At 44.6% G+C, this 128,566-nt stretch overlaps 2 protein-coding genes across 2 annotated transcripts; one reads left to right on the plus strand and one right to left on the minus strand.

Annotated features, from left to right (window-relative positions):
* Positions 1-2,745: 2,745 nt before the first annotated feature.
* phf21b (PHD finger protein 21B) lies at positions 2,746-74,038 on the plus strand. Its single transcript, XM_069671428.1, has 14 exons — positions 2,746-2,799; positions 35,608-35,649; positions 58,904-59,164; positions 69,306-69,398; positions 69,841-70,173; positions 70,533-70,661; positions 71,031-71,082; positions 71,280-71,356; positions 71,466-71,520; positions 71,873-71,895; positions 72,182-72,340; positions 72,965-73,031; positions 73,119-73,222; positions 73,413-74,038. Exons 1-14 carry the CDS (start codon positions 2,746-2,748, stop codon positions 73,671-73,673), a joined length of 1,710 nt encoding a protein of 569 aa, XP_069527529.1. The 3' UTR covers positions 73,674-74,038.
* A 3,349-nt stretch (positions 74,039-77,387) lies between these two features.
* LOC138599716 (rho GTPase-activating protein 8-like) lies at positions 77,388-85,871 on the minus strand. The gene is made up of 13 exons (XM_069671473.1): positions 85,796-85,871; positions 84,965-85,020; positions 83,873-84,013; positions 83,483-83,570; positions 82,995-83,126; positions 82,688-82,774; positions 82,510-82,608; positions 82,325-82,435; positions 82,166-82,239; positions 81,286-81,363; positions 80,766-80,894; positions 80,575-80,678; positions 77,388-79,999 (listed from the first exon to the last, which is right to left on the minus strand). Exons 1-13 carry the CDS (start codon positions 85,819-85,821, stop codon positions 79,802-79,804), a joined length of 1,323 nt encoding a protein of 440 aa, XP_069527574.1. The 5' UTR covers positions 85,822-85,871; the 3' UTR covers positions 77,388-79,801.
* Between the last annotated feature and the right edge of the window lie 42,695 nt (positions 85,872-128,566).

Below are 128,566 nucleotides of genomic sequence, written 5' to 3' on the forward strand. Positions count from 1 at the left end.
GGGGGAGGGTTACAGCGGGCAAGCAGCGGAGGGAGGGAGAGGGAGGGAGAGGGAGGGGGGACCACTTTCTGTCAACGCTGCAAGCTGACTACAAACTACAACTTTACTGTAGGCTTTTATGCAGACTAGCGGCCTGTATTTATGGATGCTGGCCCGGGGAATGTCTCCTCGGATGTTAGTGTTGCATTAATAAACACAGCGGAGTGTAGCTCAGGGCTGATGAGGCCGCCGACATGAATAAAAAGCTCCACAGCAGCGTCGAAAGAATGGTAATGTCCGTTTCAGAGTGCTGCCTCTGTCCATGGTGCTACTTTCTGTTTCTACCGTCACAATGTCGGCTGAAATCCGAGATTATAACATTTAAAACACACACACAAGCACCGTTTCATGTTCGGATAGAGATTATTTGTGCTTAAAACTGTGCTGAAGTTATTCGCTGTCGAGTTAACAATAAATTCAAACACTAACTGCCATCTCTGCTCTTCATCAACTCTCAGATCACATACTCCCGCGTGCAGCCCCGCCCCTATGAGTCCTTCCTTCTGCTCAGTGGCCCCCAACCCTGTCCTTCCGAGTTCGCAACTCCTGATTGGCTAGCCCTTCACGCTCCCACTCGTCCCTCGCGCACTAAAGCAGCGGCTTTGACCAATAGCGGCTCGGCATGTGTGAAAAGGGCGGGAGGAGGAGGGGGAGGAGAAGGAGGAGGTGCACGGGGGTCAGACTGACAGAAATGGGGGAGAAGAGGCAGATTTCTGAGAACAAACTGCCACATTTGGCCTCTTTGTGTTTGAAGAAGCAAAAACTACAAGTGGGCAGATTTGATTGAAGGCTTTTATACTTCTCGACATATTTTATATTGTCTGAATCTTCACTTTGTGCTTGTCTGTCTCACTTAGTTGTGATTGTTGCTGTGGATGCAGCTGCTGCCATTTTTGTTCTTCTTGTTAAACATGGAATCCTTCATGTTAGATGCCCAACCCCAGCTTTCTTAGGCTATTTTTCAGACTGGTTTAACAACTGATTTAGCATCTGATGAGAAATAATTTAGATGAGAAGTTTGAAATCTTATTTCAAGCCAATAGGTGGATAACATTTTTAGATAACAAAGTATTCAAGAAAAATAATATTTTTCGCTATTTCATGACATTTTCTAAACTAAGCCAATAAATGTATTATGTTAAATAAGGAGAATAAATATAAAAAGGAAACGGAAAGTATTTAAAATCAAAATTGTAATCTCCCTGGCCCCTGGAAGTGACTTTACAGGCCCTCAGGCCTATGATAGGGGTCAAAAGGTGTTGAGTTTGTAAAATGATGTTTAGAACGAAGTGTAGAGGAGTGAACAGGCCTGTGTTAGTACATACAACATAAGAGATAACAAAAAGAGATTCAGACAGAGTACTTTATTTATCCCAGCCAGAAATGCAAAAAAGACAAAGACAATGAGCAGAAAGATATTTTGAGTAAAGCTCTGCAGAGTCGAGAGCTGAGGCGAACTGAATGTAAATGGTGCAGGACACAAGAATACTGTAAAGTTGTTTGACTTCTGAAGCCTCAACTTCAGCTCAGGGCAGGAGAGCTGCACCTGTTGTTCATATCATGGCAAGAAGTAGGCTCATATTAAGAAAATACTATAGAATATATAAAAGTATATAACAGCATAAACTGTAAATACTTATGACATCATGACTTCACACTTTAATATATTTTCCAATAGGTTGGTAATTATTACAAAGCTATGCAGTTATTAACATTATTCAAACTCAAAAAGATTGTTGTTATTTAGATCTAAATCTCCAAAGTTACTTAAGTATTCAAATATATGTGGTGCATAAAGTATATAATAATTCCCTGTGAATCGTGGTGGAGATGAAGTATAAGAAAATAAAGATACTCAAGAGAAGTACAAGAACCTAAAAGTGCCCTGAAATACAGCTCTGGTAAATCTTCTAATAAGCACTCTAAAGCACTGTTTATGAATATGTTTATTTTTGTCTTTTGGAAGTGAGAAAATAAATAAAACAGTGTTTGTATTTTAGTTTTGTATGAATACAATGTTATTTTGGTCATTTCTGTGATATTGAGATTATGAGTATAACTGGTATAACATGTGGTTTGTATCCTTTTTTGGCCTTTTATACTACAAATGAATAAACAAAGAAGAAAGAAGTCTACTTTTGATAATTACTTTACCTGTATAATGCCTAATGTAGTTTGATTATGAGTTCTGTATCAGTGAAACATATCAGTTTTAATCAGAAACACTCTTCACTAGTTGTGGCTCCCCCTGGCTCACAGCGCATGCGTGGTGTGTGTGGGGGGGTTCTGCTCTCGCTGCTCCATCCGGGAACTTCAGAATTACCATTGACAGCCGAAGCGCAACTTTTCCCCAGGCAAAGTGAAATCAAGCCGCGGACTCGGACAAAATATAGTCCCCGTTTTTCAACTTAAAATTATCGAAAGAAAAGCGAACCCGCTTCCCCGTCGGACCCGTCGACGTTCGGCCGTAATCCGGAGAGGAACCGACCGGAGCCTGAGCTGTTTGTGCCGGGTTTGGAGCACTTTTGAAGACGGGCGGAAAGTGGGTGATGAGTCCTAGCCTGTAAAAGAAGAAGCGAGAACTTGCTTTGCAGCCTGAGTAGTTCTTCTTTCAATTGTTATTGTCGCTTTAAAAAATCTTTAATTCACTTAAACTTCGTCTCGGCCGCGTCGAAAGTGGGAGAAAAGTGCTTTTCTGGTCGGAACATGGAACTACAAGGCCTGCAAGAGGCGTTGAAAGTAGAAATCCAATGTCATCAGGTAAATGAAACATCGTGTTATTCTACGCTTATTGGTGTTGTGAGAGAGTGAGAGCAGGAGGGGAGAAATGTGAAGGGATGAGAGGTGAACACTGCGAGGGGAGAACTATGCGACATGTCTGCTGCCGACACATCCTACACTTCCAAGTCTTATTAAGTGCACTTTTCACACTTACTTTAGCTTATTGTCGTGGCTCTTTTCTGCGAGCAACAAGAAATGTGAGTGATAATGCGGTGCTGGTGCTGTGTGGCGATCAGGACGCGACCTGCATATTTATGAGGTGCAAGAGTCTCTGTGGCTATCATCCCCGCTTTGTTCCTCCCTTACATACTAACTTTGTAATTCCCATTTCACTCCTCCATCCTTTACAAACTAGTTGCACAGATGAAGCAGGACCCACAGGTAAACCTTACATATATATTTCCTCTCAGCTTCCTTTCAGGCGGATTGGGGAGTGTGCGAGAAACTTTATCAGCATAAATCTCTCAGCGTAAAATCCTCCTGTTTTATATTTGGCAGCTCCTTTCATCGTGACTTCGCTGAAAAAATTCATATCATATTTAGTGTTAAGTTTAACTGTTGTGTCAAAATAAAAGCTCATTTCCGCTGTGAATGTTTTGTTAAATAGTAGGATGGAGAGCTGTTCGACAGGCAAAGAATAACAGCCCTAAGCGATTGTTTTTGACATTTCTGTTCCCATCGTGGAGGCTTATCTCCCGGTATAAGTAACCACAACAACACGGTGGATGTTAACTGTCAAAGCCGTCTTTTTATGGTCTCCTGTTGGGTCTCACTGCACTCAAAGTTGTGTAATGTTGAAAAATTTTAGCGTCCATTTTGAGTAGGTCGACATGTTTCTGGAGAGTAACGGTGGAGGCTCATAAAGGAGCAGCTAAGCTAACTATCCGGCTAACACTTTAAGGACAGTTGAAGTTATGTCGGTTAAACTAACCGTTAATATCACCTTACGGTTGCTTTTTAACGTCTTTTACACGGTTGAACACCCCGGTTTTGTTACTTTATAGTTAGTCTGGTGTAGTGATGGGTCGTTAGTTAACGAGTCGGTTCTTAGAGCCGGCTCCTTTAAGTATACGAGACGATTTATTTCTCTTTTCTTTGTTTTGGTATATTAATACAAGTCGTTATAAAATCTTGAACCTATCAAGTGTTTGTTGAATACGATACAGAAATGTCTCACTTTGGGAGGAAGTTTAACAAAGTCAAACATGGGGACACTTTTGTTTGTTGCACATTTATATTTTGGTGGAAAAATGCATCGTAACAAATAAATAACTCTATTTTCTGTTTCATATATATGTGTATATATATATTTTATCTCAGAAAGTTAATTAAGTATAAGTGTCAGTACAGAGTAGTGTAGTTATTTTATTTATTTATTTTGTTACCATATAATTAAGTAGTGCAGTTGTAGTAGTCCTTTTTGTTAGAGAACTACTGAAGGATAGTTCTTTACCTATTCCAAGTTTTAATCATAAAAATATTTTAATGTATTAAAGTTGAAGAATCTTAAATCGTTATTTCTGTAACATAGGAAAGTTATCAATACGTGCGTGTTTGTCATAGTGTCTGATGCTTTATTTAAGGTTTTATTCAAACCAAACTTAATGTAGAATGTGTGTTATTCTGGAAATCATACGACTCAGTATAATTATAGAAAAACATTTATGTTATATATGTGCACACAAACCAATCATAGGTCAAAAAACAGCTTAATCTAACTGAATGATAAAATCCAGAAGTGGTACTAAATACTGAGCTAAGTCAAAAGATCTGATCCCTAAAATGAGCTGGATTTCCCATCAGTAGTCTGGTGGTATTATTTCTTGTTGGTCACATGACCACAGCGGTGCATTTGATTCGCCCACGATTACACTTTCACTTTTTTACTCTCTTTATTGCTAGCAAACGGTGTCCTACATTAACTTCTTGAAGCTAAATGGTTAGCGTGTTAGCATCATCATCAGCAGCAGGTCTGGATGGATGCTGAGAGAGGCTGCAGTGTGTTCAGCACCTCGGCCAGCTCCTCCAGCTCCTCCAGCTCCCTCTCTGCTGCTGCTGCACCGCCCCGCCGCTTGGTCCCAGCCCGGCAGCATACACACACACAACTTCCTCTTATGAGCAAGAAGAAGAACTAAAGGATAAATAGGTCGATTTTTATGCAGTCACTCTTTGTGTTGAGTTTTATTTAAGCTGTTAGAGCCCTGATTTCCCTTTGACTGACTTTAATCGATCACATCTGCAGTTTCTCAGCACTTGGGGCAGCCTTGATTTGTTGCAGTTAAACCTATTAAAGTCGCAGTAAAGCCACATAAAAGACAAAAGCTTCATGCAGCGGTTGTTCCAGTTTCTGCTTGTTGTTTTGGCCTGAATCCTGCCTCCGAATCCGTGTTGTTTTGTGTTGTATTGTGTGTGTGTGTGTTTTCTTTCCTCTTCTTCTTTTTCTCAGTTTGGTAGTGGAAGCTTCCATTTTGAGAGAGAAAAGGGGGGTGGTTTCCTCCCCCCTCTAACATGGAGAGGAAAAAAGTCTGCAGAGTTTCGTGCAGGAGGAGGAGGAGGAGGAAGAGGAGGGGGGGATGGGCCCCATTCATGCCTAACATTACCATTTTGATTGCTTTGATGCTGTTTTTGGTTTGGAGGGGGGGAGGGGCGGCAGGGAGAAGAGAGACAGAAAGCCCAGTCAGCAGAGCACGGCGATGTTTTTAATCACAACCCACTACACTCCTTTTTTTCTTCCTCTTTAGCTGCAAAATGTGACCTTTCCTTTTCCCTCCGCACACACACGACCCGCTGCTTTTCTCTTAAACCAAATGAGTCTTAAATGAAACATCCACAGCAGAGATTTAATGATGATCTTGGCTGAAGCCTGAGCACGCTTTGAGGCTGTGTCAACATTCGCCGTGCCCAGAAATCAACTCGCCTTGAACTTTAAGCGGCTCACAGAGCGAGTATTTATCAGTTGGAAGCAGGAATAATTAGATAGCTGCACAAGTTGTTTATTAGCAGGGTTGAGAAAATGTCTGCTGGCTGGAGGAAAGGTCATTTCATGGTCACAGTTTGAGGCCTGTGGATGCAACTTTTATTCCCCTTAGCTTCTCCTCTAGCTTTAGCATCGAGGTTGTGAAGAACACGTTTAATGAGGATGCAAACGAGGAATATTAAGAACCAAAATAAGTTGCCTTTCTGAATTCTCCTGCAGCTCTCCCCCCCTCACATCCAGCACGAGGCTCCCTCTGCCCTGTAACATCTATATCAGCCACCTTTCTCCTCTCCATCTGTGTTTTTGGCCCTGGAAGGAGAATAGATTCATTGATTCTCTTTCACTCTGCTTCACTTGCTCTCTGTTGCATCATGGCGTCAGATTTTACCCACTTGTCAGGTGGAGAGAAGTTGTTTTTCTTCCTTTAAAGACGGTTCTGCTCCGTTCATTGTCCTGTTTCATTCCTTAAAGCAGATCAGATCGATCGAGTGTTTGCAGCTAAAACTCGAGCGTTTAATTCTTATGTTTAGTTTCATTTCTGCTCTCAGATTTCAGTGGAAATAAAGCGGCAGACACTGAAAGATTTCCAGTGACAGAAGTAACGTCCTGTCAGAGGCAGCGTCTGCAGCCACCCAGGCTCCTGCTTCTTTCACATTCAGTGCTCATTAAGGCGCTTTTAAAGTTGCACATGAGAACATCTATACAGAGAGTGTATTATTAATATGTGTGTGTGTGTGTGTGTGTGTGTGTGTGTGTGTGTGTGTGTGTGTGTGTGTGTGTGTGTGTGGGGAAGCAGGGCAGAGGTTGTTGTAGCTGCTTTTCTTCAGTCCATATTCTTGATTTGAGAAACAGGACATTCAGGACTTGCTGTGTTTAAAGGTCCTGATTCCATACTGTTAACTCAAGCTGTAAAGTACACACTACTTACTTGTGTTGTTGCTGTTAGTGTACGACACTCTAATGTATGAACTGACCCCACAAAGGATGTGACGGCCTCGTTGAGATGCGGCTGGTAAATAAAATTTCCCGTGTATGTTGAGAGCGACGCTGCAGCCTGTGATCGTCTGTGGACCTGTGTGATGGCTGCAGGAATGACCTCCTGATGTCAGGACTTCCTGCAGGGTTGAGTTTTGTTCACTTTCCGACCTGGGAACTCACAGTGAGTTCAGTGAAGACGAGCAGAGCTCAAACTAAAACAGGAAACACGAGTGAGAGTCTGAAGCCGTGCACGCTGCAGGGACGTGTGAATGTATGAAAGAGGATTTAACTGTAAACAACAACAACTGTTTTTATTTACTCTGATTGTTTCATGTAATTCAGACTATTTGTTCTTTAACACACTTTAACGTTGCTGTTGGAGTGAACAGTTTAAAGTAAGAAGACAGAAACATGAATCTTAAAAACAGACCAACTGTTGGATTATTTCATGATTGAGCTTCTAAAGCTCTGTAGTAACGTGCAGCTGTCCTTACGCACAGAGCTACCTGTCATGTCTTTTCTTAAATCATCAACTATTAATAATAATCGATCTAATGATTGAGATTCAGTTTTAAAGCTCCCTGACTGTGAACACTTCCTGGTTGGTTTCCTCCTCAGAGACAGTGAGGTGATCGTTGTGGACAAAACGAGACGTTTGTGAATATTTCTATATTTTCAGACCAGAAAGAGAAAATGATGGACGAAGACGACACGTCCTCGCTGCAGCTCTTAGCTGTAGTTTACCTTCTTGGAGCTGCGTGTCTCCAGCTGATGTAAATTATGTATATGAGCGGTTTATTCATAGAGTCACTTCTCTGTGACTCGGGTTAAGTCGAGTTCACCTGACCTGAACTCAAAGTGTGCAGCTTTGAATGTTTCTCGCATGCTTCCTCCTTTGTGTTCGGGCCTCTGCACGGCTGTATTATACCAGCCTGTGTTCCTGCTGTGAGCAGCTGCTCTGCTTCTTTGTGTGTGATGCATTGTGGGTAGAAAGTCTGAACATTCACGTACACTCAAGAAATCAGTGCTCATGCTCTGTAATAAACCTGAGTGAGCTTTACTTGAGTTCCAGGCTGCTTCCTGTTCACGACAAAAAGTTTAGACCCAAGAAAACGACTCATTTTGATTTCTAGAGGCGATTTATTTCAAACACAGCGACGCCTCTCTGTGTGTGATGATCTGACAGCTTTCTGAAGTCCGCCCTGCTCACGCTCGTCTGTTAAAAGATGATTTAGAAACCTTTTTGACGTGAACACGGCCGAGACATCGTCTTACTCCAGCAGGAATCACGTCTCTCTCTCTAATCCTGCAGAGACCACGTTTTAGGCACAAATCTGGTCCCTGAAAATGATGAAAAGAAAATCTGTATCCATGCCAGCATTTTTAAGTTTACTTCAGTGTCATAGTCCTTGAATGCACCACATAAATGCTGCATTCAGGTGCTCCTCAGATGGTCCATTGTCAGGTCTTTCACCTCGCGGTGTTCATGAACGTTGGATTCTTCCGTGCAGCCCTGCAGCTGTTTGTTCTCTTGCAGCTCTGCAGGCGACATGAAGCTGCTGGGACTTGTTTCTGTGCTGCTAACGGACAGTTAAAGACTCCCCGTTTCTGCACTCATTTGCTTTTTGCTTATTTATTAGTCAGCGGGGGTCAAAGGTCGGCCAGCACAGCTTAAACTGTCCTGTGTTTCAGCATCCTGGTCCTCTTCCCTTTGGGCCTCCTCCTGCTGGTCGGGGTAAACATGTCGGGGAGCGGTGGTCACATTTCAGCGCACAGACGACAGGATTTAGTCGTTCGGGGGCCAACAAGCTGCGAACTTTCCCACCGACTCAAACCAAACATGGTGTAATCCCAGGCCGGCTGGTTCCCGCCTCCTGCAGGGCTGATAATCCAGGGCAGGTTCTGGGATTCAGCTGGACTAACTGCAGGTTCTTACAGATCAGATGGCTGAAGGACCTCAGTCCTCCCTGCAGACTCAGATTTACTCCTGGAGGCCGATCGTTAAACAACTTTCCCCCTGAACTCACCGCCTGTCCGTCTGAGCGAGGAGGAAGATTTAACTGCAGAATTACTCCTCTTCTCTGCGTCCTGGTAAAACACTCACGTCTTCATGAGTAAATAAGACGCCTGGACGGTGCAGCAGATCCTGCAGTGCGCTCTGACGTGTCCAACATGCTCACGTGTTTCACCATATTTATGTTATAATCTACACAAAGGTATAAAATCTCCTCCTAAAGTCCGCCATCTTTAATGTTGCCGTCGTCGTGGTGCGAGGCTCGATCAGGACAGTCGCAGATTACTGAGGCAGCGGGCGATTAAAAATAGAGCCTGTCCTCGGGGATTGAGCACCAAGTTTGCAGATATGAGGACACCATTTGTAAAAGAACGAAGTCATGTTTTAAAAAGTCTTAAAGATGGAATCAGACACAAATATAAACACTGTATGTGGTGATCGGCCCATATCAGACCCATGTAGTCAGGCCGTCTGAAGGCCTCCTCATGCTTCGGGCTTTGAAGTTTCACTTTGAGTCTTTTTCATCATCGTTTCCTTTTTTAGACTCTAAAATCAGCAGATTAATGAGCAACACAAACAATCGTGGGATGTAAATGTTTGTTCTGTTTGTCGTCATCAGAAACTTTTGGGTCTAAATGTAGAACAGTACTTTGAAACGTCGCCCTGGTCTCCTGGAACACGTGTTGGACATGTTTCACTATCGTCTTGTATTTCTGTGGATAAGTCATCGATAAATGGAGAAAATCATAAACATCTCATGTTGGTGCTCTGGTGGGAGGAGACGCTCTCTTGTTTGGTACATACATGTTTGGCTTTGGTTCCCTGACGGTGCTTAAATGTGTGATCCACCTGTAGGCCTGCAGCTTCTCTGTAGGCTTTTAATTAGAAATATCTTCAGGAAGTGTCGTGTTGAGTCGAAGCTGTAAATGTTTGTTCTGTTTGTCACCTCTCCTGGAGAACGTGACTCCATGTTTCCCATGTTGTGATGTCTGTAGGAGGATCAGTGATCGATAAACGTGGAAAACAATGATCAGATGTTTCGAGCTGTCACTCCAGTTGGAGGTTCTTCTTCAGCAGCAGAGAGATTTGTCTTTTGTCACACTGCAGGGGGGCAAAATCACAGATACGCTAATCAGATCAATATCTCACATTTCTGTCAATAATCTCGATGTGAATCTGTTGCAGTTAAAAAGAGATCAAAGGTCAAACACAAAACATGAACTGTAAAGTTTTTATCTGCAGGTCTGACTCGGTCTGTTGGACGTCTTTATCGTTTCATGTAAAACATTAAAATCTATAAACGTAACAAACACTTTGCACACACATCAGAGTGTGTATATAAACGTAACAAACACTTTGCACACACATCAGAGTGTGTATATAAACGTAACAAACACTTTGCACACACATCAGAGTGTGTATATAAACGTAACAAACACTTGTGCACACACATCAGAGTGTGTATATAAACGTAACAAACACTTGTGCACACACATCAGAGTGTGTATATAAACGTAACAAACACTTGTGCACACACATCAGAGTGTGTATATAAACGTAACAAACACTTTGCACACACATCAGAGTGTGTACTTTACATCAGGAAACAGTGTCAGCTGCACTTCCTGCGTCTCTGAGGAGTTTCCTCCGTCATCAGGATGAACCTGAGCGTCTGTCCACCTCTCACCAACAGGGTGCCCCAGTGCATGCTGGGATACGCTCAAGAGGATTTTAGAAGCATCACTTCCTTTAACTTCTCTTTTTGTCCAATTTTAATTGGAGGATAAATTCTGGTCACTAAACGTCTTATTTTGAAGTTTTTAGAAGCTAAACACTTCCTGTAGCTCTCTGCTGGTCGGACACGTCTGAGGAGGTTTTTCAGACTTTTATCTTTTTTGTGGAGTGTGTGTGTGTGTGTGTGTGTGTGTGTGTGTGTGTGTGTGTGTGTGTGTGTGTGTGTGTGTGTGTGTGTGTGTGTGTGTGTGTGTGTGTGTGTGTGTGTGTGTGTGTGTGTGTGTGTGTGAGCGTGTGTGTGTGTGTGTGTTCACCTCTCACAGCCTGGAAGCAGCAGCTCCTGGTTCAGTCTCGGAGGAACTCGTCCTCTTTTGTCCTCGTGCTCTTCAGGCTGCAGAGAGTCGCCTCCTCTTTGTGTTCGCTCGCTTTAATTAAGAGACACATCGCAGGAAACCCTGAGATGACTCTTCCTGGGGGAGGACGGCCTGCCTGTCTCTCTCTCTCCCTGTCTGTCTGCCTGTCTGTCTGTCTAATAGCTTAACTCGGTTACTAAATGCCTTCACATGAAGGTTAAAAGGTCATTTGTGCTTGATGTGAGGTTAAAAGGAGGAGGTCACATGACTGTTAGAATCTGTTATCTTGAGTTGTGATAGTTGGACGTAAAGGAAGTTTGGGAGCTTTAGATGTTTGGAGTTTTAGAGATGACAGACGGTTACGATGGACGTTGAACTTTTTCCAACAGGTTCAACTTTACTTGACAACAACAACAACAACTTTTGTTGTTGTAAAGACAACAAGCTGCCTTTTTTATTTGTTTATTTTTGCCCTTTTATACCTTTACTTTAGAGAGAGAGGGAGAGAGGGCGGTGGATAGTGTTGGAAACAGGGGGAGAGAGAGCGGGGATGACACGCAGCAAACGGCCGAGGGTGTGAGTGGAACCCGGGGCTGCCCATCGAGGTCTGTAGCTGCTGTATCTGGGACCATTAAACCTCTGAGCTGAACAGGCACCCTGACAACTTGCTGTTTAACATAAAAATGAAAAAAAAAAAAGGCTTTGTTGAGCCAAACTAAAAGACAGATGACCTGCACGACCCGCAGAACCAAGATCACTGAATCAGAAGAGTGGACTCTCTTGTTTGGTTCCTGCTGCTGACGTCACAGCCGGCTGATGGTGCTTCAGTTTCCTCTTCAGAGGTCGACTTCTCTGTGTCATCCCTCCGTAGGCCTGCAGCCTCTTTGTTGGCTTTAATTTGAAATATCTTTTAATTTGAAATATCAGGAGATGTGTTTCAGGGACTAAAAGCTGATAGAAACGTAGAAGCAGCTTCACTGAACATTTCCAGAGCGCTGGCATGGCGTGATCCTGTTGTCGTGGTGACGGGACACGTTTCTGTTTAAATCCTGGGAACAAAAGTGCTGAAACTGAAATCTAACTGAATTATGAAACATATTGTTGTTAGGCATTTAAATGTTTTATTCCCGGCAGCAGGAGGAGAGCTGCAGCACGTCTCCGTGGCCTGCTGAGGTCTGTAGCTGCTCCCTGTGAGGCTGTAAACCCTCCGAGTGTCTGAGCAGGTCTCAGATCAGCTGCAGACTCCCAGCAGCCTGCTTCTGTATCATCCTGCAGCCGCGGCTCCGTCTGACGGCTCCTTATTACCCAACAGCAAACAGTCATTTCCAGAGTCACAGAAAGTGCTGATGTAGCTGAGCTGGCAGGCGGAGCGGGAGGATGAATTAACCCTGCGCTGACTGCCCCGCTGCTGCTGCTCGCTGAGAAACACTCTGTCATCTCTGAAACACTGCAACAGGACGGAGCTGCAGCTCGTAGCTCAGAGGCTGCACTCAGGCTGGAATCAAACATAAATAACACGTGTTCCAGAAGCTTACCAAAGCAGAACATTTAATTTGGACATGTGGAGCCGCTCGCGCCGCGTCCGACGTGTAGAGATCCTGTAATCTTTAGTTTATTCTTCTCTCTCCTCAGACCGTCTCTGCTCCTCTAAATATTTCATCTGCTTCCTATTAAAACGTTCTCCTGCTGTTACTCACTTTTATGGGTCACAGTTCAAGAAGCATGAGATGGAGAGTGAGTCACACTTTTATGTCTATTATACAAACTTAGGATGATTGAAGAGAGTTAGTTTCTCTTGGAATAACCCCCAAAGAAGCCAGATGGAGTGTTTAGTGTAGCTGCAACAGTTCATCAATTAGTCTGTTAATTAATGAAGCAATTAAATCAGTTTGAGTCGTTTGTGATGGGAGGAAAAGTTCTTTACTTCCCGTCTGTCACGTGTGATATGTTCTCATTGCTTTCCTCCTCTGTGACGTTAAACTGACTATCTTTGATTTGTGCTCAAAACCAGACGTTTGTCTTTGATCCACATTTTTCACATTTTATGAACCAAACAGCAACAACGAGCTGAGAAGATAATCAATAACTGACACAAAGAGAGAGAAGCCATAATTCAGTGTTGACTGACTTGTTTCAGTGTAAGGTGAACCAGGTGAACAACACGCTTATTGTTCTGTTTGAATGAGCGACATGTCAGACTGTAAACTGTCTTTGGTCGTGTTGCTTCGTCTCAAAGATATTTACTCAGCGAGCAACACAACAGATTCACACTCAGCAGAGACGCACGTTTAAAAGCTGTTTCATACAACGTTTTGTTTGGTTCAAAATAAATATAGTTATATATAGTATAAATAGTTTACTGGACTAACAGCTGTTGTTGCTCGTAAAGTTGTCTTTCAGATAAAATCATTTTTTTGCCTTTAAGTTCAATGACGTAAACATTGTCATCAACCAATAGGAGCGCTCTCTGCAGTAGCAAACAGGAAGTAGCAAAGCAGGTAATAAATATGGAGTGCTATGGACGCTAACTGTTAGCTCAGTTGTGTTTAGCTCCAATTTAAGGATGAATTAACGGGGAGGAAATGCATCACTAGCGGCCTGCTAGCTCATAATGCTAACCGAGCTAACATTAGTGCAGTAAAAGTCCAGCGCGCACACAAGAGCAGCTGTGACCAAAAGCTGCTTCTGTTTCTGCTCCAATGTTTGTCTTCTTCCTGTATATTTCCACCAGGTGCATTGTGGGAAATAATCTCAACATGGAGCCAGTTGTCGTGTGTAAACTTTGACCCTGAGAGAATCAAAGTGTAAAATCTGACCTGTGACTGAAATGTCTTCTTCATGTGAGAGCGTGTCAGAGCCTTTGTGAAAAGTCGTCCAGTGTTTGGCTGCTGTGTCGCCTAGTTTCCTGTTTCCTGTTTCCTGTTTCCTGTTTGTTGGTGAACGTAGCTGTTGTCTTGTTGTTGTCGGAGGTTGTGTAGTTGTGTATTAGATTTATATTTAAAAAATGTATGTGTTATCATCATATAATTTGGGCCTAGCTGCCTCATTGGGTTTTCATTCAAAGTGAAAGTCTTAAACTCAGCTGTATATCCCATGATGCATTGCGGCCGTGTCAGCCCCCCTGCTCTCACAGTGATGATGAGCTCAGAGGGATGAAGGTGTGTGTGTATCAGCCTCCTCCTCGTCCTCCCTCGGGCTCGTTCAGTCTGCAGCAGGTACACGTGAAGAAGAGAGTGGTTGCGTTTCTTCTTCTTCTGCTCTTTTATTTGTTGTGTTTGGAGCGACTCCTCGGGGAAATCATAAAAACTGAGACAGAGGTTCACTCAGAGAAAAATGAACGAGTGGAATCGATAACAGACTGAGAGAATGAAGCAAACAGAGCTCATACAGGAGGCTCTGCACTGTTTGTCCCACTCAGGCTCCTGTACTCTCACTCACGGCTCAAACCAGAAACACGGCTCTCTGTGTAATGTGTTCTTTATTATGTCCTACTTGGGCTTCCGTACTTTTGCCCTCTGACAGGAAACAAGGTGCAGCCTCGTCTCACACGATACGTCTCTTTAATTGAAGTGGTTTATTGATCCTGTGACAAAATGTGATTACAGCTCAGAGTATGAAACAATTTACCTTTCTGCCTTTTAATACACGTTATTTAGATTTAGCAGCACTTAGCATTTAGCTTATATCAAAATAAAAAGCGATACATTTCTTCCTGTGGCACTCGTAGATCGTCTGATCCCTCAGACAGAGAGCCGATGATCTGACTCTGAGTGAAGCTCCTTTTGTTTTTGGTAAGATTCAGTTTTTACGGTCGACGTGAACTTCTCCTGCTCGACATGAGATCTAAACTTTGCTCTGAAGAGAGAGAGAGAGAGAGAGAGAGAGAGCGCTGAGCGACGGCCGCCTGAATGTGACTCAGACAGTAACTGAATGATCTCATATTCAGACTCTTCATGTTAAAGACGTCTGAGTTTGTCTCTGAGAGAAGATTTAAGCTCAGACGTGGATTTGGACTCGAGGATGACCTGATGAGACTTTAAAGGTCAAAGTGTTCAAGCGAAGGTCAAAGATTAATGTGATGCCTTTTCATAAGTCATCTAAAAAGGACAAAAAATAAGGAAGCGATGACATCTTTTAGGCTAAAGGTCAAAGGTTAAGCTGACTGTGACAACTTGAAAGCCACTTTGTGTTACAATATTCTCATGACTGGACTGAGCAGGTGGTTAGTGATTATAAATACAACAACAAGGACTTCTTCTCCTCTGTGATTGGTTACATCTAACCCGTATCAATTAGACGCTTCTCAAGTTAAGTCAAACAAGTTGTTTTACATATAATTATATTTTTATCCCTTTAAACTGACTTTTCCTTTAAATGCACAGGTTAATTCTTGTTAGAGTATTTATAAGCAATGAGTCATAATGTTGATGTTTATTCTTTAGAAGTTAACTTAAACCTCGTGTATGTATGAAGTTACCGTACATCTTAGGATGAGCAGCTTAGCTTCTAAAGAAACTGAATAAGACGACTTCGTCCTTTGAAGCTCGCTCAGATCCTCTCGCGCTCCGTCTCTTTGTGTTTGTCTCAGCTTACAGTACATTCATGCTAACATGCGTCCTCAGCCCGAGAGGCAGCGTGACATCAGGTACACAGGTAAAGCCGCCCTCCTGTTTAACAGGTGACCTCATTAGTGAAGCAAACATCTTCTTCTTCTGTGGTGTCTTCAGAAGGCGTCAGGTGTAAACAGAGTGGTGTACCGGAGCTGCACCGCTCGGATTATCCTCCTCGGAGCGCCGTGAAAATCGCTGTAATAACTCAGAAATTGCCTGAGCTGAAGGGGACACAGTGCCCCAGTGGCTGCTGGGTAATCTGCATGCTTTGTTTATGAGAGCTCTTTGTGGTGTCGCTGTTTTCTGCTCGAGTCCGTATCATCGCTCGATTTCACGCAGACCTGAAGTTAATTGTTGAGCTTTCATGGACCTCAGAGTGTTTCTGTCCTCACGGCGCAGAGAGGAGGAGCTGCAGGCGGACGGGAGGGGAGGCCTGCGTGTTCACTCCAGGTGTGTTCATTACAGACAGGTACAGGAGGAGGCAGGGCTGCAGGTCACAGGGAGGAGGAGGGTGTTTACCTTCCTGCCTCTCTGCAGCCTGTCAGTCTGAAACCAGGGAACAGAGTTATCTCACTGGTGTCTTTGAGGAAGCACATGTGATCCTTGTTACTTAAAGAAAGGTTGACCCAGTGATGTGTGTGTGTGCGTGTGTGCGTGTGTGCGTGTGTGTGTGTGTGCGTGCGTGCGTGCGTGCGTGCGTGCGTGCGTGCGTGCAGACTCGGTGATGAGCTGCAGGACAAAAGCTGAACTCGTCTGTCTCCCTCAGCCGTCCCTCCGTCTCCTCTTTCACTCCCCTTTAATGAACTTCCTCACTTTTACTCACCCGTCTGTTTCGTAGCAACACGTTTTATCTCCGTCCGCTCACCTGGGCCTCGGCTCTGTCTGTGAGTACAAGAATAAAAGCACAGGATGCGTCTTCTTAGGCCTTCAGAATAAGAGCTTTTATAGATTTTAATTTGAAGGTGAAGAAACAGTTCAAAGGTTAGATTTAAATCCAGCGTGCACGTGTTCCTCCTCCTCCTCCTCCTCCCCTCGTTTCGTCCTCGTCTCTCCATCCGGCTGACTGACACCTCGAGTATCGTCTCCCTGAAGATGACACACACAGATTCCCCGACATGAAGCTCGTCGTGTTCGTGAGCTCGTTGATGCAGAACAGATCTGAGGTCAGCTCAGGTTTGAGTCAACACGTATCTGTCAATCAGCTGTGGACTCATTAATATTCCAGAGAGCGAAGAGAAGCAGGATGTGAGCTGATATTAACTGTCCAAACCACAGACTCCCAAATATTCCACTTCTCTGTTGCACATTTGATCAGCCGCACAGATTCGTCTCCATCAGAGTTTGAATAAAGTTTTGTTATTGTGAATAAAGTTTAAACTCATGAAGGTGATAGATTCATGCAGAAAAGCCCCGGAGACCCTCCATCCTCCGGTAGATGAGGTCGCATATTTGCATTATTTTCTTATTTTATGGATCAATTATTATCAGATGAATCAACAAGCAGAATAATCGGTGATCAAAGACATGTTTGCTGCAGCTCTAATAATGTCTTTGCCTTGAACACGAGTATCAGTTGCTGTCAGGGAGGTCTAATAGTGACATGCTGATGTTGTGTTTTGGCCCTGAAAGGCCTCCGTACTCTCGCAGCAGCAGGTGATGAGTGCAGCTCTTTAATCCAAACCTTTTTCTGTCTGAATCTTACAAAATAAAAGCCCTTAAATAGTCACCCCCCCGTCCTGTCTGCAGCAGGTCGACCTGCAGACGCTCGACGATCTCACCTTGAACTCACCTTGACGCTGATTTAAGGGCAGTGGTGAGTTTGTGTCTCAGATTAGGATCGCCTCGGCGTTGCAGCGTCTCTCTCTCTCCTGTAAAGGGCGCGGCGGCAGGAGCAGCAGAGTATCGACTTTTCCTTGATAAGGTTTTCCAGCTCGTCTCTGTTGATAACCGAGCAGGCAGCGTGGAGGTGGGGAGGACAGGTGGAGTGGGAGGACAGGTGTGTGTGTGTGCGTGTGTGTGTGTGTGTGTGTGTGTGCGCGTGGGGGGGGGGGCTTCGGTCAGCAGCTTACCGGCTGAAAACAGCGGCGTGCTCAGTCAGCAGCCGGACCGAGCTGAAAGAGCCGCTTCATCTTCAAACGCTGAGCGGAAACTCATCCGGCTTTATCACAGATTATTCTGACACCTAAACGTCCTCGAAACTTCAGAGAGACTAAACTTTCTACCTTTGTAATAAAATCTAATCTTCTTTCAAAAGTTCAAAACAATCATGTGTGAAGTTTTTCTTTTCCCGCAGCAGGCTGGGCCCTGAACGCGTCTTTAAGAGGACATTAAATACACAAAACAATCTTCAGACGTTTTCTGGTGGGCAGATTTACCGGCCTGTCACACAGCAGACGCGGCCGCGCGAGACAGTGACAGTGAACTCAAATTATCCTCCAAACAGGAAGCAGCTGATTAAACATGGTCACATGATGCTCATAAAGCGCTTGTTGTAGCAGCTCAGCTGGCAGCCTCCTCAGCCTCCTCTGCCTCCTCAGCCTCCCTGAATCCTCAGCCTCCTCTGCCTCCTCAGTCTCCTCAGCCTCCTCAGCCTCCTCTGCCTCCTCTGCCTCCTCTGCCTCCCTGAATCCTCTTTCCTTGTCATTGTTTGGTTGAGGGTTAGCGACTGTTAGCAGCACCACATATGATGTTTTCCACCTGGATCACAGAGCTGTGTGCTCATCAGAGTTCTTCACATGCTGAACGTAGACTCACAAAGACCCACAGAGATCGATCCATCTCGTACACACTTGTTTTCTGTCACTATTGATCGTGGATGTGGCTACGTAGCTCGCTAGCTAAGTAGGAAGATGCTGCTTCATCCAGACGACAATCTCTGATTGGTCGACTGTTCAGCCGTTGAAATATTCATCAGCGTGCACGACAGCAGCACTGTTGCAGAAAGCTGGTTCGAGGTGCTCAGTCCCATCTTTTTCCTTAAATGCTTTTATTTTGAAACATACAGGAAATGCACAATCATCATCAACGCACTAACAGCAATTAAAAAAACCTGCAAAGTACAAGTGGTTTGGGATAATCTGGAACACTTCCTGAAGTGATTCTTCAAATTAAAAGCCTCCCAGAGGATTAACTATAAATTAACTTTTAATTTGAAACATCGACAGGAAGTACTAGTTGACAGGAGCAGCAGGTGAAGAGAGCAGCTTCGAAGCATCATGTGGGACAGGCCATCATTTAAGACCATGCATAACAAACGTGTTTGAATAACATCTCTGCAGCTAATCGGACCATCTGAGCCAAACTTCACCTTCAAAATAAAATCTGTGTCTCCTGGCTGTTGAGTCGAGTGATGATCCGCCAAACAGGAAGTGATGTAGTTAAGGGGAAGTGTGTTTGGACAGGTTTGTGGGGGTTACACTCGGCTCACGTGTGGTTGACCCCTCAGGCTGAAGCCCTGCTCACCGTCTGACAGGCTGAGAGGAGGAGGAGCCGCTCGGGCTCATCCTGCTCCTCTGAATCTTCATCACTTCCTGCTGCTGGTCCAAACACCTGCTCGACACGCCTCGTACCTCTGTGAGGGTTTCCATCCCACTGCTGCTGGTTTCCTTTCCCTCTCTGCAGCAGCTAACACAACCTGAGACCTGAGGAGTGTTCAGCAGCTGCTTCTATGTTCAGGTCTCACAGCTAGTTGGTTCCTGGATCTGCATCCTGGTCCCAGCTGTTCACAGAGTTTGGAAATCCCATCTTTTACTCTCCAGGATCAGCTGATCCTTCTTCCTTTTGTCCTTGCTTTTCAAAGTAAAAGCGGATTGGAACAACCTGATATGTTACAATTACATTTCAAACAGTTTGAAGAGGTCATGATGTCTGTGGGCCGAGCTGCTGCTCACGTCTGCTCGGCTTGTTTCCCTGATAACTTCCAGACATCGATGAGTCCTTCAGCTGAAGCGGGTAGAAGCAGGCTCTGATTGAGACCAGTTGTTTTGCCTCTCTGCTGCTCCAATGAAAGAAGATGGTTTCTAGTTTTGTGTGAGTTTCATGAAGATGCTTTTTGTTTCTCTTCACAGTAAGAATCTGTCTCGGAGCGGTCGGGAGTTTTATGATCTCGTCTCCTGCTTTGTACTAACCGTGCTCCTCTTTAATCTTTTATTTATCTCTGAATAAAGAGGTCATCCTGATTAAACATTGAGCGGGAGCGCTGCGGAGCGCACACTTTACAAAAAGAGGAGAAGAAGAAGTGTGAGACTGACGGCAGCAGGAAGTCGTTTAGTTACTGCTTTGTGTAATGTCATCGCTGCATCACTTCCTGTCAGGACGACGAGTCGATCAGAATTCTCCCTTTCAGACCTTTAAACTGAAAACGATCTGTTGGAGCCGAGAGGGAGGAACTGTTAGAGCAAACAAACATGTAGGAGTAGAAGAAGAAGACGTGTGCTGCTGTAATAAAGTCGTGTCGTCTCCTGCTCTCGGCTCCTCCTGCTGCCCTCTGATTGGCTGAGACGATCCTGTTAAACGTGTAATCACACAGAGGGCGGAGGTGTGCCCATCAATAATGTTAAATGACTGCTGCTGCACATTAATCATAGCTGGTCTGTTCAGAGAGTCACTGATCATGTTGCTCCGGTCGGGCTGAGGACACGCAAACACAAACACAGGAACACTCACACCTGTGTGAATATTCCAGGTGTTTGACCTCTGAACCCTGAACTTCTGTCTCTCCTTAAAGATGATCAAAGCAACGATCTTAATCCCGTTTGATCGACTTCAGGCTCCGACGTCTGCCAGAAATATACGTGTGTGATCCTCTCATAGTTTTCACTCGAGCCGCGTTGCAGACAGACGCTACATGTCCTTAAAGTCTCCCATGTAAGAACAGAAGATCTTTTTTTAGCAGATTGTAAGATATTTATCGACGCAGGACGGGCTCTGAAGTCCAAACGCAAAGTGAAGAACTAAATAACAAGAGTTCTATTTATAGATTGTGTTTGTTAGCGTTACCTGCAAAGATCCGTTCTTCCACATTGGATCAAATGTTGTTGCACGGGGCTCGATTGAGTCCCCTGCTTCCTCCGGTTACTCTGCCTGGATTAACTTCATCTGTGAAACGTAACCGTTCATGCCTTCGTCAGGTTTGTCTGCAGGATGAGACAACTTTAAAACGTCTTTCTGTTTGGTTGCAGCATCAGGACACGATACACACGATTCAACACGTGTGACGTCACATCTTTTGGCTTTTATTGTGTCTTTGCAGTGACTTTGTAAGTGATCGCTGTCTGCTAATAACATCTGTTTATCTGAACGCACCTTTAGACTTGGTTTAATTGAGCTAAACTCAGCTTCTTATGAATCATACAAACATCAGAAAACATGTTAGAGAAAAACACACACTGAGCTTCAGTTATTCATGAGTTGGATTTCAGTTTGCTGCTGGTGTTTTTACCCTGAGAGCAGAAGCACAGAGCTCACAGGAGGAGACGTTTACAGATCGTAGCGCTTTAAGTTCCTGTGAGTGCACAGTGTGGACTTTATGTGTCTTTAACATGAGCAGAAACTTTGGGACATAAATACAGATATCAGGTATCAGAAGTGGTTCAAACATGAGGTTATCTAATCAAGCTGTAATAATCTGCTTCTTTAAAATCACAGGACTGAAGCTCGCCTGCCTCCCTGTGAACACGCTGAAACACTCGTATAAACACAGTGACCGGGGATGTGTTCCTGTGCACGCTGCGCTCGGCTCTTTGTCTCTGGAAGAGAGGAATGTTTTTGTCTTCACAGCAGCTGGTTCCTTCTCAGCCTGCTGTCCGGCCTCATTCACCGCCGCTGATTAGCTTTCTGCTGCCTCTGTGTGTGTGTGTGTGTGTGTGCATGTGTGTGCGTGTGTGTGTGTGCGTGTGTGTGGGTGAGGAAGTGCCTGGGCTTTTTTGGGAACAAACAATAGACTCACTCAGCCAGCTCAACAGACAGCAGCAGAAAGAGGTCAATTATGGAAAAGGACTAACAAAGAGCAGCAAACAGTGAGTGTGATTAGTCTTTGTTATGGAAACCACGGCGACTCTCGGCGCTCGCACCGACTCCTGCTGTCCACGCCGGCTTGTTCCTCCTGCAGACCAACTTCTGCTGCTCGAGCTGCTTCGAAACACCAAAGTCGCTCTGAGCTGTGCAGAAAGATCCTGTTTGTGTCTGTTTGTGTGGGAGGAGCCTGTGTGAGCTCATTAGCATACTCCTTCTAGGCCGGCGTCCCACAATGCCTTGCGTTTTATGCATTATTGAGTCTCCTAGTGGCTTCCTTTAAAGGGGGAAGAGGCCTCGCCATAAAAGGAAGTAGGACTCTGGATTCAACACGGTGCCTTCAAAGACCCTTTGAAAAATTGATCAGGTGTGTTGTAGCTAAAGTAGATCTCAGGCTGAGGCCTTTTTATCAGGTGGAGACAACACTGATCCAGACTTCGTGCTGTGCAGGAAGGAGGAGAACGGTCCTCTCTGTGTTCCAGTGATAAAATAAGTTTCAGGTCCATCATCAGATCGTGAACGATGGATCCTGAACGTTTCCCCTTCACTGCTCACCGTCCCGTGTGATCGTCAGACATCGACACGTCTGTCGTTACAGATTTGTGTGAGGATCAGAGTTCTCGGTGTTTTCAGAGCCTTAACAATAAAACCTTGTTTTAATATATTGTCTGTGCCGTCGTCCTTTAAGACAAACATTTCCCTCATGTCCCTGCGGAGCGTTTTAACACCCTCTTCACACATTCAGACATGTATTCAAACAGACACGTTGGCGTCTCCTTCGGTTCAGACGGTTCAGGGTGTTTCTGCGATGCAGGTCTGTCTCTGATTTTCTGCAGAGCGTTCGTTTCATTACAGCAGCACCAGTGGATTATATAACAGTGTACATGTTTAAACGCACAGAAAAGTAGATGAGGATCTGAATTACAGCAGTGAACTCTTTAAACCACCGTCCTGTGTGTGACCTTTGACCTCACGCCCCTCTGACACTCTCTCAGCTGTGTCTATCAGCTCGCTGTTGTTGTTTATAGCATCATGTGTCTGAGTGTCTCCTCATCCTCCTTCTTCTCCGTGTCCTCTTCCTCTTCCTCCTCCTCCTCCTCCTCCTCGTTGTCCTCCTTTTCCTCCTCAGGCTCATCTTATCTTCCTCCTCCTTGAGTTAGAATAGAAACTCCTCCCTCTGCACGTCAGTGGACTTTGTTTATGTTTGATGAAGAAGTTTAAAGAGTTAAATATAAATGATAAATGTCAGACATACTCTCTTAAAGTCTCATAGATCACGTTCGACTTATCGATACGATATTTCCGGTTTTCAGTCCTCTTGTTTCTTCTTCTCCTGCTCATATTTCCGTCTCGTTTCAGGTGAACATTTGCCCCGAGGTGTTTCATGACTGTTAAACGACTGCGTGATCATCGAGCTTTAATTAGAAGGAAGTCATAAAATGCTAACGAGACCTTTCAGGATGTTGGCATTTCACCGCTTCACAATATACACACTTTAAGAGTTTCCATGTGCTCACAGAGGAGAGTGCAGCTGGCAGGTGAAACAGGAAGTGATGCGGAGCCTCGGCCTCGTCCTGTTCTTGGTGCGCGTCTGAACTCCACATATTTGTTAGTCGTCGAGATATTTTGCTGTTGTGGATCTTTCCCGTGTTAATCTGTGATGAGCTGTCAGGTCGACGCCTCTGTGCAGCTAATCCTGCCTCCCTCTCACATCTGATCTCATCCACAGATCTGCAGCAGCGCTCCAGGCGGCGCTGCTTTAATGCTGATAATGCTGCTAGTTTGTGTGGAATATAATCTTTAAAATCCCCTTAATCAGAGCGGCAGTGACACAAACGCTGGAGACCGGCCGAGTGAAGAAACTCCCCCTCCTGTTTCTGCTGCTAAATTTAACCTCCGACTGAACCTCCACCAGCAAGCACTGTGTGTGTGTGTGTGTGTGTGTGTGTGTGTGTGTGTGTGTGTGTGTGTGTGTGTGTGTGTGTGTGTGTGTGTGTGTGTGTGTGTGTGTGTGTGTGTGTGTGTGTGTGTGTGTGTGTGTGTGTGTGTGTGTGTGTGTACGCTGTCAACACTCAGGTACCTGGGCTTTAAGTTGAGCTCTTTGATCACAGAAACTCACTGAAATAAATACTTTAACGGCCATGTTGGATCACGTTAGAGGCTGCTGAGTGTGAGCGGTGACGATGGTGTGCTGCTGCGGCCTCCACGTGTATCGAGGTCACTGAGACCTTTAGAAGCCGTCCTCTGGGGACCATGAACGTCACACGTGTAGAAGTCTGGCTGCTAGTTTTGCAGATGTGTTGCTACACATGTTCCACTTTACTTCCCAGCAGCCTCCTCTGTGTGAGCGTGTGCTGATGTGTTCAGGGTGTGTTTGGAATTTCACAAGTTAAAGGTTTAGTTAAAGCGTCTCCTCCTCTGAGTGTCCTCCTCTGCGTCTCCTCCTCTGCTTTGAAGTGGAGTGTGTTGTCTCTCCTCTGGTCGTGGCGTATCCTCTGGGGAGCCTCTGAGCCCTCTCTCAGACCCCTCCCTCTGACTCGCCGTCTCCGAGCTTTGAAGTGAGGACGGTTCAGCCACAGCAGATGCGTTCATGGACCTGTAAATCACACGCTCGCTGTTAATTCAGCACTATGATCAGGGTGTTGTTCCCGCTCGGTGCTCGGAGGGTCTCTGAAGTTTGTCTCTCAGTCACACAGCAGGAAACATTTCAGCAGCTGGAGCTACGACAGGTGTCCGTTACATTTCTGTTAATGAACGGATGAATCGTCGCTCTGTGTTTCTCTGTCAGTATTTATGGAAGCGTTAGTTCTTCATGAGCTCTTTCCGACACCAGAGAAGTGAACGCGGCTCGTCTTCAGTCGTTATAATCTCACCTGTACAGTCAGATCAGTGAGTCACCTGTCTGTCTTTTTAAATCAGTGTGAACGTGAAGCAGACGTGAGTTAAAGAGATGAGACGGAGGATTCTTTCTCGCCTGAGATCAGATTTTCGAGGTGTGAAAGTGACCTGAATCCTCCTCTTGAGCACTTTGTTGTTTTGTGTTGAAAGTACAACCTGTAAACTACACACCTTTGTGTGCATGTGTGCAGGCCTGTGTGTGTGTTACGTAATCACATGGGGAGTAGAGGAGGACAGAGTGAACCTGAAGCCTGCGATGCAGCTTGTTTCTAACGTGTAAAAGAAGCAGGCCTGTAGCTGAAGTGTGTGTGTGTGTGTGTGTGTGAGTGTGTGTGCGTGTGTGTGTGTGAGAGTGTGTGTGTGTGAGAGTGTGTGAGTGTGTGAGTGTGTGTGTGTGTGAGAGTGTGTGAGTGTGTGAGTGTGTGTGCGTGTGTGCGTGTGTGTGTGTGTGTGTGTGTGTGTGTGTGTGTGTGTGTGTGTGTGTGCAGACTCAGAGATGGAGGACAGAGACTGTTTAATTCTGATTTCACTCCTCGTTCCGATGCAGCTATTTCCAGCGGCGCGCTGAGGACAGAAGGCCCGGGTACGTTTCAGATAATGAAAACAGCATCCAGCGGTGAGCGGCTCCTTTCATCCTCCCGCTGTTAGCTCGTTATTGCTCGAGCGCTCTGTTAAGACATTAAGTCGAGAAGTGAGAGCGCAGAGACGAGAGAGAGAGAGAGAGAGAGAGATGTGTCTGTGTGAGTCACTCACCTAAAAATATCAGCCATATTCCTCCCGTTCTGTGCCGGGGCGCTCTGACCTGTGAGTCACAGCTTCACACGGAAAGGTTGGGAGGCAGCCGGCGTTCAGAGGGAACCTGGTGATCCGACCGAGGAGACGACGTTCGTCAGGGGAGAGGGCCGAGCAGGCTGCAGGCGGGCGACAGACTCGGAGCCGCAGGACAGGTGGAGAGAGACGAAAACACCGAGCTGGGACGGTCGGAGCAACTTCACAGGCCTGAAACAAAATGGCCGCCTTCTGCTCGCTCTGTTTTTAGAGACGCTTTGAACTCACATTGTGCACATTGCTTTATAAGTCTTACAGAAGAACACAAATGTATATTTTCCTGCTGGATGAGAGCGAGTACAGACACCATGTGACACCATGTGACACCATGTGACACCATGTGACGGGCGTGATGTGATGACCTGTGCTCAGCATACATCTGACATTTAACCCTCACAGGCTGACACATGAAGAAGGTCATCATGAAGAGCACTAAACACGATGCTCAGACAAGATAACAGTCACACGTTACATATTATTATAGTATCTACCTGTTAAAGTGTGATATGAGTCGTCTCCACGACAACGGGAGGAGGTCTCGCCTAAACAACAACTCAAGTTTAAACCGACCGAGCGCCTGCAGGACGCTGGCTGTGTCTGTGTCCTGTCATCTGGTTATAAAAGACACAGTTACACGCAACGCCTCACAGCGAGAAGGTTCCTGGTTTGATACCCGGTTCAGGCGTAGTGGGTCAGAGACATGCTCGTTAGGTTCACTGGTGACTCGCACTGTAGGTGTGAAAGGTGGTCTGTCTCTGTGTGTCAGCCCTGTGATTGGCTGGTGACCTGAGGTGTAACCCCGCCTCTCGTCCAAAGACAGCTGGGATAGGCTCCACCCCCCCGACCCTGAGCAGGGTAAGCCGTGTAGCTGATGGATGGATCTCTTCCAAACAACTCAGAACTCTTTCATTCATCTTGTCTTGATGTTGTAGTGCAACACTTTGAGCTGGGTCTTAGCGAAGGTGTGACCTCGACTGAGGAGTGGACCTAAGTCGTGACCTTGTGCACTCAGAACATGAATCTGGATTGTTGGTCTCTTCCAGGAGACACGCTTAGCTGAACACACCTGCTGAGACCTTTGCGTCTCCTCTCGCCCAGGCTGACACGTCCACGTGGTCGTTTGTCCTCAGATATTCTAATTAAAAACACCTGCCGCCTTTTCTGAGTCTGTCTGAATAATAAAGAGTTCAGATGTGAGCAGACGTCAGAGACAGGCTGTGACAGTTTGTTACCTGAAGACCTCTGAGGTTCAAACCCCGCTCGGATCGTTTATTCATATTTCTGTCCTCTGACCAACGGGAACAACGCAGCTGATAAATGACAGTCGCATCCCATGAGCCACCTGTGTGTTTGTTTCCTCTTGTTCCAGCCTGAAGAGGCTCCGGAGCTGCAGCAGTAAAGTTTAAGTGTCTGAATGTCTGTTCGTTTCCTGTGCTTCCTTCTGCAGTCTGAGCCACACCGTCGTTGTTCCTGAGGCCGCGATGTTAAATAAGATGCTTGTGGAAGCAGCACCTGCAGTCAGAGACACATCTCCACTCTGTGTCTGTGCTTTCTTATCGTTAGCGAGCAGCAGGATCTCTGTTTCCAGCCTCGACAGTGATTTGTTGTTCTCCTCTGCCTGTTCGGCCTCTTTTCTCTCTGCTGCAGCCAGAAGATGGCATGGTTCGTATGCAGTCTCCTCTCAGACTCCTCGCTATTATTAGCCCTGCCATGCTTTAAATGTGTCTGTAAATAAACCGCTGCGGTTGGAGCCGGGCCTCGCTGTGCAGAAGCAGCACACAGATGCAAACATGCAGCACGTAGAGCTACATGACAGTTTATTGCCGTGTCAGTGGCTGATGATTGTGATCCAAACGGAGAAGGGATTTCCTGGTTTAGCTCAGATTTAAAGCCGAGGATGCGTCACCTTCTCTCTGCCAAGACCTTTTTTTTTGACACATTTGGTTGCCTGCAGGGCGCCGTCGACAAACACTCAGGTTTTTATCTCTCCGGTCTTCAGGACGGAGGAGAGAGCGGCAGCCACAATTTGTGCAAAGGCAATGACACGCTGTGGCTGGATAAAGAGCTACATGTGAGGAATTAAAAGCAGGAGCAGAGAGAGGCCTGAATGGAAATGTGTCTCATCGGGCCGTCGGAGGAGAGAATATGTTTGCTTAATCACGTCTCTCTTCTAAAAGCTGCAGCCAAGTTGCCTGGTAACTATAGAGCCGCGCAAATCTTTGACTTTATGATAATTTAACAAAAGCAGCCAGAAAGTGTTTGAAAATCCAAATTCAAGGCCTTAAAGCGTCCTTGAATGCAGCGTCAGTGTTCCCTGTAGGAGTTTCACTTTGATCCATTTACATATTGAGATCAGACTTTAAACACGCGCTTCACTCTTTGATTAGATTAAGTGTAGAATATGTTAATCATCTTAAATCAAGTCCCCAAAAAGTGCTTAAATTAACCTACATGCAGCGTGTGCATAATGTGTACAGCTCTGTGTCCTCTCAGGTTTAAAGAGTGTTTATGGATTTTTACACACATTTACATCTTTAAACCTCTTAAAACACTTCCTCACACCGAAAGATCCTTTTTACAGCTAAACCAGGGCGAACTCAACGCCTCGAAATGTCCTTGAATGCAGCATTTAAATAATTTATTCAGTGTTATTTTGCTTTCAGATCAATATTTATATCCATTTGCTTATTCTTTAACCAGAAACAGACGTTACACTGTTCTCTGCAAAGCCACCAGACTCCATTGACAAAACCATGAATTTAAGCTCGGTGAACAAGGGAGTTGTTGGTCTACTGCTGCTGCTTTTGGGAAGGCTGTTTGTTATTTTGTGCTACACAAATATTGTGTTGTATCTGAGCTAACCATTTAACACCGAGGTCGCACAACAACACAAACTAATCGACTGATCGAGGCAGCAGTAGACTAATAACTCCTCCTGTGTTCTGTGAGCTTAAATCAGTGTTTTTCTGAATGGAGTCTGGTGTGTCTGCAGAGAGCAATGTAACGTCTGTGTGTGGTTAAAACAATCATCTTCCTCTGTAACAAAAAGGTCTATCTCTGTAGGGATCCTTTCTGTCATGTTGTCACACACTTAGAAGAACAATCTGAGCCTGTCAGTGGAAACAACAAGAACTTCAGTGGACGCACTAGCTGTTTGTTTGCATCACAATATACAAAAACAGGTGAAGCAGGTTTGAATATGTCAAAGTTATCTTCTTTAAAGTACTGGAACATGTGGATTATCTAAATTGAAGGCTTAAAAAATCATGTTTGATGCATTTGCAACGAGAATCAGAGTTAAAGTTGTTGCTTTTCACAGCGTCTGTGAGTGAGATCTTTATTTGCATTTTCACATCCATTTACATCCTGAAGGAGAGTCAGTGTGATCCACAGGTCACCATTAACCCACAGCAGCTCTGAATAACATTAGCAAAGCAGTTAAAAGCTTTGGAAACTGTTTACAGTGTGAGTTTGTAAATGATCCATAATATCTCATATACAGGGAGGATGTAAAGCACCACACAGGTGTCCCTGAACTTCTCAAAATGTCCCTGAAATAATCTGAAAATCTGACAGACCCAGACGTGACTTTGTTTCTTGTTTACCTGACGTGACGTAAACTGTAAAATGTGATCACCTTTAATCTCCAGCAGCAGAAGTTCAGGTGACGACTGTGAACAGGAGGTTTTTCTTACTTTAACCTTGAGACGAAGGGCGGTCGTGTTAAGAGCACTAAAGACGTGTTGTGATTTATTCTTCTGTTTGTGTGTGAGTGACGTCTGTTCCTGGAGAGACGAACACAAACGCACAAACAGTTCATCAGAAGCAGCTAGATAAACACCTGACTAATCTGAATGGAGTTTGGTTTGGAGCTGCTGCTGTTGTTTTGGGGTTAAATTTAGCCGTGGAGGGTCCGTCCTTGTGCTGCCAGTCAGGCGCTAACAAAGAGCGCTGAGTAATAAATGGGACTTTAATTTGTTTTTCTCCGACAAGGTCGCCGTGAGTGATGGGTGAAAGGCATCATGGGATGTAGTGTTGGAGTGAAGACGGGGGGGAAACGTGCGGAGGGGGCGATAAAAGCCTCAATTTACATCGATGTGTTTGTAGAAGCTTAAATCTGCAGAATCTACAAGGTAGTTCTGCAGAGAGAAGTCAGTCCTCTGATTTTCTTTACAGTACATGAATGCATCAAAACAAGAGGAAGGGAGGACTGAAGGAAAGGTGGAAGGAGACAAGGACCTGCTTGTGGAATGCTTGTTGTCTCCATGGCAACAGGCAGATGAGGCTTATGGGTGCTGTAGTATTAGGAGCATTCTGAGGCACCAAACCTCAGCTAAAAAAAGCAGGATTTAGCAGAAATGCAGTTTCTGTTGGTTGTTGAGAGTTTCTTTTGTAAGAGATGAATATGAGTTATCTGTGTACACTGTGTGGCAGGAAGTGTGTGTGGACACTCCTTTGTATGCATGCTTTGGCATGCTTGTGTGCGTCTTTGTTTTTCCTTGTTCGGTCTCAACCTCCAGTCTTAGTTCTGCAGCATCTCTAATCCTGGCACTTGGCCTGTTTTCAGCAGCTTTAACAGTGAACCCCTCACAGAATATGGAGCACGAGTCCTAGTCTGCAGGATTTCAGTCCAGAGTCCAGAGGTTGAACTCCAATTAAGTGGGCTCCTCTCTGCTGCAGAGGTCACTGCAGCTGTCCTTACTTCCTGATAAGCGCTCGTCGTGTTGCAGCCTGAGACGTGTGTGCGACCAGCCGGCAGTGCTGCGTCTCCTCTGCCCTCTGACATACACTGTGTTTACATGTAGCCTGTCAGGGAAGCAGCTGCTCTGTTAGCACGCGTGTGGAAACCTAAACGCTGCAACAGGAAGTTAATGACAAAGGCAGTGTGAGGATCAGTGCGGCTGCAGGAGAAGAAGAATAGAGGAAGACGAATGACTGTACTGTGCAACGAGTTTTATTTTACAGTCTGACATTTCAGCTACCTCTGTAAATGTATTCAAATTAATTTCCCATTATGGCCGTGCTTATCGGAGGCCGCAGAGACGTAAACAAAGATGCGGACAAAAGCAATTAAAAATAAATGGGGTTTGGACAGAAGAGCCCCAGAGAAGGAGATAAAGGCAGAGACAGTGTGGAGCTGCAGAGAGTCCGAGCTGCTGCTGCTGCCCACATTTCATTCTTTATTTCTGTCCCGACTGTTGTGGACTTTTTGGTTCCCGTCCTGCGGCGTCATCACACTAAACGGCCAAATTAACCCAATTATTTGGAGCGCGCTGAAGTGGCGCTGCTGCCTGCGGGCGCTGAGTTCTTTCTGTTCGTCCATATCGTCTCTACAGCTCCAAGCTAACAGTGTGTGTGTGTGTGTGTGTGTGTGTGTGTGTGTGTGTGTGTGTGTGTGTTCAGCTCGCATTATTCATCGGTCAGCTGAATCCGTGCCTGCAGAGGGAGAGTGATTACTGCGCGGCTTTGCTTAATGAAAAATAATGACTCGCCTGCCACAGAGTTTTTTTGTGTTGGGGCTCTTTAGCGTGAAACCGGACTGTACCTGACTGCAGCTCCGTGTCAGAGGGAGGCTCAGACATGAAAGAAAACCTCTGCACGGTTTGTTCAGCCTTCACAAGAGGCAACAATAGTTCTTAAATGAAGGCCAGTTTCCTTAGCAACATGCCAAATATAACAAGGCTGCTGCTCACATAGAAAGAAAGACACACACTCAGAGGGATGCAGACGGACTGCAGGCCTCGGATCAGACAATTCAGTCTGTAGAACATGCTATTCACATACATGCTAACTCCTGCAGCTCTGCTGCTACAGACGGGCCGCTCAGAACCAGAACAAACACAATGAGCAGTTTGTTTTGTCGTTGTCTTCTGTCTGTCATCAGCTCATTGAATGTACATCACATCTGGGTGTCCCTGACCTCTGTGTGACTCCTCCCCCTCCTCTCTGAGCTCCACATCAGAGGCCCGCTGTGTGGACCTTTAATGTGCCGGGTCTCTCTCTCTTCGGACCAGCTCCGTCTGTAATATCCTGGGCAAAAAGGGGCAGGCTTTTATTTTGAAAAATGAACAGCTCTGGGACTGAATGTGAGACGTCCACCAGGGTTCGGGTGTGTCGTTGTGGACACGTAGAGACCTTAAATGACTGCATACATACAGTTCTTTAAAAAGTGTCAGATATTCTAGGAACACTGAAATACACATCATGAGGTCGCGGCCAGCTTTGGTTAAAAAGGTGATTTAAAACACTTTGACTTCAGTGACAGGTGACTCGAGTAGCAGCAGTAGGTGTTCGTCTCCTGGTCAGCAGGTCTCCGTCCTCACTGTGACGTGTGTTTCCTCCCGTCAGCGCTGTAATGGATTCTGTGTCCGTACACCGACGACTTCCTCCTCATGCGCCGCAGCAGAGACAAAAGACAATTTCATTTACCTGCATCTAATGAAAAGGCAATTTGTCGTGTGATAGGATGGAGATGGAGTGAGACGATGACGTGCACACACACACACACACACACACACACACTCTCGTCCTGCCTGCAGCTTCAGAGCAGAATGAATGAAGCTGTGTCGTCTGCAGCTCCCAGAGGCAAACTGAGAGGCCACACAGCGTCTGCAGCTCCACAGACTCAATCATTTTCTCCACAGTGACCTGTCAGAGAACAGATAGCAGCTCTCTCACTCAATATCAGCCTCCAAAGCTCAGTGTTTGATGCAACTGGAAGCCAATCCACCCGTCTGTATCCTCTGCTTCCCTTGACAAACTGCCCCTGAGATTTAAATGTAATCAGGATTCAGAAAAGGATTTTTTGGTTTAATAACTCAGAACCTGTTTAGACAGGAACTTAGGGTTTCATTTGTCTCTTTCTTAGAAGCAACAGAAGCACAGGAAGTAGCTTGTTTGTTTGTTCAGACACGTGCAGGAAAGATTCATGCTATCGTAATACTTTTTATTCAAGCTGCAGCAACTGTCCACATTTTGCACACTTCCAGGCGGTGCATTAATCAGAGATAAATCTTCTGTTGGTATTTTTAAGATGTTTCTGTGCAGACTTTGTTTCTGATCTGACGAACAGTTCAGCTTTAGCTGTATGATGGTTTCTTACTTTCTAGCTTGGTTGTCTGCGTTTAGCTTAAAAAGATTCTGACGATTTGTTTTGTACATTTTCCAAGAGAATCTGTCGTTCTGTATTTACTTGGTGACAGAGAGAGGTACATTAGAGTGTCTGCAGCATAGATATGCTGCTTTATCTTGTTGTTTGGTGTCATTTGGTCCGAGCGAAGATTGAAACTATTAAATAAAAGAGGCCCGAGGATTGAGCCCTGGGGAACACCACACATGTACAATACGTTTTACATGAGTAAAGAATACATCACTTCTGTTGGTGCATTCCCTCTGAAAAGAACCCCACATCTTTAGACGTTATTTTCTTTAAATTAATCCGTAGTGTAACAAAATGATGTTAAACAGTAATTATTAAATGAGACTTATGTACTCTCTATAAAGATGTCTGATTAGGAAGTGGTTCATAAATTTAAGGCCGACTGCCGCTCCGTTAAAACTAAGCAAAAAGCTTCTTTCTGTAAAAACTGGCAGAGCAGCTGCTAAATTGAGCTTCCAGGAGCTTCGTTTAATTAACATGTAGACACAGTATCCACAGGCGCCCTAAATGATGCTCCAACAGTCATTTCCACTGTAACTAAGTGGCTGTTTCTCCTGCTGGAGCTGTGAATATGTGAGCCACACCTCTAATTGAACACCGGCATGTCAGAGCATGCTTCAGCCTCACGCTGCTGTCGGCTGCTGTCACACCGGGGACCGGGCCTCCTCTTCCTCCAGACCTCCTCGCACCTCCTCCTGCTCCTCAGACAGCTACCTCCAGTCTCCGGTGATTTCTACAACCGACAGCCAGTGTCCAAATGTCAGCTCGCCTGTCTCGGTGCTGGTAAACATGAAACTGTAGACTAGACAAGAACGCTTTCAGTTCTGGACAAAAACAAACACTTTGGAGCAGAAAGACGTCACAGAGGATCTTTGAACACTTCAGATGAGACAACAACGACCGGCTGGTTTGTAGATATTTACAGTTTCTAGAGGAGTCTATGAAAAGCATCGTGCAAACTGTTTCCTTCAATAACTTCTTCATGTTACGAAAGCTGCAGTGAATGTTGTTGCTCCTCAGAGGCGACAGTGTAGATGTTGGTGACCTGGCCAAATGTTGGGTTTACATTAGATCAGACATTTCAGGACCAACTGCTGGAGATCCTTAAAGATCCGCTGTGAACATTTACGCTCCCAAGAGGATGGATCTTGATCCTGTTGGATCTCTTTACCTGCATCCCTGCGCCCCTTTGGGGGCCAGGTGTTTACCTGTGCAACATTTAAAGGACGTGACTTTAGCAGCGCACGCTGACAGAAGTTAAACTTCTTTAATGCGGCTCCAGATTCTCCTCTGGGGTAATTCATGCTCTCCAGGACCCCTTGACCTCCCCTCTCACTCCATCATTTCAACTCTTCTACTCGATCGATAGTTTTGTTTGTGACCAGATGTTTATGAAAGTAATTGCTGGATTTCCATGAGCTCTGCTTTACATATTCATAGTCCCCAGAGGGTCATTATGCAGGACTCTGGTGACCCATGAGCGTTTGTCTCGCACAACCATCAGGCCAAAAAGACCTGAGCAGAAAATGTGGCATAAAACAAGAACGGTCTCCAGAGGATGAGTCCCAAAGATTTACTATTTGTTCTGGCAACAAAATGAAGCCAAAATTTTATCCGTTCTGTTTTCAGTCGTGTTGGATTTTATTTAAGTGTTCTGTGACCTTTGGCTGTGACCTTCAGACGTGAGCCCTGAAACCACCACAGACACGTCTTCCAGATGTTTTGTTAGAGTTGGAGCCGGACTGCACCGAGCGGAGGAGTTTTGGGAGGAAGGAGCTGGAGGCAGCTGGGCAGGTGGCCGTTGTTTCCCACGAGGCTCCACGGTTGCAGCTTTGAGAGATGAAGCCCGTCAGAGTTAGCCAAACAGCGCTAATGCTCTCCCCAGAACGCCTCCCCGTCCAAATGCTAACAAGAAAGCCAAAGCCGGCTGTGTTTGTGTGCATTCTGAACAGATGCTCGGCTGTAAATACGGGGGGGAACGCCATTTGTTTTCATTTTGTTGCATTCAGGGGAAGGGGGAGGATTATGTGGTGAGAGAAAACAGTCATTGAGATGCAGCGAGCAGCAGATTCAGTCTGAGAGCGCTGATCTTTATCGTGTGCCCTGGAAACCAAATATTTAAAGTAAAGGAATGAAGGACGAGTCAAACAGAGAGCGGAGCTGCTGTTAATCCAGAGAGTGCATCAACTCAGACTCAGGGTGTGAGCTCTTTAGAGGAAGTGCTTTCTAACCAGGCGGCGCACTTTTTAAATATGGAGTTTATTTATTCTGATCAGCTGCGTCTTTACTGAGCGACCACATTCTTCCTGCTCTTTTTGTTTTCCTTTAAACTTAGAATAAAAGTCGTCCTCACTAATGTGACTCTGTAGCTGATGCAGTGGTGCTGGAGGTCGTGGAGTTCACCTGCTGGGAGCAGGAGCAGGGAATGAGTGGATGTAGTGAAAGAGGGTTGTGTTTTGTGTTGCAGTAATCTCTGTGTGACGTAGCTCCGCTTCAGACTGCAGCTGATTTAAACCATCAGAGCTCTGAGTCTAAATTCCCCCTGTGTGTGAAGGCGCTGCACACTGAGTGAATCCTCCTGTTTTCATCTGTGTGACCGTCCTCTCTCTCTCCTCGGCCGGGCCTCGGTGTCCCTCTCTGCTCCCCTCACAGCTCCTCACAGATCCACATGTATCCATCAGATTACTGATCCTGCAGGCTGTGACGGCCGCGTCTGAGCCTCCCGAGGACTCGCTGCTGTTTGTTAGTGTTTGTTAAAGCAGCAGGACGAGGAGTCACTGCAGCAGGAAGTCGATGAGACAGAGAGAGGGAAAAAGTTTCCTGATAAGAACCAAGACAGACGTCAGAGGACGAATGAAACAGTCTGCAGGTTACTGAGTTAGTTAGGGTTAGTTAGTGACTCTGCACGCTCCATGTGCAGAGAGTGAGAGTCGGTTTGCATCCATTCAAATGTTTAGAAAAAAGGATCAGTGAACGTTTAACATGCAAACAAACTGAAGTGACGTCTAAATATGTTTGTGTTTCAGGGCATCACAGTTATGAAGCCTGTTGCTATGGTGATAGTGGACTGTTAATATTTTGGCATCAATGTGATGAAATGTGCTGATTCATCAGATGTTTTATTGGCCTGTTCTGCAGGTCGTCTCTGTGGCAGTCCGTCCTCGTGCTTACGATGTGAAACGTTTCATTTAAATTGACTCTGTTTCTTTTTCTGTCTCCTGCAGAACCAGACGTTGTGCAAAGGCCTCGAACTTCAGAATGGACAGGTAAGGAGACTTTTGTTTTGTTTACTGATGACTAGCTGAGGTGGTCAGCGCTGTCGCCTCACAGCTAGAAGGTTCCTGGTTCAAGTCCCGGTTCAGACGTAGTTGGCCTCTCTGTGTGGACTCTGCATGTTCTCCCCGTGCAGGCGTGGGTTCCCTCCGGGTTCTCTTCCTCCCACAGTCCAAACACGTGCTCGTTAGGTTCACGATGACTCTGACTGTAGGTGTGAGTGTGAGAGGCCTGTCTCTGTGTGTCAGCCCTGTGATTGACAGCTGACCTGTCCAGGTGTAACCCCGCCTCTCGCCCAATGACAGCTGGGATAGCCCTGAACAGGTTAAGCGGTACAGGTGATGGAGGACGAGCTGCTGTAACTCGCCTGCAGCTGAAGCATCCAGAGGACAACAAATCGTTGCTTTCAGATTTTTGACTTAATTTTGTTGTTTGTTTGTGAAATATTTTATTGAGTTTCTTTGAGCCTCAAAATATTTCTGAGATGAAGTTTTCTGAGAAGTTTTCCGGAGAAACAGACGGAGACGGACTGCAGATGGTTTAAATCACTGGTTTGATGCGTATTTTGATGCTGTTGGAGGATAAATACAGAATATAGATTTATAAGATTTACATACTTTTGTTTATGTGAACTTATGTGAAGTGCAGCGCTGCTCAGAGTAGAAGTATACGCTGGAAACACACGAGTACAGAACACGTACCTGACGTCTGACGTGCTTCATCAAAAGTATAAAGTTACTTTGACACCAGTTATTATTCTCCTCAGTCTAAAGCTAAAACTCTGAATTAAAAGAATTAAATATTTTGATCCAGAAATAAATCGTCTTCTTTGCACTAAGAACAAAAATTAAGTCGTCTCAGTCGCAGTTTGCACCTGCTTCTCCTCCTCCTCCTCCTCCTCCTCCTCCTCCTCCTCCTCCTCCTCCTCCTCCTCCTCCTCTTCCTCCTCTTGTTGGATTTAGTAAAACTAAGCGGTGCAGTCTCCTCTGTGGCTCCACAGTTCATCTCTGTCCTCTCTAAGTGACAGTGAGCGTTTGTGAGTGCAGGAGAGGAGACGCAGAGAGGAGACACAGGGAGGAGACAGAGAGAGGAGACAAACAGAGGAGACAGAGAGGAGATGCAGAGAGGAGTCAGAGAGCAGTTACAGAGAGGAGACACAGGGAGGAGACACAGGGAGGAGACACAGGGAGGAGATGTAAAGAGGAGACAGAGAGGAGACACAGGTAGGAGACACAGAGAGGAGACGCAGAGAGGAGCAGGGAGCAGAAAGATGGAGATCCATCAGCCGTCACTTTAATGTCAGAGCTTCATTAGGCAGCGAGTCGACCTGGCCTCTGTGTGGCCGCTCGTCCTCCTGCAGGACGGAGGAGGTATCCTCCTCTCTCCTCGCTCACGCCTCTGCAGGAGGAGAAGCTCATTAAAAAGAAGTTTCCTCTGTGATGGAGGATAATTGTTGCAGAGCATCGGCGTGTGTAATCCAGGCTCAGTTTGTTTTACAGCTTTACCTTGTAAATGTGTAAATTTGCATTCCTCCTCCTCGGCTGAGGCAGAGCGAGGAGAGAGAGAGAGAGAGAGAGAGAGAGAGAGAGAGAGAGGGAGAGAGAGGGAGAGAGAGAGAGAGGGGGAGAGAGAGAGAGGGGGAGAGAGAGAGAGAGAGAGAGAGAGGGAGAGAGAGAGAGCAAGGAGAGAGAGAGAGCAAGGAGAGAGAGAGAGTGAGGAGAGAGAGTCATGTGTGAGCCTGCTGGTCCTGATGCAGCACAGCTCACCTGGCTGTAGAGACCTGTCACTGACACGTACACAACAAGCAGTGTTTACAGGAGGGGTGTTACAGGTGTGTTCCTCTGCAGAGCCTGTGTGACCTTTAGGAGCTGACCCCTGGTGAACAGAGACCATTAAAAACCATCATGGTGGCCGCTCTCTCTCTGAGCTTCAGGTCGTGGCGCTCCTGCTCACACAGAGAGTCTGAATATGTTGAGCCTCCTTCCTCCCCTCACTTCCACACCTGCTGTCGGCCATGTTGTCGAGGATCTGTGTGCTGTTCTTCCTGCTGCAGCTAACACAGGAGCTAATTAAAACTGCCTCTTCAGACTCTGCCGTTTGATTCCTTAAAAGTGTTTCCTGCAGAACACAAACAGTAAAACCCCTGGAGGACATCTCGTCCGTATAAGACAGCAGATAAACAAAGCTCCTGCGTGTTTGTGTCTGAAGCTCCAGCGAGTCTAAAGTTCGTCCTCGGGCCTGTTAATGAAGAGGCGGCGGAGCAGCAGCTTCCTGTGTTTCCTCCCTGAGGTGTCATTAAGCCGAGCCGAGCAGCAGATCAATCCTGAGCATCACAATGTGACACACACTGAAGCTGCGTGGCCGTCCTCCGGAGAGCTTCGCTGTTAACACACAGCATCTCCTAAAAACACGGCCTGCTCCTCTCAGCCTCCTTTAGCCCTGAACAACATGTCCCAGCATGCACCAGGACAGCCAGGCTCATCATCACATAGGGAATATCACAGGAATGATCATTGAGAGACTGATTGTTCCTAAAGGAGAGTTTGTTATTTGACAGAGGGAGACTGGACGTAGAGCCGCAGTCTGAGCACATGAGACAGTGTTCCTGTTTCATTCTCCGTCACAGCTGCAAAGATATGTCCTCCAATGAAAAGGTCAGGTGACTGATAATATTCCAAATTAATCTATTAAATTAAATTAATTTTCAGCCTCACAAATGAAAGATTTCCTGCTTTTCTGTTTCTTTAAATCATATTAAATTAAATCTTTTGCTTTTTGGACTGAATTCCCCTTTGGATCAATAAAGTATGTCTCCATCTAAAACCAGACATTCAAACACATGACCATGGTATCTGAAAAGCTCCGGATGATTAATCGATGAATCTGTGAACCAGTCTGCAGATCAGTAAACACAGAACCTGTCGTCTGTGATCCACCATCAGAGCCGAGCGTCTGCTTTTTATTATGTTTCCTTCCTGCTTTTAGACTCTGATCTCTGCTGCCTTATCTGATCCGGTCTGTATCATGTGACCTTCTGTGGGCTCATGGGAAATGTAGTTTGCTACAGGCTGCAAAAGTGCATACTGAATAAAAAATAACAATCATTATCTACACGTGGAGCAAATCTTAGCAAATGTCATCAAACTAACAGGAGGACATTGTGCGTTTTTGGGGACTATTTTCAGCAGCGGATGAATCCACAGTTGGTGCTGTAGTGAGTCTAAAATAAGAGTTTGCATGTTCAAAATAAAAACAAAAAGAAAACAGACTTTAAACTCGTTGAACTCGATGCTTTTGACCTTCAGGGAGAAGCTGCAGACTTCAGGGAAACAGCTGAGAATGACAGATTCATTAAAGGTGTTTAACGACCTTTTCATCAGCCTGTCTCCACGCTAACACGCTAACGCGCTAACTGTCCCCTCTGCCTGTTCATATGGAGGACACCGTCTGTATGAAGCTGCTCCAGCATGCCTCTGACTGAATCACCACCTGCTGCGAGCAAATTAAATATTGACTCCTCGTATTGACTTGTAGATCTAATTTGAAGTGATTGCGGACGAGCAATAATGGTGCAGAAGAAGAGCGGAGGGGTGGCTTTGATGGAGAACGCTCGGCTGTTAATGGGTGGTGTAATTGGCTGGATGGAGCGAATCATTGAGTTGGAGAGGGGACTGGTTTATGCAGGAGTCAGGGTCAGTGTGTGTTCTTGGATCAGACTGAACAGGTTCGTGCTGCAGGATTCGATGCCTCAGAAGCAGCTGAGCAGATCAGTGGGGCGGCTGTAGACGGAGGATATAGATGACAGAGGATGGTAGGTGCTGATGGAGGCCCCCGCAGCCTGGTGGAGCCCCCCGCTCTGCAGTCCCAGTTTCCTCCTCGGAGCCGTGCAGGAAAACTCATCTCAGACGCAGCGCTGCAGAAACGGAGCGTCTTTCATTCAGATCCACTCTGTCAATATTTGCCCGCTGGCCTCAAACCAAACACACTGATATTGAAAGTCGTCACACTCGAGGAGGCACGAAGAAGAAGGAGGAGAGGAGAGAGAGGAGAGGAGAGAGAGGAGAGAGAGGAGAGGAGAGAGAGGAGAGAGAGGAGAGAGAGGAGAGAGAGGAGAGGAGAGAGAGGAGAGAGAGGAGAGAGAGGAGAGGAGAGAGAGGAGAGAGAGGAGAGGGCTGCAGAGAGAGATGAAGCGCCACTCCTCCTCTATAATGATAAGAGACTCAGACAGGAGAGCATTTAAAGGGACATTCAGCTTATTTTCAAACCTGCGTCTAAATGACTTAAAGGTAGAGAAAGTGTGTGAATGTCTCCAGTAGATGTGTTCATCCTGCAGCAGTGAAACAGGCTGTAATGGCTGCAACATAATCCTTGATGGGTCAAAGGTCGTCCACTCAAAGTTCTTGTTGTTTCCACTGACAGGCTCAGATTGTTCTTCTAAGTGTGTGACAACATGACAGAAAGGATCCCTACAGAGATAGACCTTTTTGTTACAGAGGAAGATGATTGTTTGAACCACACACAGACGTTACATCGCTCTCTGCACACACACCAGACTCCATTCAGAAAAACACTGATTTAAGCTCCAACATGATATTTGTGAGGCCCACATAATACACAAACAGTGTGAACAATGAAGGCAGCAGTAGAGCCGCAGCTCCTGTGTTCTGAGAGGTAAAATGACTGTTTTTGTGAATGGAGTCTGGTTTCTTTGAAGAGAGCGATGTAACGTCTTTTTGTGGTTGTCTTTAAGCTACAAAAACGACAATAGCTGAAACATAAAGACCTCCTCAGGTACAGTAGGAGACAGCAGGTGTGTTGATCGCTCGGCGGGCTGCAGGTTGGTGTCCAGGTCTCGTCTCCTCTCTGACACTCTCTTTAATTACTCACCATATGCTCGGTCTGCCTCCAACATGTGGTGAACCGCAGCCTCTCTGTTTGGACAAAACGCTTCATTTACATCCAGCGCTCGCTTTTTTACCTTCTGGCAGCAGCTCGAGTGTCTGTCCTCGGCACGGAGCGCGCTCAGTCGGGCTTCAGCGAGCAGAGGTTTCAGTGAGACGTGGTGGAGTTAACAGGAAACAAAGGAAACGTGGAGTCAGAGCCTGTACAGGTCCAGGTTTGGTGTTTGTAGAAGACGAGTGCGTCCATGACGTGTTTTAAAACTTCTTCTCCAGTTAAATGATTGTTCATGAGCAAACACAGGAACATCTCACAAGGTCTCAGTGTAAGAGTTGTTTTCTCTTCGTTACGTCTGTCTCCAGATCACAGATTAAAAACAGTTTTTATCTTCATCCTAAGAAAATGATTTCATTGAATATTCTCTCCAAACAGCAGATATCATTTGTAACCTTCAGTAACATCAGAGCTGAAACTATTTATAAAATCAAAAACCGTCAGCCGACACCTGAGTGCCGCTGAAGCTCAGGTGCTTCTGTGTGATCTCACCTGTGATGTAACCACCTGACCTGGTTTTGTTGGGGAGCTGACGGAGCGTCATGCGTCCCTGTGTCGTTCTGCACAGGCTCCTCCCCCTCATGCCTCAGTGTGTCGGGATGCTTCCTCTGTGCTCCGGGCTGCGTCCCCCCTCAGCAGAGAGACGGGGGGAGGGTTGGGAGGTGAGACCCTCCCTTTGTCCCCTCAGAGCGTCGCAGCCTGCAGGGCGCCTGCAGGAAGTTCTCAGATGTCTCAATCTGAAGGAGCGGCGTGTTTGTGCTCACAGCAGATGTTCAGATGTTCCGCTCATGTTACTGATGATTCAAGGAAACGACCACGAGTACGAGCAGATATCTCATCAGGTCGTTGTTGTTAGAAGTTAGTCTTTATTTCACTTTCTTTATCTGTCAGAGCAACACAAACCTGCGAGTCATATTTGTGATTCTTGTTTCAAAGTCCAACAGATTCTAGAAAGGAGTTTATTTCTTTTTTAACTAGTTTATTTGGTTGTTTTCCACTTTTAATTGGACAGAAATTGATAAATATATTATATTACATTTATCTAATGAACTGCTGATAAAAAAGCACAAATCTTTCTGTACAGACGCCACATTACGTTTCTGTTTTTACACGTCTGTGAGGAGCTTTGAGCTGCCTCTGTGTTTAAGACAGTAAAATAATGTCTGAGCACTGAATGAAAAATACAACTTAAGAATGTTTCTACAAATAATGAGACAAACTTTGAATCTTCAGATTCAGAAGGTTGTGACGTTTTTCACTTCCTGTTTCAGCCCCTGCTGGCCGTCAGGTGAACTGCAGCCTCAGTGTTCACGTATGCGAGCTGGTCTCTGGGTTCTTGTGCGTTAGAGCGTGTGTGTGTGTGTGTGTGTGTGTGAGTGTGTGTGTGTGTGTGTGTGTGTGTGTGTGTGTGTGTGTGAGTGTGTGTGTGAGTGTGTGTGTGAGTGTGTGTGTGAGTGTGTGTGTGAGTGTGAGTGTGAGTGTGAGTGTGTGAGTGTGTGTGTGTGTGTGAGTGCGTGGTCGCTGCTCTTTGTGGCTGCATCTGTCTGCTTCTATTGTTTGCAGGAGTCCATCTGCTGGCCTCCATCTCAGCCCCTCCTCCCCCTGCTCAGCACCAAACACCCCCATCCTCCTCCTCCTCCCTCCTCCTCCTATCCTCTCTCTCTGTGTCCCCCTGCCTCTCGGGGGGGCAGCTGTCCCCCTCCTCGTCTCCCCAGTTGATCACAGTTGAGGAGGCCTCTGGTCGAGTTTGACAAACTCCTGAAACCTTACACCCGAGTCGGCTGTGTTCATCGTGTGGTGTGATTCTGTGCGAGCCGTGAGTTCACTTTGTTTCTTTGTTTGAAGCCAGCATGTAAATAACTTAATTATACATGTGCATATATCAGAGAGTGATTTCAGACTAAATGAAAGGACAGATGTTTCCTGACGGTCTGAGAGTTTGTCATTAACACCAAACAAGCCTGAAGCTGCAGTGATGCGTTCACTGACAGGAAAAGAGTCTGTTTAGAAGCTGTGATGGTAAATGTATATCATTTAACTTTTCACTTAAATGTTCTTTAGTTGTATCTTGATGCGCGTGGATCTTCTCGTCATCTTGTGTATGTAAGTCTTTGGACAGTTTGACGACAGCAGTCTGGACTTCAGAGGAGGATCGATCAGCCTGATGGATTCATTGAGAAAAGAATCAAACGATCATTTGATAAAGAAAGCAGTGGTTAGTTTTTGCTTTGTGTGATGATTGTAGGTTTGCGGCTGCTTGGTGACGTCCTGTTGGGCTTCTGAGTGTTTCAGATGTGATGTGTCACATTTTAAGAGGAACAGATTAAGAACCTGTTTTTCTTTGTTTCTTAGTAAACGGATGTTTGAGGCTTTGGGCCGTTTGGTGACATCATCGTGTCTTTTATGGAACTACTTTGACATTTAAAAACCTGCCGGACCAAAACATTCAGAAAATAATTGGATTGATTGTTAGTTTCAGGTCGTTGTTTGAAGCTGTTGGAGTCAATGAAACTTGGTGATGGTTGTTGTAGCCGGCTGTAAGCAGCAGGTGTAAGGCCTGACGGGGTTAAAGAAAATAACTGTTAGTTTCTCCTTTACATGTTGTAGTTACACCATCAGCTCTGGCTTTACAGAGTTAGTTAGGGTGTTTCTTTCTCCTGGTTCTATGATGTTTTAAGACTAATAGACTGAGAATTAAATCAACAGCTTTAGTGGAAGTTTAGATTGTAGATTTGCTGTTTTCTTTGTTTGTTTGGACTGTTTGTCATCATCATCATGTCCTTTATGGAACTATGTTGTCATTTTAAAAACATGTCGGATCAGAACATTCAGATACATTCAGAAAATAACTTTATTGTTAGTTTTAGGTTCAAACTAATCCGAGTATTATTCTTTCAGGGAATTCGATGTAACATTCAAAGCTGTTGGAGATCATGAACTCGATCATTAAATGCTCTGTGAGCCATCGACTGGGTTTGATTCAGTGTTTGGATCAATAGTTCAAAAGTGGGTATTGATCTTTGTGAAGGAAAAGTCCAATCAGGCCGTAAACACCCGAGTTTAAATGCAGAGGACGATCAGTGATCCGTTCAGTGAGATGTTTCCTTTATGGACATATTTAAGTCACATATGACGGACTCGAGGGTGTCGTAGTTTGTTACTGTATGAGTTAAATGTTTTATTTGAGGTAATATTTGGCTGCTTGTGGCTCTAACTTTTGGTGCAGTGTTGTCTCAGTTTGTGTCGTTTAGGGGGATTTAAGTGATATGATCTCGGGTAGGAAAGTGTCATGACATCTAAAAACTACATATAAACATGGAAGATGGACTTTCCTTAAAGTATGATCTCTATTTCTGAGTTCTCATCTCACTCTTATGTCTTCTCATCGCACGTTTACAAAAGGTGTTTGATCATGTCGGAGGTGAACAGATAGCAGAGTATCATCTGCGTACGGTGATATGTTAGAGGTGTTGTTGGTAACACACAAGCCTACACAGTTAAAAGATCAGGCTGCAGTTCCTCTGGTGTCCACTTGAGGCTGCCTCCAGCAGTGAGTCAGTCCCCATAGAGCCCCATGTTAAACTTTACAGCAGAAATAAACATGTTTACAGCCTGGTACAAAAAACAGTTTGGGTCTCTATAGCTCATTTCTCTCTTCATGACAACTGTACGGGGAGAGTCTTTATACAGCTCACCTGTTTACATTATATTAAGGCTTAAAGTGACGCAGCATTAGGGGCGTGGCCTCTTCTAAACTTTGCTCTCCTTTGGTCTTTCCTCCTGACGTCCTGACTCTGACTTTTAGCGTCTCGTACCTCCTGATTGGCTCTTTGGCGTCGCAGCAGGAAAGCGAACAGAAGCGTCTCGTTTAGCTCGACACATGTCTTTAATCCGGCTAATCCAACGTGTTAAACGGTTGTTTTCTCTGCAGCGAGCGCGGGGTGCCGACCCCTGGCTCCGAGGCTCCCCACAGGCCAGTTGGACCCCCTCAGACCCCCTCTGGTCCTGGGCTGGTGCTCTCAGCTTCACCGCCTCTCTGCCAAGGAGAGGCTGAATTAATAAAGTGTCTGTTACGGCCATATGTGAGGGTATTTATGACGGAGAGGGGGAGAAAGGGGGAGAAAATATGACTTTTTAGGTTTATTTTGGCTCTCCATCTGCCTCTTTTTTATGTCCAATCCCATAATCCGTCCTTCTTTTGTAAACCCAGCTTTGATTGCTGCTCAGAAACGACCGTTTAGCGTTTACAGCCATCAATAAAATCACTGTTATACTTCTGCTGCCGTCTGACAACAAGCGAGGCCGTAAATCCTTCCTTCAGATTCTAATTTGTGGCCTAAATATCAAAGCGCTCCTTTAAATAACTTTTTATTCCCTCGATTTAGTGATTCAACCCGTCAAATGACTCGATCCGTTCCCTCAAATGAATAATTTGTGCTCTGGAATGACTAAATCATGGTCTGAAATGACTTCATTTAGCCCCACTTCCTCCTCTTTCATGCATCCAGAACCTTGAAGCTGAGTTTATTATGAACTGGAAATCGTCCACAGTGTCACCAGTTTCTCCTGAAACCATCTGTCATCCCTTACAGGCGAGTCAGAGGTACGACTCCGTGTTACACAGACTAAAATAGAAGTGAATCCTCGTATCTGTGTCCAGGATCAAATTGAGGGTGATCGAGGGGACAAGGAAAAATGGACTGAAAGCGATAACCTGCGCTTTTAATTTGAAGGAATTAATTAGAATTTGACGGCACCAATTACTGAGAGAATAGGACACTAGTGTAAAGATATAGACTCCAGAATGAGAGAGTTGTGTGGTGGAATAATTGATCCAAATGGTTCCAATTAAACTCCAAACTGGGCCTGATGAAGACCCGGGGAAGCTGGGAAGGGTAGTTCGTGCTGTATGCAGGAGGAAACTTTGTATGGTTGTATTGTGCAGTAAACTCGGCCAGCTGGTTTCTGGGTCTGAGAAGCAGAAGCACACAATCCGTCTCTAATGGAAACCAGTGCTACGTTAGCATCGCCTTGTGCAATAACATAGTGAAGATATAGATGTGGATTTCACAGCAATAGCTGCACAATAAGCAAACTGTTGAGCGCTTTGCATTGTGGGATACAGATGGCGAGGTAGACTGGTCTGAAGCTCACCGGGGACAGACATCCTGGTGTTTTCAGCAGCTCTGCAGACTTTGTGTTCTTGTTGGCATGGAGACAAAGTGAATCCGACTTGTGTTCTGACCAGCAGAGCTGCAGAGATGTGTCGAGTGTGGATCATATTGTTTTGATCTCTTCTGGATTTTATTGAGACATCTGAGTGTGAACATGGCCGACCTGCACACACAGACACTAACCGTCCATTTAATCAGCCCCACTAACGTCTCCTGCTGCTCCGTCTGCCATCTTTCATCCTCTGATTATCTGCGATTAGGAGCCGAGACTCCACATGATCAGTGGACGCAGCGCCGCTCTGTAATTTCTTCACTTAATATAGAGTTTGACCTTTCAGCACTTTGTGATGGTCGCCGCCGCCGCCGGTCAATATTCCTCCTCTCGCTGGAGGTGTGAGCGGCTCGCTCAGCAAATAAGTGTGGTCATTAGAGCGTCGGGCCCTGAGAAACATTCCTCTCCATGATGCTCACATCGTCTCTGCTTCAGGAGGTCGTTTGGTTCGGCCTCCCCAGATACACGCAGAGGGAGGGCGGCCATGTTGCTCGACCCAGGAGAGATGAAAGGAGAGGTTAAAGTTCATTTATTGTGACAGTCAGAGCTCAGAGGTCCAGACACAATACTCTTATTCTGACAAATGAGGTTTTCTGTCTCTAAACTACATTACCCATGAGCCTCAGCTTCCAGGAAATTAAAGTAGAAGTCAGTTCCAGTTAGGACTCATTGTTTTGTAATATTTAAATACAAAATTAAAAAAAACCACATAAATCAAAGAGTTTTAAACATTTATTTTATGAAGAACATCCGTCTCCGTCTGCTTTGATCTTTTCTGGCAACTTTTCAACTTCAGCTCAGATTAAAATCTATTTATTATATTTAAGAGACGTTCAGATGAATTAATTCATAAAGTCAAAATAAAGACAAACAGTCATTCCAAAAGTACAGCGTTCATAATCTGATCAATGAGTCAGCACCAACCAGAGACATCGTTCTTCTTCCTTCTCCTCCATCCTCTCTCTGGAAGGCTGCTGGGAAGAGACAGGAAGTGTCTGGGGTCGCCAAAATAAGATGCGTGCGTATGATAAAGATGACGGCACATCACAAGCTGAGCTTATTAAAACACGAGGGCCGAGCTGTGTCTTTACCAAACACTCAGTAACTCCAAGCTTCTTCTTCTACTACTACTTATTCTCCTCCTCCTCCTCCTCCTCCCTCTTCTTCATCTTCTTCTTCTCTTGTATCATTTCCTCTTGCCGTTGACCAACAGTGTCTCCAGCTGCTGATGGAGTGAGGCGCGTGTAGCTCTGACCTCTGAACATGTCTTCAGTGTGAGATCACAGAGACAGAACGAGCCGGCTGACGGGGTGTGTAACTCGTCCTGAAAGCAGCGTTAGATTCTTTTTTATGAAGAGGAGCTGTGGTGAGAGCAGCAGGCAGCGTTAGCATGTCGCTACGTCCTCCATTACGTGTCTCCACACATCAACACATCCTCCCTGCTGCGTGGACTCATCCTTCCATCCTTCACTTCATCTTCTATCAGCCTGCATTCATGTGAGCGAGCAGCGGTTCTGTCACTTCTAAAAACCCAATTAGAGAGATTTGTGATTGAAATCTCAGCGATGAAGATGAAGCTGAAGATAGGAGGAAAGTGGCAGCAGGCTGGCATCAGAAGCACTCTCCGTGTTTGTTGTCGGTGGAGTCTCTTCTGGCTCTTTGCTGAAAGTGAATTGACGATAAACAAACTGAGTTTGATGCTCTGCTGCTGTGATTTCTCTCTGTTACTCTCTCTCCTCCAAAACTGAAAGAATCAAAGGCAGCAGGCCGCCAGACACGCAGTGATTAGAGTATTGATCGACTGAAGAAGCAATGTCACTAATTCTGTTTCTGTAATTAAAGTTTCTCTCTTTGGCTCCATTTACAAAGTCAGCACTGCTTTTATTTATTATCTTTCTGTGCAAATAATCCACTCTGTTTGTGTTGGATGGAGATGATAGTGCGCATTAGTTTTCTTTTCTGAGTGGATGAGTAACCTTCATATCAAAGAAGAATCATTAAAGTGCGTCCACTAAAAGTTCTAGTTTTACGTGTAATTTGATGGGGACAGATAAAATATATAAAGACAAACTGAGAACAGCCATCAGATGCAAGTATGCTCGTGTTTACAGCGTCTGCTAGTTTGAAACGCCTTCGCTAAATGGGCTTTAAGAAACTGAGAGTTTGTTTCCACTGACAGGCTCAGATTGTTCTTCTAAGTGTGTGACAACATGACAGAAAGGATCCCTACAGAGATAGACCTTTTTGTTACAGAGGAAGATGATTGTTTGAACCACACACAGACGTTACATCGCTCTCTGCAGACACACCAGACTCCATTCAGAAAAACACTGATTTAAGCTCACAGGACACAGGAGCTGCTGCTCTGCTGCTGCACGGATCAGTTAGTTAGTTTGTGTTGTTGCGTGACTTTGGTGTTGTAAATGATTTGATTAGATGAAAAATTATTTGAGTAACACACAAAAACACAAATAGAAACTAACTGATTGAAGCAGCAGCAGAGCAGCAGCTCCTGTGTCCTGTGAGCTTAAATCAGTGTTTTTCTGAATGGAGTCTGGTGTGTGTGCAGAGAGCGATGTAACGTCTGTGTGTGGTTAAAACAATCATCTTCCTCTGTAACAAAAAGGTCTATCTCTGTAGGGATCCTTTCTGTCATGTTGTCACACACTTAGAAGAACAATCTGAGCCTGTCAGTGGAAACAACAAGAACTTTTAGTGGACGCAGTTTCATCCATCAAGGACATTCAAACACCCAAAATATCAAATATCGAACAGAAAATATTTTCATTGACAGTCTGAGTCCATGAGCAGTTTCTGGTTAAACATCTGTTAAATGTTTAATCACTTGTCAGAGTCGTCATTGATCCGTTAATCAATACATGGATTGATCTCCTCGGTGCTGCTCGTGAACGTTTCCTGCAGCTGACGCTGCGTGTCACATTCCACTGAACTCTGTTTCACATGAGCAGAATGAGTCTCGGGGCGCGTTTGATTTGCATTTAAATGGATTCATTGTCCGCTGACGGTGTGACGGGCGGAGACTGACCACATGATCTCATTGTTTTTCTTCTCAGAGGAAATTAGAGGTTGAAATTAGAAATTCAGTTGCTGCCTGAATGTAAAGCTGAGAGCTGCGTTATGAACATTTTAATGTGATTTTTATCTGCTGTCAGACAAAAGCAGACGAGCACTGATGCTGACAATGAGCTCTAAAGATGGAGACTGAACACAGCAGTGAGTCTGACTTTCTGATGAGCAGCTAACGTGTACAGGAAACTGGAAGTGGTTGTTATTGAGGGCAGGTTTGGTCGCACTGACACGTGCACGAGTCGTCCCCGGAGCCAGAATCACCTCTGGACCGTTTCCCTGCTGGGTCAGATCCACCGCCCCCCTGCTGCTGGAACAAACATCGTGTTTCCTGCTGTGTTTGCTGGCCGGGCCTCCGCCTCCACATGTGGGGCAGCGGGGGCCTCGGTCCCTGATGCCCCCCTGTGCCAAAGTGTGGGCGAGGGGCCAGACTGTCCTGTGTGCCCCTGATGATAAGCTGTCCCCCTGCCAGAGGAGGGGGGGGGTGGGGGTGCGCGTCTGCAGGGAATCATTTTCCAACTACAGCCACACATTCTGGACCCAGAACCATCCAGTGGTTCTTCTTCTCCGATGTTTTCCATTTTTCAGACACGATGTTTGTTTCTGCTGCAGATTCAGATTCTGCTCTCGCTGTTCTTCCATTGTTGACCTTGGGAGCAGTATAGTCGACCACACCGCCCCCCCCAAGAGCTCCATTAAGTCCCTTTTCCGGAGCTTTATGTTGCATCATCCTTTCACAATCTTCCTCAGCAGAAGCAGTTTGTGCAAAGGTCATGAAATTGTAGACAACCCCTTTAAAGTCCCGTGAAAACAGGCCAGCCTGCGTGTGATGATGAAGGTCCCGGCCGTGGCTGAAAGCTGGAGGGATTTAGTCAGCATGAGAGGAGAGGCTTTCACTGTATTTTCACCTTGAATACTTGAGTACACTCCACAGCTTTCCTCTTTTACTCACATGAACCCGTGAGCACAGGACCTTTTTAAGGGAGTATTTTTCCTTTGTTGTGTTACTACAATGAAGGATTAGATTTTTCTTCCATCACAGGGAGTAAAAAGGCCAAACTGCAGCCGTCCGTCTCCTCAGCACCTTTCAGGACTGAAGGGCCTCGTCTCTAAATGGAGCGTAAACAAAGAAAACGTCTGGCAGCTGCACTGATGGAAATCTGAACAGCTACTAATGCGTTTTTCAGCAGCCGCGTTATCTCAAAGGCACACTATCAAAACAGAGTACATAATGAGTGTGGATAATCCTGTCCGCTCGGCAGTAAACAGCGCGGGGCCGACAGATGACCTTAACCGTGGCCGTCAAGCGGTGGCGGCGCTCTCAATTAAATTCTGCCCGACGAGAGAAAGAGCAGCGAGCTCACAGATACTCTGATATCAGCTCGAGTCAAACTGAAGGAGAGTTTAGAGAGCAGGACGTTTCTGAAGTCACCAGAAGAAGAGTTTAAAGATTCTACTTTGGGCACTTCACCTCTGAACCCGGGGTGACCCTCGTTTCTGAAGGTGCTGCTGAACTCTAGGTTCTTAAAAATGAGCACTGAAAGACGTTAAAGAAAAGTGGGTGATACAATTATTAACCTGCAGATTTAAAGCCGTTAATAAGCTGCTGTTTTATAGCTTTATGTTTGGCATTTTGGCCGTCGCCATCTTGGTTTTTGGAGCCAGAAGTGACCATATTTGGATCGAGAGGGTGGAGCTGGGGAGGAGCAAGTGAACATGCTAATATGCTAGCGCTAGCTTGGTTAGCAAGGCGCATCCAGAACACATGGTAAATGTAATGTTAATTGGGAAGCAATTTCTGCTTTAAACAAGATAATAAGTCCTCATAGTGTCTTTAGTTGCTCTGGTAGTGACCTGTCAATCACAGGTAACCCCGCCCTGAACCCTCCCCTGTTGAAGAAGACTTGAAACTAGAGATTGAGATCATTAGGAACATGTTTGCTGAGGGAATACATCAGGAGAGGAGGAGGCGTGTTCAGAAACAGCTGTCAGATAAAAAGTGATGTGCTGTGTTTGGACGCAGGTGTTTCTGTTTTTACCAGAGATAACGTCGAGTAACAGAAGTTAAAAGGATGTAGCATTTCCTTCAGTACAGTGTCTCCGTACGTCTTGATATCAGCCGTGTCCCATGATCCAGCCGTCCTCCTCCTATCAGTCGACTCCCTGCACAGAGCAGCTGTTTCTCAGCTCTGCCAGCGCCTTCAGCAGAGGTGACCGGCTCTCTGGTTCCAGCTGACTCGTCTATCTCGAGCGCTTTTAAACCGGGAAGGGCTCCCAAAGTTTCAATTAACTTTCCCCTTCAGCTGTGTGAAGAGGAGCAGAGAGGATCTGCTATCAGAAAACACCAAACCCTGCGTGACACGCTGACTCCTGCTGCTCCATCACAGATATATGGAAGCTTTTTAATGGCTAACTACTCTCAGAGAATCGGAGCTGCTATCAGCCTGTTTTTAGACACCCAGCATAGATTTGTGTGCTTCAAACAAGTTCTGTGACGGGACCAGCACTTGGTCCGTGAATTTTAAGCTGCTGGATTTAATTTTTGTCCACTTTTCTCCAAAGTATGCCAACCCAAAGATCATTGAACAACTACAACAACCTTTGAGCTGCTGGGCAACAATAATGTGCCTAAAACACCAAAATCAATCAACCACTTATAATGCTGCCTCCTTCTGAAATGGTCTCGTTCAGTCTTTTTGCCCAAATGAGAAACTGACAAACACCAACCAAGGAAACCATGCAGGCAAACACTCTGAGTCTTATTAGAAAGACTGATGACTTCTCTTGACACCCCAAAAACCAACTTTAACATCCTTTAAACACAAGTAGCAGCTACCATAACAACCTTAAAACAACCACCTGTTTAATCACGTCATGATCCCAAACTCACCCTGACAGACATCAGTGAATGCTTTAGCAGAGAGCTAGGTTAGAATCAGAACACCACAGTAAACATCTTGGTACTCCCTAGCTAAGAAAAAGCTAACAAGCACCCACATAAGTAATGAGCATGAAGGCTGACTACTCACTAAGGAATCACCCAACAAACACCATGAACGCCTCAAACACTGATGAATGATTCAGCAAAAATCCAGAATCATCTTGAACATAAATGAGACATCAAAGCAACACCTTTGTAACAAATTAGCAACGCATAGCTTTGAAAACGCTAAAGACAAAAACCAATGAAGGACGTCTGCAGCAAGAAGAATGAAACACCTGTAAACCACAGTATCAACCCCCACAAACACCTTAAAACAACCATCTACTGATGCCTGAACAATAAGCCAGAAGTCGCCCAGACAAACATCAATAGATGCCTTGAAATGAACCAGCAGCATCATAGCCGTGCAAGTCCTCCGCAAGTTTCTAAGCCTCCATCCAAAGCTGGTCCCCACACAGACAGATCCACCCTTCAAGCCCAGGAAGACACAGTTGGTGGTGATTTGCACCACTTTGATGTGCACCAGCTCGGAGTCGGACAATGTGCCAAAGTGAAGCATCATTTCTCAAAGGCGACTTTAACGCGCAGAGCATCAGAAAATTGGGCACGCATCAGAAAGCCCATTTCCCCCCATCCTGGCGTCCGGCCGTCATTAGAGCGTCTCTGTGAGGATGAAAGGTGAGCAGCGAGTGGACGCTGATGAAAGCCGCCGCTGCCTGCGTCTAATTTAACTCAGCCCGAAATCTGGAGAGAATGGCTCGTTAGAGACACGTCCCCTGACAACGGCATTAACATCTCCTCGCAGAAATGGTGTCCTATCAGGTGGAACTGTCTGTTCCGGGGTCAGAGTGTCAACCAAAGGCTTCCAGTTTGATCCACCAAGAAGGACACTCTGTAAGCAAAGTCATTAGCTGCTCTGGAGCTTCATGCTGACTGATTTCAGAGCTGAATCTCCACAAGTAATTATTTTACACGGCTCTATCACGGGTCTCTTTTTTATTTATTTTATTTAACCTTCACCAGAAATATTACAATTTAGATACAAAAGCTCTTTTCCAACGGACTCCTGGACAAAACAGCAGCGTGACAGTCTCATATAAAAAACTGACTACAAGAAATGATTGGTCAAATAATCCTGTTTTTATAATCTGCCATGCTTATAAAATAATCCAGTTTAAATTGACTCTCATGCCAGGATGAGGGAGCAAAACATTAAGGGCACATGATATGAACATGATATGAACCTAAGTTGATAGAAATAACAGAAGACCCAGTGTGGATCCTTGCGGGACACCTTTTTGTATATTTAAATAGCTTGAAGATGACCCATCGATGTGGACATGGTTTATTCATCCACTGAAGTACTTTTCAAACCATTTAACGGTTCTTGAAGACGAGCCAACCTCTTTGTAACAGAACAGATAAAATCTCTTTTATTTGTCAGGCAAGAAGAAAAACCTTTCAACCGATTTCTGTGCTCGCTGTGCTGAAGAATCAGATGCACTCTTTCAGTCTCTGGTGTTTTCTCTTGCACTCTGCGAACCTCCTCATGTCTGAAAATCCATACCTGAGAGGTTGTAATGGTGCGACGTGCAATCAACTCCTCCCTCAGAGGCACTTGTGTGAACCTGGAGGTGACGGGGACGTCACCGTTTGGCAGCCGGCCTGAATGTCATAAAAAAGCTGCAGAAAAGAGCAGTGTGAAATTTGTCCGTGCAGTTCAGCCTCACAAAGAGCTCGAGTTAAACGGCAGCTTTGTCTGAGAATCTGACGTCTTTTTTCAGGATTTTAACAAGTTTGGAATTGGCTGGGGCGGATCGGCAGGTATCCTCTGACATTTGGGGAAATTGTCTTGTAAGAAGCAGAGTCAGGTGAGATGGAGATAAAGATGAAGTATCAGACGTGTCATTACATTCAAGTCACAGACGGGATAAATCCCGGACTGTCTTTGAACGTCCCAGAAGGTCATTTTACAACATTTAGTGCTGGTTTGAAGTCGTTTCCAGGATCCTCAAAGACTCTTTCAGACGTTTGGATCAGGAAATGGAACACCGGCTGCAGGATCAACTTTTAGCTCCGTTTCACAAGTTTGGACTTTGTACCAACTGAAACTGAGTTTCTGACGCTAATATCAATATTTAAGATGATTTATTATAGAAAAAAGAACACAAAATCTCGATAAGGACGCCTGGAATTTAGTTATTAAGGACTTAGAAATGTACAAACTTTGATCGATGGTATTGACCAAGAATATCCAACTAACTCCCGGGTCGTTAAAAAGGTCATTGCAGATTTAGCTTGGGATAGAACAGGGTGTTTTTAGCTAGCTAGCTTAGCACAAAGACTGGAAGCTGAGGGAAGCTGCTAGCTTTGCACAATTCAAGGAGGTAAAAAGTTTTCCAACTTGAGGCCTCCAACCTTAATGGACCCTTGAAATTCTTACAAGATCTGATTGGACCCAATCGTTTCACAAAATAAAAATATTCAGTATCTCACCTGTGTTTCCAGAAGATATTCCAGAACTTAGTTTTAGCTTCGTGTTGCGCTCGCTGCTCACACATGTCCGACCTGCTGACTCTGTAGTGACCTACTAAGGGCTTTTTAACAGGTTTAGTGTGTTAAGGGTTTTTTAAGGGGTTTTTCAGGTACCATGAAAAGCACCTCTGAGCCCTTTTGAAATGATGTTTTTAATTAAGGTGCTAATTACTCAGTGTCTCTTGTACTCGAGGTTAAACCTCTGTGCAGGGTTAATTAATGATCAGTGGATTCATGTATATGTTAAAGTCGCGTTAAAGTCGCCTCTGAAATGAAACTTTATATATAATGTAAGATGTTTGTTGACCTCTATCTGCCTTTAAATACCGTCCATCTGTCGGTACATTAGTGACATCATGATTAACTAGTTCAGCGTTAAGGACAGGACTAGCTTTAACATTTAGCTCCAATGCTAGCTGTCGCTACACCTTTCCCCTTTTCACATCCATCATTTCAATCTGTTCCTGAGCTGCGTTTTGTTGACTTATTTAAACCTTTAAATGTTTCAAGACGCCATTTTTCCATCTCCATCTTTGCTGAGGTCGTCTCTGCACTGAACTCTGACTTCCTGTGGATGTCGGTGGACTTTATGAAGCTTTACTCGTTGCTTTGCTCGAGTGTTACGCTAACTTCTGCAGTAACTCATGGAGCTGCAGAGAGTCTGTCCTCTGTCCAGGTGTCTTTAAAAAGCTGCTGCAGCATCTCAACGTGTCTCTCTGATTCCTGCTGTTCTCTCGTTCTGTATGCCCCCCCCCCCATTCACTTTCTGCTCAGCTCCCTGTGGGGCGGGGGGCGGGGGGGGTTCAGCTCTCAGACTGGAGAGGCTTTAAATGAGTGACCTTTGAGACAATCAGAGGTGCCCCGGCTCTGAATGGCGAGCGGTGGCCCCGGGGTCCTGATGCAGGCGGCTGCTCGGCTGCCTGTGGATTACATTGATCCCCTGAAACAAAGGCCCCCCCCCACACTCATTGTGGAGGGGGGATTAATAAATAACAACATGTGAATAAATGCAGGGGGGCTTTAATAGTGTTCGCTTTGGAGGCCTGGGCTGTGAAATCATTTGCCCTGTTTCAGAGAGTTTCCTCTGAGTGACTCTTGTTCTCAGTCTCTCAGCCTCATGTGATGTGTGTCACTGTGAATGTTCACCACACGTTCAGTCTACATTTGATCTTCAACATGCCACATGTTCTTGTGAGGACCTGCTGCTGGACTTCTGTTGCTAACGTCGATATTTAAAGTAAAAAGAACCAAAATAGATCTTTAAAAGTGTGCTTTATTTAACACCTTTGTTTTTGTCTAAATTATAACAAATGTTTGGTTTTCATTCAGAAAGAAGATGTTCGTCCGACTTCTCTGACGGGTCTGTCGTTGATTTTCAAGCAAAAATATAAAAATAACTGGAGTATTTGCTGCTTTCCTTTTTAATAAACTGATAAAGAAAATGATCAGAGGCTTTACTGATAAAAGTTTTATTTTTTACTTTTGTCATTTAAAAGCTGAAATGATCAAAACTGTGAGAAATGTTTCCTGAAGTCAGAATAACTATAATCCCCTGGTTTACAGTGTTTCTTCTCTATGACAGATCCTTTATATGTTTCATAATCAGGTGATTGACATTAAGGGATTTTTTTCATTTCAAAATAAGAGCGTGCTGATATTCAATTTCAGAATCAAACCTCAGATGACTTTTAAAAAAACTTAAATAAGCTGCACAAGTTTTAAAGATCAGATTATTCTCCCCGTCGACGGTCACAGATGTGGATCAGTGTTTCCTAAAGAACAAAAATGGCGGCCCCGAGTTTTATCGACATCATGTTCAGTTTAATGTCAGAGGAGGAAAAAAAACAGACATGTTTTTGTTCTTAAAAAATTGCCCAAACTTTTTAAACCATAATAAGTTAAAGATCAGGACGCTTTAGAGGACAGGAAGTGAGACGAAGCTTCTCCCTGATTCACAGATTTGGACACAAAAGCACAAACCTCTGCCCCCCCTTAACCCCCCCCCCCCTTCACATCCTCACACTTCTTCAGTCCACCTTAAAGCTGCTGCTTCTGTTTTAAGGAGGACCACCTGATTAGTGATGCAGCATGTCGGGGGGCCTAAATGAATGTGTAACCCCCCCCGCCCCCCCCTTTCTTCATGTCTCCCCCCTCACCCCCCTCTCTGCACTCTGGGTGGATAATAGAGAGAACTAATGGACATTTTTGAGGGGGTGGGGGCTTTATTATTTTTGCAGAGAAAATAAAAGTAAAATCCAGATTTCTTTGGTTTGAAGCTTTTATTGTGAAAGGGTATAAACAGATTAGCTGCAGATTTTCTGTTTGGGGGTTTATTCTTCAAAAACACAGTAATAATCTCCTTCTCTTGTTTTTAATGATGTTTATCAAAGCGTCTCCTCTCTGCTGATGTATTTACAAGGTGATTACGGCAGCCTGCGAGGACACAAAGCTTTGTCGCCTCGCAGAACTCCTTCTTTATTCTTATTTCCTTCTTCAGTGGAAGCACAAACTGCCAGAGAAAAGAAAGCTCCCCTCCCCTCACCCACGGAGCCACCGTCGTCCTGTGAAAAGCACAAACAGGCAGCGGCGGGGTGAAGACGAGGGGCAGAGCCATGTGAGGAAGGGGCTTTGGGATGGAATATAAAATATTTAGAGTCTGTTGGTTTCAGCAGTGTGAGGGTGAAGCGGAGGGGAAAGCAGATGTACTTATCTCTGCTTTGGAAGATCCATTTTTCTTTTTGCAGGCTGAAAAGGAGGAGGGGGGGATGGGGGAGGATGGGGGAGGGGCCTGAGTGTGTGATGATGAGGCCAGTCTGTTGGGGAGGACAGCAGCAGCAGTGACATGGACTCTCTGTCTGACATGAAAGTGTAAAATAAAGACCCAGCAGATTTCTGTTGGCTGTCATGGTGTCAGTACAAACTGACTCTGACAGTCACAGCAGTGTTCGTAGAGTTACGAGCTGACAGGTGAACGGAAAGGTCAATCTGTTATATTTGTTTACTATATTCTTTTTTTTCTCAAGTAGATTTATCAGGACATCTTGTATTTTATGTTTTACCTCCAGAAGTCTTTTATTTTGAAAGTTTTTGGCCTCAATATAAACTACTGAAACATAAGTGCAGCAGCACTGACTGTCAGAATAACAGTTTTTACACGTTTTGTTTTTACAAAGTGTATTTTTAAGAAATGTTTGACCTCTAGAAGTCTTTTATTTTGAAAGTATTCGGCCCAAATGTGTGAATAACAGAAAGTAGATCATTCTAGTATCAGCACAGTAGAACAACAGGATCAGTAGCACTAACACTATTAAGTTGGAGTTGTACTGCATTGTTCTATTGAGAGCAGTTATGGTGACAGGAGGAGACGTTCAGTTTAATATGTAACAGTTCTTGTTTATGGTGACACTAAGAACTGCAGTAGTAGGCTAGTACTATCAGTACTAATAGAGTAGAAGTACTGCAGCAGTGTAACAGTACTGCAGCAGAGTAACAGTACTGCAGCAGAGTAACAGTACTGCAGTAGTGTAACAGTACTGCAGTAGTGTAACAGTACTGCAGCAGTGTAACAGTACTGCAGCAGAGTAACAGTACTGCAGTAGTGTAACAGTACTGCAGCAGAGTAACAGTACTGCAGTAGTGTAACAGTACTGCAGTAGTGTAACAGTACTGCAGCAGTGTAACAGTACTGCAGCAGAGTAACAGTACTGCAGCAGTGTAACAGTACTGCAGCAGAGTAACAGTACTGCAGTAGTGTAACAGTACTGCAGCAGAGTAACAGTACTGCAGCAGAGTAACAGTACTGCAGCAGAGTAACAGTACTGCAGTAGTGTAACAGTACTGCAGCAGAGTAACAGTACTGCAGTAGTGTAACAGTACTGCAGCAGAGTAACAGTACTGCAGCAGAGTAACAGTACTGCAGCAGAGTAACAGTACTGCAGCAGAGTAACAGTACTGCAGTAGTGTAACAGTACTGCAGTAGTGTTGTCAGAGTCTTCAGTGGATGTTGATGAGGTTCAGTCTGCTCTCAGTTTGATTCTGTTTTTTTTGTTTCACAACAACTTAAACTTTGTTAGTTGGAACTTATCTCCACAAACAAAAACAAATGTTGTTGTTGTTGTTGTTGTTGTTGTTGTTGTTGTTGTTGTTGTTGTGTCAGTGCTGTCTGCAGCAGCAGGGTTGTTGATGGTGTCTGTAGTTATTGAAGAAGCGTCTGTTTGTGTGTTTTATTTTGAAGGGGCAGTGAGTGTGCTCTGTGTACAGCAGTACCTGTCTGTCTGACAACCTGTCTGTCTGTCTAACACAGTGTCCTGTCTCTTTATGTCTCTAACGCCGGCTGTTTCTGCTACAGTGTCCTGTCTGTCTCTCTACAGCCTGTCTGTCTCCCTGACACTGCTTCTTGTCCGTCTCTCTGACACCTCTTGCCTCTTGGGACACCTTTCTGTTTCTTTATTACCTGTCTGTCCTTCTGACACCTGTCTGTGTCTCTCCCTGTCTCCCTGCAGAAGCTGGCAGTCAGAAGCTGTCCTGTGGGGACGACGAAGCCGCTGTCCCTCATCAAACCTCCCGGTCAGAGCATCGCCATCTCCGTGGTGCCGGCCAAGGCTCCCGTTTCCATGGTAACCGCACACATTAACGGGCAGAAGGCGGCGAGCTCGGAGCCGCTGCAGACGTCCCCCATCAACCTCCAGACGGGCGGCAGGGTGGCGTCAGCCGGAGTCCACCCGTTCAGCAGCAGGAGAGCCGGAGAGCTGCCCCCCTCCCAGGTAAAGAAATAGCAACTTCCTTTACAAACAGGAAGTGATCATTATCATCAATGACCAACCCTGCCTTAAATAACGTCTGATCCCGCCTTTACTACAACAGTAATACCCCTATCTGTTTTACATTAAGCTCAGTGAGTGTTTGCAGCAAACAGGAAGTGAGCAGCTGTTTTAATGTCTGACACTTAGCGACCCATCCATCCCCTGTGCCTTCCTGCCTCTCTTCATGCCTTCCTCTGCTCCCTGGAGGAGCTGTCACTCGGATGAACACAGATAATGTTTCAGGCACTCGCTGAAACTTTTGTCTTGTTTCAAACTTTTGCCAAAAAACCAAAAACCCTTTAGAGCAGTCACTTTTTAAAGATCTGCTTGTTAACCTGGTGCTGCAGAGACGTCGGTAGCTTCCTGTGTTTGTTGCTGACCTCTCCACAGAGCTTTCACAGCTCTGGAGTTAAAATGCAGTGTTGGAAAAGAGCCTGAAAGTTTGTACACAATAATGTTTGTGCACAGTGAGCTCACAGCTGCACAGGAAATCTGTTTTGTTCATGCTTTCTCCTCCGAGGTTCTTTATGCAGGAATTGAAAATATGCATAAAATCAGGTGTAAGAAAAGCAGCTAATGAGACGCTGTGTTGGAGCCGAGCGCTGCAGCTCCTGCTGTGAAGGAGAACTTCTGTGCGCTTTCTCTCTGATTAAACAGACTTTCTGTTTTGTTTCTCATCATCTACATTTACATGTAAAATATAGAAGAATGATAGTCTGTCTCTTTTGTCCCGTTGAGCAGCTAATCTGTACTCGCTGCTCTTATTTTGAAGTTTCCAAACTCTGTTTTTATTCTTGGTTGTCTTTTATCAGACAGAACAGTTCACTAGTTACTCACTTTCCATTTTCCGTCTGATATTGACTCCTCTCTTACGGATTTACATGTGGTTTGGGATTTGATTGTCCCTTAGCAGTCACTGGAGCCTGAATGTAACATCACTTTAAGTCCAAACAGATGTGCAGCCTTGCTAGCATACTCGTTCTGCTGGGGTTTCAGGCTGGAACAGACCGAAGTAAACGCACATTATGATCTTGAGAAGACTAAGAATAGGACTCTCTTGATTATAATGGTTGCAATTTCAGTTATAACAGCTCCTTGGTTTGAAATATAGCTTGAAACTCTCCTGCTAGCTTGTTGCATGTCTATTGTAAAACTCAGTGGAGCAGTGACCGTGATAATCGGCTTTTGTTCCATTTTTCTTTAAAGTTATTGAACATAATCGAGTAAAGCAGGAAATAAGCGTGTTTGCATAAAGCTGAACCTTTCCCAGCTCCTGCACATCGCACCCTGGCAGAGCGAGCGTGTTGTTTAAGCTTCAGTTCATCCTGCAGAATGAACACTGTTTGTTAATCCATATGTGTGAATGCAGTTTGGTGCTCGCAGGCAGAAACGTAGAGGTTTTATTGTTTGTAGTTTTTTATTTCCAGGAAGCAGAAACGTTGGTTTTCAGACATGTAACAGAGAAATAATGATTCAGGAAACATTCAGTCGTATTTTCAGAAATGTTTGTCCTCTGAGTGTGTGTTAGGATTCAGGCCGCAGCGTCTCCTCTTCACTCTGTATTCAGCACCATCACCTCCATCAGCACACAGCCGGGGATCACAGCTCCACACTGCAGCCTCCACACTATTACTGTAATTGCTCGGCCCCATACAGGGAGGAGGGCCGCAGCTCGAGGCCCCTCAGGCTCCGACTTTGTGATTCTTCTCCGTCAGTCCAGCAGATCAGAGTCTCTGTCCATCAACACGGCTTATATGAGATGGAACATGTGTGTTAGCATGTGTGTTAGCATGTGTGTTAGCATGACTCCTTCAGATAGACTGTCAGAGAGGAAACATGAGCTCTGAAAACAGCATGAAGACAGAAGAGAGTTCAATTGTCTGTGTTTTGTATATTTATGTATGTGTGTATTTAGCATTTATACATTTATTCATATGAATAAATGTATAAATATGAAAGGTTTTATGTGAAAGTATGTATGTATGTATGAAAGCATGTTTGATGGTACTTATGTAAGAAAGTATTTATGGATGAAAATGTGTATGTTTTAAAGTACGTTTGTATGTGTGTGTGGAAAAATATGTTTGATAGCATGTATGAATGAAAATATGTATGATAGTATTTATGAAAGTATTTATAATAGTATGAAAGTATGTATGTGTGTATGAAAATGTGTATGTTTTAAAGTACTATTTTAAAGTAGTATTCACCCTTGCATACACACACACACACACACACACGCACACACACACACCTACACACACACAGACACACACACTTTATATATACACACGTCTTGTATATATAAATTTGCCTTTACTTCAAAAGGTTACAAACTTTTTTCTGTAAACAGCGTCACAGCGCGTCAATCAGATGTATTATTCTTTTTAATATTTTTTTATGTAAATACATACGTACATATGTTCTTATACATGCACATGGGCTACATAGAAGCAAACTGTTATACATACATACATACTTTATATACATATATACATTTTATACATACATTTGTTAACATATATACATACTTTTTATATATACATACATTTTTACACATTAATACATACATACTTTTTTTTTTTTTTACATACACACATACTTTGAAACATAAACTAAATTATAGGCACATTATAGCCCACAGATTATTGATTAGTAGCCTAACCTATAGAAATGAACGATCAGTAGTGACTTATTGCAAACCACTTCATGTGTGTATATCTCTGTCTTTACGGTGTTGTATATTTTAAGAGTGGATGCAGGTCATGGAGTTCAGGAGTCACATCAGGATCCAAACTCGTCTCTGATTGGCTGATTCCTGCTGGGTGTGACGTCGCTCTGTGAGTCTCTGGTTGTGATTCAGAGCAGGTCTGATTCTCCGACACACACACAGACGTTTGCTGTGATAAAGCTGCTGTGTTCATCAACGTGTCACTTTGGAGACCCCCCCCTCCCTCCCCTCCTCCCCCTCGTCCTCAGTTGTGGACCGACTCCCTCTGTCTCTCCTCCCCCCATGTCGAGCTGTGGAGGTGAGCGGGTCAGGCAGCAGGATTGTTTTTGGGCTCTTTACGGCTGTATTGTTCAGAGAAAGTGGGCACTCTTCACCCAGCTGCCTGCCTGTGAGCGGGGCAATAAAGACAAGAAACCCCTCCTCGCCTTTCTTACCTCCATCAATCCAGAGTCATAAAGGCTCAGCCAATCGGAAGCCGGCGTGTAGTACAAGACGTAGAGGAGGAGGGTGGAGAGGGGGGCAGCAGGTCCCTCAGACCACCTGGCCACTAATTCAGAGATCAATAATGAGGTGTAATGGGGTTGCTGCTCCGCATGAGTGCACACATTATCGCTGCATTGTTTCAGCTCTTCAGGAAACACACACACACACACGCACACACACACACACACACACACACACACACACACACGTTTCTGTGTGAGGGTACGAGCTGCTTCTGCTCATTTGTATTCCAGACTCTTTACAAACTTGTCCAAGACTTAGTTTTTCTTTTTTAATCTTCCAGAGAGGGCGGCGTTTCTGTCCGGTCTGTTAGCTCCCCTAAAAATGTGAGAAATTTAAATGGAGTTTGGTGTGGAGTGGCCTCACCCTAACCCTCTAAACAAAAGACAATTCAAAGACTGTTCCAATTTTTTTAAAACTACAAACTACTGAAAATATACAGACAATAAAAGTTAGTTATTTTAAAGAAAACTGTTTTATTATTTATTCATTTAAATTTAAAAGCTTTTTTTTTAAAGATTCAGCTGGATTAGTAATTACTAAATTAGTAAACATTTATTAATAATATTAAACAATATCACTTTGTTGCAGCCCCTCAAACTCAGTTTTATCCTCTTGTTTTACTTTATATTTATCATAACTTATATTATAACGTTTATTTATATCTTTGACAAACAATTATTTTCTAATCGATAATCTACTGATTATTTGGGTGATTAATCGATTTATTCGTCTGTAAATTCGTCTGTCAAATGTAAAAAAACAAAAGTAGGAGAATGCTCATCACAGTCTCCAAGAGTCCAAAGTGAGGTTGTAAATTGTTATTCAAGTTTTTGTCTATAAAATCACCAAAGTTTGAAGTCTTTAAAAAATAAATTGAAACCAAGAAAGGAAACTATAAATATATACATGGATCATACATGAGTAGAAACACGGATTTAACAGTGTTTTATTTTGAAGGGCTGAGCTGGGAGGAGCTGTTTGTTGTGTGTTTGGACTTTGAGTTGTGTTAGCGCCCGTTAGCTTGAAGCAGAGGAACAAAGAGGAGCTGTGAGTGTGTTTGAAAGTCTGCAGCTTTAACGCTGATCCGGCCTCTCTTTCATTCCTCTCCATGCCTCCTCCTCCAAAGAATCTTCATCCTCTCTAAACAGCAGCCAAGGTCATCTCCTCCATCCGCCTCCGAGTCTCGTCAGAGCCGGGGGAAGGTGGACGACCCCCTTCAAGGGTCCGCTTTCCCACTCACGCTCTGAATGACAAACAGAGGAACACATTCACTGTGGATGAATACTCTCAGAACAGAACATCGTGTGGTGCTGAAGCACAATAAGGACTATTTTATCTGCCACTCTGAGAGGAAGAGGAAGCAGAGTACAAACAGTACACGGGAGTGTTTTCACTCTTATTATGTGTGACGGGAGCGTCTCGTGAAGAACACAGGAGGAAGGTTTAGTTCTAACACGTGTATTTCAGTTTTGGACATTTTCATCCTCTATATTTAAAGCTTAATAGCAGAATTTTAAGTCTTTGGACTCTTAATGACTCACAGACACAAACAGTGTGTAGATGTGTTCATCCTGCAGCAGTGAAACAGGCTGTAATGGCTGCAACATCATCCTTGATGGGTCAAAGGTCGTCCACTAAAAGTTCTTGTTGTTTCCACCTTTTTGTTACAGAGGAAGATGATTGTTGTAACCACACACAGACGTTACATCGCTCTCTGCAAACACACCAGACTCCATTCAGAAAAACACTGATTTAAGCTCACAGGACAGGAGCTGCTGGTCGACTGCTGCCTCAGTCCTTCAGTTTATTCGTGTATTATGTGTTAAACAAATAATATGTTGGATCTGAATTAAAGGATTTTAATCACTGAAGTTGCACAACACCTTTTCGACATGTTGTGATGTTTCAGGAGTCCATGATCAGGTTTATTGGTTAGGTAAAGGTTAAAGGTTAAGGTCCTGGGTTTTTATAATGGTCCTAGAAGAGGTTGTACGGGACCTGCTGAACGTTCTTGTGGTCTGTAATGAAGTTTCAGGAGCGTATCAGACCTCGATGAGGTTCTGATGCTTTGGAGGAAGCCTCAGTGGTCCTGGAGAACGTTGTAGTGGTCTTTGAGGAGGATCCAGGGCGTCACCTGTAAGGATTAGGCGTCCTCGAGTCATGAAGGAGATTCCAGGGGTCCTGGAGAAGGTTCCAGGTGTGTGGAGGAGGGTGTAGAGGTACTCGAGGATTGTAAGAGTTGATGAATGAATGCGGTGTTGCGATGGAAACGGTGTTCGTGTTGGTCTGAGGTCAGAGAGAGAAGATTCATTGATTATTTTATGAAACATGTTCTCTCTGCACTCATAAATATGAAGATGCTTTTCTCTCTCATGATTTTATAATTTGATTTTTTTATTGGTGTTTTTTGACAGAACAAACAGTTGGTAATTTCCCTGTTGGCTGCTTTTATATCTTTGAATGTGATCTGAAAGCGAGGGAACAGATGATTTATACTTCATATAGTTTTAGGCAACAACAACATTTTTAATTGACAGAAAAAGATGATTTTTAAGAAAATGTTGTAAAAATAAAGAAGTTAGAGGAACAGTCAAACTCTGAACTTGTAGCTACTTTTACTGTTTGTGTAACACGAGGTGTTTAATGACACATAATCAGCACATGTACAGCTTCAGTACAGTGCTGTATATTATTTATAATTCTATATTATTGATTCTTTTCCTCTAACATATGTATGTGTTATATTTCACTGTGATCTCAGTGTCAGGCTGCACATCTACAACACGTTAACAGTTTGTGTGTATCTGAGACATCAAAGAACGAAGGATGAGTTAAATGACCACCTCAACCTCTTCAGACTTCTGCATGTTTTAGATCTTACTGAGTGAAGGCTCTCAGGTCTCATTGTAACAAACACTGAACACTGAAAACGTGTTGTTTCTCAGCTGCTTGTGAACGCAGCCTGCGTCTCCTCTCCTGCTCCTCCTGCTCCTCCTGCTCCTCCTGCAGAGTTCATCCGTCTCGGCTCGGAGCATGAATGAAATGAAAAGCTTCTTCAGGGTGAAGATGGAGAGTCAGAGCGGACGTGGCCTCAGGCGGCGCCCTCTGGTGGCGGCTTCCGTTAGTGTTGGGTGAAGTCTGCAGAGCTCATGAATATGTTGAGCTCTCTTTGATGCAACACGTTCTTCATGTAAACAGAGCAGGGAGGAATCAGGAGCTGTCGGCTGCAGCCTGACATGAGTTAGTGTTTAGTTCATCTGAGAGAAGCGGCTGTTTCTCACCTGCAGCTCCTGACATGCTGTTAAACTCTTCCTGAAGAACGTCGACGTCAGAATGTTTTAGATGTTTTTTTCTCCCCTCAGAATTCAGCCCGACATTCTTGTTGTCTTTGGGAGGTCGGGATCTTCTTACAGTCTAAAGTTAAATTATTGCAGTTTAAAAATCGTTCGGAGCCGTGAAGTTCGGCCAAACACAAACGTTCTGCTGCGAAACGTTTGTGAGCGTTTGAGTGAAAAGAAGAAGAATTTGTTGGTTTGAATTTCAGTAATAAATTTACAGTCTGAACATTTGAAACAGTTTTGGTCGATCTGTGTTTAAGAACTGTCAGAGAGAAAAGATGAAACATGTCGTCTCTGTCCTCGATGCTGTGTGCACCTCCTCCTCCTGCTCCTCCTCCTCCTCCTCCTGCTCCTCCTCCTCCTCCTCCTCCTCCTCCTCCTCCTCCTCCTCCTCCTGCTGCTGTGATGACTGATGGCAAACTCAGTCTCACCTTAGCTGACGAGTTTATTTCCACTTTGCACTGTAATCCTCCGTCTCCTCCCTCGCTCTGTCGGAGGAGAGGAGACGTAACTAACACTAACACTACAGTCACTGAACTTTCCATCAGCGTGAATATCTGCTTCAGACCGACACAAGAAGCTGTTCTGCTGCAGACTGAGCCCACCTGAGGGCTCCAACACGGCGAGGCCACAAGGTACAGGTGTGTTTGTGTAGCTTCCAGTCAGAGGAAGGTGTGAGACTGATTCTCTTCTGCTCAGCGGGATAGTTCTGGCTCTTTAGAGACTCTCCGGGTACCAGGAAGCAGAATCAGGCCTCTTGCAGAGTTTAGCTTTAGCTTTAGCTTAGCACAAAGACTGGAAACAAAGGGAAACTGTTAGCATAAAAAAAGAGCAAAATCCACCTGTCTTCCAGAGGGATGGAGGGGGAGAAGGTGTTCACTCAGCCTCCATGTTTTCACTCCTCAGTGTTTACACCCCCCCCACCCCCCCCGGTGTATCACAGCAGGTCTGTGAGACCTGAGTGAGGAGGAGGAGAAGTGTCTGCTGCAGAGCTGTCGTCTGTCTCAGGGATGGGTTTGACTTTGGTATGTGCAGAAACAGAAACAAAAATTCATTAAAAAAAGGAGGAAATCTGGTCTGAGGTTGTGTGAGCTGCTCACAGAGAGGAGGAGGAGGAGGAGGAGGAGGAGGAGGAGGCCCCCTGAAGAGAAGGTGCTTAGGTTTGGAGAAAAAGAGGAAGCAATTACGAAAATGAAAGCCCTCGCACTGCAAGAATTTTCATCTCTGCAGTTGCCATGGGAACAGGCCTGGACCGCCTCCCCCCTCCTCCCCCTCTCCGAGCCGCTCTGCAGCACAAAACGACGGAACGAAGGGATTTTCACAGAAGAAGAAAGGAGGGGAGGAGGAGAGCTGGGATCAGGAGGAGGGAGGAGAAAAGTTTCCTGTTTCTCCTTCTGATCTGTGAGCAGCTGAGAGAAACACGGAGCAGATTTAAACACGTCGTTCAGCCTTTGTGCTTCTAGTAAACACATCACTTTAGAATCACGACAGTTTTCAGCTTCTGTAAGATTATTCTGAGTTTCCTGACTGAAGCTTTTCTAGAGGTAAAATGACTCACCTCGACTTCGTCTTCATTTTTAATCTGCTTTCTTTTGTTTCACAGCGAAGTAAACAGGAAGCAGCTGCAGGGCTCAGAGGAGGCAGCAGAGTTTAAAAAGTCTCTGGTTTTATGTTTTTAGAGTTTTGTTTGTATTTAAAGCTTTTTCTTTAATTGGAGTTTAGTCTCACACTCTGAGCACACTCTGAGCAGCTCTGGGCCTCCATAGCTGTAATTTTAACTGCAGACATGGTGCTTTAATTTTAAACTTGATTTATTCCTATAGCTTGCAAATCAGGTCCCTGAATGCAACACAAGAGTGTTTCAGCACGATGACAGCGTACGGAGAAAGATGTTTATATTTACAGAATAAAGTCAGAATGTTTACCTGAAGCACGACGTCCAGGGGAAAGAATAATTATACTATATTATATTATACTAATAGATTTTAATGTTTTAACTTTTAGTTTTTAGTTTAAGCCGGTCTGCTTTCTCGCCTTTAATTTCCACAAATTGAGTATTTTTAATGAAATCAAATGAACAACAATAAAAACAGAAGTGACCTAAACATCGTCCTTCAGTCAGGAGGAAGTTTAGTTTAAACTAACTAGTTTAATTCACTCAGCAACAACACATGAGCTCACTAACCTTCTGCTCTCGGACAATAAGTGAATGCACTTCCCTCTTGTCAGTATTGTTTGTCCTCTCCAGCTCACCGTAGTTTATGTCAGTCGTTAACGTCACTGTGACCTTGAGGCTGCAGTCTACAGCCTGACCCTGAACGCATCATCAACATCCGAACCTGCAGCACACAAACACAGAGAGCCTTTAACCTGATGAGACACCTGCAGATACCTTTATGGTATTTAAGAGTTTATTAATGTTTATGTGAAATACATTTAGAATCAGATTCAGTTTTCACATATCAGGAGTTTGTATTTTGGTGCTTAAAGAAAATATGGAAGCAGCCAAAAACCATAAAAGGTAAACAGACAATAACATTAAAAACAATAATAATAATAATACAATGTGGACAAAAGAGCACAACGTTCCTGAATTATAAAACAGTACAAATGTAAAATGATTCCACTGTCACTCTTCAGATTAAACCATAAATCTGCATTTTTAAACATTAAAATAAAAATGGATTTCATGTTTTGTCTGTTTATCATCATTTATTTATTTATTTAAACCCTGTTAAAGTTTGTTTTCCTTTTAAAACTTAGATTTTTAATTGGAATCGAGTCGTACAGCATGAGCACACAAACAGATGATAACGAGTGATTTTGGCAGCTCTGGGCCTCCGTAGAAACATCATTTAAACTGCAGCCGTTGGTCCTTTAAACTCGTTGTTGAACTCTGCAGCTGTTTTTGTTTGGTTTGGTGAAAAGTTTCCATAAATCCTTCAGTCTCCCTCAAAAGGAGGAGGGGGGGTTGAAGATGGAGGAGGAGGAGGAGGAGGAGGAGGAGGAGGAGGAGGATCTGCTGGTTACAGATCTAAACAAAGTCCTCGTTAGTTTTCGAGGGAGAAGCTGCTTTTCTTTAAACGTGAATGTCGGCAGCAGCAGTGGAGACAAACGGGCTGCAGGATGTTCTCTGACTGAGAGCTTCACAAACGTCTCTCATTCCTCTTCATCCTAATTAAACAGAGAGAGAGAGGTGCATTAGAGCTGCGTTTACTTCATCAGGTGTCACGTGTGAGCCGCTGAGTTACTGCAGGACGACCAATGAGAGGTTCAGGTTCTTTTCTTTCTCTGCTCCGATAGACGCCCTGTACACTGTCAGAGCAGGTTTGTCAGGTGTCTGTGGTGCAGCGGTGGCTCCCCTTGTGGTCAGTGGTGATCATTACAATAACAATCAAACGGCAATCCTCAAATAAAAACCACTTTCATATTTGTTTACCGTCCTGCTGAGTGACTGATGCAAAAAGCTTCATATGTAACAGTGTTTGCTTCCTGGTTCTAAGCGTTGCCTTCATGTGCGTTTCAGATGCTGGGAACTCTCACTGCTGTGCCCATCAAGGTGCCTCAAGTCAGCTCCCTGCACCGGCTGGCAGGACAAGCAGCCACTCTGCTACCTCAGGTAACAACACCTGACTACAGCGCGCCACAGGGGTCAATATTTACAGACTGTATGTGAGACTCTGATGTGCAGCACGCTCGAGGAGACGAAGCTGTACTTTGAACTGTTGACATGTATGACCCTCTGTTTGTCCTGACTCAGAATGGAAGCAGAACATGTGCAGAAAACTCAACACACTAAAGAATATTACAGTTTTAAATGCAGTGTTTGAATCTGTCCAGCAGGTGGCAGCACAAACCACACAGACTGTCAGTGAATCAAACCGCTCTGATGAGCCGGTGATGCTCTGAATACAGAGACACACGTTTCCTGTAAAGAGTCGCTCAGAGGTCAAACTGTTACAGGCTTGTTGCTTCCTCTCAGGAGGTGTTCAGGTGCTCTAACAGCTCTCCTCCTCCTCCTCCTCCTCCTCCTCCTCCTCCTCCTCCTCCTCCTCCTCCAGGTCAGGCCAAAGACCCAGATCCCCGACAGCCTCCCCCACAGTCCCTGTCAGGAGCTGCAGCCGCTCAGCCTGCAGAGAGCCACCGCCGTGGTCAGTCCGAAGAGCGGGGGCCCGACCCTGCCCACCGCCAACAGCACCTTCAGCCCCGACCACCAGCCCAACGGACAGAGCGACGCCTCGCCGCCCTCGGCCCCGCCACACGGCCCCTCGGGAGGCTCAGACTCCAGCGGCCCCGTCCAGCACGCCTCAGCGGGGCCCGGCGTGGCGTACGCCATCATCGCTGCCTCCCCCGCCACCGGAAACGGAGTGTCCAACGTCAGCGAGGCCGTCAAGGTGCAGCCACTGCTCTTCAGCGCTGACAACAAGGCTGGTGTCTCCCCAACTCTGAAAACGACACCAACTCATAACACAGATTATAACACATATATTTATTATTATTATTATTATATCTTTATTACACAACATATAAACATTTATTTATACAGTTTAAATATTCTGTAACAAACAAACTTTACATTTTAAGATTAAATACATGTTTGTTTTTTAATCATTTTGATTGATTATTAAATTAACAATGAATTTTAGAACAAGTTAATAAAAATACATATTTAAAAATCTAAACACATCTGAGTTTTCAGAACATAAAGCAAGTGTTTTATTCGAACGTTGTCTCCGTGTATTTGTGTTCCCAGGTGATAATAATCCAGCCGCAGGCCCCCAGCAGCACCGAGGGCTCCCCGGGGGTCCAGGCCGACCTCCCGTCACAGGAAGCTCCACCCGCCCCCAAATCGCCGTCCCAGAAGAAAGACGAGGACCACGAGGTGAGACGCTTTCATCACGTTGTGTTCATCTCTTTATGTCTTTGTTCATTAAAGATAAATAAATTAAAGATATTATTTAACTTCTGAAGTTTCTGCACCGACGAGTTCACCATCTAATCAATGTGCACAGTAACCAAAAACAGCCGGAACACATGAGCAGGAAATGTTTCAGTTATTAAAGACAGAATGAAATTTTCTGCTTCAAGAGAAAATCAGAATAAATTCTTCATCTGGACGTGAAACGTGTGCAGAGGTCGGAGGTCGAGCTGATGCCTCTGAAAGAAACCTCTTCAGTGAAGAACTCTTGAATCAGACGCTGAGAGTCTCCAACACTTCACCTCCTCGTTAACTTCTTCTTCTCTCTCACAGAAAATTGCCTTCATGGTCGCCCTCGGCCTCGTCACCACAGAACACCTGGAAGGTAAGATCACACACTTCCTGTTTACGAGCATGAATGTAATTGTGATATTTAAACGTCAGAAAGTTCAGAAAAGAGACCAGTTTGATGTTGATCTTCTTCTGCTTTAAATGTGAATGTTCTTAAAGGGCCAGTACACCAGTTTTTTTTCTTCTGTTACCTGAATGTTTCACGGACGGTGTTTTGATTTTTCTGTGCAGAAATCCAGACGAAGCGACAAGAGAGGAAGAGACGAAGCACAGCCAACCCAGCCTACAGCGGCCTGTTTGAGCCAGAGGTCAGGGGTCAATCGAAGCAGACTCCACAAACAGATTCATCAGACTCCCAGCTGTCGGCATTCGACTTGTTCCAACGTTTAATTTCCTCCTTTCTTTGTGTCTTTGCAGCGTAAACGTCTGGCGTCACATTACCTGAACAGCTCGCTCTTCCTGTCAGCACGAGGTAAAACGCACCTCAGCACCAAACACACTAACCTGCACCGACAGTTCACCTCATGTGTTCAACATCTGCGTTACATGTGCGAGGACATCTTTACTCAGAGCCTTTAAAGTGTCCACACAAACATGTCCTCAGTTTGCTGCGATTAAAGGAATGATTCAACATTTAAGGAAACTATTTACATTTCTCAGAGTGAGATGAAAAGCAGCAGCTCCTCAACATCTGGAGGAAATGTTGAACTGTTCCTTTAAGTGATAAAAGTGTTTGTCTGCTGCTTCCTGTTTTCACCTCTCACCTGTGTGTGTGTGTGTGTTTGCTGCCACTAACCTCTGCTCTGCTTCATTCACACGCAAAGACTCTGAGGATTTCTGCTGGAAGGTAGGTCACATGACCGATGATGTCACGCTTCTGTTTGTTTAATTGTAACCTCTGAGTGTGACCTCACCAAAGGTCAACAGATAGGAGTTATGTTTATTGTTCCGACACACAGATTCAGTTTAAACAGAACATTAAGATGAAATAAAACCTCCCAGTAAAAGTTACAAAGTTACCGTCTTATTTTACAGACGCACAAAAAGTTATTTGAGTTTTATTTTGAAAAATAAATTTGTGACACAGCAGAAGTGTTACTGTGTGTAAACAGTGTGTGTTGTTTGTGCGACAGGAGGACTTGGAGCATGACGAGCACTGTGCCGTCTGTAAGGAGGACGGCGAGCTGCAGCCCTGCCACAACTGCCCCAGAGCCTTCCACCCCAACTGCCTCCATCCGCCGCTCAAAACCCCCCCGAGAGGACCCTGGTACTGCCCCAAGTGCCAGAAGAAGGTACGAACTGCGGCCAGCCTGCGTCTTTCTTTGTGTGTTTCCACAGAGGCTTCAGAGATGATGAAAGTCACTGGTGTAAGGCTAGCTGTTTCCAGTCTTTATGCTAAGCTAAGCTAAGCTAACCAGCTGCTGGATTAAGCCTCATGTTACTGTAAAGACTCAAGATTGGTGACGATGTGAACATCCAGCTTTGCACTTCAAACAGGAGATTTTGAAAAACACGTTTTTTGTCTGGATGTAGTTAGCCTAGCTTAGCATAAAGACTGGAGGAGACGCTGAGTAGTAGTAGTAACGCAGGCTAGTTGTTTCTCCTGTTTGCATTCTTTATGCTAAGCTAAGCTAATCAACTGCTAGCTTTAGCTTGATACATAACACACAGATATGAGGGGTATTTTTCTGAACTTCTACTTGAAGTGTCGGGCTGGAGTTAGGCTGTAGTTAGCCTAGCTTAGCATAAAGACTGGAAGGGGGAAAAAGCTCATACATAGACCGACCAGCACGCGTTAGCAGCTAGCCTTGATCTGTTTATTTGATGTGAAGGGTGGAGTCACTGTGACGGTGATCCACAGCATCAACCTGCTGTTTCAGTAACTTCATAACTCACCTGCTGTTCGTGGTCCTCAGGTGCTGAACAAGGAGAACATGTCGTGGCCACAGAACTTTGTTCAGTCCTACGTTACACACAAGACAGGTAAGAACCAGCTGATCTCTGTGTGTGTGTTACTGTGGCGATCATACATGTGCTGATGAAGTGTGTGTGTGTGTGTGTGTGTGACAGTGAGGCAGGAGGAGAAGCGACGGCTGCTGAGACGAAACAACGAGCTGAAGAACGAGTGCGCTCATCTGGAGGAACAAGACAAGAAGCTCAACAACACGCTCAAAGTAAAGACAACAGAGAGTTATACATATACATACTTATATACATACATGTATATAAGACAAATGTTTTTGTTTCAGATTAAGACGTGAACGTCACAGCTCACAGATGTGGGCTCATGTAGCAGCCGTCCCGTGTTCTGTATTAACAGTTTGGATGGTTAACCTGACCGCGTTGTCTCCTGTGTGTCTGCAGCAGTGTATGGACCTGAGGGAGCGGCTGTTGGGGCAGCAGAGAGACACTCAGGCTTCGCTCGAACGCCTCAAAGCTCTCATCCGCCTGATCCAGCGCGACCAGCTCATCCAGGTCACCATGACGACCACCGCCACCATCGCCGCCTCCCTGCTCTCCCAGTCCTGGATCAAACAACCCACCAGCATCGCCGCCGTCCCGGGCCCCTCGGCCACGCCCCTGCAGAAGAGCCACGCCCACAGCCAGGATGATGCCAACAACTAGCCCCGCCCCCTGGCTGCGATGATTTCTTTTTATCCGAATAATATCTAACCATCTTTTCTCCGAGAAGCTGAAAAAAGCGACACAAACTGAGAAAGAAGAGCCTCTATCCTCCACGATTCAAGTATTTTTTAAAACCCAACACCTACAGTGCTTACGAGATTTCTTTTTTTAAGTTATTTTCTATTTATTAACGTTCTTGGCCTTAATGTATTTATTACACAAAGTTAGACGACAGCGCCGCCGCAGGAACACGACGGGAGTTTGTGTGCGCGGCCCAAAAGATATTTCCCTTTTTTAAACACAGGTATAATAATTGTTCTGCATATAGTGAGAGAGAACAGTAGAGTTAGTCGTAGTAGAAGAACACACAGCTGGTGGAAGTGAACGGACTGTACAGTGATATATCTGAGTAGATGTTTGTTCTCATTCTCCTATGAACAATGTTTTTGCCATAAGAATTCAGGAAATGTTTCATCGTGTATGTGAACGCATACGAGCCTTCAAACAAAACAGAGAATAACGTTTTTCAGTATTAATAGAGTTAAAGTCAAAGAAAAAAGTATTTAAGATTAAACTACAGAAATTAGCATTTCTAGTGGAGATTTTAGTATTTTCATGCTGATGCCTGTTGATAAATGTAAGTTTGGAGTATTCAAGGGGATCACTGTACATATGTTGTATTATTATTATTATTGTTATTATTATTATCATCATCGCAGGTTTTTTTCTGGTCTTTAAACTTTAGTGACGTCACACATCAGAGACGAAGGTGAGTCCCTGCAGGTGGAACTGTTTCCTGTTTGACAGCAACACAAACAAGAAGCTGACGGTTTGTTGTTTTTTATGAAGCTGCAGAAACTAAAATATTTAAAGTTGGAACGTTTTAAATACGGCGACATTTCTGTCAGGCAAACTTCAGCTAGCAAAAACACGAAGTTCAATCGATGCTGACCTTCCAATGAGATCACAGAGATTTAAACATGCTATTTGCTCTGTAACGCTCAGACTGTATGTAAGATGGAGTTGGACTACGATTTTAAAGCCTTGAATTTGAAGTGACCATATTTGGACGAGAGGGTGGAGCTGGAGAGGATGCTACCTAGCTAGCTTGGTTAGCGAAGTGCATCCTTAGTTCAGAGTAACTGATATTAATTGGAGGCTAATTTTGTCTTTTTATTAAAAAAAATACTTTAAACAGAATCGAACCGATTACTAAACAAGACATTTTCTCTGGTCGGTGTCGTACGACTACGTCAGTCACAGGTAGCCCCGCCCCTAACCCCTCCCCTCTTCCTGGTCTGTGTGACTCTCAATGGGAGCATCAGAGACTAAATGAACATCATGCTGTGTTGAAGAAGAAACTAGAGACTGAGACCATAAACTCATTAGGAACATGTTGAGGGAATAAAGGAGGTTAGTCTCTTTACAAACAGTGGAGTCGCCCCCTGCTGGACATGAGAGAGAATGCAGCGGCTGCTTCTTAAATACTGCCTTTGCAAACTTCCTGATTACATGTGTGGCGTTACCATGACGATCCTCTCAGCTGTGTACAGAAGGATAACAAGCCGCCTCCCACATGAAGTAAAAACAAGTTAAAAACGTCTCTTACAAGTTTCACATATATTTGCCGTCTAATGTGAAATAATTTTGGTATTTTAGAAACTTAAACGATCCAATGTATTTTTGTTTCTGCACCTTTAAAGAAAACTGTTAAAGAATGAACGGACGTTGTTGTTTGTGTTTCTCCAAACAGGAAACAAACAAAGGGACCAAAGTGTTTTGTTCACAGCTGCACTCAAACACGAACACGTCGATGTGCGGTCGATGCATCCATCCAGTCCCTTCCCCTTTAAACCAGTATAGAAAATATGCCAAAAACTTGTTTCTTTGTTTTTGTACTGGGATCGCTCATCTATCAATAATGTCTATAGTGCTTTTCTTTCTCCCTGCCTCTTTTATATTTTTCGCTTTGGAGCTTTTTTTACTCTCGTGTTTTATGAACGTTTTAACAGTGACGAGCCTGTTAGTCTGACAGATGAACACTGCCTCAAGTACAAATGGTTTTTAATCCAGGGTTTTACGTCTTTGTTGCGTCATTTTATAAAACACCAGTTAATCAGAAGTGGGACGACCGTGTCAAACTGCAACAACACTTTGACTGGAGGTGGAGCCGGAGGACAAAGATGGCCGCCTCCTGGTTCTGTTAAACTCCCCAAACAAACAAAAACAAACCAGGAGGCGGCCATGTTGTCCTGCTGGCGCCGCCGGTCTCGCTAGTCTTCCTGCTGGTCCAGAAAGGTTCAGTTTACGTGTTTCAAACGTAGATTTAGTCCATTTTTTATTTCTTTATCAAACTGTACTCACCACACAGTCGAGGTGCAGCTCTCTGCCACCTGTTAATGCACAAACATGAACAAATGGTTTAAAGACTTCAGAGGAAAATGCCTTTATCACAAGAAGAAGAAGAGGGAGTCTGTGAGGATAGGACTGAAGGAGGTGGATTTATATTTACTTTGAATCATATCAAGGTCACAAGGTCACCTGTGTTTGGTCTCTGAGGTGTCCAAGACGCTGAGGAGACCTTTACATTTTCTGTACGGCACAAAATATATTAAATATAGATATCGGAGCGTTTGTGGCTTCAGCGAACAAAGAGGAAAAAAAAGACGAGAAATTTCACATCAAACAGCCGAACGGGATTATTCTGACGAGACAACTAAAGAGGACGCAGGGCGAGGATCACTCGCAGCCTAAAAGTTCAACAATCCAGCGATCAGTTTGATTGATCAGACTGAGTCAGAGAGTCTGTGAACCTTTACATCCAAACGTGTCTTCTTTTACAAAGTGAGGACTTAAACTTATGACCAGTTTGATGATCAATAAATCAGTTTGTCAGAAAACATTTCCTGCAGTCCAACTCGACGTCTTTAGATCGTTCAAACGTTTCTCCAAATAAAGTAAAAATTAAAAAGAAAAAACACAAATGTTTGAAGCCTCGGCTCCTCCACACGTTGAGTTAACCTGTCTGTAGGGACAAAGTTCAAACTGTTTGGATGCAAAGGTGCACAGACCTGAAACACTTTAGTTATTGTTCACCAGCTCCGAGGCTGTAACCTGATGAACTCTTTCAAACAGCAGCAACAAAATCTAACAAACAGTTTCCTGTTTCATTCGACAGAAAAACAAAGTTGGCAGCTGAATTTAGTCGTTTTATTTGTGAAGCCGTCGGACTCGAAATTAACTGAATGAAGTGAAACTAAAAGACTCGCTCGCTGTGTAAACGACATCACTCTACACTCTGAGCCTCATGCACACGATACGTCTAAAATATAAATATTAGATGCGTTTGATCAGAACACAGAGCCTGGTGGATGTCTTCATTAAATGTTTGATTACTTCTGTAGCGTTTAAACTTAACGTGTTCCTTCAGTTTGACCCGATCGGCTTCTGTCAGAGAGATTAGTCCAGTTTAATGAAACCAAACATTTCCCAGCCACTGAGATCCTGACGCTCCTCACACTGGGATCATTTAAGGAAGATAAGGAAGAAGTTTGTGTTGAATACTAAAATTATCACTTAAAATAAAGATGAAATATCATTTAATTAAAGTGTTTAAAGTTTGTAGCATGTTAGCAGAGGTGGTCTCAAATGCCCGTCTCCACTTAAAGACTCGTTCTGACAGCCCCAAACAGTTGGGACGCTGTGTTCAAATTTTATTCAAGTGCATATTTTAAAAACACCAGAACATGTTTCAGTCTGAAGATTATTTATTTTATTTTAATTGAATTAAACATTTTTTAAAAGCTTATTATCACCCAGGTTTTTAACTAGATGATTCTAAATAAAACACATTAAACTGAGCAGTGAATCAGACGCTCGGCAGACTCCGCCCAGGCTCTGTAGACTCGCAGCAGATCTGCATTAACGTTGAACCTAACTTGCCTTTAAGAACGAATACAACATGATCAGTGTCGCAGAATGTACCACCAGATGCATATCCAGTCCTCACCTGAGACAGACCACGATGGAAACCATATCAGCGCTCCGTGCCGCGTTAAAACTCCACCTGTCCGACCTCCACCTGACTCCTGAATTAATAAAGAACAACCCTCCACCCGTCCCCGAACCTCCTCATCCGTTTCTAGAACTCTTCTCCGGGAGAAACTGTGCAGTGCTTAAACAGATCTATTTTAATACACGACACAACATTTGAACAAAAGAAAAAAGTTCGAACATTTTATATTCTTTTATCAAGGAGCAAAAAGAGAAACAGAACATCGGGGTTTTCTATTGTTTGCCAGTTCTGCATTCTGACTTCTAGCTCGCGACGTTCGATGTGTTATTTCTGCCATGAGGGGGCGACGATGAGACGATGACACGTTTAGATGGAAAATAAAATGTGTGTTGGCTGTGGAAGTAGAAGTTTTTCTTTGTCATTAATAAGGGGACTGTCCAGTGGATAGTGTGTATAGGAAAGTGTTTGTCTTAAATATGCCAATGTAGTTTTTTTCTTCTTTATGATGCATTAAAAAGTGGATCGATGGAAGTTGGTAAATGATTCAAGAGTAGTCTCACTTTTTTGTACCAAGTTCTTACGAAAAATGGAATCATTAATAAACAAAACTGAAGAACAAAACGTTTCGTTCAAGCGTCTCTTTTCACGTCAAACACACCTGTGACCATTTTCATAACAACACGGCATCGTGACAACACGGACGACGGCATCGCGACAACGCGGACGAGAGCATCGCGACAACGCGGACGAGAGCATCGCGACAACGCGGACGACGGCATCGCGACAACGCGGACGACGGCATCGCGACAACGCGGACGACGGCATCGCGACAATGCGGACGACGGCATCGCGATAACATGGACGGCGGCATCGCGACAACGTGGACGAGAGCATCGTGACAACTTGGAGCCAAATTTTGGTCCAGTATTTCCCGTCTCTAAGTTCCACTTTGGTCCCTTTTTAGTCGTCTTTAGGGTCAAATATTTCCCGATCTTGTGACACTAATTGTGTCCTACACTTTACAGCCTTTTCTCCTGGTCTGTCTTTAGCCCGTGTTGGGTGTAATATTCCCCGGTCTTTAAGCACTTGTATAGTCACACGTTTACTGCTCGTTCAACACCAGTGGGGTCGAATACTTCCTGGTCTTTAACCTGAGCTGTGGCCTATATTTAAAGACCTTAATCCTGGTTTAGCCGAATATTTATGGTTTCTGTTGAAGTTGGACCCAATTTTTTAGAGATAGTTTTTTGGGCCTGAGCTAAACTAGCGCCCAAGTTTCATGATACATCTTGAATAACTTCAGTGCAGTCCGACCGATAAATGTGATCTCAGTGTTTCTGTTACCTTCAAGGACCCGTCTGGGACTCGTGTACAGAGTTCAGTTCATCTCTTTCTTTGACACCAGACGAGATGTGACGGCTTTAATTGCTCAGAAGTTTTAAACATATTTACAGAAAGCCGTTTCCATCCGAGAGAAAAGTTTGAAATCATTTTGACTCTGTTTCGGTCACATCGTCACATCGTGTACAGAAACAGTGAAACAGTTTGAAGAAGAAGCGTCGACATCACATCGACCTCACTGCAGCATGTTTTTCAGGCTCCAGCTAATTGAAGTTATTTTAATCTACAGTTGATGTTTTCTTTAGTGTCAAGATATTTTTACATTTTACAACAACTCTGATTTTAAGATGCGTTCAGGATCGTTGTGTTTTCAGCAGAAACTCAGCAGGTAAAAAACAGACACAAAAATACAAAGAGAGAGAGCTGACCTGATGTGGTACGACCTGCACGAGCCAAGGTGGATAAAAACACTTCATTTCAGCTCCTCACATTTAGATGTTAATAAACTTTTACTGTTATAAAACACTGTAATGATGCGTACAAAGAACAGATGACCAAATCCAAACGTAAGAAGAGTCTTTAAAGTCTTCGTCCTCCGGCTGCCACAGAGCGCTCAGGAGAGGATTTTACTTTGAGACCAACGTGATGCAGAGTCCCGACCACCAGCGGAGAGAAGAGAAGAGACTCCAGAGGAGGAGCACCAGGTGCAGGGCGTTACCTGTGCAGGTTCAGGGCGTCACCTGTGCAGGTTCAGGGCGTTACCTGTGCAGGTTCAGGGCGTTACCTGTGCAGGCGGGCAGCGGGAGCCGAACACGGCGTGGAAGTGTTCGATGAGGATCTCGGTGAAGATGTTGATGGGGGTCAGAGCGGTCAGAGAGAACGAGCCGTGACGAGGCCACACCAGGTTCACCCCGAACACACAGGCCAGGTTAGACGGACTCATCTTGTTGGCGATGCTCTCCTGAGACACCTGAGGAGGAAGAACACTCGAGGTAACGACTCACTTTAACAACACGACGACACAGAAACATCAGAGAGTCAGGAGACAAGCGATGAACTGAAGAAAAACATGTACGACTGTTTTTCTGTTGAAGTTTGGAGAGAAAACTGAAGAAGTTTGATCTGTCTCTTTAATGTTTCGGTCTTTGTTGTATTTTAAAGTTTATCACTTTATTTAAATTGATTTAAATGTTTTAAATGTTTATTTACTTTAAAAAATGCTTCAAAAAGAAACAATTCAACTCTTAGAAGTGAAGAAGAGGCTGCACAGTTCAGTTCAACATATTAACTAAATATTCATGACACCTCCACCCCACAACCATCAGTAAGAAATGCATTGAAAAAAGAACAAACTGATTTTAAAACCAACATGTCTCTGCTTTTGCTCCTCCAGGTGTGATGAAGGTGAGAGACCTGCCCTGAGGAGGCGTGCTGCTTTAGTGTTTCCTGCTTCACTAGTGTCAGGATGTCACCTGTTGTACTGCAAACAAACCACGCAGACCAAAGGAAGGGAGGTGACATGAGAAGACGCTAACTCAGACGTACCATGTGCAGGAAGGCGAGCAGGAACTTTGTCACGATGAAGTTCTGCTCAGGAAGACTTTCAACGATCTGCTTACAGCGGCTGACGCGCAGGCTGCTCTCCACGCCTGACAGAAACACAAGAGGTCAACGTCTACAACAGAAGGCTTCTGTCAGAAACAGTTTGGCTCTCAGCTCGTCTCCTCCGTACTCACTGAGGAGGTCCTGGACCTGGCTGTAGACTCTGAAGGTGAGCAGAGGTTCAGGAAGTTCTCTGAGGAACGTCTTCAGGATCACAGCGGGAACGTGGACGTCGGAGAACTCATCAAAGTTTACTGGTTTGCCTAAAAACATTCATATACAAATGATCTTTATTAACAAACCAGCTGTGGACAAACAGGAACATGTGACGCTCACAGCCCATCTGTGTCTTCATGTGATCATTTTAAATAAATCTATAAACGGGGACAGACGACGGCTCGACTGTGTGCTTAGAGACGGCTCCATCACAAACACACGGATCCTCCTCTGTGCTAACAGAAGCACTGATGTTAGATTCAGTTGACTGGAACAGACTCCATCTGCAGTCTGTGTGTGTGTTGGTGTGTTTATTGTGTGCAGATACCATCTCACACACACACACACACACACACACACACACACACACTGATCTCCTCTTCCTGGTGCTGGGAGATAAAAAGGCCCCTGCCACTGAGATAAGGAGACCCCACTCACCAAGGTTATAGAGTTTCTGAACGTCCTTGATGAGCTGAACATGAGCCGAGCGTCTGAAGATCCCCTCGGTCTTCAAACCTGACACACACACACACACACACACACACACAGAAACACACAGAAACACACACACACACACACAGAAACACACACACACACACACAGAAACACACACACACACAGAAACACACACACACACACACACACACACAGATCAGAACAAAACAAAGTCATGAATAAAAGCAGCTGTAGAAGCAGTTTGTCCGTCACACTTCAGAACTCATTTAGAGCACAGAAGACAAAAATGTTGTTTTTTGTCTTCATGTGTTTGAATTTTAAAATCTTTAAGGCAACAAAAAACAAAACGATCCAAAAGTAACGTTGAATCATCATCATCCAAAAACCCGTTCATCTTCATCAGTTGTTTAAAAAATGTCAGACGTCTGTCAAAGCAGAGCTGCACAACGAATCAAATATTACTCCGGGTCACGATCAAATAAACATGACTGATGTTTAAAACGCTCCGCCCGTAGAAAACTCTGCTGCACATCAAATCAAGCGCTCACTAAACTAACAGCCCCTCCCCCAGGGGGCGATGGAGAGGTTTGGGCTTCACTTCTGGGGGAGCTGGCAGGTCATGTGATGAGCGCCGACCTCTCAGCGGCAGGTCAGAGAGGAAGAGTGAACAACAGAGACGGGCTGAGAAACTAAAGTTTATTTAAACGTGAAAGTAAAATAAATAAATAATATAATTATCATTTTGGTTACAGACGTGCAGCCCGACATCAAAGTATCACCTGTCACAGGTAAAGCAGAAATCACACCTGAGCTCATTCAAAGATCTGTTACTCATATCAAAGCGTTACCAGGGGACGCTCACCTTTCTGCTTCAGGTAGGCGACCGTCTGAGACATGACAGGAGGGATGATGGCGTCTCTGTTCTTCTCTCTGATGCTGCAGAACAAAATGTATCATGATGTGAAGGATCAATGTGTTTCCATCAATCAATACCTGCTGTGAGTTTGGTGCAGACGCTCACTACTGCAGGCTGACTCCAAACTGCTGCGTGGGCAGGGGGGGCCGGGGTGGGGGGGTCTTCACCGAGGGAGGGGGTCCGCCTCTCTGAGCGGCTCGCAGCTTCTCGTCGTGTCTGACAAACACAAACACAGCTGATCAATATGACCTGTGGCCGTCTGATCAGAGAGACCGAGAGCAGATCCGCACCTGAGCACGTCTGCCGGGATGACGAGCTGCTCGTAGTTCAGGTGATCCCTCAGCTCGGCCAGGTAGTTCACGTACGTCAGCTTCTTCCCAAACTTGTGACTGAGAACAGACACGAGACAAACGTGAGAACAAACGGGGACAGGACGAGCTCCGACAGGAGAGCGTGACGTGTTGTTACCTGATCAGAGGTTTGAAAATGTTCCAGACGATTCTGATGAAGTTTGTCGGATGGACGACGTACAGAGTCTTCAGGTTCTTCTTGTACCTGAGAGACAAAACACACAAACACACAGACGTTCATCGTTTGTTGATCAGAGATGTTTCTGATTAACAAAAGTCTCTTTATGAAAACACGTCTGGAAAGAGAACGGTGCAGGGGGTGAGACAGGTTTTACTCCACAAATTAAATACTGTTCAGATTGATTGATCAGCTGTTCATCGTTTCGGTCTCTAAGGTGCTCCATGTTCTACATGAGGTGACGTACTTCCTGTCGAACTCGTTGTAAGCTTCTCGTAACCACTTCAGCGACGGTTTGTTGCTGCTCCTCAGGCCGTGATGGAAGTAAACCAGGATGTAGTCCATCTCCACGTACGTGTCCAACGTGAACTTCAGATACCTGCAGACAGGAAGTGCAGAGAGCGGTGCCAAAGTTCATCACTGTAAGAACCTTTCTGACAGAAGTGATGTTACTTTGATTGAACAAACAAAGCTCATCAGATTGTTGAAGAAGAACTTTAACAGTAAGAAAACAGGACGCAGACCTTCACAGGTGTTTCAGCTCTCATGAGAACGATTATATTTAGTTAAGACATGAACGCACGCTCTGCAGGAGGCCCTGCTGAGAGCCAGTGCTTCTACGTTTGCTGCGTTAAACAGAGCTCATCCTTAAGGTCGTATTCATTATCATGTGTTCAGTGCACCTGCGTCACACCTGAGCCTTCTGACTGAAAGAGGTTAATGTGTTAGACGTACTCGAGGAGGCGTCGGTGGTTCAGCTGGTGGGACGGAGGCAAACAGCAGCTGCTGAAGGTGATCAGCTTCCTGCCGTAGTTGTCGTCACCTGGAGAGGAAGCAGTTTACGACGGTTACCTTTTCTCTCTTTATTAACTCACCAGTTAATTCATATGAGGATGAATGTAGTAGACATTTAGTTTACTGTCACAGGAGGACAAACAAAATGTTGTGTTCATTGACAGCAGCGTGAAACCTGTTCTGCCCTCAGGGAGACAGAACGACCTGTGAGCACCTGACAGACGTCAGCTTCTGAAGCAGTGATGGACAACATGTTGGGATCTGAAGCAGACGGGAAACGAGCTGCAAAAGACTTTAATTAAAGTTTAGTAGAGTTTTGTTCTCACTGACCGCAGACGTGGATGATGCCGTGTCGAGCCACGTCGTAATACGGGTGAGAGGGATCAGGACTGACGGTGCTGCTGGGAGGAAGTGATGGAGCGTCTGTGACACACACACCCTCCTCATCCTCCTCTTCCTCCTTCTTGAGCTCTGACACGTTTAAAGTAAAAATATCACAGTGTTGGTGATATGATGCAAAGCTGGACGAGAGATTAGAGAGCAAGATGGAAAAACAAACATTATGACACTGAGGGGAAAAACGTCTCTGCGCCGCCCAACGTTTTCTAAATCACTTCCTTATCAGCTGCGTGTCACATGCTCCTAAAAATACAGACTATCAGAGAGGAGCAGCCTGGAGCACAGCCAGAGCACTGGGTGGAAACTGATTCATGGTGCGTTTTCTGCTGGGGATGTTTATCCTGCAGCACCGAGGGAAGTTTGTGATAAACACAAAGTGGGTCTGATAACAGAGAGGAAATGATCCGCTCAGAGCGACCCGGAAAACTGCTCCGTCTGGTTCAGAGAGGCCGGAGGAGAAGAGAACCCTCTGAGTAACTCTGACACAAAGTAATGCATCATATACATCTGTATTTAAATTCAGAATCAAACTATTTCACAGCTGATGATGGGGAGGAAACCTGCGCCTGCACCGCTGTGACTGTCGGGTACATTCTGGTTCTAGCTGGAACAAACAGCCGAGCTGTGTCCTAAAGAAACTCTCTGGTTAATAAAAATCAGGGATGAAGGGAACAGGAAGTATCTGTTCCATGTTTCTACTGTCAGGTTTTTCATTCAGTGTTAACTAATCAAAGTATTCTGGAGGGATTTGAGAAGTGGCAGACAAAACAACAAGCGGCTGGTAGAAATGTTTAGTGACCTGACACATGAGCATCGTTTCAGACTCTGTCCTCTGATCATCCCAAAGATTCAACAGTTTGTAAAGAAGAAAAATCTGATGAAACAAAGGTTTGTAAAAGAATACAACTCACTGAAAGCAGACAGAGATGTCTCATGTGAACTCCTCTCTAAGGTGGGACACTGTCTCTGTTTTACGTTGTTCATGAGCCAGGTAAGTGTAGTGAATGAACATCTGTAACTCACCTATTTCTGCCAGCTGCTCTAGATCTGATGCTGAGGTCATGTCTGCTGGATTTAAGCTGATGAGGAAGAACAAATAAGTCAACAGTATTGATCCTCATGCAGCCGTTTATAAAGTCCTGACAACCAGCTCCAGCTTCACACATCAAACATCTGCTTCTGGTACTTACAGATCGATGCTTCTGTTCTGTCACTACATTTTAAATACTTTGACTTGAAACAATCAAAACATTTGTAAAGCACAATTCTAACAAATCAAATGCGATGTAAAGAACTTTACAAGCTACTGACGAGCTCATAATAACAAGACAAGAATAAGACTCAAAGCAAAGACGTAACATTTTAATTAAATAATAAACAACTTAAATAAAGTTAATTATGGCTGAAGAGGTTCGTTTCAAGTTTGTCTTGTGTTCATACACTGTGTTATTAGACTACTACTTTACCTACAGTAAAATACCTGAGCACTTCCTCCGACGCTACTTCCGTTTATGATACTTTACGCTCTTTTTAAACTTATTAAACACGAGCAGGAACACGAGACAACTAAACTTAACTCAGGTGTAATGTACACAGCAGAGTTTAACATCAGCTAGCTAACACACAAACTCCAGGTGAAGTAAACATGCTGTAAGCTAGCAGGTGAACGGCTAACTGTTAATAACATCTTAGCAACACCTGAGTTGATTCATTGGCTCATTAAACCTGCTTTAATCAGCTACGCGCGAGCGAAACACACGGTTAAACATCACGTTTTTATCCTTCGACGCATTAAATGATATTCAACAAGTTTCGTGAGAAGATATGAGTCAGTAAAAACGGCGAGGCGCTCACCTGTAGCTGCAGATTGAAGCTAACATCAATGAATCCACATCATCAACAGGTAGAAAGTTGATCCAAACTTCCTCAAACTACCGCCGGATGGAAAGTGGACTGCGCATGCGCAGCTCAAACTCTCCAAGGAAAGTTGAGTGATCTCAGATAGTGATGAAATCTGCAGATTAACAGGGAAAGAAGGGGGGCAGATATTTGGCCCGAATAAAAGTAGTAAAATCTGGGTAAACTTTAAAACTAAATTAAGTTATTGTTATTGTAAATATTGTACTTTGATCACATCATTACATCACTGACACTATTCAATCTTTAATGAAGGACTTTCTTTTAAAAACAATCAGACTGTTTGTCCTTGCAGTGAATTATTACATTATGGAGAAGTTTAATATTCACATCTGATCAAAAAAGACTTTTCATTTGTAACATTGTTCAGCTTTATTATATAAATTTAATATATATATGAGTGGATACAAAGATTGTAATACCTGTTTGAGGATCATATTGTTACATTTGGTGTTATTTTTTTATTTCTTCATGCAATAATATTTTTATTACAGCTTGATTCATATAAACAACATTTTATTTAAAATGATTTAAAAGTCTTCTTTGATCCTTAAAACAAGTGAAAAAGGTCCAGAATGAAGAATTACTGTACTTTTATTTCCATTAAACTCCTTCGATTATATTTCATTTAATGACATCATTTTATAAGCTAGCTAACAGAACAGGCATTTAAAGTAGTGAAAACTAGCACAACCTTAAATATATACAGCAGTAAGACATACACATTAATTCAGTAGTAATATAAAACTATATATAACATTTAAATCCATATATAACATATATATACAGGGATCTTTTTACCGCACTACGAGCCCTTTAACTGTTCAGTTTGATGATGATGTGTTTTTCATGCAGCACTTTCACTTTAAATGGAGTATGTTAAAGGTGTATGTTAAAGGTGTATGTTAAAGGTGTATGTTAGAGGTGTATGTTAAAGGTGTATGTTAAAGGTGTATGTTAAAGGAGTATGTTAAAGGAGTATGTTAGAGGTGTATGTTAGAGGTGTATGTTAAAGGTGTATGTTAAAGGTGTATGTTAGAGGTGTATGTTAAAGGTGTATGTTAAAGGAGTATGTTAAAGGTGTATGTTAAAGGAGTATGTTAGAGGTGTATGTTAGAGGTGTATGTTAAAGGTGTATGTTAAAGGAGTATGTTAAAGGTGTATGTTAGAGGTGTATGTTAAAGGTGTATGTTAAAGGTGTATGTTAAAGGAGTATGTTAAAGGAGTATGTTAGAGGTGTATGTTAGAGGTGTATGTTAAAGGTGTATGTTAAAGGTGTATGTTAAAGGTGTATGTTAGAGGTGTATGTTAGAGGTGTATGTTAAAGGTGTATGTTAAAGGTGTATGTTAAAGGAGTATGTTAGAGGTGTATGTTAAAGGTGTATGTTAAAGGTGTATGTTAAAGGTGTATGTTAGAGGTGTATGTTAAAGGTGTATGTTAAAGGAGTATGTTAAAGGTGTATGTTAGAGGTGTATGTTAAAGGTGTATGTTAAAGGTGTATGTTAAAGGAGTATGTTAAAGGTGTATGTTAAAGGTGTATGTTAGAGGTGTATGTTAGAGGAGTATGTTAAAGGTGTATATTAGAGGAGTATGTTAAAGGTGTATGTTAAAGGAGTATGTTAAAGGTGTATGTTAAAGGTGTATGTTAGAGGTGTATGTTAAAGGTGTATGTTAAAGGTGTATGTTAGAGGTGTATGTTAAAGGAGTATGTTAAAGGTGTATGTTAAAGGTGTATGTTAGAGGTGTATGTTAAAGGTGTATGTTAAAGGTGTATGTTAAAGGAGTATGTTAAAGGTGTATGTTAAAGGTGTATGTTAGAGGTGTATGTTAGAGGAGTATGTTAGAGGAGTATGTTAAAGGTGTATGTTAAAGGTGTATGTTAAAGGTGTATGTTAGAGGAGTATGTTAGAGGTGTATGTTAAAGGAGTATGTTAAAGGTGTATGTTAAAGGAGTATGTTAAAGGTGTATGTTAAAGGTGTATGTTAGAGGTGTATGTTAGAGGTGTATGTTAGAGGTGTATGTTAAAGGTGTATGTTAAAGGTGTATGTTAAAGGTGTATGTTAAAGGAGTATGTTAAAGGTGTATGTTAGAGGTGTATGTTAAAGGTGTATGTTAAAGGTGTATGTTAAAGGTGTATGTTAAAGGAGTATGTTAAAGGTGTATGTTAAAGGAGTATGTTAGAGGTGTATGTTAGAGGTGTATGTTAGAGGTGTATGTTAAAGGTGTATGTTAAAGGAGTATGTTAAAGGTGTATGTTAAAGGTGTATATTAGAGGTGTATGTTAGAGGTGTATGTTAAAGGTGTATGTTAAAGGAGTATGTTAAAGGAGTATGTTAAAGGTGTATGTTAAAGGTGTATGTTAAAGGTGTATGTTAAAGGTGTATATTAGAGGAGTATGTTAAAGGAGTATGTTAAAGGTGTATGTTAAAGGTGTATGTTAGAGGTGTATGTTAAAGGTGTATGTTAGAGGTGTATGTTAAAGGTGTATGTTAGAGGTGTATGTTAAAGGAGTATGTTAAAGGTGTATGTTAGAGGTGTATGTTAAAGGTGTATGTTAGAGGTGTATGTTAAAGGTGTATGTTAGAGGTGTATGTTAGAGGTGTATGTTAAAGGTGTATGTTAAAGGAGTATGTTAAAGGAGTATGTTAAAGGTGTATGTTAAAGGTGTATGTTAAAGGTGTATGTTAGAGGTGTATGTTAAAGGTGTATGTTAGAGGTGTATGTTAAAGGTGTATGTTAGAGGAGTATGTTAGAGGTGTATGTTAAAGGTGTATGTTAAAGGTGTATGTTAAAGGTGTATGTTAAAGGAGTATGTTAAAGGTGTATGTTAGAGGTGTATGTTAGAGGTGTATGTTAAAGGTGTATGTTAGAGGTGTATGTTAGAGGTGTATGTTAAAGGTGTTTCTTCCTCAGCTTTGTGAAACCAGTTCGGTTGTTTTATCTGCACATCAGTCAGCCGTGTCTGAGTCCAGGTGTTGTTATTCTGTGTGCGTCTCACCTGCAGTGACTGGCTTTAAGCTGCAGCTGACACAGACTGAGTGGCAGCTCTGTGAAGCGGAGAGTTCACCTGAAAATCCTCCGTATGAGTCTGTCAGCAGCAGCAGGGCTCAGGCTGCACGGCGGCTTCAAGAGGAGGAAAGGTGAGTGTTTTTATTAAAACCTTATCTTCCCCCGCTCGCCGTCGGATCACAGAGGAAACATGGAGGAAACATGAAGGAGAATCTGAAGGAGAAAACTTTTATTTTCACACAAACATAAAACAAAGATCCAACCTGAAAGAATAAATACTTTTATAAAGGATTGAATCAAAACAGTTTTTATGTTTAATGTGTTCAGGATGTTCTTATCCATAAAGTTTCTACAGTATTTTGTGTGACAGCATTGCACTGCAGATATATCTTAAACACACCTTTAAAATCAATGCAGAAAAATAAACAATAACAAACAAACAGTGGCCTCGTTAGACTGTTGTCGTTTCAGTCCTGCTGTGTCACATCTGTTTAGTGATGAAATGTGTTTTCTTTGTTTAAGCTAAATGTAGGACGACTTTAGGACGTATTCTTTGCGGAGCTGGTCTCTGCAGTCCACAGTCAATAAAACAAATTTAACCCGACAGTCAGAAAACAAGTCCTGTCGTCTCCCAGCGAGCTTTCTGTTTATTTTACAGTCAGGAGGAGATAACAGAAAACAAATCAAAGGTCAAAAGGTCGTCTTTCACTTCAAGTCTCGGATCAGATTCAAGTCAGAAAAGAATCCCCATCGAGTAAGACAAAAGTACAGGTGAGAAAGCGTTCAGTGTTTCCTGTCAGGTTCACAGTGTGACTGACGTAAAGTTGTGAAAGTGTGACATCTGCTGGACGGACTTTGAGCACTGCAGCGTCTGAAGTCCTGACGAGCCCGACGCTGAAGTCTGACGCCTTCTTTCACCGCCAGACGACTGCTGAGCGTTTGTTTACTCATGAATCTGTGAAGTAGGATTCAGACAAACGACACGTGTTCGTATGTTTGAGGGAATCTTGTTCACACCTTTGCTTCTCTATTTATTTATGTGATTCACTTTAACTTTCTATAAAACATCTTGCACAGAAGTCTCTTGTATTTTCCACTCTTGCCGTACGTACAGATGCCAATAGTCTTATATTGTTATTGATTGTATCTGTACCTATCCCCTCTTGTTTACCTGTCCCTTCTTGTTTACCTGTCCCTTCTTGTTTACCTGTCCCTTCCTGTCTCTGTGTGAGCCTCTGAGCTGAAGGCCGCTGATATGATAAACTTAAAGTCTGATTAGCTTTTACTGATGAACTGTTTTGTACTTCACTGAATGTGTTGCTTTTATGTTTTGTTGGACTAAAGACACTTTTCCACTTTGATGGTAAATAAAGTTTCAAACCTTTGTGCCTAATATCTCCTCCGGCTGTCAGGTGAATCTCTCAGACAGACAAAGAGCTTTCATGAGGACGATACTGGATTTTATTTTTAATACTGAGCTCTGTCAAACTTAAATCTGAAGTCTCTCTCCTCTTCCTCGCGCTCTGTCGTCTCCTGCTGAGGAGTTGGACTCAGAGAGACGTCCTGGAGGGGAGGATTTACTCACAAACAAATTTATATGCAAAGCTGGCACAAACTCTGTGGGGAGAAATTTCAGAGAAAGCGTCTTTGTCTTTTGCCCCGGAGCCGTCGGCGTTACAGAGGCGAGTGAACAAAGAGGGAGTTACATGAGACAGAAGGGACGAGAATAAAGACATCAAAAACACTGAAATCAGAGCAAAGACACACAAAGGAGTGTCAGAGGGATTCTCACTGTTAATAAAGGAGGCAATTAAGAGGCAATTAAGCTGTCTTCAAAGCTGATCGGGATGTAAGTGGGTTTCTAAAACTTTGTCAGGCTGCTGCAGCTTCTTCTGGGTCTCTTATCTTTACACACTCTATTGTTTCATTATACTACGTGTCCTCATAACTTGTCTTACTATCCTGAGGGAACATGTAGTGCTCAAGTTTGCTTTGGGTTCTCTCTAATGTGATCTTTCGATGTCAAACATTGTCTTTGGAGTGCCGCAGGGTAGGATGCCGGGCCCGCTTTAAATTCCCATTAACATGTCAGCAGCATCACTCAGGCAGAGGCTTAATGAGCAGCTCGTCCTGACCCTAAAAAGATAACATCTATTCTCTTTGTTGGTTGGATGTCGTTGATTAATCTGACGATCTTTTGATGAATATTTTATTTGTTTGAGCTGTAAAACCAAGAAAAGAGTGAAAAACATCATTTCAAGTTCCCTGAGCTCAAGGTGGAGGTCTTCACGGGTCTACCAGAACCCCAGGACCCGGGACCCGACCCGGGAACCGGACGGGTTCGGGTCCACGTACGTAGTCAAATGGGTCCGGGTCGGGACTTGTTCTATAAACCTCGGTTCCGGGTCACATTATCTGTAATACCCGAGTGGATCCGGGAAGACCCGGCCGTGATTAGAAAGTGTTCATGATGAAGGGGCTGTGTGTGTCTGTGTGTGTATTTTAACTTGCAACGATGTGTCCTTCGCCTGAGAACGTGCGGGAAGTAAAGTAGAAAAAACAAGACAGAGCAACAACGAGTTGAGTGACGTGTCACGTGACTGCAGGTTCAGAGAAAAGTTGAAGCCAGATCCGGTAAAGATGGAAACCTTCCTCACTGATGTGGACAAAACAGCTCAAAGAAAATGAACATAAAGAAGTAAAACGTCGTTTGTGATAATTGTGGACAAAGAAGAGAAGAAAGTGAGCGCAGTGACGTGTAACACGTGTGTGTGTGTGTGTGTGTGTGTGTGTGTGGCTTCTAAATGAGCCGCGCGTTTGTCATCCGTCTGAATGACAGCAGGTGGACTTTTAATCTGAGATAACTGGTGGATTAGCATCTCTGTTTTTATCAACACGACGTGATACCAGGAAACCTGGATGTGCTGTATGAACTTTCTTGGCGGAGGATGGATTATCTGCACGGACAGGCTCAGGGGGGAGAAGGCTGCGTCACACAGGTAGGACAAAAAGGTTTTACTAACGGTAACTTGTTGATATTAATCAGCTGTGAAGTCGGTGCTGATCGGGTCTGTTTAGTCCGGCCGGGGTCGGGTCCGACATAACTCCGTTCGGGTCCCAACTTTCAAATAACAGACGGGTCTGGTTCGGTTCCGGATCGCACAATAACGGGTCTGTTAGGGTTCTGGCACAACATTTTGGACCCGTGGAGACCTCTAGCTCAAGGTGACATCGTCAAATCAAATGAATCAAAGGTTTTGTCCATAAAACATGTAAACATAAAACAGACACTTTGTTTTCCTGTTTTAAAGCACAGTTCATTCACAAGCCATGTTTTGCTGTTGTTTGCAACGGTTGCTTCCTTAGTTTAGCATGTTAGCAAGATAGCATTTGCTAATAAGGAACTCAAGAGAGCAGACCTCCATCGAGGCCAACCGTCTGAGCTGATTTCATTTGCAAACTTGCAAATGAAACCAAAAACATGACTGGACAGATTTAGTAAAATCTCTCAGAGGTTATGGTCGTTATGGTTCAGCTGAAGCATCATCACATCAGCATTTATTATGCCTTGTTAAACAGGACATATATTTTAATGCACATATGTACAAATATCACATGACATAACATGGCAGCTTGTCATCAATAACAGTTATTTAAAACTGTGGGTTCATAAGAAAGACAGTATTCCTTAGAGTTCTTGTTCCTGTGATCCAGTCTGAAGTTGAACCAGTTCTTCTTTGGACAGTGCTGCTCCCGTCCACCGAGTTTCATTAAAGTCTGACTTCTAGATTTTCCATAATCCTGCTGACAAACAAACAAACAAACAAACAGACTGTAATGAAAGTTAGAATTGATCCTCAGTTGAAAATGAACAGCCGCACCACATTGATTAACGATCCGTCCAACAGTTGCTGAGATAGTTCAGTAAGAGGATCGTAGCAGCTGCCTAAAGCACCGGGGGTCACCCTCTGGGACAGAATTTAACCACAATCATTCTCATAGTTGTTCATATGTTTCAGTCTGGAGGAAGATGTCGGACTGACGGACAGAGTAACAGTTAATGTAGTTTATTAAATCTTTATTTTTATCATGTTAAGAACACGTTATCTTTGATGTTCGCCTTCATCTAAAGAACAATCCAGATTAGTCCACAGCTTATCAGCCCTCGACAGAAACCACAGCTCACTGGATACGCTCATGAAGATAAACTCTGCACAATAATGGTCTCAGTGCATGAATAAAAACACACACACACACACACACACACACACACACACACACACACACACACCAGCAGAGTGTCTGTTAGCAGCGGAGGGAAAAGTACCAAAAAAAGGGGTTTGATATGGTTTTCTGTGATTATGCAAATGAAGCGAGTACACAGGGACTCTGTGACCCAAATATGGAGAGAATACTGATGAGCTTAATCACTGGCAGCAGATACTCGACACCTCCACACGCTGTACGAGGAGGAAATAACTGGGAGATGGATAATAAATACGCCCTAATGTAAATACAGTCAGAGGAGATGAGAGATTGAGAAAACAAACGGAGTGTCAGCGACGCCCCGGGACAGACGAACATTTAAATCCACAAAGATTAACTGTGAAGTTATGAACCCTTCAACACGCTGCAGTTCACTCTGTGTATTTAATGAATGTCTCAGCTTTAATGTGAAGGAGAGGAAGAAACATACACAATCAGTGAGTCTGTAATCGTCCATAATCTGAGACTCTAGTGCTCCGTCTAAGAATAGACTGTGTTCTTATAGAAACAGCTCTACAGGAAGGATCAGAAATATTTTAAATATAGCGTCCCCTATATTAACCCTCATATTTGTAGTCCATACTCATAATTGGACTACAATGACCTTGTATCCAATGACAATGATTTGGGGTAATCACTGCATTAAGTGTCGATCTTTATGTTTTCTGTTTTTACACGTTTCTGATTCGTGTTTCCCGACATGAGGGGAGGGAGGGAGAGAGAGGGAGAGAGACAGAGGGAGAGAGAGAGGGAGAGAGAGAGGGAGAGAGAGAGAGTCAGAGAGAGGGAGACAGAGAGAGAGAGAGAGAGACAGACAGACAGACAGACAGAAATCCTGTTCATTACAATGTGTTTCCACCAGGCGCTATAAATAGACACCGTGAGGGGGGGTGAGGGGGGCTGGTGGGGGGGGTGGGAGGAAAAACAAAAGTGGATCAGGCCGAGAGAATCGCTCTGAGACGCTGCAGGCGACAGTCAGACTGAAGGATGGAGACGTTCGTCCGTCTCACATCATCAAACACGAGAGAGGGCGATCCAACGATTCATCCGTCCATACAACCATCCATCCACTGATTCATCCGACCGTCAGAGAGCTACAAGAAAAATCCACAAAGGATAAAAACCAGATAACAAAGTAAACGAGACAGAAATCAATCTGAACTCATAAAACAAGGAGAGATCAAAGGCAGCGTCCTCTGTTCCATCCGTCCATCAGTCCTCTCAGCATTAATAAATCAATGTTTTTATCTATACATGGATCCATTTGTTCAACAGCATCATTATTCCATCCGTCCATCCATCCGTCCACTCATCCATCCATCCGTCCATGATTAGAAGAAGACACATGGCTTTGCTTCAGATTTTACCAAGAAACCAAGAAATGTTCCCAAAAGTGTTAAAATGTAAATCTAATGAAAGAAATCATTGATTATTATTAAAACACAGTTTCTCACACATGCTGAAATAACCTGATCAATAAGTGGATCTGTTGCACTCCTGTTCATGAGACAGGAAGTCCCTACAGTAGCTTTGACCTGGTATCAGCACGTCGTCCCCTGACTGTTCTCTGTGTACCTGCAGCCTCCTGCTCTGCCGTCCTGTGCTGCAGCCCGCTCACCAGCAGATGTCGACGTTGCAGCAGACGCTCCTCGATGTTTCAGGGCCGAGGGCTGCAGGCGGCGGCTCCTGCTGAGCAGATAACTGTGAGCCCGAGGCCTCTGAGCGGCGTGATAATCAGCGTGCAGAGCTGTTTGGACGGCTGAACGAGGCTTTATCTGTTTCCACCCAGAGCTCCAACACAGAGTGCACTGAGCGCTCAGCAGCACAGAGAGAAGCACCATGAAGATTTAACCCCCGAGGGCCGCTCGGGGTGTCCGCGTGTCACCAACAGTGCTTCTTTAAAGGACCAGGCCGCTGCTTTGCATGTTCATGTGAATGTTTAATGTTGGCAGGGATGTTTGAGACGTTTTCAGTGTGCAGGATGGAAATCATTTAAACATGTAGAAGCTTTCATCTTGTGTTGTAGAAACCTTAAAGAAAGACAGCAGAACGTTTAAAGAACCAAACAGATTCTTTCCTTTATGATTTAAAAAAAAGCTCATTAGCCGTAAAGCAGACGTCAGGCAGGACGGTGCATCTGCAGACGTCCTTCCACATGTCTGCTCAGCTCTCCGACGGCTCCTCTCTGCTGCTGCTGCTGTCACACTGAGCTCTCACGTGTCATGAACACAACATGTCAGTGGTTTTATCAGGAAACACACCGGGCACGCTGTCCCCAGGAGATGAACCGCCGTCGTCCCAACATGCTCGGCTTTCCTTCAGAGATTATTCCCACCATTTGTAGTCTTATTAACGAGACGTGAATCCCTCCCTTTGATCACCTCAGCCGTTTGCTGCCGACGACTTCACGTCCCGAACATCAGAGAGCAGCCTCACTGATCGCTGATCTGAGGTCGCGTTTGGTGCTAAATGTTTGGAGAGCTGCTGTGACCTCTGTCAGGGACAATCAGCTGAAGAGCCGCGCGCCGGCCCCTCGCCTCCTGCAGCCAATTTAAAGCTGTGAGCGGCGGCTCGGGGCCCGCCGCGCCGCATTACAGAGCCTAATTGATTTTCCGTTGTAATCTCAAGGTCCTGATGACATTCTGGACGCAGCAGCTCTGTGGACACGCTCGCTCTCCCAACGCCAATTAATGCTGGTTTCTCTGCGGCGCTTCTGTCTGCACCCTCAGGAGGAGGACGAACAGTGTCACCTCGCAGCACGACGGGCCGACGTTTGATTCCTACGTTTCTACATGTTGACCCAGTTATGGTCGTGTGTTTGTGCTGGGGGCCACGTGGATCTATGATCTTAAATAAATCGATTAAGAGACGTTTTCTAATGATGATCAAACACGGCGCTGATTACATCACGCTTTTCAATCAAGCTTGGATATTGATGTTCAAAGGAGGGAGAACTTGACGGGTTTTTGTGGTGCTAAAGAAAAATGTAAATCTTCTAAGCAGAGCAGATTTGTGTCTGACCCAGTGTCTCCATAAAAGACTCAAAAACTGAACAACCACAGCGTTTAAACAAAGTCTGTCGGTACACCCGGCTCAGGCCCAAACACCTGAAGAGCTGTAAAACAGATTTATATGACTTGTTGTTCAGACAGTCATGCTCCCCAGAGGGTGCATCCTACATCCACCAACATATGAAACACTTGTGGTCGTCTGAATGTTAATATTGAGATGCAGCTTTAAATCATAAGATGGAGGTTTCACGATGATTCTGACAAATTAAGACGGTTTGAAATCATCCAGAGCGACACTGAACCTGACAAAGGTTCTTCTGCACAAAACTTCCCCGCGCTGTCTCAGTGTTCTCTGACACATTAAGGTGGAGGTGACCCTCCTGCTGATGGAGTTGACCTTACTGATGATGGAGGTGACCCTCCTGATGAGGCCTGACTTGGATGGAAACATGCTAACGTTCAGAGAGCAGGCGCTCCGTGTACAGAGGCTACAGGCCCGGCACACTGATCGCAGGTTCGACTCCCGGTCTGCTGATCGTTTGGTGCATGTCACCCCCCCCTCTCTACTCCCCACATTTCCTGTCTCTCAGCTGTCCTTTCAAAATAAAGGCAAAAGCCAAAAAATAAAAATGTTGTCATTCAGCAGAGAGACGAAACACGAGCTCAGCTTCATCCGCTCGAACATGAAGGAAAAAATGTGTTTGTAAGTGTGTTCAGGAAACAGCCGGTCAGGTGGATCTAACAGGTAAAAGTTGAGGGAATCAACAGTCACATGCACTTCTGCAGTTCCTCTAGTAGCAGGTGTTTCCTCAGAGCTGACTGGAGCATCATGACAAACTGCAGCTCTGCATTCGTCTGGATTATCAGCATGCAAAGACGTCTCCTGTTTCCCTGCAGAGAAAGATTTCGTGTTAACACCATAAAAACAGAATGAAGTCATGAAGCGACGGCTGTGACGTCCTGACGTGCTGAGAGCATCTGTGAAAGCAGTAACAGCTCACTTATCTGTCATTTTGCAGCATTTAGTGTCACTTTCCTGCAGGCGTTTCTCTTCCTGTTGTTCTCCTTTCTGTTACACCGTCCACTTTGTCTCCACTGCGCTCCGTCTGCACACTCGGATGCACACACGAAATGCCAAACGTAAGAGTGGAACATCCTCCTTTGTCTGAAAACAAAGATACTCGATTTGCCTGCATTTGAAAAAGAGGAAAACAGCAAATCATGAAAACGTCGCCTGGAGGAAAGAAACAGGAGAACAGATCTTTCTGTTAAAGAGTCAAATGTTCCTCCTGTTTTCATTCATCTCATGAACTCTGCTCTGAACGTGTCACCGGGGTTGAAAGCGGCTCTGAAAGAAGGTATAAATGACTGTGTGTGTGTGTGTGTGTGTGTGTGTGTGTGTGAGTGATGTGTGTGTGTTTACAACCAGCTGCGTTCTGACTCACACATTCACACACACACACCGGCAGCATCACGGACGTCTATCGCTGTGGAAACGAGCGATGCACCGCCTCATTAGCATTCAGACGGTCGCACCAGCAGAGCAAACGTCACCTGTGAACGATGCCAAAGCACACGCGCTAACTGATGTCAGGACAATATTGTGGTTAATCTGCTGGATGATCCTGAGAGGAGGCAGACGGAGGGAAGAGACGGGGGATGTGATGGAGGGGTTCAGCCGGTCAGGAGAGTGTTGGATGGTCGGCAGAGAGGAGGCTGCAGGGGGAAGATAAGCAGCGATGGCCGACGTCCTTTTCAAGACAAGAGGCGGCTGACTGCAATTAACCAAGGACAGAAAGAGAGCGCTGTGAGAGCGCGTCGCATGTATGAGCACGCGGCTGCTAAAGAGCCCCCTCGTTAAATATGGGTCGTCTGTCTTTAGTACGACACATATTCATGAACTCGAGTGGCCAAAGTATTTAGCACAAGGGCAAAGCAGGAGGCAGATTACATCGTACAACGAGTGAGTGCATGAAGGTGTGACGCGACTAACATGAAAGGTTCACAGGAGACAAAAAGCAACAACATGATGCCTGAACCTGGCTGACCTTTCATGTTGACCTCAGTAAAAAAGGAAGACAGCACACACGAAAGAGTTCCAACAGAATCTAAAGAGTACCAAAAGAACACAACAACCGGGTACCTTAAAGCAAACGTCAGAGGGCGTCTGAAGACTGGAACTGAAGGATAATAAAATGTAAAAGGGCAACTTACAACTACCTGAAGACAAATGCTAACATACCTCAAGACATGCTAATGTACCTGAAAACCGGCACAAAAGGGTACCTTAAAACTACCATAAAAGACATGCTGAAGGGTACCTTAGCATGTTAGCATTTGTTTTAAGGTAGTTCTAAGATACATTAAAACAGTCACAAAAGGGTACTTCAAAACAAGGCTAAAGGTTACCTAAAAAAATATGCTAAAGTACCTTAAAACAGGTGCAGTAGGGCACCTTAAAAAGACTCTTTTCCATTAAAGCAGACCCTTTATTACCTTGAAACAGATGCTAAATAATACCTTAAAACAGACTGTATAAGAGATGCTAGCGTACCTTACAAGGACGTTAACACAAATGCTAAAGTGTACATTGAAACACCATGAACATGTAGGGGACCTGAGATGAGACGCTGAAGGTACCTTGAAACACACCTTGATGGTACCTGTTGCTGTGTGAGACAGTCAGAACAAAGCGTCTGTATTTGACATTCATAACATTATGTATTGTGCAGGACTTCTCCTGAGGTTTGCTTGAAGCTCATTTATTGAAACTTTCTAATAGTTTGAAAATAAGCTGAGAACAAACGAGCAGCTCGACCCTGAAGGCAACAACGATCACAAGAGAGGAATAAAGCTGTTCGACTGTAATACAGTTTAAAGTAATGTGCCACCTTGTTGGGCTTCTTCTTGGACACATTGATGCTTATTTGTTTGAAACCAACGCGTAGCAGGCCGTGGGAATGCAAAGTGCTCGTTGAAACGCGACATGATTTCAGTCTGTGGGTGAAGAATGGAGCCGACTCCACAGGAGGAGAAGAAAACCACGGAGGTAAAATAAAACATGAGAGAATCAATCAGCCCGGCAGGCAGCTAATGTCACCACACACATTTAACCAAGCCGGCATCTGCATTCACACAGGAGCCACATGTCACGCACACACGCACGCACGCACGCACGCACACACACACACGGCCTGATTCATCATGGCCGTCCCTGCGGCCCTGCGGCCCAACAGAACCCCTCTACAGTTGTTTTTATCGAGATAATGGTCCTCGCCCGTTTAAAGGTGTCGCAGTGATTTATGGAAATGGTTTCCCAGCATGCCTCTGGATTACCATCGCTCTCTCCAAAGAAGAATGACCGTATGCACGCTGCAGATAACAGAAGACGTACTTCTGATATTCTGCAGGTTTTATTCAAACAGTCGTTTTCTTTCTTCTTCACCTGCAGCGGCCAGAAAGCCCGCTCCTGTAGCGACACGAGAAACTGATTAAAGAGCTTCTTTAAGGCTCTTTATTTTTTATTGGTCAGTGGTCCTTAAAACCTGCGTTCTTTCTGATGTCCAGCAGGGGGCTGATCCTATAGAAGTCTATGAGAAAATGTTCCTGATGAGTTTATTCTCTAGTGTCAAGTCTTCTTCTACACAGCATGATGTTCATTTAGAGTCACACACACCAGAAAACAGGGGAGGTTTTAGGGATCCTGGTTCGAGTCCCGGTTCAGACGTAGTGGGCCTTCCTGTGTGGAGTCTGCATGTTCTCCCCGTGCTTGCGTGGGTTCCCTCCGGGTTCTCCGGCTTCCTCCAGCAGTCCACAGACATGCTCGTCAGGTTGACTCTTGGTGTGAGTGTGAGAGGTTGTCTGTCTCTGTGTGTCGGCCCTGATCGGATGGCTTGGCTCCAGCCCCCCACGACCCTGAACAGGGTAAGGGGTACAGAAGATGGATGTATTCAGGTGTAGCAAATTGTATCCACCCCCTCATCCACATACGGTCACTTCTGACTCCAAAAAAAACAAGATGGAGACGAGCAAAATGCCAAAGCATCCAAACTAACCGGTGGAGGACGTCACAGTGGCTGCTCACACTGAGACATGCATACGACTCGAGCCAGCTGGACTTTCAAAGTAAAGCTTGTTGACCTTGTTGTCGTGTTCAGGTGACCTCAGTCTTAGAAACTGTTGTGTGTGTGAACACATGAATGAATGAATCTGTAGAGGATGAAGATTCGTTGGTGTCACAGCGTTTCCAGTTTCAGAGTTGTGTCAATAAAAAATGTTTTAACAGACTTTGGTCTGACGGCGTTCAGCTTTTATTCTTCTCTGTAAACGAGCGTGCACACATGCTCCTGTTCAGACTCTGAGGTCTGACGCTGCAGCCGGACTCTAAATAACCAGCAGTGGACGGAGGAGGAAGCCGTGGCTGAGATCTCTGATATCAGGAAAAATCAGGGAATTTCCAAAAACACCCGAGAGTCAGAAACGCTGTGTGCTCTGCAGCTGTTAGCCAACAGGCAGGAAGTCATTAACATGACATGCAGGCTCAGACCAAACAACCTTATCTGTAAATGTGTCAGCGGAGTGCCGCTGCGTCGGCTCTCCTCGACCCAGAGGTGGTCCCTGCCAGCACGGTGTAAATATTACAAAGTTTAGGCATCAAAGCAAACTTAACAAAAAGGTAAATAAAAGGAAAGACTGCTTTAAGATGGACTTCTTAGAGGAAACGAGAGACTTGTTGTGTCTCGTCGTCCTTCAGCTGCTTCACTGGTCAAAGCACATTTGATAAGCAGGAAGGAGTTTAGGGTGGAGTGCTTTAAATATGGTGGATGTGGACTAATTCACCAATAGTTTCAGAAGTGTAAAGCTGCTGAGATGTTCACAAAACGTCTTTATGATAATGTTGGTAAAAATGGCGTCATATCAGAGAGGTGTGGAAGGAGAAGTAGCTCCACAGAGTAACGTTAGCCGCGTCTGTCGGCCTGTCGGCCTGCCGGCACACATTCAGACGTGCAGGTGTCGAGCTGTCAGCTGTCATATCCGTCTCTCTCTCTGAGGCCCGTCGCTCGCTCGCTCTGAGGGAGGTTTTTTATACAGAAGTATCTGCTGCTGTGACTTTGCCTTAAACCGCCCGCTTTGACTCCACTTGTTAGCTAACAGGTCAATGTTCGCACGCATCACAGGTTCTAACACGCTACGCTACGAAAGCAAATGTTTATGTTGTGAGGAAAATATGAAAGCAGCAAATGTTCAGTTAGTGGAGTGCAGTAAAGTGAGAGTTTAAATAATCATGAAAATAAACTGTCATCAGACGAAGCACCTGCTGGAAGCTTCCCTGAGCCTGCAGAGCGTCCAGCTTTGATTCAAAGATTATATAACGTTAGTAATCAATATGAAAACTTATCAAACTGGATCAAATCTGATGCTGTTAAAAATAACGTAGTGATTCGTCTTCTGGCGGTTTGACAGATTCGTCTTGAACACATGATTTCTCACAGATGGAGGAGAGTCGGATTTCTGGCTCAGTATTACACATGAAGTAAATTTCCCTCCGTGACTCATCTGAGCTTTCTGCACAGGTAAGTTTATTCTGTCTTGAAATGTTTGATCAAGGGGCATGCTGGGAGTTCTTTCAGCCCAGAGGAGGAAGACCCTGCAGCTGTCAGAACAGCCAGATATCTACTAAGAGGCCGACGTGCACATTATAAGTTCCTGCAAGCGTCATGAAAACATCAGCAGTCTGAAAGTGGATATTAGACTCCAGACGTCCAGGCAGGTAAGAAAGAAGTTTAGGATAAGGCTGGGTGGGGGGGGGGGGGGGAGCCTAAGCAGGAGGCAGGTGAGTGCCGTGAGGTGGTGACTCACATAATAGTTCATGCAAGGCAACAGTACCGTGCAGAGGTGAGCTGGTCCAGAACCAGGTAAACACTCAGTGTAAGCTAGGAGGGAGCAGACAGAAGGCCAGGCGGAGGGTCGAGGAGCCAGCAGGTGAGCTCACACAGGTGTGGTGACGCGGTCTCCTGAGTGACAGGGATCCACAGGACAACCCACTCTTTAGTGACGTATTAAACATGAGCAGGGTTAAAAACTGACAGAGCTGGAAGAACATGAGAGAACTTCCTGAACAGAAATCTTAGAATGCAGCTCTTTATCAATGACGTCCAGTGTGTCCATTTTAACAGGAAGTCAATACGACGTTAAGTCTAAGGTCCAAACTGAACTTTACTGACGTCAGTAAAGACAGACCTGAAACACCAGCGTGTGTTCTCTGTGTTTACAGCTGCCAGCAGAACGTCCGAATCAGAAATGCAACAAATAAACAAGTTAAATTCTGAGACTCAAACTTTTCGACCTTTCAGTCTTTTTCCTTCCAGGCAGGATTGATCTGAAATCTCACCTCATCAGTAACTCCAGCAAAGGTCGCTCTGTTAAAGGATCCAAACCCACACACACACCTTCTTGCCAAATTTCCTCTGGTTTCGTTTGCGTCCTCGCTGAGCTGGAAACTTTTGTGCACTTTGGAGAAACTGTTGACGAGAGGTGAAAGGGACAGGTCGGCCCCGAGGGACCAGATCTGTTTCTTCAGCTTCCTTCATCCGAACCTGCAACAAAGAGAGACGCAGAGCTGACACTGCAGCCTCTCTGTCTGTCTGCATCTGTGTCTGCGTCTCGTGTCAGACCGTGTTGTTCTTTTCTGAACAGACGAAGCTGAAACATACTTTCCTGTTCCTGCTGTGGAGCTCCGAGGAGAGGTGCTGCTGCTGCACACCTCGGACACAGAGTGACCGCAGATTGTTCAGGATTATATTCTTATTTAGGATGCTACATTTTGATTACAAAACAACTACATTTTGAAAAATAACCTTTGACCCCAGATGCTTCCTGACCGTATGCAGTAGTGTCATTTACATAGACTGTGTCAACACCTTTTTTTGGAGCCACACGTGACCAGATTTTGAGGGAGGAGCTGAAGATGAGCGAGGAATTAGCAAGTCACCAACACTAGCGCTAGCTTGGTTAGCAAATCAGCCATCATGGAGATACCTTTATGGCTATAGAGCTAACTAGCTGCTTAGCTTCCTTGCTATAGCATAAGCGCACCTGCCATGCTGCGCTCTAGTTAGCTTACTAGCAACACTAAACACATACAGGCCTCTCTAATTGACAGTACTTCTAATTACCATTAACATTCATTCATCAATAATTGTCAGCCGAATTTTGAACCAACAGCTGAATCTATTTAATTAAATAGATCGTTAATGAGCTTACTAACTAATGAGTTAGCCGTCCAGGGATAGCATATGTTTGTTAGCTAGTTAATTACTAGAAGTCTCTTGTAGAGCAGCAATTTGGTAAGACTGAATAAAAAGTAGCGAGTTAGCTTGCCAGCTAGCAAGAGAGCTGCTTGAATATGTTTGCTAGCCGATCAAAAGCCGACCGTCTCTACCACTAAGCCTCAGACTGTCTGAAAATCACAGGCTTTATCTTTTAAGAAACACAGATCCTGAAAGGAAGCTAGTGGATGTTAGCAGAAGCTAGCCCGGACATAGCATCATCTGTAAGTACAGAGGTGGAAACAAAGCTTGATCATTCACAGATCATGGAGTCATGGAGCAGTCCTCTGAGTGACACGGTCACTTTACAGTCTGCTTAATTGAACAAAGACACAGAGGTTGTTCGGACACTAAATATAATGGTGCATGTGGGCTGTGCAGCTCGAGGAAGCTGCTTTACTTGGACGTGTTTCACAAAGCCGGGCGACGATCCAAACATGAAACCTGTCATCCACACGCTCTGTGCCAGAGACGATCCTGGACGAGCTCAGGAACATTAACTGAAACACGAAACTCAATCAACTGTTGGATTCTCCTGCCAGCGACGGGAACAAGATGCACTTCCTGCTCTCTCTTCTTCTTCTCTGGCCCTTTTATTTGCAGCTAAGCTGCTTCAGTTAGAGGGACTTCAAAGCTGAGCGGCGTCCTTCAGAGCTGCAGTGACTCTGATCTGCGTCTTTACTGAGGAGAAACTCCAGCAGGACGGCGAGCTGCTGTCAGAGAGAAGCCCTCACTGTCCTCTTCATACACATCCAGACATGAATGAGCTGTGCATTGTTACAGTGCAAGACTCACATGTGCTCAGAACAAGATGGCCGAAGGGTCTGCACCTCCTCTCGCTGTACACAAGTGAAGCCCCTCGGAGCGGGCGAGAGCCTCGTTCTTTCAACAGGAAGTTAAAGAGCGTCACTTTTGTGTTTCCACTCCGTCTGTTTAAATCCTGTTCTTCTTCTAAGTCTCACAGCAGCTCGGCTCTCGTGTGGATGATCTGTCGGGTTTTCTCTCCCAGCCGAAGCCTCCGGAGGACCCTCATGAGGTGGAGGAGAGTCTGAGTCGACATCGCCTCGATGCTGCAGACCTTCACCTGCTGTGTGGGTGAACATGCATGTGTCAGAGCATCAGTCAGCCCACTGTAAGAAGCTGTGAGTTAGCTAACAACTGAAGAGTGTTACTTGATATATAATCTGGGTTTTTCATGCAGCAGGAGCTTCGCTGGGATCACCTGTAAGTCTGCAGCTTCTCAGCGTCTCTGTACTAAAGCAGAGTCTGAGGGGGATGATGACTCTTTTGCATTATTGGGACTTTCACAGTCGTATCTGTTCTTCTACTTGTGTGTACTTCTGCTCATGTGTCAGAATCACCGGAGCTACAAAACACCTGCAGGCTCGGCGGCTGGTGACTCACGAGAGCGTCAGAAATTACCTCAGTGTTCAGGGAACACAAACGCACCTCAGAGGAAATCTACAGAACATCCTCTGTGATGGTTCTCTGTCACACACTCGTATTCATGTGATTTTAAAGAGTGCAGTTTAACATGAGAGGAGTGACAGGCCCACTTAATTCAGAGATGCATCGCCCCGAGCGCCGCAGGTTCACGCTCCTCCTGAGGATCAGAAGTTCAGTCCGCAGCGGCACCGTATCGATCAGGACAGTTAACATCCATCCTGCCGCGTCCTCGTCCTCACACAGGCTCAATAAAGCTCCTCTGCTCATCTCCTCGGTGACAGCACATGATACCGAAGTGAATGACTGTCGGCCGTGATGGATCGTGTGTCGAGTCCTGACGTGGAGGAGCGTGTGTGCTGTGTGTGTGTGTGAAGGACAGACAGGTGTAGGTCGAACGACAGACGATTCATCAAAGTCACGGAGGGACTTTCCCCGCTCGCTGCGTCTGACGGAGCGGTGAAATATGTCGCTCTGTCTGAGAGGACGTCACGCAGCAGAGGAGGATTTATTCAGCCTCAGAGGAATCCATTTTACAGCAGGATGATGAAGAATGATGACGAGGTACGAAGATGCTGGGATGTTTAAAGGTGGAGAAAACACATTAGAGGAAGGTTCAAGTGCAGGATGGTGAACCTGCAGTTTTAGCATGTCTGTGCTTTGAGCTAAATGTGTTTGCATGATGTTTACCAGCCAACTCACCATCTTCATTTAGCTTCTCATGCTAACATTATCTCGCCAGTAAAGCAGGAACTCCCCTGCAACTTGAGATGCTGATTGAAGACGACACTCTGTTATGAAACAGTCTGAACAGATACTTCTGACTTTGATTAGTCGTGCTATCATGCTAGCCTGCTCACCTTGCTTGTTTAGCAGCTTTGTTTAGTGTGCAGGTGTGCTAATGTTAGCTAACTAGCAGAAAACACAAAGAATAACTGAAGCTGATGGGTCATTGGGGTTTGACCAAAAAGCTGCAGAACAAAAGTGTTGGACACATTTAAAAGTTGACCTGATGATGGCGCCAGACAAAGGGAGCATGGAGGGAACATGAAGGGAGCATGAAGGGAACATGAAGGGAGCATGAAGGGAGCATGAAGGGAACATGAAGGGAGCATGAAGGCGTGAACATGAAGGTGTGAACTGAGTTTCAGTGTGTTGAGATATCTCATGGTTTGCTGCGCAGCCTTTTTGTTGTTAACATTAAAACATAATCAGTGAAAGTCTTATGTTTCCTTTGTGTCCGTGCAGCTGTTCACATTCGTCTCCTGCTGATATTTTAACAATAAAAAACTAAACACGCTTCGTAGATTCGACAGTGGTCGAGATGTGTTCTGCAGATATGAATACGTCTATTTTTTACTTTAACTCCACTGCAGCCTGGTTTCACTTCTTAAAGGTCTTAATCCTCAGAGCTCAATAGTTTCATCAACAGGTGCAGACCGCTTCCACTCTGGAGGACCCAAGGAAGCGTCCTGACTTTAAGGAAGTCCCTCTGAGTTGATCTCCTCGTCAGATGAGCTGATCATGAAGACAAAAGCAGATGTCTCAGTATATCTGAGTGATGAGGACACACTCTCTGCTCCGAGGTTAAAAATAACTTCATGTTTAATCCATCAGCTCTGAAATCAATCAGCAGTCATTTGAGACAGACACAGAGTTCAGGTGGAGGCAGCTGCTTTCTAATTAAATCAGAGGCTTTAAACGTCACGACGAGGAAGAAACCAGAGCGATTAAACACAGGACAGAGGGGCTGATTACAGCATCATCCTCCTGTTAGTCCATCCATCCTCTCCTCCCGGTGTCTCCGCTCGAGCTCAGGTGCTCTCATGAAATGCCACACAGGGAGCAGGGAGGTCAAGCCCGGCCTGGAGGCTCCTCCGGTGTGCCGCCTCCTGGCCCCGGCCCCCCGGGCCATCCTCGACCCCTGCCAGGGAGGACGACAGATGGCCGGCTTCCCGGCAGCAACACGACGGCTGCAGCTAAATGCCAACCCTCCTCCTGCACGGCCGACAGCTTCAGACGCACGTGAGTCCTGAGGCGCTCCATATTCAGGTTAGGAAGCAGAGACGAGGAGAGCGCTTACAGACGGTCAGCAGGTTCATGTGCAGAACAAGGCGGAGGTTTGACTTTGTGTTTGGATGTGATGCAACATGTGTGAACAACTCCTCACAGATTCACACAGCGAGTGTCAGTGTGTATCAGAAATCACAGGATGATTCCCTCAAGGTAGGAAACACTGATTTACAATAAGAGACTTTGCAAAAACACAAATCTGGCTGAGTGCAGTTTAACTTCTTCTCCTTCATACTGCAGACGAGCTTCAAACACAGCAGAGAGACAAACGATGACACACTGACATGTTGAACTGTCTCCTCTGACTCTGCACACGGACGAGGATTGACAGAATTTGACACGTTGTTTGGCAGAAACATCAGCATGTGAAGGTCTGAACATTTTAACTGGTTCTCACAAGGATAGAACACACACACACACACACACACACACACACACACACACACACACACACACACACACACACACACACACACACACACACACACACACACACACACTATAGTGGAGATTATTCTCATGAATCCTCAGGAGTCCGACTGTTGCCGAGCAGAGCAGCTTAATTCTGGAACGAGGAACCAGAGACACAAAACACAGACACAGATTGACGCACACGCTCAGACACGTTTAACCCTTTATGACATCAGACGCGATGTTTGATGCTAATTATTTTTAGGTGCGACGAATTGTGCGTTTTGTTTTCAAAGATTTTGCAGCAAATGCCGCGAGAGCAGAGCAACATGAGCGACATGTAAGAGAACCATGGACCTCACCAACGTCAGACTCGAGCAGACGTCTGTGAAGGATGCACCCAGAAAAGGAAGTGAGGCGCTAAAGTTACGTTGCTCAAGCTGGCTGCTAGCTAACAGTAATGTTAGCCTCCAAAGTGACTCAACCACTGGGTCCAAGGTGTGAAGAAGAAGAAGAAGAAGAAGAAGAAGAAGAAGAAGAAGAAGAAGAAGAAGAAGAAGAAGAAGAAGAAATGTTGTGCATTTCTCAAGCTTGAGGACTCGGACTCGGACTGGAGGTTTGTGCCTCGACAACAACACTTCTTTATGCAGTATAAACAGAATAAATGCTACAGAGCGCACACGGCCTGAAACACTGGCTGCATGATTCATGTTATTTAATACATAAACATATCGTTGAGTTTCCCGTGTGCGAAACACATTTACATTTTAATGTTGTCAAATCCTGAAACACATTGAACTGAAACATTTAGATCTCTCTCTCTTCCAGCCGTCGTTATCTTCAGACTTCAACAATGATCCACAGGGTTTTTAAAGTCTCAGAGAGAAGAAGAGCTAATAATGTCAAATCTGTGCAGGAAACATCAAAGACGGACATTTTAAACTTCAAAGAGGCTCTGTATTTGCATATGTTCACACTGGAGTGTCTGTGTATTCGTGTGTGTGTGTGTGTGTGTGACTGTGTGACTGTGACACTCTGACTCCATCAGATGTTCACAGTCAGAGGAGGGAAACTTATTGATTACAAGCTGCTGCTGCTGCTGAAACAGCTGGATGGACATCTTCTGCTGCTGAGCTACAGATTCTGACGGCTCTGAGAGTAGACGGGTACCATCCTCTTAATGTTTCACTTTTAACCCTTTAAAAACAATGGCCGCTCTTTTTAAACATCACAGCTGTCTGCAAGGGCCCAAAGAACTGCTAATCGAATCCGGACCAGAAACCAGATCTGAAAACACTTTCTGAAAGGCAGTTTTTTGGTAAAGTATAGAAGAAGAGACATCGCCAAACGTGATGTCACCAATTTTTTTTGTGAACCCTCTTTCTGAAGACCCCAAGTTTGTCATTTTGGCCCGCACCATCAGGACCAGAAGGGACCATATTGGACGAGAGGGTGGAGCTGGAGAGGAATGATTGGCTAGCAAAGTTATTAGCTAAGCTAGCTTGGTTAGCTAGTTGCGTCCATAATTCACAAGAAGATGATATGCTAATTTTGGCTAGCAAACAACTTATATTTACTGAAAAAATAAGCCTTAAAAGTGTGCTTTAGTACATCCAAACTTTGAACGCTGTTACTATGGTAACACTTGTCAATCACAGGTAGCCCCGCCCTAAGCCCTCCCCTCTTCCTGGTCTGTGTGACTCTCAGTGGGAGCATCAGTGACTAAATGAACATCATGCTGTGTTGAAGAAGAAACTAGAGACTGAGACCATAAACTTGTTAGGAACATGTTTACTGAGGGAATAAATCAGGAGAGGAGGAGGAGCATGTTCTCATAGACCAGTGGAGTCGCCCCCTGCTGGACATTAGAAAGAATGCAGGTTTAAAATACTTTTGAATCCAGAGGCTACATCTTTTTAAAAAGTCCATGGTGGAGGCCAACATGGAGATTAAAAACAAAAGTGTATATTGGACTTTAGATTCATCGTGGACATTTCTGCTGCCCCCAAGTGGCCAAAGAATCTGGTATGCACGTTTGAATTGCTTCGTTAAACACTGAGTGTGTTTCTCTCCAGCTTGTTCTGAGGTGACGAACTTGTCTGACCTTTTGCTAACAGTAAATTCCACCAGGTGTAAAAAGCTTGCCGCGCCTCCTGAGCATTAGCATTAGCTCTGTCGTGCGTAAGCCTGGAGTCTCACTTCATTTAACAGCAGCTCACACTTCAAAGCGAGCTCGTCATCACCTCCAGTAAAACATAATCCAACCTCACAAACAGCTGCCTGTCTGAGCCTTCAGAAACACTCAGCGAGGATCAGCCTGTCTGACGTGTGCATCAGAAACCTTTAAAGCAGCTCGCTCAGCTAATTTCTGAGAGGACGCTAACGGGTAACCTGAGACCAGGAAGCTTTGGTGGTCAGGTCGTCTATAAGGTGTCACATCTGGGATCTATTGTTGTAGTCCTACCTGAGACGCTCTCAGAGACCCTTCTCCTGTAACGCATTAAATATGTATGTTTAGGTCTAATGATGGATTTATATAATTCAATCCATATATTTGTTCAGTGCTGCTTCAACGTGTTATATGAGCTCGTGGTGATCAGTAAACGTCATACAACCGATTTTAACAGCATTTAAACGTGAGAATATTTAACATCAAACCTCATTTTAAATCCATTTTCCTTCACAGATGTTCGATGTTTATATTCAGTAACACTTTCTCTATATAATTGTTTTACATTTTTTTTAGCTGGGGCCGAGTCCGCCCTTCCTGTGCTGAGAACCAGGATTTAACAATTTAGCTAATTACATGCAGAAGAAGCTGGTCGAGTTCATTCATCATTGATTGTCCAACATTGATTCTGTATAGATTTTTTGCTTCATTTATTGGCATATTAATTAATTTATCACAATGTTTTGCCATTTAAAATTTTGGCAGCTTCTGTCCTCCATACAATTCGCCCGACCGACTTCCAACCAAACCCTGTTCATTCTTTTGTGTATTTAAAACACTTGCCTCTTAATGTAGAGGAAACTAAATGGACTTTATTTAAATGTTGTTTTGTCTCTCACAATAAAAGAATCCGTTTTTAAAAGATCTGAAAATTAATTTAATAACAGAACAAAGTCTTTACAGTCAGGAGAACAGGACCAAGGACGTGACCTCCGTGTCCTCAGTGAACCTGAAATGAAAGCTGCACATTGTAAACGTCCTGCTTTATTTTTAGTCTCACCTAATTACCCCTGATTTAAACTCCTAATTGACGGGAAACAAACTGCAGGGTGTGTCTTGTTTTTTCAGGAAGGACACTCTTGACAAACAGCCGCTCGCCTGCTTGTTTAAGGAAATAACACGGCGGCCATGTTTGCACTCTGTGTCTGCGTACATGGAGCTTATTTATGCTCATTATGTTTTTCCATCCCGGTCTGAGGGAGGCTGTAAAGCTGCTGTCCGCCTGCCAAATGTGTGCCCTAGTTGCATTTGGCAGTGCTTCTTAGGCCGCAGTCCAATGTACACAGTGCACCTGTCAGGCCCGACAGGACAGTACAGCCTTGTTTCATACCTGCGAGGAAATACATGCAAATATGCAGAAAGGTCTTCACTGTGTAAACTATCAGCTCCGTCTCATGGGAAGAGTCTGAAAGCATAATGTGCGTCATTGATCATGCAGCGAGGCTCTAACTTAAAGTAATGTGACAAACCAAAGCAAATATGTCGACAACTTTCTACCACCAACATGAGAGCAGAAGGCAGGTGAAGGATGGAACGAATGACACGAAGACAAAAGCTGAGAGACGTGAAAGTTTCCTTTGAATCAGAAGAGATGTTTTTATCATTTCATCACGTCTTTCAACAAATGCACAAAAATGGACACGTTTATGTCCCTACCCCTTAATGTATGGGAGCTACAAGCTAGCTGGCAGCTGTGATTTTGTTTGAAGGTTTAGCACGTTTAGCGCTATTAGCTACCGTACATGTCAAATGGTATATGCAATAGTGGTTGGCGAAGTTCCTCGCTGAGCTTCCTGTCAAAGGAAACATGCAGAAACAAAACCACTCCTCTGGAAATATCATGGGGCACTTTATCTGTTGTTAGCATGCTAACATTAGCTTAGATAGCATGTGAGAAGTGAAAATTTAACGTGACAACACCCATTGGTTCGTTGAGCTGACATTTTGAAGCCAAGTTTTCTTCCATCTTTGGACGAGAGGGTAGACCTGTAGAGGACTCCATGTGCTTGGCTAATTAGAAAGCTAACACGCTATGTTAGCACTAATCAGCAGTGCGGGATATTTGCTCAGAACTTGATTAAACCCACTGCCCATTGTTAAACTCCCTTCAAATGGGGCTTTGTTATTTTACGTTAAATCTACCTTAGTCAATGCTAATGCTAATGTGTTGTAATGTACGCTAACTTGGATGGCTATAAAAGGCACGTTTCAGAGTCAAAAACAACAAACAAAGCAAATAAAAGTGTATCAATGACAGGTATTGTTTCACTGTCAAGGCAACTGTAGAAATGAAGCAGATTTTGACGGCACAGTTTACTGAGGGAGGAAACTGTAAGCCTTAATATAATGTAAACAGGTGAGCTGTATAAAGATTCTCCCCGTACAGTCGTCATGAAGAGAGAAATGAGCTATAGAGACCCAAACTGTTTTTTGTACCAGGCTGTAAACATGTTTATTTCTGCTGTAAAGTTTAACATGGGGCTCTATGGGGACTGACTCACTGCTGGAGACAGCCTCAAGTGGACACCAGAGGAACTGCAGGGTTTCTTCATTTTTCAGCCCTGTCTGCATCTGTTGTCGTCTCGTCACCTGCAGGTGTGTGCTGTCGTGTTTTTAAACCTCGTGAGGCCTGGATCAGATCACAGTCCTTTCATCTACGACACAATACATCCACGATCCTGTGTGCCATGAAACACATTAGCACATCAAAGAGCTACAGTACACTGTACGTGATGACCTGATCCTCAACATACATTTACATATTGAAATAAACAGCGTCCTTTATGAGGTGTTCACTTTAATTTAGAGGTCTCACTTTGAACAGACAAAGCACGGGGACGTTCTCTCTGTGATAATAACATGTCGTATCATTTAAGGAAGTGTGGAATAATCTGAAGTGATCTAAATAAACTCCTCAGACCAGTTTGATCCATTCATACAATACTTCACTTCTAATCCCTGTTTCATCATCTGGTCTTTGTTAACTCTCTCCCTCCGCTCAGTAAAAGTCTGTGTAAAGGTGTTTTTATTTTCCACCTGCTCTTTGGCTGAACTGTATTTACTCTGAACCTCCACCTGGCAATTTGAAAGGGCACCACCTCAGTGACCGCTCGTTTGTGATTACATAATGTGGTCCTTTTATTTTCCACAGGTATTCACTCCTGACAGCACTGTGAAAGCTCTGCTGAACGTGTTGGAGCAGGAAGCTGCCCATTCATCACAGTTTGAACAACAATGGAACATACAGAGATTTATTACCGACGTTTAGCTCCACTGCTTTTGAGCGTGTGGTGGAAATAGGCAGATTTTGCAAACATGGCCGCTATAACTGAAGGTTGCAACATGTCCGGTTTGTGTTGTGGAGTTAGGAAGAAGATGTTGTAAGATGATGTACTTCCTGTTTTGGTAATGGTGTCTAGTTGGAAAAAATTAGCTTTAAAAAATTGTATAATTTATTTATTTTTTGTGCAGCGAAATGGAGCATTTCAACCTTTTATCCATTAGCCTAGCTTTAGCTAACATTTTAACCGTTCACGATTACCTTTGGCTAACTACCTTATTCCTTTAGCCTATGTAAGCTACTTTTTGAGCTACATTCAGTAATCTCAACCACTCAGCCATTCATCCTTTATCATAGCTTCCTTTTTCAATCCTTTATCCATGGCACACTTTAAGCTAACATAGAAAACGCTTGTCCTTTTAGCTCACAGTTTCAACCATTTAGCCGTTTAAGCTAGTTTGACCAATTTTTAATTTCTATACTTCTAGCAAATTGTTTTGACGTCTGTGGTCGTTCCCAGACGAGCATTTGGAATGAGCAGTGTTCAGGTGGAACAGCAGACTCAAGATATGGAAATATAAACTGTCACGGAAGAACGAGGAAGAGCGATGTGCGTTGCTAGCTCAACAGAGCCCACATGTATTTCCTTGTCGCAGCAGCAGCTAACCCGAGGTTCAGGTGGCTCCGGAAAAACAAGGTGGCTACCTGCTTCCCTCGCTTCGCTCTCGCTCGCTCAACATGCGTCGTCTTCTCCCCAGAACGCCAAACCACTGCTTAAAAGTAGCTCCCTCTCTTCCCTCCCTGGAACATATACCCAGCGTTACAATACTTTTAACAATACTGACGATCTATATTTTAGTTTTTCAAATAAAATGAACTATTCTTCAAAATGTCCAATTCTCAATGATTCAGTTAAATGTAGAAGTGCGTCTGACAGGGGATCCCTGGTGTAACAAACATGGATCACAAGTCTGCAGTATATTTTTATGTCAGATGTACTTTATTCCCCAGCTGTCAGAGCGTCGATCCTCACACATTATCACATTCAGGCGGAGCGCTGCTCATTCCAACAGGCCGTCCTGCCCTCTGCAGCTCAGTGGAACCTTCAGTCCGGCTGCGTCGTCACCGGAGTGGAACTTTTTTCAGGACATATTTTCTTCATGGGACGGGCACGGGGATAAAAATAGCCACACTGACCAATGAGAGCCTTGTTTGTGCCAACCGTCGCCTGCCACCCACCAGCAGAAGTCCTCGGCACCTGCTCGTCCCTCCAGTTTGTAGCTGTGTTGACTGGTAACCAACATTCCCATCGTCAGGAGGGCTGGAGCGTTAATATGATGGAGGGCAGAGAGGATTGAAGGGGGCAAAGAGATAAATGTGACTCCTGTCAGCCCCTAAAAATGCCGCCTTGCTCACAGTCACCGTTTTATTGTAGTTTGTTTATCACGCTGAAGCTGTGGGCAGTACGTTGGGATGTTTGTATGCTGCGTCCTTCATGTGGTCAAGTGTGGGCTTCAGAAAGTTTAGTCATAATACAGGGAAAGATGGTGGTTTCAGTTAAGTAAACACTTCCTGTCATGTGCTTTTCTTGTGAATCAAGAGCTTTGAATCTCCTGAATAAAACCAAAGTCATGCTCTAATTGTTTGCTACTGCACTGTGCAGCATGACAGATCTAGCTTCTGCTGCGGGTTACACCGACTCAGCCAGACGGGAGACGTGAAGGGGAGCAGGACGGTAGAAGAAGGTGATGCTGGCAGAGAAAACAGACACTGGCAGTTGTAACGGTGGAGACGGCCATCCATCTTTAAAAGATTACAACTTTTCCTCTTGATTTTCCGTAGCTCCCTCACACGAGGAGACGGTCTGACAGCTTAAATGTGCTCAAAGATAACTAACCCTGCGTTCATGTGGTGTCGGACTGATCGAAAAAAACCCCAATCTTATTGTTGTTACGTTTACTGACCGGGAAACTTTCACGACAATGCCCATGGAAGTCTGAACAACATCGTGGAAAGTCGTAGAAAACGTTGGTACCCGACCTGCCTCGTTGTCGACCTTGACGGCATGTTTGGTTGAAAAATTTTAGATAAAAGTGAATGTGTCCACAAATGTATTTGTTGAATACAAACTTGAAGGTCTGATTTAAATTGTAAAATGTTTTAGGTGTGAACCTGAAGGTGCTACACATGTGAGGTCAGCTCTCAGCATTACGTCACTTTATTTAAAGTCTCATTCAAGCTTTCTTTCATCGGTCTCTGAAACATGAAGCTCTGGGCTTTACTTCCTGCTTTAACAGGGTGTCCACTTACTTTTGGCCACCGAGCGTCTGCCACCTGCAGGCCTCGATGTTTAGAGGAAAATGCTGAGCAGCACTTTTTCTTATTTTGAAAGGGAAACTTGGAGTTTGTTTGTGTTGGAATCCGGTTGAAAATCATCCAGCTGACTGATATTTTCCACTTGTTTTAAGAAAAATAACTTCTCTGCCTTGTGGACAGATCTCAGTGGACCATCAGACGCTAATCAACATTGTCTAAGCACAAACACTGAGAGAAAATGCGTATTTGCCTGATATTAGACACTCGTATTAGTCATCTTAGGGGGATTTTATTTTGGCACTAATTACTTCCAGATGTATTTCCTCCTGAGCAGCTCGAGCGGGCCTCCAGAATTACCTCGAGAGCTCGACCCGCTCCTTTCTGAAAGCTCAAAGAGAAGAAGTGTAACAGAAAGACTGAGTCGCTTCCAAAGCTGCTCCCCGTGCACACGAGCTCCTCTCTCTCTGCTTTGATGAGGATTCAGAAACTGAGCAGGAGTCAGACGTGTTTCTCTCTGGTGCACGAAACAAGATCACAAGCAGGAGAGACGCAGGAACGTCAAGAATATACAGAGAAGGAACAGAAAGGATCAGTGTGTGTGTGTTTTTGGAGACCTTTATTTAACCCCGCTGTGTCTAATGGGACGTTTCCACGCTTTGTTTGTGCAGCAGGGTCCCTGCAGTGGGGGGGTTCTCACAGGAAGACAAGAGGACAAGCTATGGATTAATGTTACTCAAAGAGGAGTTACTGTATTTTAACCTTGGCCCAGTTTAAATTGAGAATAAAAGAGAGATGTGTTCATCCTGCAGCAGTGAAACAGGCTGTAGTGGCTGCAACATAATCCTTGATGGGTCAAAGGTTGTCCACTAAAAGTTCTTGTTGTTTCCACTGACAGGCTCTGATTGTTCTTCTAAGTGTGTGACAACATGACAGAAAGGATCCCTACAGAGATAGACCTTTTTGTTACAGAGGAAGATGATTGTTTTAACCACACACAGACGTTACATCGCTCTCTGCACACACACCAGACTCCATTCAGAAAAACACTGATTTAAGCTCACAGAACACAGGAGCTGCTGAGCTACAGCTGCTCCGACTGAGCTAAGACACCTTCAAGCCAGAGGATGTGAGGACACAGAAACAGCCTGCTGACAGCAGCTCTTATAGATTAGCAGCCAATCAGAGCAGGTGAGCTGAATTCTGCCTGACGACCTCTAACAACTTCCAGGTGAGAAAAGAGAAACTGGAGCTAATGGAGCCTCTTCTCTTCATGTTCATACAGTCCAACAGGTAAGAAGCCACCACACCTTCAACGAATGAGCTACATTTGACTGCTGTAGATGTTTAAGTGTGTTAATCTTAATACATAAAGATGATAGCTTAGCTTCCTCTGCTTTTCTTGTCGCTGCTAATTTCATAGTGAATGTAAAAAGACCAAATGGAAGGATGCACCACTGCAACATGACCCACCGGCTTCCCACCAACGCCAGCTTCTTTTAACCTCCTGCACTCTTGGATCTGGTCAAACTCACATTGTACCGTCATCATGAAGGTACAATACGTTCCCCTGATGCTACATGTGGGATCAAAGACACGCCTCTGCAGGACGGTTATTTCTGACAGCAGCATGAACTGAGGCCTGACTGTTTGGTGATCAATAAATCAGTTGATCATTGACCACATTATCAGATCACCGTTGCATGTTACAGCCTAAATGACTCACTGAACATTCAGATGATTAACATTATAAACAGAGGTGCGTCGTGCTTCCTGCTCTCTGTTTGTTTAACAAATTCCTTTATAACCATTTTATCAGATTTATGACTGTTACTCATCACGCCTCTGTTAGAAGCACAGATGGGCCTTTTATTGGCAGCCTCACTGCGGCTCATCTATGTAAAGGCATGTAGATAAAAAAGACCAACACGCCTGGGCTGTATTTCCCTAAAAAAATAGTGTGTGTGGGCGTGTGTGAGCGGGCCTCAGTGTTGTCTTCAGGAGGCGGTTTGTCAGAGGAACAGATAAGAAAGAGAACAGTGTGTGTGCGTCCTCATGAAACTTCTGGAACAACAACTCATTTAATGGTTCACTTTAATACCAGCCTCATCTCGGTTATATTTTCATTTAAGGTGTGGCTGGTGCATCTTTCAGTCTTTGGTTATTTAGGTTTTACTCATCAGTATTTGTGGTCGACATTCTGGTTTGTGAAACAGGTGCAACACAGCAAGTGTGGTTGTGGTAGAAACAGGTGGCTGGCTGTGATGTCAGCAAGTAGTTCTTCTTCTTCTTCTCTGTCGTCAACAATGTTTTACCTTTGCTTAACTAATTTCTAAATCGTGTGTCCGCTCTGACGTCCGACAGCTAAACCTTGACAGATATCTTTTTATTGTGTGGTCAAGTATGTTTGTTAACGAACATCACTGTCAGGAAAAAATGTCCTCAGTCTTTAAATGTTGGTGTTAAAGACATAAGATCTGAGATCTGTGGATGCTTTATTTGGTATTTAGTTTCTTTTGTCTGTAAACACGTTAAACATGCAACAACATGTATGACAGCATCACCAAAGTGTGTCCGAAGTAGAGGTCTCCATGGGTCCAAAATTTCCTGCCAGAACCCTAACAGACCTGTTATTGTGCGATCCGGAACCGAACCAGACCCGTCTATTATTTGAAAGTTGGGACCCAGACCCGTGAAGAACCGAGAAATGCCAGACCCGGACCCGTCTGTTATTTGAAAGCTGGGACCCGAACGGTGTTTTGTCGGACCTGACCCCAGCCGGACTAAACAGACCCGATCAGCACCGACTTCACAGATGATTAATATCAACAAGTTGCCGTACGTCAGCTGTAAAAACAAACCTTTTTGTCCTACCTGTGTGACATCATCCATCCTCCGCCAAGAAAGTTCATAAAGCACATCCAGGTTTCCTGGTATCATGTCGTGTTGATAAAATCAGAGATGCTAATCCACCAGTTATCTCAGATTAAAAGTTCACCTGCTGTCATTCAGACGGATGACAAACGCGCGGCTCGTTTAGAAGCAGCACACACGTGTTACACGTCATCGCGCTCACTTTCTTCTCTTCTTTGTCCACAATTTACATAAACATGGTTTTACTTGTTTGTATTCATTTTCTTTGAGCTGTTTTGTCCACATCAGTGAGGAAGGTTTCCATCTTTACCGGATCTGGCTTCAACTTTTCTCTGAACCTGCAGTCACGTGACACGTCACTCAACTCGTTGTTGCTCTTTCTTATGTTTTTTCTACTTTACTTCCCGCACGTTCTCAGGCGAAGGACACATCGTTGCAAGTTAAAATACACACACAGACACACACAGCACCTTCATCATGAACACTTTCTAATCACGGCCGGGTCTTCCCAGATCCACTCGGGTATTACACATAATGTGACCCGGAACCGAGGTTTATAGAACAAGTCCCGACTCGGACCCATTTGACCACGTACGTGGACCCGAACCTGTCCGGTTCCCGGGTCCTTGGGTTCTGGTAGACCCGTGAAGACCTCTAGTCCAAAGCACATATAGAGTGAGGAAAAATAAATACCTGCATTCATTTGGACACAGGATCCAACACACCGTGTATTTAAATCAATAGATTAAATATTAAATATGTAAGAGGACCGAGAATAGCGCCCTGAGGAACACCAAATCACTAGACTTAATAAACCTCTGTGACTCTAAGCTGTAGGGTGAAACATCTAACAGCTACCTTATGAGTGACTGATACCCAAATAGATTTTAACTGGAGTATCACTTGAATTGATCAAAATCCTATAACTCATATTATGAACATAAATGTTGTTTTGCACTCTGCTTGTAATTAAGCTAATTGTTGACCAGACTAAAGTTTAAAACAGGAAGGAAATAAAAACCAGCTCCTGCCAATCAAAGCAGCACTTTCAATCAAGAAAAGGTGTTTATGGAGGCAGAGAGCTGCAAACTATCAAACAGGGTCAGAGACACATCCGTTACTGGTGACACGCTCATAAAGACGTCACGTTCAAACGTAGCAGAGAGTGAGACAGGAAGTGGAGTGAACAGCATCCAACATTTCGCCTGTGTGAGATCATTGTGATTCCTTTTTTCTGAATCAAATATAAAGCAAAGAACCTGAGCTGATCCCAGTGAATCAATCGGAGAGTGACAACAGTATTTCACTTTAGATAATTGATGTTCTCGCCTGGCTCTCGAGAGGTCGGAAAAATAACAAAGAATGCAGAATTAATGTTACAGACAAACAAACAGGACTGTGTAGTAGCCGCCTGGCAGAGGTTGTAACACTGAACAAATGTGGTGAAAACAAACAGCCTGTTTGTATAAAAGATTGTCTTTTCATCCCTCCACTCCACTTCATCAGCATTCTGGGAGCGTGGACGTCTGCAGGCCCCGATGCATTCAAAACCTCATCTATAATCAGGCCATTTTTTCTACATTTGCACCATTTATTGTGAGATCTGGTGTTAAATTGACTCTGACTGCAGGAGAGCTGTTCTGTGCTGTGTCCCTCCTCCCTCTTTGAGCCTGAGATCATGAAGTCAGAGGCTGTTTGTCAGGAAATAAAATGGTTGCAGAGAAACAAGGACGACCCCTCCTCAACGCTCCACCGCATAACTGCAATCACACTCTGCCTGACTGTGTGCGCTCATGTGTGTGCTCATGTACATGTATGTGCTCTGAGCGGGCAGGGGGAGTGGTTCACGGTCTCACTCTCAATCTAAACGGCCATTAATCATGTCACGAATAGCAGCATCACTCTGAAGCCTTTTGCTGGCTGGTTACTGCGTTTTCTCCCTCAGAGACTCTCAGATCAATAACAGCAAACACAGAGACACAAAACACACTAACAGAAAGCTGCTACCGTTCAGAAGCTCTTTGGGATTTCTGATTTTGCGCATGAAGAAGAGGCTTATATTTGCCTCTGAGTGCTGCCATAGCTTCACCAATCGCATTCTCTGTTAAGGTCGAGCACAGATTAAGGTCATTAACACCATCGTACCTGCAGTGACTGCTGATGAGTCACTTATACAAGGGAGGAAATGCTGAAATATTAGCTTCCTTTAATGGATTATGTAGTAATAATAAAAGCAGTCTGTTATCTCAATTCATGCCTGAAAAGGAACCAGGTCTTTAGTTTAACTGGAAGTTTGTTGGTTTATTGTAGCTGAAAATAAGAAGATAATGATCATAAATTAAGAGAGGTTACCGATAAAGGAACTGTAAAGATGAAGGAACGAGTGATCAGGCTGATTGTTTAAAGAGGGTTAATATAAAAAAGGAGAAGAAGAACAAAAGAGCCCTGAGGGACGCCAAACATCCCAACACTGTCATTAATATTTACACACTGATTTGTATTTATCATACGAATAATTTAAATCATTATAAAGCCAGTTTTTTGTGAGATAAATGCCAAAAACTTTTCAGTAAAGGAACTTTTATGTAAAGGAATGTGGGTGCAGGGAGCACGCTTATTTAAAACACCTTTAATATAAAGAGGCGAGGACCAACGATAGAGCCCTGAGGGACGCCAACAGCCCAACAGCAAAAAGCTGATGTTTGGTTTATTTAGACCACAAAGTGCACAACATGTTTTCTAAGTAACTGACCTAAATGTTGTCCTAAATATTAACACAAAAACATGTTACCCAGCATGCATTTCTCTTTGAAGTTATGACATGTCAATGCTGGTGTGCCAGAGCTGTAAGTCAGACTAATTTAAAGTAATAAAAACAGTGAAAAATAACCAGTTTGCACACGACTTACATCCCTTATCTGTCACGTAACTGCACTCTTTGTGAGTGCTGTGCTGGAACACAGCGCCTGTCTGCACTGTAGCTTCTGTGGAGCTTTATTCTTGTTCTACAGTCTTTACAGGGGAGCACAGGTCCAATCAGAGGCTTAACCAGGTGTTTACCTCTGCAGGTCTCAGAGCTGTTAGGAAAGCACCGCAGCCAATTACCCTGCCTGCCCATGTGAGAGCTGCAGCAGCAGTCAGCAGACCTGATCACGGAGATTGACTCCTACCTGCAGCTCCATTCACTGTAAATCGATGCCTGCGCTCTCTTTCATTCAGCGGTGATGCTCCGTGCACAGAAACGCACAGTGACGACTTTGAACTGGAGTCAACGTCTGCAGGATTCTTCTGCAGATATTTGAGTAAACAGTAAACCTTTGGTCTGAAAAGCTTTGTTGAGATTTGAATGAGCTGTCTCATGAGATGATGTATGTTTACAGATATGATTGTGTCGGCTCAGAACAGGCGTGCTACAGTTACAGAGGGTGTTTTGTATGCAGACAGCGCTGTGGTCTGTCTGTTCGAGTCTCTGGGCGTCCTGAGATGTGACGAGCACCTCTGATAAAAGAAGATGAAGTGACACGCCGGCTCTTTAGATAAAATCATGTCTGAGAGCAGCCGAGGAGCGACAGCTCAGTCCTGAAGATAATCAGCGGGGACCGAGCGAGTCTGATCACAACACAGTCATCGGTTTGTCACGATGAAGAGTTTAATTGTCTGTTTGATGCTCGGCTCGTGTTTCTGTAGGTCGGGAAGGTGTTCTTCTTCTTCACTGTTGATTCTTGTTCTTCTAACAATGAGATGTTTAAGTCATATTGGCCTGTTTCCCCTTTTAACCGACTCTTTAACTTTCATTATAACAACACGATTTACAGATTTTCAGAGGTCTTTTGAAAGCGTTCAGGATGAGAAACCTGTAAATATCGTCAGTATTTTTGTGAACAGGAAGCTTTGATCTTCCTGTTCATACCATGAAGCAGTCGAGGAACTCCTTAATGACATAATTCAGTGTTACAAACATGAGTCAATTCCCCAAGTGTGTGGCTAAGGTACCCTTCATCGTCTGTTTTAAAGGAACCATTCGGAGTCAGCTTTAAAAGAACTTTAGCATCTGTTGTAGCGTTCCCTTTGCATGTGTCTTAAGGTTCCCTTTAGGGTCTGTTTGAAACTATTTAGCATCAGTTTAAAGTGTTTAGCTTGTGTTTGAAGACACAGATTGCATATGACTTAGGGAACCTTTAAGTGTCTGGTTAAGGTACCTCTTACTTTCATATTAAGGTCACATTAAACGTTTCTTTTAAGGAACCATTCAGTGTTGGCTTCAAGGTACAGATGGGTCCTTTCCCCCTTTGTCATCGTCTTTTAGGGTACTTTCAGGAACTGTATCCAGGTACCGCTAGCATCTGTTATAAGGTACCCTTTATCTTGTGTTTGAAGACATCCTTGTGAGTCAGTTTAAGGTCCCTTTAGCTTATAAGGGACCATTTAATATCTGTTTGAAGTGTTCATTTAAAGGTACAATGTAGTGACAGTTTTAGGGTACCATCAGCTTATGTTTGGTTAAGATACTTTTCAGTGTCTGCTTCGAGGTAGTGTTCGCTTTAAGGACTCCTTAAGTGACTGTTTAAAGGTTCCCTCTGGCATCTCTTTCAGGTATCCTTTAGTCTTTGTTTTAGGCGGCTGTGTTACGGCCCCCTGCAGCTTCTGTTTCAAATCTGCCCGAAGCCTAAAAAATGTTTGATGCACCACCGGGGAAATGAAATAATAAAATGCTGTCATCTTGAATGAAGCTCAGGTTAAATCATTTGAATGGTAATGAATGATATGAACCCAAACGGAGCTCTGCTCAGCAGCAGTGTTTGCCTCCCTGGTGTGTTTGTTTCGATGATGATGGCAGTGACAATTGTGGGAAATATTCCGGGGAGGGGGAGGGGGTCACATGGTGCAGGGTGAGAGATGTGGGGTGTTTGGCGGCGTGACAGCGGGAGGCTTTGCAGCGTCCGTCATCTGAGCCGCTGTATTGTTGTCCCTGCTGAGAGGAGCGGCAGGAATGATCGGCGGCTGCTGGTGGTGCTGGTGACGGGAGGAGGAGGGGGTCTATACTTAGAGGACTGACTGCATGGCGCACCTGTCCCCCACCCGTCACCACACCGACGACACACCCAGGAAGAAGCCTCCAGAAAGAGAAACTGCTGATGCTGGAGCTACAAAGTGGCTGCTGACACGACTCATCATTCATCATAAAATGTGATGCCGCGTGTTTAACGACAGTCACATGCCTGACTTAGATTTATGACATCACTTGTGAAAGGGTCCATGTGACACGCAGGCTGAGAGGAACAGGAAGTCAGAGTTAGCCGGGATCTTTTATTTTACCAGCATGATCTAAACTGAGTGAGAGGTGTCAGACGACCTCAGGAGCGAGCGGCGCTGCGTGTCCTTTAGGGACCGAGGCTTTGACCCTGCGGCCGGTGTTACGATGGAGTAAGTGCATGTAAATGTTGCTGCCCGAGAGGATTCCTTATTGATCACTGGTCAGTCCGCAGCGATTCTTCCTCTTTCTGTGTGTCAGAGGATCAATGCAGTCGAATCCTCTCCTTCTATAATCAATGCTCTGATATCATAAACGACTCGCTGCAGCCCTGAGGGCTAATAAGTGGCAGAGAGCGCCTCAGTGTGAGGAGAACATTAGAGGATAATTGTTGTGCTAAAAGGCTCCATTAGTGCTGTCATACATCTGCTGTTATTTAACCCCCGTCTGTGTGTGCGATGAGTCCTGCTCAACACGTCACATCACTGTGAGTTACTGCAGCGAGGCCGGGTCTTTGAACTCAGCATGAGGTGGTATTTAAACGCCTGGAGGCTGCAGGTTCCTGTGTGCTCACCTCGCTTCATACCTGCATCAATACTGAGACATACCAGTGAAGATAAACAACAGTTAACCCTTTGAGCCCTGCAGCAGACACCTGTCAGCCTATTTCTCGTAGTGTGTTTAAATGCTTCATATCTGCACAACCTGAAGGGCAAAGATTCATTTCTAACTATCATTGTTTTTATTAAAGATCAGTTGAAACAAATCAAACATGGCGGCTGCCTTCTGCGCGTTTTCCTCACATCTTACACGGTATGCAGCGTGACATAAAGGCGCCATCAGCGTACGTAGAACATGAAGAAGCAGAGGACAGGAGACAGGCTCGAGCTGTCACAGTTTTTCTTTCGGATCGAGTTAAACAACATCCTGTAAAAAACAGAAAGGGTTAAAGTATTGATCCGGCCTCAGGTCTGCTGCTTCACAAAGAAACGGGTCTCACAAAGCGACACGGCGAGCTGTCACATCAAATCGGTTCAGGGAATAAGAATATGAGGTCTCTGTGTTATTCCCCTTCCCCCCTCTCCTGCTGCAGGTAATTAGGTCCTTGACAAGGACATGGAGTCTCCCCCCCCACCCCCCACCCCCCCTCTCCTGTATGACACCCGGCTTTCCTGCTTGACAATAAACGCCTGAACACATCAGCAGCGTCTCCTCCTGCAGTGGAAACAGAAAGCTTCAGCGTTTGTTAGGAAACAGTTTATTAGCAACCATCCATCACATCTGTCACATCCGTCAGCTCCGTCCTCCAGGACGACAGAGGGGGGCGGAGCCAGCTGTCAATCAGCAGCAGCTAATTTAAAAGCAAAATCCATTCTGTTCATCATCTGACACACTTACATCTCATCAGTGAATGCTCCGAGGGCTCTGGTGATGAAGTGTTAAAGTTTAACATCGCACCTTCTTTTATTCAGTCTGCCTTTCTCTTCACTTCTCTTACATTACCCACAATGCATTTCCAAAAGGAAGCTTTCACATCGGAGCTGAAAGTGTTTGTTATCTGAGTCGTGTTTTTCAGTCCAGAACCGACAAACACAAACAACAGTGTGTGAAGTAAACAGTTAGTCTGCTCTGATTTAAGCTGCACGTTAGCATGTCAGGTTAGTTAGCTTATGACCAGCCTTCCAAAACCAAAGCATTGCTGGTGGCTAGCAGCTCGACAAACACCCCCTCTGTGAGGTTAGGGGCAGATTATCAGATTTAGTCTTTAATTTAAAGATAAGTTATTTCCTTTATTAACTGTCCCTGAGACATTTTGAGTTTTACAATTGTTTCTGAATCTGTAAAAATCTGCCGCAGCGGTCCTCCAGCTTCTCAGCGAGGGGGGTCCTCACATATTTGAGCTATTTTCAGACGGGGGAAACCCAAACCTCGCTCTGGTTTCAAACTGGTGAGTAAGAGGAGTCAGAGGACGGGGCGTCTCCGGGGTCGAGGGCTGACAGACGGGGCTTCACCTCCGACACGTTCACTGGCAGCTCCTGACATCCAGTAAATTACATAACTCTGCTGAGGGACAGCTAGCATAAAGATGCTACTAACTCCACCTCCATGACACCCCTGACTTCTCCTCTGTCAGCTTCAGTTTCATTTCCCCCTCCAGCCTCTTCTTCTCTTACTTTCTCCAGTGCTCCGTTTCCTCTCCGTGTAATGACACAGGGCAGCTGATCAGCTGCACAGAGTCGCTCTGCCTCCGATAATTATCATCTACTGGACAGGAAGATTCAACCCGGGCTGCTAATTGTTAGCTTCAGCTCGCCCTTTGCTTGCCCCTCATGCCTGCTGCATGAACACAAGAGACAATCAGAGGAATTCAGATTAAAGGAGGTTGAGCTGTAAGTGATAGTCGCTGATACAAACGCTGCACCATCAGGGGCGCTGCATGGGAGAAGGACGATTCAAACGGCCTCTTTTCTTGGTCCTGGGCTGTTTTTTGAGGAACCTTCACTGTTGTAAAGACGTTCTGAGAGTCTGGACCTGGAAATGCAAACAAAACATTCCTGCTTGATTTTGTGCTCACGTGGGAGCAACGAGGCATTCACTGCACTGCTCAGACACACAGACTGTATCTAAGAAATGGATGTCAACACCTTGAAGTCTCCCATTGAAGAACTCCTCTTTTGAAGTTCTAGTTCGGCACGTGTCTGTGTTCAGGTGACAGACCGGATATGCATTGTTTTGCCTCTGTCCTGATTGACAGGTCACTGTGGTAGCCGTTGCTCGAGGAACGGCATCATCAGTGACCAACCTGCTAAAATATCTTGACAACTGTCGGATGGAAATTTGGTACAGACATGAGTGTTCCTCAGAGGACAGACCCTATCAACTTAGGTGATCCCCTGATGTTCCCTCTCGTGCCACCGTGCTGTTGATATTTTTGTTTGTATGTAAAATATGTCAGAAATATTGTCTTGATGGTGTAAAATGTGTGTAATGTTCACGATACTCTCAAGATGAACTGAAAACACTTGCAAAACCCAATGAAAGAGTTAAAATGTCTGGCTGCTTGAGTCTGCAGACTGCAGCATACAATATGAATGTAAAGCAGGTACATGTATGTCTGCAGCTCTGAGAGGTCAGTTTGCTTTGTGACCTCCAGAAGCCTAAACTTGTACGTGGAGGTTGTTCAAAGAGGCCTGGTGTCTCAGCCAGAGATCGGAGCAGGACGGCCGGTGTGCAGGTGAGAAGTCCTGTGATGCTTTATCCAGAGTTGTGATGGTTTCATACGGTGACTCCTGAGCGGTCTGAAGGACAAAGAGCTTCAGTTTCAGTCTGCATCCTGCTGCAGACCACAGTGAGGAGGTGTGAGACAAACCTGAGACTGAGGACGTCTGAGAGCGTCGCGGAGGACAGAAAAGACAGGAACTAGTTTATATATTTATATTCCCTCCGCTCGGCGACCTCTGCAGGGCGGCCACTTGATGCAGAGTGATCCGTTCAATACGTTATCTCCGAGCCGCTCGATAAACTGTAATCAGGATATGGAGGATATTTCTGGAGCAGTCAGCAGTCGTTCTGCTCCGAGCGTCTCCTCCCATAAAGACCTTGGTCTTAATGTATAGAACCCGTTCACTGCACCGATCCTCCGCTCACTGTGAGAGGTTAAGCTCTGGAAATAATAAATGTGAACGCAGTTTCTTAAAGTAACAGTCACCCAAAGAGAGTTGTAACCAGCTCTACAGCAAAGCTTTAGAGCCACTCTGAGCTCACAGGTCTGGTTTTGTGTCACATTTCAAGAAGCTCTGATAAAGTTCCTCTACACGAAGCAAACAGCAGACACAGTTAGAGGCTGGCTGGGAGCACAGTGGAGCATTTAGCAGCTAAAGAGACAGACAGGAGGTGGTGGAGACCAAAAACAGAGAGTAATAGAGAGTGACAATTCAATTTATATCCATCCATCCATTTGCTTCTGCTTATCTGGGGTCGGGTCGCTGTGGCAGCAGGCTAAGCAAGGTGACCCAGGCGTCCCTCTCCCGAGCAACATTTTCCAGCTCTTCCTGGGGATACTGAGGCAATCCCACTCACCTGGGGTTATCGCCAGTTGCACGTGCCAAGAAAACCTCCAAAGGGAGGCACCCAGGAGGCATCCTAATCAGATGCCCGAACCACCTCAACTGGCTCCTTTTGATGCGGAGGAGTAGCGGCTCTCCTCCGAGCTCCCTCCGGATGTCTGAGCTCCTCAAACTCTCTCTAAGGCTGAGCCCAGACACCCTGCAGAGGAGACTCATTTTGGCTGCTTGTACCTGATTGTATTCTTTTGGTCACTACCCAAAGCTCCGGACCACAGTAGATCGACGGTACATTTAGAGTTCCTTCTTCACCAGGACGACCCGGTACAACGCCCGCAATACCGCTGCACCAACCTGTCCGTCAATCCCACGATCCATTTCACCCTCACGGTGAAAAAGGCCCCAAGATACCTGAACTCCTTCGCTTGGGGAAGTACCTTTCTTCCCACCCAAAGACAGCATTCCACCTTTTTCCGCCGGTTATATTCATCAGGGAACAAAACTTGACTGTCTGCACCAAAAATACAACGTATAGATCGTATGTGCAACTACACCTGCACTACACCTTTTGCTATATCATTTCGGGAGATGTCAGCAACAGAACTATTGTGTTGTGTGGATGTGTAGAAGTGTTGCCTGATTGGTCCTGATCAGCAGTCATCGTTATAATAACATACTGTATGTCTGATGGAGTTTCCTCCTGCGGATCTGCAGCAGCAGCTCCATCTCTGTGTCTCAGCAGGCCGCTCTGACAGCAGCGAGGCTGCTTGATCGATGAGAGCTTTCACACTATTTTCTGGAAGTTTTATGATTCATCTTCCTCCTCATCGTCCTCCTGTACCCCCCCGCGGCACACACATTCATACGAGCACCTTCAGTCCACACAGACGTTTCTGTGTCACTCTGTGAAGTTATAATTCACAGGTTTTGGAATCCAGCTGTTTGATTCACGTCTGCGTCAGTGACAGGGCTGCCTCAGAGACAAAGCAGCGACCGATTCTGTTCTTCTGTGTGTTTCTGAATCTGTCAGTGAGGATTCTTTGTGGAAGATCGTACGTTTTCAGATCCTCTGAGTAAACTGTCTCTGTGATCTTTAATATTCAGAGCTTTAACTATAAGAGAGCGAAGAAAATATAAAATATAAGAAGTGTCT

The sequence above is a fragment of the Semicossyphus pulcher genome, unplaced genomic scaffold (genome assembly GCF_022749685.1).
Source record: "Semicossyphus pulcher isolate SPU_LCO1_2020_fin unplaced genomic scaffold, fSemPul1.0.p SCAF_20, whole genome shotgun sequence".
NCBI lineage: Eukaryota > Metazoa > Chordata > Actinopteri > Labriformes > Labridae > Semicossyphus > Semicossyphus pulcher.

Coding starts and splice junctions, on each gene's coding strand:
- phf21b (XM_069671428.1), top strand. CDS start 2,746: ATGGAACTACAAGGCCTGCAAGAGGCGTTGAAAGTAGAAATCCAATGT. Junction 70,662..71,030: donor AGAAAGACGAGGACCACGAG/GTGAGACGCTTT, acceptor TCTCTCTCACAG/AAAATTGCCTTCATGGTCGC. Junction 71,357..71,465: donor GCGGCCTGTTTGAGCCAGAG/GTCAGGGGTCAA, acceptor GTGTCTTTGCAG/CGTAAACGTCTGGCGTCACA.
- LOC138599716 (XM_069671473.1), bottom strand. CDS start 85,821: ATGTTAGCTTCAATCTGCAGCTACAG. Junction 82,436..82,509: donor ATCCCGGCAGACGTGCTCAG/GTGCGGATCTGC, acceptor TGTGTTTGTCAG/ACACGACGAGAAGCTGCGAG. Junction 82,240..82,324: donor TTTGGAGTCAGCCTGCAGTA/GTGAGCGTCTGC, acceptor TTTGTTCTGCAG/CATCAGAGAGAAGAACAGAG.